This window comes from Manis pentadactyla, chromosome 7 (genome assembly GCF_030020395.1).
Source record: "Manis pentadactyla isolate mManPen7 chromosome 7, mManPen7.hap1, whole genome shotgun sequence".
NCBI lineage: Eukaryota > Metazoa > Chordata > Mammalia > Pholidota > Manidae > Manis > Manis pentadactyla.
In genome coordinates, this window is record NC_080025.1 from 19387879 (window position 1) to 19532057 (window position 144179).

A 144179-nucleotide genomic window follows, 5' to 3' on the forward strand; every position below is an offset into this window, starting at 1 on the left:
AATTTCTGGGTCACAGAGTAGGCATGCTTACGTTTTAGTAGGTACTGACCATTTTGCAAAATGTTTTACCATTTTCAAATCCTACTTCTGTTCAGTAAGTTCTCCTTCAGTAAGTTCTCATTGACTACGTCCTTGCCATCTTACTTGGTACAGCTTTTTAATGTGAGCCATTATGACAGTTACATGAACTCAGTGTGCATTTAATCTGCATCTTCCTGAAGACTAAAGCTCATCACCTTTTCATATTTTCATTGGACATCTGGATAGTGCCTGTTATTATAAAGTGGTTGTTCAAGTCCTTGTCCTTTTTTAAAACTGTGGTGTCTTTCCTCGGATTTGTGGAGTCCTTTATAGGAAATATATTTTACAAATATTACTCCCAGTTCATGGCTTGCCTTTTCAGTCTCTCAATGTTGTCTTTTGATGACTAGACATTGTTAACTTAAAGTCAGATTTATCCATCTTTTCTTTTATGGCTGGTACTTTCTGTGTCTAAGAAATTTTTGCCTATTTGTCATGACAAATATTTCCTTATCTTTTCTTCTGGAAACTTTCATGTTGAGATCTGTAATACTTAATGAATAGATGTTTGTGTATCATGTGAGATAAGAGTTAAAGTTTTCTGACTGAGATGATTTACAATTTAATCCTGCATCCTTAAAAGAGTAATCACAATTATCTTTATGGAGGAACAGAAGAGGCAAAAGAAGTTGAAAGTAAAAAATAAAATGAGAAGCCAAATCTGCTCTGGTTTCCCAATGCAACCATTTTCTCTTTCAGAAACCAGGCCAGGATTCATGACCTCACATCTACCCTCCTTATGGCCATTTGCCTTGGGGAAAACATACCTGTGAACTCAGACTTAAAGCCTGGGGGAGGGGATCCTGCTGAGCTGGAGAACCTCTGGTAACGATGGGCATATGGAGGATACTCAGAATATGGTGGAGGAGAATCTTGACCATCACTAAGGAACAACTTATAAACTCCAAAGGCAACAGCAAGTAGCACCACGATGATAACCAGTCCGCTCATGCCACTGGAATCCGGGGAGTACAGCTTGTTATAATAATTGGAGAAAGAGCTAAAACCGTGGTGTTTTCCAGACTCTCTCAGTTTCTTCAGGCCAATTTCTGTGTAATCTAAGTTATACTCCAAGCCACAGGAGCCTCTTAGCACATACGGGTCTTCAGAGGATTCATAGCCTTCACAGCTCACCACAGTTTTTCCAAATTTGTATGCAATATCTAAATCGGTCTTACATTCCCACTGTGAAAAAAAAGTAGAAATAACTTCTTACAACTGGAAGATTTTTTTTTCATTTAACATATACTATTTGAGCTATAGGGCTCTCATAAAACTGCAAAATGAAGTAAGCGAATGGCAAACAAAATTCAGGATAATGAGTATTTCTGTGGGGGAGGGAGGGCAAACTAGGGGCTTCAAAAATATTGGTGATGTTAATATTCTACTTCTTAAGCTACTTCTTAAAATACTTCTTAAGCTGGGTGCATAAGTGTTCATTTATACATGTAAGTAATTGTTTTAAACATATTAAGTGTCCCATAATTTGTACATTTAAAGCAAATTGTTTAAATATCAACTTTCTACCACTGTTTTCAAGATGCTTTCTTTAAAAATAGAGGTTTTTAAAAATGTTAAGGCTAAAAAACAGCATCATATATGAAGATCTGGTAACTACATATAGCATCAGATACAGTATATAACCTTCTGCAAAAAACTTTTTATACAAATTTTAGTAAATCATGGACTAACTTTCCAGGGTCCAATCCAATAAGTAATTCTCTTATATTAGAGAATATTTATAAAAATACTAGAAGAATTCATGCTAGCCTCAAAAATTTACACCTAAGCCCAAGTTTAGCTTAAATTCTGTAACTGTATTTCGAGCTTAATAGCTAATACGCTTCTTTAACAACATTTAAAGTTAAGACATGAGCTAAAATAGATGTGATTGGTTTTATTGCCTTTCTGTAAGGGACAAATTATCTTCCTCTCTCAAACTTCAGATATGCTGTTTTATATTTTTATAGTAGTTCCATTGAGATAGAAATTCACATATCATATATTCACCCATTTCAACCATTTTTAGTATTCAGAGTTGTGCAACCATCACCACCATCAATTTTAGAACATTACCCCAAAAAGAGATCTCAAATCCATTAGCAGTCATCATCCCCTATTCCACCCAAATCTCCCAGTCTTAGGCAACCACCAGTCTGTCTATGGATTTCCCCACTCTGGGTATTTCGTATAAATGGAATCATACAATATGTGGTCTTATGTAACTGGCTTCTTCCACTAAGCGTGTTTTCAAGGTTCACGCATGTTGTAGCATGTATCAGTTCTTCATCCCTTTATATAGCTGAATAATATTCCATTGTGTGGATCTATCACATTTTGGTTATTCAGCCATCAATGATGGACATTTGGGTTGTTTCTACCTTTTCAGCTATTATGACTAATGCTGTTATTACAATTACTTATAGCTGGTAATTCAGTGTTTAACCTTTTGAGGAAGTGCCAAACAGTTTTCCAGAGCAACTGCACCATTTCACATTCCTAACAGCAATGTATGAAAGTATCTCCACATCCTTACCAACATTTGTTATCATCCTCTTTTTTATTTTAGCCATCCTACTGGATGGGAACAGATGTCTTATTGTGGTTTTGACTTTATTTCCTTGATAGCTAATGATGCTGGACAATTTTCATGTGTGTATTGGTCATTTTTGTATCTTCTTTGGAGAAATGTCTAGTCAGACATTTTTTCCTTTTTTTTTTTTTTTTGAGGGCATCTCTCATATTTATTGATCAAATGGTTGTTAACAACAATAGAATTCTGTATAGGGGAGTCAATGCTCAATGCACAATCATTAATCCACCCCAAGCCTAATTCTCATCAGTCTCCAATCTTCTGAAGCATAACGAACAAGTTCTTACATGGTGAACAAATTCTTACATAGTGAATAAGTTCTTACATGGTGAACAGTTCAAGGGCAGTCATCACAGAAACTTTCGGTTTTGATCACGCATTATGAACTATAAACAATCAGGTCAAATATGAAAATTTGTTAGATTTTTATACTTGATTTATATGTGGATCCCACATTTCTCCCTTTATTATTATTATTATTATTTTTTTTAATAAAATGCTGAAGTGGTAGGTAGATGTAAGATAAAGGTAGAAAACTTAGTTTAGTGTTGTAAGAGAGCAAATGTAGATGATCAGGTGTGTGCCTGTAGACTAAGGGTTAATCCAAGCTAGACAAGGGCAATAAAACATCCACGGATGCAGAAGATTTCTCTCAAAACAGGGGGGGTGAGGTTCTAAGCCTCACCTCTGTTGATCCCCAATTTCTCACCTGATGACCCCCGCTGCGACTGTGCCTGTCTTAGGTTGTTCCTCCCTTGAGGAATCTTACCTGTCTCTGGCTAACCAGTCATCTTCCAGGGCCATACAGGGAAATGTAAAGTTGGTAAGTGAGAGAGAAGCCATATTGTTTGAAAAGGTTAGCTTTTTACTTCTTTGCATATTTATGCCCTGTGGCTTCTATGCCCAGCATTTGTCTTGAGGTATCTTTACCACTTGGAGGAATTATGATACTCGGTAAATTCGATATGAGGCACGAATTCTATTTAAGGGTTGTAATTAGGAAGGAAGAAGAAAAGCTATAGAGGTAGCAGACAGAAGAAAACATGGGAAGATTGGTTATTTCTTTGACATATCTTCTTGTAGAGTAACTTCAGCATGTATAGGTTTTAAACTACTAATTAAATTGCGCACACACATTAACATAATAGGAATACAGTTACATAACCAAAGCAGATCTATAATTACCAGCCATCTCCAGTGAAGCCAAGAAAACCAGTTAGGCTCCCTAGGCATTTATGAAAATTTGTCTATGATATGATGGATATTGTCCAACCATTTTTTCCATTTTTTAATTTGGTTATTTACCTTCTTGTTGAATTGTAATAGTCCTTTATATATTCTAGATACAAGTCCCCTATCAGATATGTGATTTGCAAAAGCTTTCTCCAACTAAGAGGATTATCATCACTTTGATGGTGTCTTTTGAAATCCAAAAATTTTAATTTGGATAATACACAGTTTTTCTATTTTGTTGTTATTGCTACACTATTTTCTATTTTTTAATAATTTATTTGGAGGAAGATTTAAGCTTGCTGATATATGTATATAAAACAAGATAAATCCTTATAGGTATTTCAAGTCAATTATCAATTCCTTAGTCAAATACATTAAAAGTGGCTTCTAATTATTATATTTAAGCTCTTGGAATTGGAAGAGGCTCTCTCCTGCTATTAAACATAAGTCCATATATAGTATCTTCTATACTTCTTTGTTCATGCTATTCCCTTCTCTATCTCTTCAGCTCTAAAAATCTTATCCTTGCTTCCTAACATAGTATGTTCCTTCTTCTTTAAGTCTCCCCGTGCTCCCTCAACTGGACATGACTTTATAACACTTTGCTGGCACCTACATGTAATTTGAAGACTTGTCTTATCTCTTCTACTGGGAAGAGAGTTTCTTGAAGATTGGGACTCCATCTTAATTCACTTGTGTATACTATAAATCTAATATATGTTTAATGAATGACTTCACCATTAATCTTTTTTTCCACCAAAACTGTAGAAGTCATTTAAAAGCAAAATGGGAGTGGGACTTCTGCTTTCACCTGGTGAGACAATACTGAGGGAAAATGTTGTGAAATAAGTATCACCCAGTAGCTCTGAACTCTCTCTCTTGCATAGACCATGCACAGAGGTTTATGAAATAATATTCTGATAGAAGGAGAAATCATCAACACAACTTCCTTGCCTAATGACCAGCCATCTGAAATCCTTTTTTGAAAGCAGATAGAATACAAAGTAGAAATATATTAGTAGTGATTTAAACTGAATTCACTTAATAAAATCTATTCCATTTCTAAAGCATATTAAATTCTGGAAGTTGAAGGAAATCATTCCTTAAGTACAAAACACTAGGGTCCTGAAGTCAATAAATAAAGCCCACTGACATACTTTTATTATGTACCCCAGTGTTAATAATCTACAATTTTATTGGTCATCTTAACAATACTTCTTAAGGGCAGGTTGATATTCTTGAATGAGAGGAAAGTGACAAACAGAAGAGATTCCCTACCCCCAAGCTCCAAGTATATAAAAAGTGTTGAAAATTTACTAATGTCTTATAAGAAGTTATGGTACAAAAGTTACTGTGAGTGTTTCCAGAAATATTCTAAAACCAGCTCATTTCTTTTGGAGGATGGACTTCCTGGAAATGAATGACTGACTTCTATTTGTAAATTACAGGTTAACCTGACATTTGTCATACGTGCTTCCAAAAATATGACTGTCCCAATACACACAGTACTGAATAAAAATGCCAGACTGCCATTAGTGTAATGAATATTACCTGTACATCATAACCATCCCAGCCTTTGTTCTGACATTGTACGACGCTGGGGGTGTAAGAATCACATCCCGCTGTGCCTCCAACGCATTTCAACTGTGGGACTGGATGCAGCCTGCGGGAGGTGGTATAGCGGTCATGGTGGAGGGTGAAAGCTTTTACATCCCGCAACAGTATTCTGTCTGAAATAGTAAGAACACAGATGAGCACACAGAAAGATTGATCCTAATAAAACTTCTGCCATAGGAAATACTTGCAAAAGTGTCTTTATCCCCCTTTGAGAGAAAGAGAATATGAAATAGTTTCCCAAAGCCACTGCACAAAATTCAGATGGCCACACCTTTACGGCTACTTTTCATGGCAGGTTGCAGGCCTCCCTTACTGCTTCTGGCTCACAAGTTCTACATAATTTTTGTAAAATCAGAACAAAAGTTCATTAACCTGAAACCCTGTACTATTCAATGACAACATCAATGGTTAATTAAAATGGCAAAAAAAATGTACACAAATGCTCCTGAAGCACATTTAATGACTTAAATGTCTGTCAATACATGAATGGATGAATTTGTCCTATTCATATAGGGGGAGATATATATATGTATATTCTACAGGAGTAAAAATGAGTGAACTAGAACTCAGGTATCAGACTAGAGATAGTAAAAAGATTTTAAGTAAAATACAATTTTCAGAATATTATGGTAACTTTACATAAATCTTGAAAACCACTAAAATAATACTACATATTTTAATGTATATAAGAATACTATGAAAACGATTAAGAGAATGATTAAATACCAAATTCAAATGAGTATCCCTGAGGAGAGAAGAGACTTTAGCTCTATCCCTAATGTTTTCTTACTTGGCGGGAGCAGGGGACTTGCTGCAAGTATGGTAAAATATGGATTCAATAAAACTGGGTAGTGAGTATATGGGTGTTCATTGTGTACTTTTGTATTTAAGTATTTAAAATATTTCACAATTTAAAAAATTAAAGATATTTAAACTATTTCAAAAATGAAAAATCACATTGATGAGGAAGTTTAAAAACAAGTCAAAACAAGGACACTACATCTGGTATTTATACATGCACTTTAAAGTGTTACTGGAAAATGAATAGTTTCCCTACTTCTCACCCTTGGACTATAGTGGGAGATACTGTGGACTGGTTCACTCAACATCCATGTCACCCTCCAACTGGTGTGCATTCTTGCAATGTTAAAAGAATCCCAACACCTCTTGCATCTACAGTTCCCAAACTTATCAATCTCTAACCAAGATGCAATAAAACTAGAACTATAACAACATAAAATAATCTAATAATGTATGAAACAATAATAAACCCAGTAACAAAGAAACCCAGTACTGAAACCCAGTAACAAAGAAAGGAAATTTAGGCTACAAATATTAAAACATATAACTAAATCTGTAAGAGTATAAACAGTTTAGTATTGGCATAGGATTAGAAAAATTGATCATTATGTATACCATGCACAAAAATTAACCTGTGATGGCTAAAAAATTATACAAGACTTACAATAAATTAAAAATACTGGAAGAAAGCACAACAGAAATATATTTATGATCCTGGTATGGGAAAGGTCTTAAGACACCAAAAGCAAAAGACTAGCCAGCAAGATAATGACTATGGTTGATCAAATCTATGGAAATCCAAGAATCCACAATAATGCTCAAAGAGAAAGTCAAGAACTCATTTGTCACTAAAAGTGGCTACTAAGTACCTTACTTTGAAAATTGGTAATTAAAGATTCAAAATTAAATGTGTATTCTGACTTGCCAGCAGGAACTATATAATCTGAAACAGCCTCAGTTGAAAAGGGAATTCTCAACTTTACTGAAGAATGCCAGCTAATAAATGTAGAAGAAATGACAGTTAAAAAAAAACATCATTTTAAAACCCCTTCAGCAAGGCAAGAACATAAAGAAAAGGACTGTTCTACATTTAAAAAGACTTAAGAGATACTACAATCAGATGCAATTTGAACAAACTTGTTTACACATTTTAGGGACAGTTGTAATATCTGACTATGAAGTAATTAGTTGATATTAAGAAATTAGGATTAATTTTTGTTAGATGTAATGTTATTTTTACCCTGTGGGGAAAAGTTCTTTTTTTAAAAAAAAGGGGGTGCAGAGGAATACTGAAGGATTTAGTGGTGGCCTGTCATGATACGGAAATTCACATTAAAATATTTCAACATTAAAAAGAGGGCTGAAAGAAAACAAAGAAAAAAAGACTGATAACTTTCCATCAATATTTAAAGTACCTTCCCCAGAATCCCTCCAATGGACTGACTAGAACGACTTATCATCAAGGGATTCTAGTAAAATGAATTTTGGCTTTTCCAGTATTTACATGGAAGTAGACACAGAGAAGGTAGAGAATAACTATAGCGTCTGTCACACTTGGTATAAACAATAGAAGAAAAAAACATTTTATTTAGAGTATTCATCATCCAAAAGAACTTCCCAAAAGACAACCCTATTATAATGAGAGAATTTGGTAAAACAGCTGGGTATTTTATCAATTACCAAAAGCCGACAGCCTTTTCTATGCCTGTAATATCCAATTAGAAATGAAAATGGAAAGCCTTTCTCAAATTAGTGACAAACTACAAATATACAAAGAGTATCCTGAAATAAATTTAAGGTCAATATGCTATCCATATAAGAAAAAATATACACATATAAAAGGACCTGAATAAGCTGAATGCACTTCCGACCAGGAACCCAGTTGGTTTTCTTTGGAACTGGAAAGAATTACTTTAAAGGTCCTATGGAAAAAATTAATGTCTATAAATAGCCACAAATTTTTTGAGAAATGCTTTACCAGAAAATAAAACTTAATATAAAATGCCTATAATCAAAATAGTATGGAATTACAACAGAAATAGACAAGGAATTGTGAAACAAGTCTAGAAATAAATCCAAATATATGTCGTAATCAAATATAATATAAAGTAAGCTTTTTACCTTAGTGGGAAAAGTACACCTTCTTTAATAAATGACACTGTCATAACTGACTACAGCGATAGAAGAAAATCTGCCTAAAGCTATATAAAAAGTTAGTTCTACATGGGCTAAAGATTTAAAAATTTCAAGAACTTTATTAAAATAAAATATGCTATATATGAAACCCAAACTACCACCTCATACATAAGAAAAGTATAGCAATGAAAATGTTCAATGGTTTAAAAAGTTGGAAGGTATTATTCAGCTAAATAACAAATTTACGGAAGCAGGACTGAGATAACACAAAGAATCCTGAACTGAATTCCCATCACTAACTTGCTCTCTGTATGACTTTGGCCAAGTTACTTATCTATATAGAAGTTCCTTCATCTGTAAAATTAAGAAGATAATATCAAACCTATAATTGGTTGTGAAGCTTAGATATGATTTCCTAAGATTATCTAGTAGATTAGGTGATTGAGTACAATAAATATTTCTGAAAATGTGTAGGAGCTATAACCACAAAGGGTGTCATTATGTTAATCCTACAGCATCTCTGTTCCCTAGAGGTCCTAAAGGTCACTATGTTTTGTGTCCTGCAAAATTCCTGTGTTGAAGCCCTAATCCCCAAATGATAGGATTTGGAGGCAGGCCTTTGGGAAGCGATTAGTTTTGGATGAGGTCTTGAGGATGGAGTCCCCACGATGGGATCAATGCCCTTATAAGAAGAGGAAGAGATCAGAGCCCTCTCTCTGTCATGTGAGAACAAAAGAAGACAGCCATCTGCAAACCAGGAAGTGGGCTCTCACCAGACACCAAATATGCTGGCAGCCTAACCTTGGACTTTCCAGCCTCCAGAATGTGAGACATAAAAGCCACTCAGTCTCGGGTATTTTGTCATAGCAGCCTGTACTAAGACAAGGACTAAACAAAATGCTCCTATCCACACTCAACCAATTACAACAGTGAAAGGTCACATGGAGTCCAGACTCATAAATCAAATCCACTTGCAAGTCTCAAACATAAGGTAAACAAAACCCAGCTCCCCAAACCTGATTCTTTCATAGTCTTCAACATCTCAGGAAATGGTAACTCCACACTTAGGCCAAAAACCTTAGAGTCATCTTTGTCTTCTCTCCTTCTCTCAAGCCTACACTTAATGCATCAGAATATCATGTCAGCTCCTTAAAAAACAGGTGAGTCCAGCCACTCTCCCCAGTAACACTGCTTCTCCCCTCGCCCAAACCGTCACCACTCTTGGAATTTATGTACAGCCTCTTTACTGACCTCCCAGCTTCCTCCAGCCCCCCTTACTGTCTTTTCCACAGAGTGGCCAGAATGGGCCTTTAAAATACAAATCATAGCAGGTCATTTAAGCCTCCTCTCCCTTCCGGTTTCTGATCAAATGTCACCTTAACAGTGACTTCTTCCCTGATCAATGTATATTTTGAAAGTCTCCACTTCCTCCGGCACACCCTGGCCTCCTATCACTGTTTAACGTTGTCCACACGAGTTTTCATGATATAACAAGCTATTTACCTGTTTTGTTTATTGTCTATTTCTCCACAAGAGATGTAAAACGCCTTGGGGGTAAGATGCTCTGTTTTGTTCACTGCTATACTGCCAAAACCCAAAGAAGTGACTTAAATATGAAGTAATTCAATAAAGAATTTTGAAAAATCTTAGGTCAATCTCTTTAGTACTGGTACAATTTTTTTCCAAATTATTGCCTTATGTTAGCTGTCGCCAATGTTAAGTTCATCCAATGTCAAACAAAAGACAAATTAAGGAGTGTCTATTGCTTTACCAAAGAACTTGATAAAAGTTAACCCAATAAAATACCTTCATAAAACAGTACCTTGAAGTAAATTTAAGGTAAAATGGAATTTATAAAAATCAATTGCATTTACTCTGCAAAATATTTTGGTGTTTTGTTCCAGAACAGTTTGTTATAGAGTAGGTAGACTTAAGAGCTACCAGGAAGCGGTTCACCGCTTGGTTCCTTTTTTCTTTTAATTCTTGATCCATAAACTTCCTTTTTTTATTTGAGAATTGACTGAGGGTTCAACTAATTAATGTTTCACTCCAATTTTTAAATTAAATTCTGATCAAAGTCTCCTATTTACATACAACTTTCTAGGAATACATAAGTAAAATGTATTTTTACATTTAAATATAACTTGGCTTTTTATTTACTAGTAATGAAACATCCAACTTGGCCTTTTATTTATTAGTAATAAAACATCCATGTCAAATGGGCTACTCAAAGTCAAGTACTTGCGAACAGCATCTTCTCTCTCATTTGCGCACTTAGGAATAAAATACAAAATTAGAGAAATAAATCTGTTGCTTAAGTTCAAAAACAGAGGCATTTCCTATCACCAACTCACAAGGTACACTTTTAATTCCTCAAAATCTTTACTCCCCAAACCAAAACTGAAGTTTTAATTGTTGAAAAGTCATTTCTTACATAATTCCAATTTAACACCGTGCCTCATTTATTAAATGGGAATCTATATGTATATGTATGTGTGTATAGAGATGTACATATTTAAGCTACACAGAATATTATTGATCTCATAAATTCTTTAGACAATGCTAGTAACAGTGACACAAAAGAATCTTTTCCCTAGAAATCACTTATCATGTACCACCACAAAAAAAGATGAAAATATTTTTGAAATTCTAATGTAGAATAGATGTACGATAACCTATAGATACATGAAAAGATGCTCAATGTCAGGAAAAGCAAATCAAAAGCACAATGAGAGAGCACTTCATTCCCATTAGAATGGCTAGAATAAAAAAGGTAAGAAATAACAAACGAAGGTGCAAATGCAGAGAAAAGGGAACCGCCTATGTACTGTTGAGGGAATATAAATCGGTGCGGCCACTATGGAAAATATTTTGGAGGTTTTTCCTCAAAAATGAAAAACAGAACTACCATACAATCCAGCAATTCCACTTCTGGGTATTTACTCAAAATGAAAACACTAATGCAAAAACATCTATGCACTTCTATGCTTACTGCAGCATTATTTACAATAGCCAAGATATGAAAACTACCTAAGTGTCCAAAGATAGATGAATGAATAAAGAAGATGTGGTATATATATATATATATATATATATATATATATATATGATGAAATATTATTCCTGCGATTAAAAAAAATGAAATCTTGCCATTTGTGACAACTTGGATGAACCTGGAGGGTATGTCAGAGAAAGACAAATACCTTATGATTTCACTTATATGTGGCATCTAAAAAACAAAACAAAACAAAACAGAAACAGACTCATAAATACAAAGAACTGGAGGTTGCCAGAGGGGAGGGGTTAGGGAGATTGATAAAATAGGTGAAGGGGATCAAGAGGCACAAGCTTCCAGTTTTAAAATAAATAAGTCACAGTATGTAAAGTACAGCATAGGGAATACAGTCAGCAATACTGTAATAACTTCGCATGGCGACAGATGGTAACTACACTTACTGTGGTGAGCATTTTGTATATAAATGTATATTAATGTCCTATGTAGTACACCTGAAACTAATAATGTATGTCGAGTATATGTCAATTAAAAATTTTTTTTTTTATTTTACTGTTCGGTGAAAAACAATGGGAAAAGCTGACATATGGCAATGTACTTCACTATGAAGGTCAGAATACGAAGCATGCGTCCTGCTCACATAAATAGTATAGTCTATGATTTGGCTAACCTGCCTACAAGGTTAGCAGCCCTATCAACTGTGCCTCAGAGACTGCCGGTGCCATGGCAACTTCCAGCCATAGCAACAGGCATTCGTGACAATAGTCAGCGACGATGACATCAGAGAGTCATGACAACAAGGCAAGATGCCCAGGTGAGGGTCGAGCTTTCGAAACGGTCAAACTCAGGGATGAAGGCCGTAGCCCAAGAAAGCAGAAGGTGGACAGATTTTGGGAGTCTAGAGAATGGAGAAAAGGGACGTTAAGAATAGGGGTCGCCCCGCCCACTCCCCGACAGGGCCCACTCGTCCCGTAAGACGTCTGGGAAGATCAGAGAAGCAGGCAAGAGCGCAGAGGCATAGGGAAGAGAATGGAAATGAGGAATTAGGGTAGAGGGACTCAAGGGACAGCGAACGGAAATGGTCGCCCGCCGGGCTGCAGGCGGCCGGAATAGGCTGATGAGCACGATACTCACCAGGGTCGCTCCAGCCCAGGGCAGGGCCCACGACCAGCAGAAGCAGGAGGCTGGGCAGAGAGCAGCGTCCAGCCGCTTTCCGCCCGCGGGCCGCGGCCATCGCGCTGGGTGAAGATGGCGTGCAGCTGCCAGGCGCTCGCAGGCCGGAACCCAGACTGCAGAAGTCCGCACGCCGCTGCGCAGGCAGCCGGCACCACCGGCAGCGGATGGGGTCGATCGGCGAGCCGCTGCCGCAGCTAAGGTCGGGGCGCCGGCCTCACGTCACTGCCGCTGCGGCGCCTGTAGGAGCAGAAGTGGACGCTGCTAGCCCCGCCTCTGGGACTCCGCGGTGCTGCAGGCGGAGCCAGGGGCGAGGCGAGGCCATAGAGGGAGGAGCTAAGGGCGGGATGCAATGATGTGGGCGGGGCCGAGGGCAGAACCCCGCCCTGCTGCCTCTGGCGCGGGGCTCGTTAAATTGCAACGCAAAATTGCAGCGGTTGGAGAGATTGACACCGTCGCAAAGCGAAATCGAAGTGTAGTCAAGTACTGCATTTCCAGAACCTCAGTAACCCACGCGAGGGAAATTACTGTGCCTAATTCAGCTGTATGTCTTCAGCACTTAGCATAGCTTCTGGTACATGATTCATGTTCTATTACTGTTTGCTAAATCCAGAGATTATCGCGAAAGGCAATATGGAAATATACTGTCTGGTTTCAGAAGCTCAGTCTTTACATATTTCCTTATAAGTAGAAGAAGTAAGAAGTTACAAAATATCTGAAGGAGAAACTACTACCTAAGTGAAGAACCAGTCAGAGGAAACAGTTCTAACAGTGCACTGGCATTCTTTGAGGTCTGACAGTCCTGATTTTTCTCATTCATTAATTTATTCAACAAATATAGGTTGAATGCTTAATATGTGGCTGTTTTCGGCATGGAGGACACAGACAAGGTCTCTGTGCCAGCGGAGCTTACATAGAAGTGGAATGGGGCAAACAACATCAAATAATAAATTAATCAACTGATAATAGGTAATTATGAAATTAATGATGAAAATAAAACAAGGTGATACAACAGAGTCTGGAGGCAACTTCAGGGAGGGCCTTGCTGAGGAAGTGCTTTGAAGCGTGAAGCCTGAATGATGAGAAAGAGCCAGCCAAGCAGAGATCACCGGAAGAGCATTCACAGCTTGGGGAAAATGGACACAAAAGCCCTAGCTTTGTTTTTTTATGAAAAGTCATTCATTAATTCAACAAATACCTTCATACACTGAGCACTCACCAGTATCTAACAGTACCTGCCAGGCACTGTTCTAGGCACTGGGGACACAGTAATGAAAAAATAAAATTCAGAGAGTGGGAAAGGCAAACATGACCAGAATAACTGAAGCAAAGATAGGGGAAGATGGAACAAGAGGAGGCAGAACAGTGGGGACTTGGAGTGGGGCTGAGCAGGACTGGAATAAAGGTATTAAAGAATTCTCTTCTCAACATGTTAAGTTTGAGATGACAATGAAGCATCCAGGGAGACATGTCAAATGACACTTGAATATGCAAAAAAGATAAATGTGATAGTTACATTATTTCCCAGTTTGAAAAAGACTTATGCACCCCTATGTTTATCACAGCACTATTTACCATAGCCAAGAAATGGAAGCAACCTAAGTGTCCATCAGTAGATGAATGGATAAAGAAGATGTGGTACATATACACAATGGAGTATTATTCAGCCATAAGAAGAAAACAAATCCTACCATTTGCAATAACATGGATGGAGCTAGAGGGTATTATGCTCAGTGAAATAAGCCAGACAGAGAAAGACAAGTATCAGATGATTTCACTCATCTGTGGAGCATAAGAACAAAGCAAAAACTGAAGGAACAAAACAGTGGCAGACTCACAGAACCCAAGAATGGACTAACAGTTGTCAAACGGAAAGGGACTTGGGGAGTGGGGTGGGTGGGAAGGGAAGGAGAAGGGGAATAACGGGCATTACAATTAGCACACATAATGTAAGGGGCGGCACGATGAAAGCAGTATAGCATAGAGGAGACAAGTGTGACTCTATAGCATCTTACTACACTGATGGACAGTGACTGTAATGGGGACAGGACTTGATAATGGGGGGAATCTAGCAACCACAATGTTGCTCATGTAATTGTATATTAATGATACCAAAATAAAAAAAAATGAAGATGGTATTTAACACTACAGGAAGAGGTACAATGCATATGGAGAGAATTAAGATATGGCAAAGAAGGAGACCTAGGGTCCAACTAAAAGAACAGCACTATTATTTGAACCTTGAGCAGAAGATCCTCAAAAGAGTGAAAAGTAACCTCTGGTGAGGTACTGGAAAAATCCAGGAGAATAGTGATATGGTAGTTGAGAGAAACAATGATCAATAGTGTCCACTGCTGAAAGGTTGAATCAAAAACTGACCTTTGGATTTTGCAGTGTAGAGGCAACTAAGTACCTTAACAAGAGAACTTCTGTTGAGATCCCATTTGCCAAGTATGGTTCTAGACAGTGGTGAACAAAATGAAAAAGGTGGTACTAACTAATGTTTAGTCAACAAATATAATTCAGATAAATAATAAGTATCTGTAAGGAAAAAAGCAGACTGATATGAAGTGGTGTTACAAATAGTATATTTAGGAAAGGTTCTGAGAAGTACCATTTGAGCTGAAATCAATGATGATAGATGATTTGATAAGAGACAGTTGGTAAGAGACAGTTTCTTGAAACAGCACTGACACATCAATAGCAATGTATGAACTTCATTTGGATCCTGATTCAAACAAAGTATAAAATAAATGACATTAATGAGACATTTGGAAATGTGAACACTGACTAGATATATGATGATATTAAAGAATTATGTTTTAGGTGTGATAAATGTAGTATGGTTATGTTATTTTTAAGAGTCCCTTTAGAAACATACTAAGATATTAAAGATGAAATCATATCTGGAATTTTCTTCAAGATAATATGGAGAAAAATAATATGGGAGGTGGGGTGACTGGATGGATAGTACAGACAAAACAACATTGACTATGTATTCCTTGTTGAAAGTACCTAGCTGATGGTACATGGGAGTTCACTTTATTATTCTACTTTTTTTTCTCTCATTTTTTTTCTACTTTGTTTTATTTTTTAGATTAAGAAAATGAAAGAAATTATTAAGCAAATGGAAAATGTGAACAATTGGTGAATCTGGTAAAGAGGAAATAAGAGTTCTTTGGTTTTTTTTTTTTGGCGGTTCCCCATCACTTTTTTTTATATTGTTAATGTACAATTACATGAACAACATTATGGTTACAAGACTCCCCCTATTATCAAGTCCCCATCACATACTGCATTACAGCCACTGTCCATCAGCGTAGTAAAATGCTATAGAATCATTACTTGTCTTCTCTGTATATACTGCATTTTCCATGCCCCCCCACCGCTACATTATGTGTGCTAATCATAATGCCCCTAATTCCCCCTTACCCCTCCCTTCCCACCCATCCTCCCCAGTCCCTTTCCCTTTGGTAACTTTTAGTCCATTCTTGGGTTCTGTGAGTCTGCTGCTGTTTTGTTCCTTCAGTTTTTGCTTTGTTTTTATACTCCACATATGAGTGAAATCATTTGATACTTGTCTTTCTCCACCTGCTTATTTCTCTGAGCGTAATATCCTCTAGCTCCATCCATGTTGTTGCAAATGGTAGGATTTTTTTCTTCTTAGAGCTGAATAATATTCCATTGTGTATATGTACCACATCTTCTTTATCCATTCATCTACTGATGGACACTTAGGTTGCTTCCATTTCTTAGCTATTGTAAAGAGTGCTGCGATAAACATAGGGGTACATAAGTCTTTTTCAAACTGGGAAAATGCATTCTTAGGGTAAATTCCTAGGAGTGGAATTCCTGGGTCAAACAGTATTTCTATTTTTAGTTTTTTGAGGAATCTCAATACTGCTTTCCACAATGGTTGAACTAGTTTACATTCCCAACAGCAATGTAGGAGGGTTCCTCTTTCTGCACATCCTTGCCAATATTTGCTGTTGTCTGTGTTTTGGATGGTGGCCATACTAACTCGTGTGAGGTGATATCTCATTGTGGTTTTAATTTGTATTTCTCTGATGGTTAGGGATGTGGAGCATCTTTTCATGTGCCTGTTGGCCATCTGAATTTCTTCTTTGGAGAAGTGTCTGTTCAGCTCCTCTGCCCATTTTTTAATTGGCTTACTTGCTTTGTGTTTGTTGAGGTGCATGAGCTCTTCATATAATTTGGATATCAACCCCTTATCAGACATGTCATATATGAATATATTCTCCCATACTGTAGGGTGTCTTTTTGTTCTACTGATGGTGTCCTTTGCTGTACAGAAGCTTTTTAGTTTGATATAGTCCCACTTGTTCATTTTTGTTTTTGTTTCCCTTGCCTGGGGAGTTATGTTCATGAAGAAGTTGCTCATGTTTATGTCCAAGAGATTTTTGCCTATATTTTATCTAAGAGTTTTATGGTTTCATGACTTATATTCAGGTCTTTGATCCATTTTGAGTTTACTTCTGTGTATGAGGTTACACGATAATCCAGTTTCATTCTCTTACATGCAGCTGTCCAGTTTTGCCAACACCAGCTGTTGAAGAGGCTGTCATTTCCCCATTGTTCTATAGCTCCTTTATCATATATTAATTGACCATATATGCTTGGGTTTATATTTGGGCTTTCTATTCTGTTCCACTGGTCAGTGGGTCTGTTCTTGTGCCAGTACCAAATTGTCTTGATTACTGTGGCTTTGTAGTAGAGCTTGAAGTCAGGGAGTGTAATTCCCCCACTTTATTTTTCCTTCACAGGAATGTTTTGGCTATTCGGGGTCTTTTGTCATTCCATATGAATTTTGGAACTCTTTGCTCTAGTTCATTGAAGAATGCTGTAGGTATTTTGATAGGGATTGCATTGAATCTGTAGATTGCTTTAAGCAGGATGGCCATTTTGACAATATTAATTCTTCCTAGTCAAGAGCATGAAATGAATTTCCATTTATTAGTGTCCTCTTTAATTTCTCTTAAGAGTGTCTTGTAGTTTTCAGGGTATAGGTCTTTCACTTCTTTGGTTAGGTTTATTCCTAGGTATTTTATTCTTTTTGATGTAATTATGAATGGAATTGTTTTCCTGATTTCTCTTTCTGCTAGTTCACTGTTAGTGTATAGGAATGCAACAGATTTCTGTGTATTAATTTTGTATGGTGCAACTTTGCTGAATTCAGATATTAGATCTAGTAGTTTTGGAGTGGATTCTTTAGGGTTTTTTATGCTCAATATCATGTCATCTGCAAACAGGGACAATTTGACTTCTTCCCTGCCAATCTGGATGCCTTGTATTTCTTTGTGTTGTCTGATTGCTGTGGCTAGGACTTCCAGAACTATGTTGAATAAAAGTGGGGAGAGTGGGCAACCTTGTTTTGTTCCTGATCTTAAAGGAAAAGCTTTCAGCTTCTTGCTGTTATGTATAATGTTGGCTGTGGGTTTGTCATATGGCCTTTATTATGATGAGGTACTTGCTCTCTATACCCATTTTGAAAGTTTTTATCATGAATGGTTGTTGAATTTTGTCGAATGCTTTTTCAGTGTCTATGGAGATGATCATGTGGTTTTTGTTCTTTTTGTTGATGTAGTGGATGATGTTGATGGATTTTCGAATGTTGTGCCATCCTTGCATCCCTGGAATGAATCCCACTTGATCATGATGGATGATCTTTTTGATGTATTCTTGAATTTGGTTTGCTAATATTTTGTTGAGTATTTTTGCATCTATGTTCATCAGGGATGTTGGTCTGTAATTTTCTTTTTTTGTGGTTTCGTTGCCTGGTTTTGGTATTAGAGTGATGTTGGCCTCATACAGTGAGTTTGGGAGTATTCCCTCCTCTTCTAATTTTTGGAAAACTTTAAAGAGGATGGGTATTAGGTCTTCACTAAATTTTTGATAAAATTCAACAGTGTAACCATCTGGTCCAGGTGTTTTGTTCTTGGGAAGTTTTTTGATTACCAATTCAATTTCTTTGCTGGCAATCTGTCTATTCAGATATTCTGTTTCTTCCTGGGTCAGCCTTGGAATGTTGTATTTTTCTAGAAAGTTGTCCATTTCTTCTAAGTTATCCAGTTTGTTACCATATAATTTTTCATAGTATTCTCTTATAATTCTTTGTATTTCTATGGTATCCATAGTGATTTTTCCTTTCTCATTTCTAATTCTGTTTATGTATGTAGACTCTCTTTTTTTCTTGTTAAGTCTGGCTAGGGGTTTATCTATTTTGTTTATTTTCTCGAAGAACCAGCTCCTGTTTTCATTGATTCTTTCTATTGTTTTATTCTTCTCAATTTTACTTATTTCTGCTGTAATCTTTATTATGTCCCTCCTTCTACTGACTTTGGGCCTCATTTGTTCTTACTTTCCTAGTTTCATTAATTGGGAGTTAAGACTTGATATGGGATTGTTCTTCTTTCCTGAGGTAGGCCTGTATTGCAATATATTTCCATGGCCTTTGCTGTATCCCACAGATTTTGTGTTGTTGAATTATTGTTGTCATTTGTCTACATATATTGCTTCATCTCTGTTTTTATTTGGTCATTGATCCACTGATTATTTAGGAGCATGTTATTAAGACTCCATGTGTTTGTGGGCTTTCTCATTTTCTTTGTGTAATTTATTTCTAGTTTCATAACTTTGTGATCTGAGAAGCTGGTTGGTACAACTTCAATCTTTTTGAATTTACTGAGGTTCTTTTTGTGGTCTCGTATATGATCTATTCTTGAAAATGTTCTATGTGCACTTGAGAAGAATGTGTATCCTGTTGTTTTTGGATGGAGTGTTCTGTAGATGTCTGTTAGGTCCATCTGTTCTAATATGTTGTTCAGTGCCTCTTTCTCTTTACTTATTTTCTGTCTGGTTGATCTGTCCTTTGGAGTGAGTGGTGTGTTGAAGTCTCCCAAAATGAATGCATTGCATTCTATTTTCCCCTTTAATTCTGTTAGTATTTGTTTCACATATGTAGGTGATCCTGTGTTGGGTGCATGGATATTTATCATAGTTACAGCCTCTTGTTGGACTTACTCTTTTATCATTATGTAATGTTCTTCTTTGTCTCTTGTTACTTTCTTTGTTTTGAAGTCTATTTTGTCTGGTACAAGTACTGCAACTCCTGCTTTTTTCTCCCTAGTAGTTGCATGAAATATCTTTTTCCATCCCTTTACTTTCAGTGTGTGTATGTCTCTGGGTTCAAAGTGAGTCTCTTGTAGGCAGCATACAGATGGGTCTTGTTTTTTTATCCATTCAGTAACTCTATGTATTTTGATTGGTGCATTAAGATCATTTACATTTAGGGTGATTATTGATAGGTATGTACTTATTGCCATTGCAGGCTTTAGATTCATGGTTACCAAAGGTTCAAGGGTAATTCCCTTACTATCTAACAGTGTAATTTAACTCACTTCGTATGCTATTACAAACACAACCTAAAGGTTCTTGTGGTTTTTTTCCCTTCTTTTTCTTCCTTCTCCATTCTTTGTATGTTATGAATCATATTCTGTGCTCTTTGTCTATCCCTTGGGTGACATCTATTTAGCCTTAGGAATACTTCCATCTATAGAAGTCCCTCCAAAATGTACTGTAGAGGTGGTTTGTGGGAGGTAAATTCTCTCAGCTTTTGCTTATCTGAAAATTGTTTAATCCCTCCTTAAAATTTAAATGATAACCTTGTCGGGTAAAGTTCTCTTGGTTCAAGGCCTTTCTGCTTCATTGCATTAAATATATCATGCTACTCCCTTCTGGCTTGTAAGGTCTCTGTTGAGAAGTCTGATGATAGCCTGATGGGTTTTCCTTTGTAAGTAATCTTTTTTCTCCCTCTAGCTGCTTTTGAAAGTCTGTCTTTATCCTTGATCTTTGCCATTTTAATTATTATATGTCTTGATGTTGTCTTCCTTGGGTCCCTTGTGTGGGGAGATCTGTGCACCTCCATGGCTTGAGAGCAATCTCCTTCCCCAGATTGGGGAAGTTTTCAGCAATTACCTCCTCAATGACACTTTCTATCCCTTTTTCTCTCTCTTCTTCTTCTGGTACCCCTATAAGGTGAATATTGTTCCATTTGGATTGGTCACAGAGTTCTCTCAATATTCTTTCATTCTTAGAGATTTTTTCTCTCTGTGCCTCAGTTTCTTTGTATTCCTTTTCTCTAATTTCTATTCCATTTCCCATCTCTTCTACTGCATCTAATCTGCTTTTAAATCCCTCCATTGTATGTTTCATTTCAGTTATGGAATTTCTTAATGATTGAATCTGTGTCTTAAATTTGTTCCTGAGTTCTTGAATATTTTTCTGTACCTCCATAAGCATGTTTATAATTTTTATCTTGAACTCTCTTTCAGGAAGATTGGTGAGTTCAGTTTCATTTGGCCCTTTTTCTGGGGTTTGTGAGACTTTGGTCTGAACCATGTTCTTTTGACATTTCATATTTCTGTGTGGTGCTCACTAGTGCCCAGAATCTCCAGTCTCTGGAGCTCCTCAGCCCCTAGAGTGAGGTTGGGGGTTGTAGGGGAGTGGAGGTGGTGCCTGCAGGGAGGAAAGATCTGTTTCCTGATTCCCGTCTGTGGTGCCTGTCTCCAGTGTCAGAGCCAGTGGGCCAAGAACACAGGTGTAAACCTCTGTGCTTTGCGTCTCTAGATACTGTAGGCAGGGCCTCCCTGTGGCTGGACTGACGCCAGCACAGTGACTGCCGGGTTGTAAATTGGTGCTGGCAGGCTAGGAGGAAGGCACAGCAGGCTCTGTGTCACAGTGGGGGGTCTCGGAGCTGAGCAGCCAGCCAGGGGGATGGAGCACCTGAAGCTCAACGTTCCCAATCTGCTGGGCAGAGTGCACCCAGACTACCTTGTCCAGCTCTCCCCTCCACCACACAGCAAGCTCCATGCAAACCCCGCCCCTTCAGCAGCCCTCTCATGCCAGTAAGCCTCTCAGACCGCCTGCCTTTCCCTTGTCCCAGAGCAGCTGGGTGTGGATCCCGTCCTCCACAAATGGCCACAATCTGAGTCTCTCAAGCACTCCGCCTGTCCTAGCTCCCCAACATCCAGAGCACCACACAATATAGGTTTCTGCTCACAAAGCAGATCTCCAGGGCCAGGTGTTCAGCAGTCCCAAGCTTCTACTCCCTCCCTGCTCCATTTCTCGTCCTCCCACCAGTGAGCTGGGGTGGAGTAAGGGCTTTGGTACATTACCCTGTTCCGTGAGGTCTGCTCTTTTCTCCAGGTGTATGCAGTCTGGCATAGTCCTCTTCCCTGTTGCTCTTTCAGGATCAGTTGTATTAATTAACTATATTTTCATACTATTTGTGGTTTGGGGAGGAGTTCTCCATCTCACCTTTCATGCCACCATCTTAAATCCCTGCTATTCTACTTTTTATATAAATTTTTCCATAATGTTGTTTTAAAAACTAAAACAACATTATGGAAACATTTTTCTTTGACTTGATCTATAAGAGTAGTAATCCCAAATTTACAAAATTGTGGGATTAAATCAGATGTTTAAAGCATCAGGCACATAGCAGCTGCTCAATAAACAACAGGTGTCTTCCTCCCACCCCTTTCACCACCTTTGTGAATTAACTTTGAAGGATGGAAAGCCATCTGAATGAAAAGTTTTGAAGCTAGGAGGGCAACACTGATTAACTATTACTTAGGAATACTTAGAGTTAAAGGTGTGATGTTAATGCTTGGGATTCACTTGGCAAATTGATGAAGAAAACTCCTGACATTCTAGCTTTTTCCCATTCATTTTCAAGCTTTAGTTTGCATAGGAAATCTTAAAGGTATTTGTTAAATTTTCAGATTCCTGGGTTTTGTCCACAGAAGTTCTGATTTTAAAAGGACTGGGAAGGGACCCAGGAATTTGCCTTTTTGGGAAACATCTCAAAGAATTCTGTTGTAGGTGGTCTTTGAAATACAACATTTGAAAGCACTGTTTTTAAAGCCTCAAGTGACTCTTGACAAAATCTGTAGATGAAAAATAGTCCATAAGGTAGTGTTTTCTTGCTAGGAACACTGTGGATCTCATGGAAAAGTCAAAGCAACACAATCTCTTAGGATCCCACGACCATGGAAGCAAAAGAATATAGATCCTTCTCACCTCAAGAACAATTCCAGTTGCCCATTAATGCCTTCAAGGATGAAGAATATCTGGAACACCCAACCCATTTTATTCACAAGAGACAAGTAGGGGATTAGCACTTAACTCAGCCACTGGGGCTTGTGGAAGTCCCAAAAGGCTTCCTAAAATGTGATCTTTCTCCCCAGGAGCCAGACTATGAGCCTATGAGATGAGAACCTATGAGTTCCCACCACCAATACTACCACCAATTATCAGCTGTCTCCACTATGTCACCTCAACCATCTCTGCTTTCAAGGATGGAATGCTCTGGAACAAAATAAGAAAAGGTTTTAGTGGGGACAATTTGAGATGGAGTCATTTTCTTACTCCTTTCAAGATGGTTGGGGAGAATGCATATGCCTGCTTCAGTTTAGAGAAGGAAACTGATGGTTCACAGACTGTCTAAACAGCAACATTTCCACTGCATATGTGCAAGCATGCATTGTGATTTTGCTACTGCAATCCTCAAATGGAAACTTTCTTCATGATAGAGAAGACAGAAGAATGTTTTGCACTGACATGAATAGAAAAAAATCCTACTCCACAATATACCCATAGATTTATTTGGGGCATTAAGCCTCAAGTGACCTGTTTTTTTTTTTTTAATTGTAATTCAGCACTGAAAGTAGTGAAAGGAAGCAAGGTAGACCACCATACCTTTAGCTTCCCAGGAGCTGTTTTTTAAAGCTTGATGGAAACAATTATTCTAATTATTCACTCAACCGAGTTTTATATGCCAGTTTATCTTAGTCTGATGACTAAACAGATTGAAAAATTCAAATCCTATGACATCCACTTCCATCTGTATATTTTTTTATTAAAGTATCATTGGTATACAACCTTACATTGGTTTCAAATGTACAACACAGTGGTTCAAGTTACCCATATTATTAAATCCTCACCCCCTCCAGTGCAGTTACTATCTCTCACCATAGAGAGATGTTACAGAATCATTGACTATATTCTCCATGCTGTACTACCATCCCATGACCAACTTGTATTGTGATTGAGAATTATTGTGCCCCTTTATTCCCCTCCCCTCTCCCCCAAGCCGTCCCAACCCCTTCTCCTTGGTAACCATTAGTCCCTTCTTGGGAGTCTGTGAGTCTGCTGCTGTTTTGTTCCTTCGGTTTTGCTTTGTTATACACCACAAATGAGTGAAATCATTTGGTACTTGTCTTTCTCTGCCTGGCTTGTTTCACTGAGCGTAATACCCACTAGCTACATCCATGTTGTTGCAAATGGGAGGATTTCTTTTCTTTTTATGGCTGAATAATATTCCATTGTGTATATGTACCACTTCTTTATCTATTTGTCTATTGATGGACACTTAGGTTGCTTCCATATCTTAGCTATTGCAAACAGTGTGGCAATAAACACAGGAGTGCATATACCTTTTTGAATCAGGAATTTTGTTTTCTTTGGGTAAATTCCTAGAAGTGGAATAACTGGGTCAATAGTATTTCTATTTTTAGTTTTTTTTGAGGAGCCTCCATACTCTTTCCCACAGTGGCTGCACCAAGTGACACATTCTCACCAACAGTGTAGGAAGGAGGGCTCCCCTTTCTCCGTATCCTTGCCAACAATTGTTATTTCTTGTCTTCTGGATAGTGGCCGTTCTAACTGGTGTTAGATGATATCTCGTGGTGGTTTTAATTTGCATTTCCCTGATGTTTAGCCATGTGGAGCATCTTTTCAAGTGCCTGTTGGCCATTTGTATTTCTTCCTTGGAGAAGTGTTCAGGTCCTCCACCCATTTTTTAATCAGGGTTATTTGTTTTTTGGGTGTTGAGGTATGAGTTTATATATTTCACCTGTATCTTTTTAAAACCTTTCAAAAGAGTCTCATTGCTCAGAGGAAAACAGAACAAAACATAAAACCTCCTCAAATAGGACCCTGCAGTATAACTTTGCTGTCGGAAGCAGTCGCACTGGCCTTCTCTCCTCCCCAACAGATCAAACTCCTAGCTCCCAGAGTTTTCCTCCATCTCATCACCACCACTCACTCTCCAACACAGTATCCCTTGCCCGTGGTGGCCTCTCCGTTGTCTCCTAGTCACACAGTTGTTCATCCTTCCATTGTCCCTGCCTCTGGGGAAATCTTTCCTCTGATCAAAATCAAAAGGCTTTCACAGGACTATCTACCCATTTTCCTAGCAATTAATGTTGCAACTGTACGTTCTGTGTATATCTCACTAAACCTCAAGCTCCTCGAGGGCAGAAACCATACCCAGTTTTGCCCCTCTCAGGGTCTAGCCCTCTTCCCCACACACAGTAATACATTTGTAAGATGACTTATACCTATTTGTTCCTCTGCCTTCTCCTTTTTTTCCGGCCGTGCTAGAACTAAAAAGCCAAAGATCCTTACAGACTCCCAAGAGATCGGATTTGTATTAAATCCACCCTTTACTAGGCCCGCTGCTCCGATCTCTGGTGGAACCAGAATCCTTGTTCTGGGTTGGAAACCGAGAAGTCAAGTGCAGGCGACCTAACCAGCCCTACTTCCTTATTACCAGGCTGGGGAGAAGAGGCAAAAGGACGGGCCTTAAAGAACGCAGTATAAGCCCCACAAAACATCACACTGTGCAGCCCCAAAACGGCGGCCCCTCGGGCTTCCTTCTCCCTCAAGACTGCGGAGGTTTCGGGATCCGGGACGAGGGCCTCGGAATGGAGCTCACCCGACCCCGAGGGGAGCGGAGGGCCGGCGCCGGATCGGGGCGGACAGCCTCCGACGGCGGCTCCCGCCGACACGCCGGGCCGGGAAAGAAGGGGTCAGCCGGCGGCCCGGCCCCCGCGCGTCCCCGGCTCCCCCTGCGCGAGCACGAGCCACCGGCGGAAGTGCTGCGTTGCGCACTTCCGGGTGTTGTCTGGACGCCGCCGTCGCCGCGCATCTCTAGTCTCCGCGCTGCCGCCTCCGCCTCCGTTCCCGGAGTCTGGAGCGACGTCAGCACCATGGCCGGGATCAAAGGTGGGCCTGGGGCTGGGCCCCCGAGGGCTGGGTGGCCGTCCGGAGAGAGGGGCGCGGGTCCCGCGCGGCCCCAACACGCCGCCTCCCCGGGCCGGGCGCGCGCCGCGGGGGTCCCTGCGCGGGAGGCTGACTCCCGCCCCGCGCCCGGCCCTGCAGCCGAGAGCTCAGGTGGGCGCGGCGCCCTCCGGGGAAGACGGCGGGGACGGCGGCCTCTCCGTCTGCTCCCGCTTTCCGCCGATCTTGGCAGCCTCCCTCCCACCCGTCGTCGCCGCGTACAAAGAGTGAAGCGGTCCGGGCTCTGTCCCGCACCGACTCGGGCCATCAGGCACGTTCTTGCCGGAGTTTGCGTCCGAGAGAGACGTTCGGAGCATGGTTGGGGGAGGTCGAGGCCGCTAGAGATGCCAGTACAGAAAAGTAGTGTTATTCCCTAACGAAGGCACAAGTGCGATCCTCCGGCGCTGAGCCGAACCGAATCGCTCAGGAACGCCCCGGAAGGACCTCGGGACGGTGCTTTCCGAAGCCTCGGCGATCGCAGCTACTCCCAGGACCCCTCCTGGCAGCTTTACAAGCTCCCAACACTGATGCCTTTGGTTTGTGCTGTTTGTCCCACAGGGTCAGACCCTGTAAGCGACCCCAGAATGCCCTGTTCTCTGCTTTCTCCACAGCTGCACGTTGAGGTTTTTTTCACATTTCAGAGTTTTTATGTATTTGGGGTTTGGGTTTTTTTTTTTTTTAAGACGGTGCTAAAAATGAAAAATTACTCGTTTATTCGTACATTTTCTTTAGAAATAAGGAATGTTGCATTCTTTACAACTGGTAGTTTTGTTGGTGTGATGAGAAGCAGATACCACTAACAGCCGTTTTCAGCTTATTTTTGTGACATCGAATTACTTTGATTTCCTGGCCTGCGGCTTTGTAGAAGGGGGCAGGCAGGAAGTGAAGAACTTTGATAGCAGTGTTTTTTTCTCTGTATTTTATTTCCTTTAAGGAAAACTTTTATTGAGCTTCTTTCCCAGCATCACATTTTTACTGTTTCTTGCTTATTTTTTATACTGGACACATTTCCGATATGAAATGTTGACATTTGAACAACTAATGACACTTTCCAATCTTCTTTGAACTGTTTAAATCCTTGTGTGAAATGCAGTTAACGAATGCTGTGGTTTTTAGGATATTACCAATTTCCTAGTTTTTCCCCATTTCTTAACTGTCATTAATGCAGGAGTTTCTCGAGAAAAGAACTGTAATTTCCTTCTCCAAACCTAGGTAAATATTAAGGTGACAGTGTCTCATGAAATTGCACTTAAACCTTTGGTTTCAGTAAGATTTTGTGATTATGATTATCGGTTTATTTTCTTCCTGTTGACTTGTCTTTATATCAGGCAGGAGTGTTGCTCTAATTGGTGTCCATTACTTATATCTGAAGCCAGTGCCTATTACTTTGTTATATATCAGATTTTTCTGTTAACTCCCAAGTTAGGAAACTGGTCTCCCTTCTACTCCAATTTCTTTGTAAGCACACAAGCGCCACGTCTCTGGAGAGTTTAGATAATTGGGCTGTTCCTTCCCTGGCTTAGAGGCTTTGGGAGTAGAAAGCAGACTCAGATCTAAGTTTTGCCTTCTAAATGTTGCATCACTCAATTACAGTATAAATTCTTGCTTTGTTGATGTGTCATCTAGAACAACCTTTTATACACAAATGATGAAATTTGTATATAAATCAGCCTAGGTGCTGCTTTCATAAGACTGGAGAAACTTTACAAGCTTTGGGAGTACTTTAAAGCAATTTATTTAACCCCTCTGGGCTTTTATCTACTGTGAGAAGATGGAAGGTGAGATGTCACATAAAATTATATTTTGATACCTAAATCTTGTATACTTTCAGTTCCTTGATTTTTTTTTTTTAAGAAATGGCCTTTCATTAACATTAACTACTTAAAGAGTGTACTCAAAGAAGTTAGACTTTCTTTTTTGATAACGAGAACATAAAATAATTGTTCTCTGTCCTAGTCCTAAAGCTACTTGCCTCTTGGCAAGATTACTGAAAACTGCTGTGCTTTTGGAGATTTTTCTGCCTGATTTAAATTTTTTTTAGCCGTATCTCTCTTGTCAGACAGTAGATCTTGCTTATGTGCAGTGCTATCTCCTATTTCTCTTTTGTTTTCTATCTGGGAAACAATTATCAAACTTAATCGTGTCAGAAAATACAGGCAATAGTGATCATTTCTGGGAAGGGAAAGTTACTAATTTTGCTCTGGGCACATGAATCACTCTTGAAAAAAAATATATATATAAATGAACATAGATGATTCTTTAAAATAAAAATTTCTATTCTGCTGAAATTCACATGTAACAATTGGGTCACGAAAATGAGCAAATGACCTCTGAATAAGAGCCTAAAGAATTTTAGCTTTAGTGTATGGACTTTGTGACATCAGTTTAATCTCTTTAGTGACCCTTTATTTCCTCCATGACTCTAAGTTATATTCCAGATAAATGGCTTCTGAATAAATAAGGTGTTACTATTTGGTATTTATAGTGATGAACTTAGCTGTTTGGCAGCTACATTCAAAAAGTGGAGATGGATCAAAAATATACAAAGAACTCACATGCCTTAACACCCAAAAAGCAAATAACTCTATTAAAAAAATGGGTGGAGGTTATGAACAGACACTTCTCCAAGGAAAAAATTCACATGGCAACAGACACATGAAAAGATGCTCCACATCACTAGTTATCAGGGAAATGCAAATTAAAACTACAATGAGATATCACCTCACACCAGTTAGGATGGCCAGCATAGAAAAGACTAGGAACAACAAATGCTGGCGAGGATGCAGAGAAAGGAGAACCCTCCTACGTTGCTGGTGGGAATGTAAGCTAGTTCAACCAATGTGGAAAGCAGTATGGAGGTTCCTCAAAAAACTAAAAATGGAAATACCATTTGACCCAGGAATTCCACTCCTAGGAATTTACCCTAAGAACTTAGGATCCCAGTTTCAAAAAGACATTGCACCCCTATATTTATTGCAGCACTGTGTACAATAGCCAAGAAATGGAAGCAACCTAAGTGTCCATCAGTAAATGAATGGATAAAGAAGATGTGGTACATTTACACGATGGAGTATTATTCAGCCATAAGAAGAAAGCAAATCCTACCATTTGCAACATGGATGGAGCTAGAGGGTATTATGCTCAGTGAAATAAGCCAGGCGGAGAAAGACAAGTACCAACTGATTTCACTCATCTGTGGAGCATAAGAACAAAGCAAAAACTGAAGGAACAAAATAGCAGCAGACTCACAGAACCCAAAAATGGACTGACAGTTACCAAAGGGAAAGGGAATGGGGAGAGTGGGTGGGAAGGGAAGGAGAAGGGAAATAAGGGGCATTAGTATTAGCACACATAACATAGGTGGGGGCACAGGGAAGACAGTATAGCACAGAGAAGAGAAGTAGTGACTCTATAGCATCTTACTATGATGATGGACAGTGACTGTAATGGGGTATGTGGTAGGGACTTGATAATAGGGGGAATCTGGTAACCACAATGTTGCTCAGGTGATTTTATATTAATGACACCAAAATTTTTTTTAAAGTAGAGATGGTTTTTTACTTCTTCAGCATGTCTCAAAGTATCTTTAGTGTTCAGAGTATGATTTGCATTTTACATCTGGTCCAACTTTCTTCACAGAAGAAAGAACTGGCATCAGGTGTTACTTAGACTGCTCGTAAGGGGCTGGGAGGAGCTAGGGACCCCATGCCTCCTGACTTTCAGTTACGCTGTATCCGTATGCTCTTTCTCTCCACTCCCCTCCTTTTCTCTTCCTTTCTTTTTTCCCCTTTGGTTCCTTTCATTCTAAAGATATTTATTATTGACTGTTAAGAGCTGGGGCATGAGCATCAACAAGCGAAAAACATTTTCCTTGTTCTGGTGAACAGTTTAGAAGGAAAGACAAACGCAAATCAACATAAAGTTGCAGCTGTGATAACGGAGCAGGGGGGAGGTGCATAGTGCAGGGGGGCCTCTGCACACGCGCATCCCTTTGCCTGCATTGCCGCCCCCAGACAACCACATAATGTACTCCCTCATATCAATCTAGATTTCTGTTCAGCTGTCACCTCATCAACGATGCCTTCCTGGGCCACTGTGTCTAGAATAGCACTCCCACCCTCTTATTCTACCTGGTTTTTTTTTCATGGCACTTGTCATTTATTTGCTTTTAAAAAAAAATTCATTTTATTCTTCCACTAGAGTGTAATTTTCAGGAGAGCAAGGGCTCTTATTTTTTTAATTGCTTTATTTCCGGTATCAAGTGTGGCACACAGGAGGTGCTCAGTAGGTGCATGTTGAATGAATGAATGAATGAATATCCCCTATAATAGGGGAAGCTGGTCTAGTCAGAAGGTTTGGAAAAACTTCACTAAGAAATGACCGAGGTGAAATCTGAAGGAAAAGTAGTAGTAAACTTGGAAGAAAGAGGGAAGCTGGGGGGAAAAGAAAGAACCTCCATGAGTTGAGTGTGAAAGGGCCTTGTCTCATTTATTAATGTATCTCCAGCCCCTGTAATATATTAGGTTCACAGTAAATATTTCCTGAATGAAATGAATGAAGGAAAAAGTCTTACGTAGAAGGGACTTGTGCAAAGGCCATGTGTGTGGGAGCCTGTGATTTCCAGGAAGAAAAAGAGGACACACGGACATCGAGGAGGTAGGCTGGTGTGATAGGTGTCAGGGCCAGGTTAGGAGGATCCATTTTGAACAGAAAAAACAAACAGTAAACTCAGTATTTTTCTCAGTTTACATTGCATTTCACTGTAAACTTGATGTTCCTCATTGCTATAAAATGTAAGTGCTATTAGTTTTAGTTTTCTTTTTTTTTTCTGTAATTGAATATATAATGACAGTAAGGGCTAAGTATATGTTTTCAGGGCTGACATGACCTACATAAGTGATCTTAATGAAATCAGCCAAGCTATCGTGTCAGTGAGTGTCCTTGATTATAACCATTTTAATTCAGAGAAGCCTGTCAGTACTTAACTGTCAGAAGCATTGAACTTCTTGAATGTTAATTTTGGTTTGTATATGTTAGCTTTGGTCTTGGTAACTTAGACTGTCTACAACTCTTGAATTTTAACATGTCTATTAAGTTTAATAGACTGTGTTGCTAAAAAAAAGACTTGTTATTCTCTTAGCCACTGCAGTTGCAGAAATACAGGTTATATAGAACTCAAAATAAATTGATCATTTATTTCTTTGCTTAATTCTAGGCCATTGATTAACTATGCCTATTCAAGAAAGTTGTTCCTACTCACATATGTGAAAACACTTTATAAAATACAATGTTTGATAGAAGTATATGTGTAACTTGAGAAACTACATTGCACATTTAGAAACCATATTTTACCTGTAGAATGTATCTGTCACTTATGGTAGTATCTTAAAATAGTGATTCCATAAAAGGATTTCCCATTATCCTGCACATTTTCTAACATGTAGATTAGGGGAGAAAAACCCAGCTGTAATTTTGTAAGCTATTTAAAGATAGGTACCAAAATTAATTGATTAAAATTATTAACTAGATATTCTTGCACACTTTTTTCTTACCCTTTTGTGCACATTGGGAGTATATAAATAACAGGAGCTGATCAGGAAAGGTTTTCCCATAGGATGAGGCATCTGAAGTCCAGTAAAGGCACAAATACAGTTTCTATACCTCCTGCTTTTCAAAACTGAAATGATCTATGCAGTAAATATAATACTGATGCCTAGAGGAGCATTGATCTTGCTGACAGGGATAGTCATCAACATGAAACCAGTAATTTATCTGTGTGGTGGTATAGTGGCCATAGATCAGGACTTTGAAAATCAGTATTGCTTTATTTTGCCTTGAAAATACTACAGAAGACTTACTCTAAAACTGTCGAAAACTTACACTTTTGAAGGTAACTCACTTCTAATATATTTATTTTTTGTGTTTGTTTTGCTTTTTGCATCTGGGAATACAGGTAATGTTCAGACTGTTAATAAAATATTGATTTAATTGCTATTTCTATTAAACTACTTATTTACTTTACAGCTTTGATTAGTTTGTCCTTTGGAGGAGCAATCGGGCTGATGTTTTTGATGCTTGGATGTGCCCTTCCAATATACAAGTATGTGAAGTTTTTTGTCTTTTTAAGTGCTTAAAGGTAAAGATTTTCTACTTTAAAAGCTTAACAAAAATTTTTTTAATTTAAAATTTCTACTGTAGAAGTAATTCTGAGGAATGTTCATTTATCAAAGACAAACCTTTTTTAAAAGTTTCCACTTAAAATTTGTAAAGAGTTGAGGACACCATGGCGCAGAAAAGACTCAGACCTGTTGCTCCTTGATTACTGCCAAGTGTGTAATGGTAAGATAGCAGCACCATAGCCCAGCACTGCTCAATTCTGAGCTCCTGTTGATAAAACTAAGTGCAAGAAAATTTAAAATGTCTTTTCAACAAAAAATAACCATAAGCAGAGTCGAGACAACTAAGAAAACTCATGAAAGCAGTTACTTCCCTTAGGATAGAACTTTTAAAAATTAATGGGACAAATTAGTAAGAAAAACACAGACAATTCAATAGAAGAATGAACAACAAATACGAGAAAGGAACTGCAGACTGTCACTAAGTACATGAAAATATACTCAGCTTCTTTCAAAATTAAATGACATCCATTGGTAAAGATAGAAGCTGTGGGGCTGAAGGCACTGTCGTGTACTAGGCCACATACTAGGTCATGTACGGTGGGTGGAAGTATGAATCTGCAGTGTTCTTGCAGCCAGTTTGCTTACAGCTCACAAAATATATATATTCTTTGAACCACCCTTTCCACTTCTTAGATTTCTCACACAAATAAATCTCCTTGCAGATGTTTGCTAAGATGTGTGGTGGGGGGAGAGTATGGATGTTCATGACAGCTAATTTACAATAACAAAAAACGAAGCATCCTAAAGACCTATCAAAGGAAAAGTGGTTAAATAATGGTATATCCTTTGATGGAAATTCTAGGCAGTCTTAAAAAGAATGAGGAAGAGCTGAAAGTACCGTATGTAAAGATGTTCAAGATATATTCTTAAATGAAGCGTTTCATATTTTTAAAATTTATCTGTATGGAAATATGGCAGGATCCACAAGAAGCTCAAAAGGAAAGTGGGGAAGAGAAAGCAGAGGAGATGAGGGCAACTTTGAGTTTTCATTTTTTAACTTTTTATTTTGAAAAAATTACAGACTCTCAAGAAGTTACAAAAACAGTACAGAGCAAACCAGGAAATGGCATGGGCACAATAGCTGGACTGCAGACTAAAAGCCATTTATTTTTATTGTGACAAATTCTCTATTCTGACTGAAAGTCTTCAGTATTACTTTCAGTTTATTTTCTACATTTTGATCTCAAAATTTTGAGACTTGCTAGTAACCTAAGAGAAGGTTGGAGGTGCTCCAGCTTTATGCTAAGGCAGGATATCATACCTTATAAGTCAAAGGCATGAATCTTGAATTTTAAAAGTTACTGTGTTAATATTCCCATTTTCCATATGTTTATAATGAAAAATATTTTTAATTTTGGGCTTTGATCCCAACTGTTAAAATTAATAAAGCGTTTTCTGTTAATATAGGAAATATTTAATCATTGTGTCATAATGACTTTAGGAATACCATGACTCTGTATGTTTCATTTTTCAGTGTTCAGGTTACGGCTTATTTTTAAACTATCATATTCTGTATCTTGCAGTATTCCTTTGGTCTTTATTTTTAAAAAGCACACTTTATATGTCAGAAAAATGACATAGCAAAACTATATTAACTTATTTTTCTTTTTCTAGTCAATACTGGCCCCTCTTTGTCCTGTTTTTTTACGTCCTTTCACCTATTCCGTACTGCATAGCAAGAAGATTAGTGGATGACACAGACGCTATGAGTAACGCCTGTAAGGAACTTGCCATATTTCTTACAACAGGCATTGTGGTCTCAGCTTTTGGGCTCCCTATTGTATTTGCCAGAGCACATCTGGTGAGTGAGTACATTATTCTCTTAATGATTTTCCATTAGACTGGGTTACATTTTTCTCAGGAAAAAGTTCTTGGCTCATGACACGAAAAAGGGTGAGAGACATGGGACCCTAGAGGATAGAGGTAAAAATCTTTTGTTTCTGCTGCCTGATAAAAACCACATTGGAGAGCTTGGCTGGGGGCTGCAGCAACAGTTGGCTTGACCTGAGGAGATCTTGTGTTTTTTGCAGGTGGGAAAGGTGAAAGTGCGAAAAGTACATATACTCTGTTCTTCCCATACTCACCAGTCAGATGCACTGCTCCATCTCTGGGGAGCTAGAGAAGGCAGGGAAGACAGAGGCTGGCCGCCCCTGTGAAAGAATGTACTTGAGTGTGTGTTTTTATCTCTGGTACTTTAATCTGCTCTCAAGATAAGATTTTAAATTCACTAAGAAAGAGTTGGAGCGGATTTCTTTATAAAAGGAAAATTGCAGAATTCTCTTCTGCCTCCTCAGAGCTCAGAAGTCAAGCTTTTTTTTGAGTAATTATCATCTTCAATGATTTTGTTTTTAAAGGAACGACTGTTTCATATTGTGAAAGATATTATTTCAAATCTTGTCTTAGATCATGACTAGAATACAACTAGGGCCTTGATTTGCTTCTCATTTTCTTTTTGTTGTCCATATGTCTATTGACTGTTTCTATCTTCTTTGCCCGCAGATTGAGTGGGGAGCTTGTGCACTTGTTCTCACAGGAAACACAGTCATATTTGCAACTATACTGGGCTTTTTCTTGGTCTTTGGAAGCAATGATGACTTCAGCTGGCAGCAGTGGTGAAAGGAATTGCCGAACTCTTGTCAGTGGACTTCTTGTCATTTATCAGCCATCTGTGCACACAGGAGGTGGGGCGGTAGCACTGAGGAATAGTGAGCCTTTTGGGGGTATTCTAGGTGCTCCCTTCTCACTTTTCTTGTAAGCAGACAGTTTTCACAGAGACTTGCTGAAGGATTAAAAAGATTTTTCACTTTTGGAAAAAAGCTTGACTGATTTCACACTTACCTATAGTATGCTTTTTTTTTAAATCAGTATGTAAACATTTTTTAAATGTAGTAACCATTTGCATTGGTTAGGGATTAGATTTCTGCTGGCTATGACTGGGCTAAAGTGTACATCTTTTTAAATTATTTAACCTCCATAATTACAAAAAGTTATAAAAAATAAGTTTTCAGTCAGTCAGGATACCATCACTCCCAGTTTTATGCAGACATACAGGCTGTTGGCACACCTTATAGACTATATACTCAATGCAAATATAGCTGCATTTATACCTCAGAGGGGCCAAGTATTAATGCCCGTGCCCTCCATAAGGGTTGCTGGTTTTGCCACTAAGCAGGTGTTTTGTGAATTGAAAATTATTTTATGGAATTGCTACAAAGAAGTGCTTTGCTTCTCAATTGTTAGAAGAATCTGTTGTTAAAGGTAAGAATGTAAAAACAGATTTTTGAGATGATTTTTATTTATGTTTATTATAGTTAGAGTGAGTTGCATTGTGGGAAGAAATGACATTGAAATTCCATTTTTTGAATCCTCATTCTATTTGTAAGTGAAATTTTTGATCATCTATCAGTGTCTCCTGTTTTACCATGGGTGAAGTGGTCACACATGGAACTACTGATAAGGGAAAGTTGTGTGTTTGCATCATATATACCAGAAAACTTTTCCCTGCTTCCTCCTTTTAATTTATGTTGTATGTTGTGTATATCAAGTAAAATAACTTTTCAGGTATAGTTTAATAACACTTTAAAGAAGAAGTGTTTAACTCACCTGGAAAGTAATTGCTATGCCCTACATGCCGAGTGCTCCCTGCCCCACAAGGCCTTGGCAGGACAAGAAAGTGACTTGTTAGTCTTGCAAATAATTCATGCATTAACAATTTAAGATTTCAACCATGGTAATGGTAGTTTTTATTCTCTAAGGTTATGTCATAGGTAATTTAAAATATTTAAGACAAGTTTCATGTGTACCTCTCAACTGTTTTAATTTTACTTTATCATGATAGATCTGCTGTTTGCTTTTAAATGGCATTTATTGTGTGAATTAATGCAAAGTAGCCAAATCCAGCTGTATAGCAACTTCTAGACACAGACGTGACCAAAAAATTCCCAGTATCCAGGCATGATCAAATTGTAGTGGTCATCTGTGTCTCACAATTATCAGTATCCTTTCAGGAGCTAGTTATGAAAATGTTCAATGATGTCTGACAGTATTTTGTTAAGGATATTTGTATGTTTATTTAGTATATTTACATAAGAATTGTGTTGCCTTCAGACAAAACTGAGTAATCATGACAGCTTTCTGTTGTTTTATAAAGCTTATTTCTTAAGAAAATGAGACCAGATTCTGCATTTGTTGAGCTTTTTACTAAAGATGCCGAAAGGCCCCAAGTTTTACTGCCGAACCAAGTTGTTACTTTTAGCTGTGAGATGGGAAGCAGAATGAAACACCTGTGTGTGGCTGTCCCACGTACACGTTAGGCTGAAAATGGCTTGCAGGTTACAATGCTGTAGACTTGAGAAAGGGACAGGTACACGGGAGGTGGCTGGTGATATAGAAGGGAACTCAGTGCCTATGGCCTACTCTATTTTGGGCAGTGGGGTGGGGAGGTGCCTTCTCTGGTCCTTCCTCCTTTTCAGTTCCAGAACGTCAGTGCGGTGCACTGCTACTGTTCATTCACTTGGCCATAGACTCTTTTTCTAACAGCTGCACATTCTTTCTGTATATTAATCACATTGGCAGCATTGTGTTCTTGACCTTGCACACTAGCTTGACATAGTGCTGTCTCCAATTTCTAGGTTACTTAGGGTATGAATTTTCTATAGAATGTGCACTGATACTGCATTGCCATTCCTCTATGGAAAGCAAACTTTTGATGATGAAACAATAAAGACTTTAAATATCTATGTTAGTTTTTGTGGATGTTTTTGAAATGAGAACATACTGCACACTGCAGCCACTGAAGTGCATTATCCATTTAATGTCATATAGGGCAAGTAGGACATGAGCTATTTTGTAGGTTTGCAGAAGTTTCACTTCCAATATAAAATTAAAACCACAGTAATAAATACTACAATGCAGCCCTATGATTTGGAGCAACAGTAAAAGGATTAGTAATCAGGGGAAGTAGAATTTTTACCTAACCTTTTAAAAAAATGGCCACAGAATGTTTTGTTGTCATAGAAAGACTACCGATGGTCTAAAGTCAAGATCGTATTTGTTCTTAACTTTTCAGAATTTTATAGGACAGCATGTTTTGCCATCTCTGTTTATTGCCATTAATTATTAGAGCATTTTTCCTTTTGCAAACATTTCAAACAGTTAAAGGTAAAAAATTAATCTGTGTGGTACAATGTGAACAGAGAAAAGTACTGATCTCTTCTATCAAGCGTGAATCTTGTCCCAAATTGTCCTAATTATAATCTCATACTTAAAAAGTTTAGATCAGAGGTTCTTAATGTCTGCTCTAATACGATTTTGGGGGCATTGTCAAAATGCAGATTTCTAAAGTAAGCATTTGTATTGAATGTGACCAGTTTCATAATTTTAGGTAACTTTAAATCAGTGTATCAGACTTAATATTAATAAGCAGCTATGCAACATGACTGTTCAGTAATACATACATTTTAGATCTCAGGATGCTTTATGATACATAAAATTGGTGGGAAATTCAAAAACCTTGTATTGTCCTTCCTCTCAGTAAAGATTAGGAAAGTCTTATTTTAGGACAGGCCTCCTAATTTTCTGGCATTCCCAGGAAGAGAATATGTCCTTTAAAATAAACATTCCAGGTAACTGAAACCTAATTTAAAAAGAACTAGCATTTGTTATATTTATTTTGGCAAAAGTATTAAATAGATCATACATTTTTGTACTTTCTTAGAATATAATAAAATATTTTTATTTTTTCATGGGAATTTAGGTTTATCATGCATTATTTTCCCCATATTTTATATGGTCCCAGACCCGTGTTGTTCTGTAATTGTGTTTCTGCTGGCTTTTCTTACAACGGAATGTTTGTTCCTAGTACCCCTTAACTTCTTGTGTTTCTAATTTTCTAATCTATAATAGGAAGAATGGAAAGTTGTCCTGGGAAAAAAGGAGATAACTAAGCTGACTGAAACAATTATTTGTCACTCCTGTACACAATACCTCAGTGGCCTTAATTAGGGTGTCTTCCACATCTTACACAAATGAAATGCTTTGTGATGGGTATTCCTTTTGCTGAAAAGCCTTTAAAAAGCTTCAAGAACTCTAACCCTTCACTGGGTACCAGATAACGGAGGGAGAGAGACAGCCCAGACAGGGAGGTGTTGCTGAGCAGCAGCTGAAGCTCTAGAGCCACGTTTTCTACTCTTGAATTTAAGAGTTACTCTGAGCTTCAGATGCTCATAGACCTTTCTCTGATTTCCAAGATCTGAAATCTCTCTTCAATATTTGTTTCTCATTGCAGAAAAACCAGAGGTAAAGACAGTTTTACAGTTTATTTTTACAGGGAACTTTGTACTACGGACTTTGCCTCCAGTCTCTTGAACATCATCCACACCCATCCCCGGGTTTAGGCCCACACACTGTAGTCACAACAGCTCGGGTATTAATTGTTAAACTTATCAGTTCCAGTTGAGGGGAATAAAACAGTCAAAAAATATATATATATTTTTTCACAAGTGAGAAATTATGGTCGAAAAATGTTCCTTTTTCAGTTGTAATTCTGTTTTCGTGTTTATTTAGAGGCAGTGCTAATGGGAGAAACTGAGAGAAACTCAGGAATCTTTTCCTTTCAGGAGCCAGAAGAATGGCTAGTCTTATGGAAGAGAAACTTCATTGCAGTTTACAACCATAGAAACAATCAAATAGAATAAAATATGGTGGAATAAACTTGAGTGTGTCCATATCTGTTTGTAAGAGCATTACTATTTAATAATTTAGTTACCCTGTTTTACAGTGTGTCTGGCATTTACTTTCAGAGGTATTTTTCTTTTTTGGCCAATCAGTTTATTTTGTAATATGTAAATATAGCTATGACATAAAAGTCAATAAACTTTTTTAGATTTATGAACCTCCCAAAAATAAGGACAGAAGTTTTCCTGAAAACTAGGTATACTTACATAGGACATTTGAGGATTGTTTCTAAAGTTGCTCATGACTGAACTGCTCCGTAGGATTAAACTAAGATGGTTGGACTTTCATTTATTTTTGTCATGGTCTAAATCATCAACTTCCAAAATAATAGGTGGGGAATCAGCTCTAACACCTCGTTATGAGCGTAACAGTGGAGAAGAGGGGATTCATCTCCTAAGGATTACAGAAAAGATGGTTTTGAGCAATACTCTGTCCTAGAAATGACATTTGTCATTTATAAGCACAATGGTCTAGTACTTATTTTCACAGTACATTGCTTTAAACAGTTTTCCATATATACACAAATAATATATATGTTTTTAAAAACCTTCTAAACACTGAGAAGTGTCTAATTAATAAGGCAGAAATGGTCTGAACTTCACCTCGGCTATGTCACTGAGACCCTTACACTGAAACTCTGTTTGGTTCAAGCTTTGCATCTAGAAAAGTTCTTTGTTCCCAGTGGCAGTTACATACTTCATGACAGCAGTCTAGGTACTATTGGGGAATAGAAAAAAAATGGGAACACCACGGTCCCTCTCTGAGCTAGCAATCTAGTGAGGTAGACAAAGACACAAGAATATCAAAGGAAGTTGATCCCTGTGTGTGCTGAAAGGGGTTTGCAGGGGAAAGATGTGGGAAGCAGAGCTGAGTGGGGAGGGGAGTCCCTGCCTGCGCTGCTCTGGCAGCCCTTCTGCAGGCAGGCAGGCTCGTGGGGGTGCAAGCGGACCTCGGAGCAGTATTCTGCTGTAGCTTACTCAGCACCCTGGGGTGCAGGAGGCAGTTGGGATGGCAGCGGTGGCAGTGAGAGCTTCTGGATGCTGACACCTTGATCTCTGGGTCCCAAATACAATGGGTGAGAGGTGGTGAGATTTAGGGTGTATTAGAGGAATGGCCAAGCAGATTTGCTAATGAATGGTCAGGGGGAAGGAGTCAGGGATGACTACCAAGTTTTTGATTGCCTCTGTCAGGGGCATGTGAGGGGTGAAGAAGAAATAGGCAGAATTTGAAAAAAAAAACCTAAGGACTGGACCACAGGTCCAAACTATTGGTTAATCCTACCCACTTGTTGCTAGAAATACCATCATTTGCCTTGTTCCAAACCTTTACCAAGCAAAACAGACCTGTTGACATTTTAACCTTGTAACTACTTTATAAATTCCTTGAGGGCTGACATTGTAGCACACATCCTGGCATAGTGCTTACAGTGTGGGCTCTCGAGTCAGACTACCTGGACTTCTAGCTCTTCCTTTTTTAAATGTGTGGCCTTAAGCAAGTCATTTAACCCCTCGGGGTCTCAATTCCACATCTGTAAAATGAGGATGATGATAATTCCTACTTCATGATGTGGTTGTGAGGTTTAAACGTGACCCTCAGAGGGCTCACTCTGTTTCTTAACTGTTCTCTGTACTGCTAACCAGCTCCCTCTTATACCAGTAGACAAACTCTTCTTAATAAGTTTCAACAATCCAGTCTTCACTGAATACATTGCAGACACTGGTCACTCTGTGAGCCTTATGTCTTGAAAATGCTGAAATTACCTGGTCCTGTCATTCCTTGCAGCACCTTCAGTTAATCAAGGGAGCCTGTTGATTATCTGACAAACACAGCCAGGGTGTGGTGATGGACTTCCAGTGGACACGACCTTCCCCACCTTCCTGCACCAGACCTGAGAACACGCTGGTTTTTGTTTTTTGTTTTTAGAATAGAGAAATATATTGCCAAACTTAAAACAGAAAGGGGAAGGCTTGGTGAATCTGAAACTTAAGAAATCTCTGAGAAAACAAAAACATATGGGATCAAATTGAAGAGAAAAACAACAGCCTGAATGAAATGCCTGTGGTGAGCACATGGGACGATACTGCCATGAAGGGTGGGCAACGTGCCAGGGAGGTATGTTAGCCCTGTCCGTGGTGGGATCCCGGGCAGGAGGTGATGGGAGGGGCAGCATACGGAGAGGCGGTTTGCAGAGGGTTTCCTTGGGGTGCTGCGGTGAGTGGGAGCAGCCAAGCCAGCAGATCTTAGTATCTCCACATGCACCCCCATGGCCATCTCACAGTCTCCAGTTTGGGGTGGGGAGAACATATTTCCTGCAGTACCAAGAATGGTCCAGAAGACCAGTCACCCCCAGGTATTCTGCTCAGTGACACATCTTCTTCATCCCTAACTCACAGAAAACACTCCCTCTCTCTCTGGGCAGGCTGCACAACAAGCCAGAGCCACAAACTGCCTAAGAGTCTTAGCAGCAAAGGTGGGCTCCCAGGCAGCTCATGAGTGACCGATGGACGGAAGCAAATGCACAGAATTTATTACTGAGGAAACAGTCAACAGAGCAAAAGAAGCTCCATGTTCACAGTTTTAGTATTAGCGCCATCTACTGGCCCAAAGGACCAAGTGTACAGAGTCAGGCTGATGAAGTGAAGTTCCAGTACATTTTACATATTTTGCACCCAAATTCAATTAGGATTCCCCTGGATCAAACCTTGGAGAAAACACCATTTTGCTTTTCCACAGATCCTCTTCCTCCTATCACAGTGGATTTGATTAAAAGACACAGAGAAAAAGGATAAACCTTTTTCTGCAAGGTGTTCTCTTCCCAGTGGCATCGTGTCCTGAGAGTAAACCTGGGGCCTGTTATCTGCTTGGACAGGAAGAAAGGGAGAAGCTGTGCCCAGTATCACATGTATTAATGTGATGTTTTGGATTCCCACCTGGAACACTGCAGAGTCCACATGGGCATTTATTAATTCTACAGACTGCTGGAACCAGGCACCAGGCCTACAAAGTAAATGAAGTGGAAGGTATAGTGAGAACAGACAAAAGCGTCTCAGAGATCTCCACTGTATTCTGTCTACAGAGTGGCTGGGTGAGTAGAAGTGTGCGACAGCAGAAGGGAGGACAGAATGCTTCACAAAGAAAATGGATTTTGATCTCTGTCTAGGCCGATTACAAGTAACCATCAGAATGTGTTAGAAGAGCTTCTGGTACCAGTCAGGATAGGCTCAGGTGTGCTGCAGTAGCAAAGGATGCCCAAATCTCAGGACACAGAACAACAAAGCTTCGTTTCTCGCTCACCACGTGTGTGTGGCAGACGGGCCGTGCCTGTGCTCCCAGCCCACTCGCTCGAGCCTGGGCTGACAGCACCCTCCACTGGGAGCGCGACAAGCTCTTGGAGACAGCATGGAGAGCACACATTGGCTCTTAGAACTTCCGCCTGGGGGTACACACCCCCTCTGCCCCCATTTCGGTGACCAGAGCAAGCCGCACACCCACGCCTGACCTGAAGAGGTGGGGAAGTAAACTCCTACAAGACAGACCACACCCTTCTTTTCTTCACACTCTTATTGTCCTTCTGCCCCAAAACCTCATGTCCTGTACTTTAACTTCTGATTTAAATCCTTTGAGTCTAGTGTTTCCTGCTACTTGGCTCCTTTCTCTTCATTCTCCCCTTTCTCATTTATAGTCCTTTCCTTCTACTTATCCTCATCAATTCTGCTCCATTTCTACCTTCACAGAAGGTCTGGTTCCTCTTTGCTCTTTACCAGTTCTCAAGGTGGAGTCAGGACGGGTTGGTAGTGAGTGTGTCTGCACCACGCGATGTACTCTCCCACCCTCCCCCACAAGTTCCACTGGGGAAAGTGATGTCCAACCTGTGATTTTCATTATTAGCTTCAGTTATGTGCTAATGTGCTTGATATAAATTACCATCCACACTGTTAAATAAGCAATTGCCTATTTTCAAGAATAATCGCTAATTTTATTCTTGCATTAAACTTTTCTGTTTTTTCCTTTTTTATTACTATTATAACAGTTTTCTCATTATCATAAAGTAGTAGTTTTAAAGCACACTATTAAAAGTAACAATCCCTCATAATTTGCTTAACCATTCTCCTAATGTTGGAACTTTTTCTTTTATACTAATGCTGCAGTGATTATTTAGCTTGTCTCCCCATTTACAGCACCCCTACCACCACCATCCCACTTGGTCTCGGGGGTGGATTCTGAGGGTCATCATTTTGGTGATAGGTTTGTAGTGGTTTTAAGAGTCCTTTAGCACCCCCATGGCTATTCACTGTTTCCCCCTTGACTGTCTCCAGCCTTGGGAACCCCATTTGTCAATGCCATCTCCTCGGGGCTGTCGAGTGCAGTGAGGGAAAGCAGAGAAGTGCTGGTTAAGGCCACCACAGATTCACACCCCCTCTTCCAGGCCCTCGCTGCTCTTGTGATGTTCTGTCCACTAAGACTGGGCTGCTTGTTTGCCTGAATGCTAGTGAGTGATACTGACAGGACTTTCTCAGTGATCCATACCTTCTAACTTACTATTATCTTTGTCAGGTTTTAAAGATTAAAAGCTTACTTGCCGTTTTATATTTGGAGAAGGATGAAAATGATTGGTTCTGGAAGCTTAGAAACTACAGTGCCTCCTGTTGTGGGATGGGTGTAATCCTGGGGTAAGTGGATGATTTTTAGCAGTGCACAAATAAACGTTATTCATTTAAACACATATGTATTTTTTTAGTGAGTACTAGGAAATATGATAAATATACTAAAAAACACAATTTTCATCAATGTCATTGCTTAGAAAGAGGGCACAGTTTTGAAAGTAAGCTGAGTTAAAACTGATTTAAACAAAAATAGTAATTATGTAAGAGCCCGGGTGGCCTGCAGAGACACTGGGAAAGTGCTCGTTATTGACATTGCTTCACTGTCACTTGGAGGTCCTGCCATCTTTCTCTCGTTACACTTTATATCCCCTCAGAGGAAGAAGTAGAGGGAGTTATTTTGGATATGCCAAGAAAAAGAAACCAGACCCTCAATGTTTTACTGCAACAGTGTTGACTTAACTATTGGTCTCTTCATGTGAATTATTTCATGAATCAGGTTTATATTTAACAATAGCAGTTATCAAGTCCTAGCTGCATTTTCAGTTTATTAACATCGCCAAGACAATACCCGCTTTTCTGTTCTCAGGCCAAATTCTTCATGTTACTGTGGATAGCATATGAGTCTCTAGTTCCTGGAGCAAACCAGTATGATAATATGATTTAAGTTTTGTTTCACTGTTGTCTTTGTCTTGTTAAACTCATGTTCCAGGATCAGCTGGACCAAATGCACACTCCATTTTTAGATGTCCGCGAATGTACCATTTGCCATTTGGGTCACAGTACCTTATGTTTTTATGTGTCATTTCATTTCAACTTTGCTTCTACACCTAAGGTGTAAACCCTAAGGGAGGAAACCATGTCTTTTTCTTCTTTGGATCCTCAGTGCCACTGTAATAGGTGGTTAAGGTGGATGCACAAAATTCTATGACAAGACATCAGGTACATCCAATATTTTAAAAAATACCTTTTTATTATGGAAAAGTTGGAACATATGCATCACCAGTGTACCACCTGGCACTTTATAAACTGTTTCGTGGATGTAGATGAAGGCTGGGGAAAAATGTCAGTTAAATTTATGCTTTCCCTTCATTAATAGAAAAAGCAAAATACAGTACACCGCAGGAAAGGCACTGTTGTAAGAGTTACACAGCAGCCAGAGAGAGGAGAGGCTCCTGACCTCCACGGCCAGCATTATATAGGCAATGATGAGCTGGGTGTGGGCCCATGTGAGAGCTCTGTAGAGCAGCTGCGTCGGCCAGGATCTGATCGACAAATTGGCAAAGGTGTGAATCAGATAGTCAGCTTCCACCATCAGAGCCCAGCAGAGGAAACCAAATACCTGCCCTGGATGGAGTCCATGCCACCAGGCAGAGAAGGCAAATGTCTGCAACAGTGGCCAGGCCCTACTGCGCTGGAATATGAGGCGCCTGAGCCACTGAGCTGTGCTTTGGTTCCACTTCCTGGTGAACAGGGCTATCCTGTGAGTTGTTTCCAGTGTCCAGATGTCCGCATCAGGGATGTATCCCTCCTCTCCAGGGGATCCAAAGCCTGCTGCCCTGAGGAGGGCATCATCCAGGACCCAGTGGGAGTAGTAGGTGAGTTTGAAGAGCCCGGCTGTGCACCACATGACGTGGATGCACTGGAGTTGCCGGCAGTCGGTCAGTCCTGCTCCTGCACTCAGCACCCCCCTCATGACCCCCTTCAGGCACTCCAGCCCCAGAATCTGCAGACCCCTCCAGCTCAGAGCCCAGAGAGAGTGCCTGGGACACAGATTGCTGGACCCTTGAACATGAGCTTGAAATCTCTGGAAGGAACACAGAGGGCCTCCTAGGAGACCAGGGAAAAAGAGCAAGTAGCTGCAGTAGGGCAGCACCTTACACAGATGCTCAGCCAAAGAGCTGCTGCCGCTCCTGATGCCTCCTGATGCTGCCTCCACTCTCCCCTCACAGATGTCCAGAGAAAGGGATGTGACCCTCTGGGTCAAGAGCATGAGGGAAGAAAGAGTGATGCAGAACCTGAAAGAGATTTTGAAGATAAAAGCACCATATTGATTTCACCCCATTCCAGCCACTCCCCATAAGACCCCATGGCACATGGGTGGTTCTGAACAACTAAGACCAACCTCATGTCCTGCAGCGCCCCCACAAAGATTCTTGGATTAATTCATAACCACAAGCTATCCAGAATCAAACGGTCAGTGGGAAAGTTAATCAGTCAAAGAGGCAAAAGAATGACAAGGAATATTATGAGGAAATACTGATTATAATATTTCTAACAATGGCTAAGAAGTACTAGGATCAGGGATCTGGGAGAGATTTGCCATAGAAGAAACAAAAACTTAGTAGTGAAGAGATTATAGCAGGAGGTTGAAGAGTTTAAATATGAAGCAATCCCCGACTGCAGAGGTTGTGGAGGCTTTGGGATTTGGGCTGAGAAGCAATGAGTCAAGCTAGAGGTTCAGGGTGTGCACAGAGCCATCAGCAATTTGAGGTGTGTTCTGAACCCATCATCTGAACTGTCTGGCTTCACATCACAGAGTAAAGAAAGATCCTGCTGGCAGGCTTATTGTGCAGAAAATTAATGAGAATTACCTATGGAGGGAAAATAGCAGTTTCCCAACCACTGCTGTTTCTACCTGTACATCTGAGGGCTTAAGGACAGCTGACCTCACTGGACTTACTCTAACAGTAAGCACAGTAGCCTCCAAATGCCACCCTCCTCATGCACTTTCTGTTACGGGGTGAATGTGCCATCCACCCCTGGACCAATTCATATGTTGAAGTCCTAAACTCTAGTACCTTGGAATGTGACTGTATTTGGAAATAGGCTTTAAAGAGGTAATTAAGTTAAAATGAGGTCATTGGGGTGGTCCCTAATCGAATATGAGTGGTGCCCTTATGAAAAGAAGAGGTGAGGACATAGACACACCCAGAGGAATTCCATGTGAACACACGGGAGGAGGCAGCCATCCACAGGCTAAGGAGAGAGGGCTCCCAAGAAGCCTAGTTTGCCAAGATCAGCACCTTGGTCTTGGACTTCAGCTGCCAGAGGAAGTAAATTTGTGTTGTGTAAGCCACCCAGCCTGCAGTACTTTGTAATACAGCCAGAGCAAATGAATACATGTTCCTACGTCGGCTCTGGCTCAGCCTTCCTCCAACTGAGCCAGATCCTGTGAACTTGTTCCTCTAGCCTCCATCAGGTGCCAGCTTCCTGCTAAAATCCTAATTTACCAGAACCAGTCAGTACTCCCCTTCCCTACCCACCTGCCATCTTGACTGTTCTTCAGGAAAGCAAACCCTGAAGCTTTTGGTGAAAACAGAATAAAGAGAATCTTAGGTGTGGTAGGGATGCAAAGTGAGTGAACCAATAGCTGGTTAGAATCAGAGGTGACCCACCTGAGAAGGTCACAGCCCCTGTTCTCTGCATGACCATGGACGGACCCATGCCTATTATGATAATGGAGCTGGGAGCCATAGGCCTCAGATTGCAGAGACATCTGCTTACCCTAACTTTGGCAATCTCACTGACTCATGAAAACACTTCTCCAGACTCTCATCAGGGCCCGATTTTTTCTTTTTTCCTAGGTTGGGTGATGACCCTCCTGGGAGGATGGAATAGCTGTCTCAGTGGAAGTAAAACTTGTGCACAGCAGCTCCCATGGGAAGACAGCAAAGGTTTATGGTGTATATACACCTTCCCTGTTCTGCTAATGCGGAGGGGAGGCTACTGGCTGTGTGTCCAAGTGATCAAACTGCTTAGTTACCTCCAGGCAGGCCTCATCTGTGGGTCCTGGACTCCACACTCAACCGCCTTCTCAGGCACAATGATAATGACAGCGAAGGGCCAGGCTGCTTCGCAGGCAACACATGGTAGTTAATTGCGCTCATATAATTACACTTATGTTCGTTATCTCTAACATAAGACTCTTAAAAGATAGGTATTGTTACCCCCTACCCCCAGCACACACACTTTTCTCCAGAAAAAGAAACAGAGAGATCAAATGACTTGCTCAAGGTCCCACTGCTCAAATGTGGAAGAATTCTGACTCAAAGGCATCACCCGGGTTCTCTCCACGACCACGACAGTACAAGCAAACCCCTGGTCAGCTCAGGACAAACAGTGGGCCACCTTACCTCGTGGAAGGAGGTTCTTGCAGGTAATACTCGGTGTAGTGCAGACCAAGGTGACACAGTGTCTGCCAGCTCATCTGAAAGACGAAAGCCCACCTGTGCACATCCCGCGGGCTGAGGCTGTGCATCAGAACCACGGCGCACAGGGCAGGGGTGAAGACAAGCACGGCCAGGGGACCCATGGCAGCCAGGGCGAGGGCGCCTCCTCCAGCCAGGAGAAAGGAGTATCTGGAAGAAAAAGGTTGGCGTGAGACTGCCGTGGGGCCACGCAACAAACAAGGCACTTGAGGGTCATCCCGGGTAAGCCAGTGGAGGGAGGCCGCTGCGGGAGTCATACTGTGGTCACTCTGCAGTCGTCCTGCTGTTCTGAAGGGAAGAACCATGGGAGAAGAGCTAGTCTATTTGAGAACAGCTACCTTGGGAGACAAACCTCGATTCCTGCCTTCACCATCTCGGAAACCCCTCATTGATGTCTGCCATTCAAGTGGCAACACCACATGCCCCTCAGTCCTGTAAATGACAGGTCCAGAAAATTTCTTGAGGCAGGACATCCTAAAAACCTAGGGGCGTGCTGCGTGACTGAAAAGTGGCGAGAATCTAGCCTCGAGGCTCTGGGAGAGCATCTTTTTTTCAAGATGTGTCTCTTCCCCAGCTACATAGTTGCATTGGCCTGAGCCATTCCAGAGGGAGAGAGGACACTCAGTGCCTCCCTTCCATAAGCATTTGACAACTCAATTAGAAGATCTTTATGTCTGCCCTAATCCTCTCTCCTGCAGTTTAAGATCCTATGAGTGGGTGGGTTTTTAACTTGTAAAATCCCCACCTCCATGAAATAGGTTGTGTAGCCTTGGAAGCTAGTAGATGCTCTGAGGACCTACAGAGGCCTGGGAGAATTCACATTATGAGTGCACAGCTCTTTCCACAGTATATGGAGGTTTGTTTTAATTGGTGCCAAATTAGTAAACCTAAACGAAGGGGTCATAAAAGGTGTGAAACAGGGACTTGAGTCAAAGAGGCCTACATTTTCCCTATCACAGGGCATAAGTCGCGGCTGCATGGCAGTGACGCGCACACATCGGTGAGAATTTTCTTGGGGGAGGCTGGTAGGCACCTCAGTGTGAGAAGCTCTCTCACACAGGCCCGGAGCCACTCCCGAGCCTCTCTTTGAGCCAGCCCACCCCAGTGGGCACTGGTCCAAGCCTTCACTTCCCTGCCATGTGAAAATGAGGGGGAACACTTATTCTTTACATGGCAGAAGAGGAAGCCCAAAGCGACCCTCCACCCAGAGGTGATCCACCTGGGGACTTGTAAACATTAAAATGTTTATACATCAAGTAGTGACTCTATAGCATCTTACTGCACTGATGGACAGTGGCTGTAATGGGGTATGTGGTGGGGACTTGATAATGGGGGGAATCTAGTAACCACAGTGTTGCCCATGTGATTTTATATTAACGATACCAAAATTAAAAATAAATAAATAAAATGTCTATACATGTACAATGTAGGATACATGATTTATTGAGTGCTTACTTAATTGTAGGCATTTTGGTAATAATCACTTTATTAAAACTATCTTTATTTCCTTAATGGTTAAAATGACCCCATGAGATAGGAAATTATTCCCATTTCACAGATAAACTTGGTGAGAATTTATTCACATACCAAGGACACTCAGGACATGAGGGACCCAGGACTCACCAGGCTAACTCCAAAGCCAGCAATCTTAACGCCATGAGAATTACCTCTTATTTTTGTGTGGTTTTGCTCTATTGTGATTCTTTCTCAATAGGTAACTTTTTCACAACTATACCCCACATCTCCTACATGAAGGTAAGGACCATTGGCCTGCTGTGAACTGTAATAATATAACACAGTTTAATCAAATTCAACAATCCTGTTTGTTACAGCTAGATTTTACTTAAGAATCCCCACTAAATAAAAATCCTAATTCCCCAAATAAGTGAATTACAAGAGATAGCCCTTTACAATGGATTTTTATTTAACAAAAGAATATCCCACAAAACCTTTTTAAAAAATACAGACTGTCCCTAATGTGTTGATTTTATTACCTATAAAAAATCATTTCAATTAAGTTCTCAAATCTCTCCAGACAATTTTGGAGTCCCAGATTGAGATATAGTTAATCTAGTGAAATTTGTTTTGACTTATTTCTCTGAGAAATCATACAACGGCATTTTTTAAATCACATTTAGTTATGTATTTAGTAGAATTTAGTTTTATTTAAAATCATAAAATTCCATGACATTAGACTGGTTAAGAACATCTGGGACATCCGGGGATTGTACCTATGCATTCATTTGGGGAATTCCTATACCACTTCAATATCTATCTCTCCCCAGAGTTTATTTTTGCCCTTTTCTCAGATGATGGAAACCCATCAAGCTTTGGGTTCACTTAATCAATAATCAATGGTACTGATAGTAACTTAAAACAGCCAGTGTAATGAACATTTAATCCTCACATCTGCAGTCCAATCCATGCTTTCAATCTGCTATAGTATTCATGTATGTAAGACCAAGTTAGCCATCAAACCTACCTGGCATGGGTGGAAAATGAATCCATAATGCAGAGATAATTAAACAGAAGTGCAAAAGGAAAAGCAGCCCCTTGATAAAGTGATACAGGATGGAGGAAGAAAAACTGAAGCCAATCCATTGTGAACTGGAACAAAAGAGACCACCCTTTCCAGAGTCCTGAACCGGGGCCTTCCTGCAAGAGAAACTTCAGCCAGGCTCTCTTAGGTCTTTTTATATGGCTCTGTAGGGCCTCGGTGAGCAAAAGCCAAACAAAAGCACCAGAGATAAGCAGGATGAAAGTTGGCTCCCTGATAAAGGGAACTGCACTATAGAAACCCAAACGCATTTTGGTATTATGTTACTTAAGTGTGTGGGAAACGCTGCTTTCAGAAGCACTGGTTTTGTTTACTTTACATACTGCATTATTTACCTTTCCAGTCACCTGAATGTCATACTTTCTTCACTAAGTCAATGAAAAATCTCATTTTCCAGCAGGACAGATACATCTCCAGACTGGGGAGGGAGAGCAGGACATGAGTGTAAAGAAGGGACCCATCTTCTCAGAGTAAGAAGATTCCCCCTTCCAACCACCACTGTCCTGTGATTTCTTCTTTTCATAGTACCTATCACCCTTATAGATATATTTCCCCACTGCTTTCCTGCCCATCGCTGTGCTCAAACGTGAGCTCTACAAGGGAAGGGCTCTACTATGGTTATTGCTGTATCTCCCAGAACACAGACCAGTGCTGGGCCCAAGCTATGTACTCAGTAAATATCTGGTAGTTAAAAGGTTTTAAGGAAGCAGAAGTGTGAAGAGGAATGTTTAAAGAGAAGCTTTTCTCTGGGGCATAGACAAGAAATCAGGAGACACTGGCTAGAGGCAAGAACACCAGGCCATCTCTTGGGTGGTGGAGTCCATCTACTGAGCCTAGCACATGACAGTGCTGTCCCTGACCAGCTATTTCCTCTCTGAAGGCACATGTGAGAGCAAGCAGCCTTAAATAAAGGATGGGAGAGTATAGCCTGATCCAAAAGCATCTTAAGGGCAAGGACTACCTCATATTGAAAGACAGCTCTGCACAGAACAGATAACCTTAAAGAAAGCCTCTTACTCACTGGGGACTCTTAGCAAATCACTTCATCTCTCTGAGACTGGGCTCCTTCATCTTAAAATTAAATATACTAACACCTATCTCAGCAGAATTGTGATGATGAAGTATGTAGAAGATGGAGTACAAAGCTGTAGGTTTTTTTGCAAATCCACTCTTAAGGGCAAAGACTGAGGTTTCCTTAAGAAGCAAACCTGCCTCAAGATTGTAACACTGTTTGAGTGTCCAGCCTGCAGATTTTGGACTTAAGACTGCAACATCAATGTTTCCTAGAATTTCCAGCCTGTGCTCCACTTCTACAAATTTCAGACATGCCGGCCCTCGTAATCACGAGCCAATTCCTTAAAATTCATGTGTGGACAGGCATACTTCGAACACATTGCCTGCTGCGTTCCACACCGCTGCAATAGAGTCAAATGAATTTTTTGGCTTCTTGGTGCATATAAAAAGTTATGTTTATACTATAGTCTATAAATTATGCAATAGCAGCATGTCTAAAAAATGTACATACCTTAGTTAAAAATACTTCATGGCTAAAAATCGCTAACCATCATCTGAGCTTTCAGCCAGTCCTAATCTTTTTGCTATTAGGTCTATTGATGGCTGCTGACTAATCAGGGTGGTGGCTGTTGACTAATCAGGGTGGTGGTTGCTAAAGGCTGGGGAGGCTGTGGCAACGATGAAGTTTGCCGTATGGACTGACTCGTCTTTTCACAAATGATTTCTCTAGTATGCGATGCTGCCTGAAAGCATTTTGCCTACAGTAGAACTTCTTTCAAAAACGGAGTCAGTTCTCTCAAACCCTGCAGGGGAAGTGGTTTGGGGCGGAGAGTCTGCTTGGCTATTCAGAGAACTAAAAGTGTGATGAAAGAAAGAGAAATAGGAACGTGGGATTAAAGAGAAGTAGGCAGGGCTGGATCTAGCTCACAGGTGAACCATGGGAACGAGTTTGGATTTTTAAATGATTGGGAAGTAAAATAACTGGATCTGGTTTTTACAAGCTGATTTTGGCTACAGGAATGGCTTGGATGGGGGCGTGATTTTAGGGGGCAGGGCTGGAAGGAGCCGCGCGCAGGGGCCTGGCGGCGGCTGAGATTACAGGTGCCGGAGTCCCGACGGAGAATCGTACACGGAGACACGAGGAGTGTCTGGGATGACCCTTGAGTTTCTGGCTTGAGCAGATGGGTGAATGGTGGATTCCTTTACTGAGGAGGAGGTTAAAGAACGAACTGGCTGGAGAGGAAAAGGGCTTAAATCGAAAGAGCTATTTTGGAAGTTTTAGGTTTGGTAAACCCTTGAGTCATCCAAGCGGAGGTCATTAAGCAATCAAATAAGCAGGTATGACTCTCGTCGGACAGAACTAGAGATATTAACCTGAGAAAGCGGCAAGTAGAGGGTACCTAATTTAGGGAAATGATGGATTGATCCCGTTAGAGATGAGCTCACACCCAACAGGTGAAGGGCCCAGGGCCTAGGAGGAATTTAAGCAGAGACAGGAGAGGAGGCTGAAAATGAAGCGCTGTACACTGAGGCCATAACGATGTGCGTGGGGTTGGACTGAACGACTGTTCTGGCCCCGAGTCTGTCGCTCCCTGGATTGCGCTAAATCCAGCGGATGAACCGAGCGTATTGTCTGCGCAGCAGCCTCCCAGCGCCAATCGGATCAGGCAGGCAGAGAAGACGACGCGAGGCCGACCCGCTCGGGCCCCGCCCCCGAGGCCAGGTCCCGCCCCCGTGCTCCGCCAGGCTCTGCAATCGCTTGCAGAGATCATCGCTCTGCCCAGGCTGTTGCGTCGATCTCGCCTCCAATCCAAGACGGGCCAAACCATGGCGGAGAAGACGCAAAAGAGGTGGGTCTGCAGTTGGAGAAAAGCCTGTTCTCTGCTCTCAGCAGCGCGGGGAACCTGTTCCTGGTCGCCGGCGATGGGGACTGAGGTGGTGTCTTCTCCCGGGCCCTCAGCCTAGATGCTGCCTAACGGGCGTCCGCTGAGGGCGGAGGCGGCAGGCCGGGCCGGGTAGGGAGGCTTGGGGAGGGAGGCGGCGTCGGGGCCGGCAGGGATTTTCCCGTCGAACCGCCGCTCGCCGTCCCTTCTCCGCAACGCTCCTTCGCGGGACGGGACTCCGGCCGCGTCTGCGAGTGGGGCCCGGCGTCGTCCGCCTCCCGCGCCCCGGGCGGACCCGCGCCGCCTCGGCTCTCAGCCTGGAGCTGCCTCCTCCGCCTCTGCCTTCGCCCAGGTGGGGCCCGCCTTCCTCCCGGCGGTGGGCGGTGTCTGTGTGTCGCTTGTCAAAAAGAGGGAGGCTCCTGGACTCAGTTTGCGGCCCGCCCGGCGTGGACAGGCCCCTTTGTCACTGGGTGAGGACAGGAACCGTGGCAGCTTCTCCGGCAGCCTTTATTGCTAGGATCTGAGGGTGGAAAGGAACGGCTTGGACGAGAGTTAAACTATGTCCAAAAGCAGCGGTTGTCGGGCACCCTCTGCTCTTTTTGAAAAGAAAACCTACTAATACTGTTTCTGGTGCCATAAATTAAAATTTAGGTTTGTCATCTATTTAGGCCAGTAACTGTAGTCTTTCTTCATAAGCTACAGAGGAATAGTCCGTGAGTGTCATGTACAGCATATATGGTAGTGTGTGTGCAGCGGGGAAGTTAACGCTGACTCGTTATTTTAATAGTGAGGTGCTTCCCCTCCCAGCTGCCTGCTGCTTCCAACGCCCCACCACTCCCGAGGTGCAGTTGAGTCTCCACGGAAATGTTTGGACACGTTTTAGTTAGTCTAATGGTGAATTTAATGATTTCCTGCCATAACAGAGACATATTCTGATTGACACAGACTTTACCTGGGGCCTCTTCCTTAGGCATAAAACTGAAGACAGAGGAGCATTTGTGAATCGCTGCCATTTTTCTTAGTGGTCCAGGACAAGTAAATTTTAGATAATGTTCTTTCCATATTCATAGTGAGAGGGCAGGCAAGGGAATAGAAAATTGGAATGGGGAAATAAGGTCTAAAACAAGAGGCATTATTTATAAAGTCTAATTTATTTGATTAGGGCTTAATACGATTGTATGTTTGTTTTTTGTTTTTTTTTTAATAATTATTTTTTATTGAAGGGTAGTTGACGCACAGTATTACATTACATTAGTTTCAAGTGTACAACACAGTGGTAGAACATTTATATACATAATTCGAGGTTCCAGCTATCACCCTACCAAGCTGTTACATTATCTTGACTATATTCCTTATGCTATACATTACATCCCGGTTACTTATTTATTTTACCATTGGAAGTCTGTCCTTTTTTTTTTTTTTTTTTTTTTTTTTTTTTTTTGTGAGGGCATCTCTCATATTTATTGATCAAATGATTGTTAACGACAATAAAATTCTGTATAGGGGAGTCAATGCTCAATGCACAATCATTAATCCACCCCAAGCCTAATTTTCGTCAGTCTCCAATCTTCTGAGGCATAACAAACAAGTTCTTACATGGAGAACAAATTCTTACATAATGAATAAGTTACATAGTGAACAGTACAAGGGCAGTCATCACAGAAACTTTCAGTTTTGCTCATGCATTATGAACTCTAAACAGTCAGTTCAAATATGAATACTCATTTGGTTTTTATACTTGATTTATGTGTGGATACTACATTTCTCTCTTTATTATTATTATTTTTAATAAAATGCTGAAGTGGTAGGTAGATACAAGATAAAGGTAGAAAACATAGTTTAGTGTTGTAAGAGAGCAAATGTAGATGATCAGGTGTGTGCCTGTAGACTATGTGTTAATCCAAGCTAGACCAGGGCAATAAAACATCCACGTATGCAGAAGATTTCTCTCAGAACGGGGGGGTGAGGTTCTAAGCCTCACCTCTGTTGATCCCCAATTTCTCACCTGCTGGCCCCCCTGCGACTGTGCCTGTCTTAGGTTGTTCCTCCCTTGAGGAATCTTACCCGTCTCTGGCTAACCAGTCATCTTCCGGGGCCATACAGGGAAATGTGAAGTTGGTAAGTGAGAGAGAAGCCTTATTGTTTGAAAAGGTTAGCTTTTTACATCTTTGCATATTTATGCCCTGTGGCTTCTATGCCCAGCATTTGTCTTGAGGTATCTTTACCACTTGGAAGAATTATGATACTCGGTAAATTTGATGTGAGGCACGAATTCTATTTAAGGGTTGTAATTAGGAAGGAAGAAGAAAAGCTATAGAAGTAGCAGGCGGAAGAGAAAATGGGAAGATTGATTATTTCTTTGACATATCTTCTTGTAGAGTACCTTCAGCATGTGTAGGTTTTAAGCTACTACTTAAATTGCGCACATACATTAACATAATAGGAGTATAGTTACATAACCAAAGCATATCTGTAATTACCAGCCATCTCCAGTGAAACCAAGAAAACCAGTTAGGCACCTTAGGCATTTGTGAAAACTTATTTATGACATGGTGGATATTGTCCAACTGAACTTGAACAGTCTGAGAGAAATCAGACAAATTAAAACAACCCATTCCTGGGGACTGTTCACATGCCATATGTTCTTTTAACAGTAAATAGTCTGTAGTTGTAAGACTTTGGAGCGCTACAATTTGCACTTCTCCAAATTCTTGGTTGAGTTCCAACAGTATAGATCCAGTCAAATTTGTTGTTTTACTGTATGCACAGGCCAGCTTAGATATCTCCTTCCTCATTCCCATGGCAAGTCCAGGAACGGGTGGGATGAGTGCATCTACAGCTGTAGCAGTGCGTGGATCTTTGTTGGGGTTTTTTGATGATCATCTTCTGGCATGAGTCTTCCAGAGAGTGCTGATGTTGGAAGTTCTTTTTCATATCGTATCTTAGTTCATTTTTGGGGTAGCCCAATTAGGCTTTGATCCTCTGTATAAACACAAACAGACCCTTTGCCTACACTTTTATATGCCCTTTATACCCTTGTGTAGAACTCGTTGGAGGTTACCACACAGGAACTGCCCTTTTTTTTTTTTTTTCTTTGTTTTTGGTATCACTAATCTACACTTACATGACGAATATTATGCTTACTAGGCTCTCCCCTATACCAGGTCTCCCCTATAAACCCCTTTACAGTCATTGTCCATCAGCATAGCAAAATGTTGTAGAATCACTACTTGCCTTCTCTGTGTTGTACAGCCCTCCCTTTTCTCCTACCCCCCCTTACATGTTAATCTTAATACACCCCTACTTCTCCCCCCCTTATCCCTCCCTACCCACCCATCCTCCCCAGTCCCTTTCCCTTTGGTACCTGTTAGTCCATTCTTGAGTTCTGTGATTCTGCTGCTGTTTTGTTCCTTCAGTTTTTCCTTTGTTCTTATATTCCACAGATAAGTGAAATCATTTGGTATTTCTCTTTCTCCGCTTGGCTTGTTTCACTGAGCATAATACCCTCCAGCTCCATCCATGTTGCTGCAAATGATTGGATTTGCCCTTTTCTTATGGCTGAGTAGTATTCCATTGTGTATATGTACCACATCTTCTTTATCCATTCATCTATTGATGGACATTTAGGTTGCTTCCAATTCTTGGCTATTGTAAATAGTGCTGCAATAAACATAGGGGTGCATCTGTCTTTCTCAAACTTGATTGCTGCGTTCTTAGGGTAAATTCCTAGGAGTGGAATTCCTGGGTCAAATGGTAAGTCTGTTTTGAGCATTTTGATGTACCTCCATACTGCTTTCCACAATGGTTGAACTAACTTACATTCCCACCAGCAGTGTAGGAGGGTTCCCCTTTCTCCACAGCCTCGCCAACATTTGTTGTTGTTTGTCTTTTGGATGGCAGCCATCCTTACTGGTGTGAGGTGATACCTCATTGTAGTTTTAATTTGCATTTCTCTGATAATTAGCGATGTGGAGCATCTTTTCATGTGTCTGTTGCGATTGTATGTTTTAACATACAAATCCACTATAAGTGCAAAACAGAGAAATGGCATTTGCAAATGGTGATACCTTCAAGGATAGCATCATTCAGCTATCACAGGGAACCTGTCCAAAATGACAGGATGTTTCCAGGAAACTTTCAACAGAAAAGAGATAATTGTTATTAGGATAATGATGCCCCAGGAATAAACTTTGCTTCCAGAAATTTCTAGTTTCTGAGCTTAGATTTCCTCATTTATAAAAGGGGAGGGTTGGACCATTTTCTGTTTCCTGTTACATGTTACTGAAGTTTTCTTCAACGGGATAGAAAGGCTGTATATTTTCTGTGCTTTCATCAGAGTCAAGCAACACATCGTAGCACAGTTGGATCATTTTAAGGGCTTCTTCATTCGTGTCTTGTAAAAGTCAGTGCATGTCAAAATGGAGGAAACAGTTGTAACTGTCTAATCTCACAAACATTTCTTGAAGATAGACGCAGGGATTATTAGTTTTTTGTTTGATATGTACTCTTTTTACCTAGAGCTTTAAAAATACTTTGTGGTAGGAACGTTTGTTCACTGAAACTTGTAGGAGAAAAATTTCTGTATGTCTTCCTTTTGAATTTTTCCTTCCTTATCAGTTGGGAAATTGGTGTGAATTAAAAGTATATATATATATATTATGTTACTTTGCACTAATATTGGGGAATGTTTGGGAGGATTCTGGAATATGAATGGTGGAGACAATAGGAAAGAGGTGGTACCCTGCTGCCTCTCAAAGTTGTATTTCTGGCCTAGAATTCTCCTGAGCTCCAGATCTGAGTTCTCAATTGCTTACTGGGACTTTCTCCTGAATTTTCCATGGACACCTCAAACTGAACTCATCAAAAATTTAAGTTTATTTTTTCATTTCCTTACTTTTCTGTGTATTGATGTTTTTCAGTTCTTAGCAGATATGACAAATGCCTAGTTGTGTTTTTCCAAATGCTCATCACATAATCTTTCTTTTCCTTTTTCTGGTTTTTCTTGGAGATTTTCCCCTTGAAGCTCTCTGTCATTTTTGCTAAGACTGTTGCACAACCGCTGTCCTGATGTTTCTCTCTGTCCTTGCACACTGGTGCCTCTGTTTCTAGAATCTTTCTTGTCTGTTTACTTTTATTTAGCTAAGGACATCCTTCAACAGCTTCCTAATAAAGAGTGCATAGGAGATAATTTTTTTTAAACCCTTGCAAGTCTGAAAATGTCTGCTTTCCTTCCATAGTTTGCTAGTTTGGCTGGACAAGTAGCTTTAGTGTGAACATAGTTTTTGCTCAGAATTCTGTAGGGATTGTCTTCTGGTCTTCTAGCCTCCAATATTTCTATTGAGGAATCTGATGCCATTCTGATTATTTCTCCCTCTTTGTATGTGACTTTCTTTGTAAACTTTAAGGATCTTTTCCATAATGTTCAAAAACTTTAAGATGATGTTACATGGCATGGGTCTCCATTCACTGAACTCTTTCAGAGTTGAGATAATGTCCTGCAATCCTGGGAAATTTTCTTCTATTATTCTTTAATGGTTTTCTCCACAAATATTTCCCTGTTCTTTTGAGATTTATTTTATTTGGATCCTATACCTCACATATTGGTCCTCTAATTTTCTTGCCTTTTCTTTCCTATTTCCTTTTTTTATTTGCATTTTGTACTACTTCTGGGAGAGATTTCTTTTTTTAACTTTAATTCTTCTAGTGAATTTTAAATTTCTGCCATTAAAGAGCTTCTGGTGTCTGATAGTTTCTCTGGAAAGAATCATCTTCTACTCCCCTTGCTGCCTTTGATTCTCAATGAGGGCCAGGGAGGCACACGGGAAGGGAGCTGGTGGTACCACCATCACTGTGCCCGTCACCCTCTCCTCCCTCTGGGCCTGCTGTCCTGAGTGCAGCACCTCAGGAAGGGGCTGGTCATCACTTGGCTGTGCACCTGGGAATAGGCAAGGGGTGACAGATACCCACCTGCTTGGATTTTACCTCTGCTGCCTCATATCTGCTCCCTCCTGGGTACCTAGTGCCTGTCAGGTAAGCCTCAGTAACTTTTCCTTCTGTGTATAGTGTTCCAGAAACCTGATGACATCTTTTATCTACTGTTACCTCCTTTCCCTTGATCTCTGCTCTTTTTGAATAATACCTCTTTTATTCCTTTACTCTTTCAGTGGAGTTTTGGAAAGGAAGATAAGTTGTCCATGTAGATCAGGGGTCTGCAAACTTTTCTGTAAGAAAGGTAGTTTTACCTTGTTGTTATTATTAGCATGTACATAGCATTCCAGGTAAGCTGTTGACTGTATCTTATTTCATTATCTGTCCTCTTTTATGGCTATCAAGGTTAGTAACAAGGTTTCACTATTATAAATAACATTTCAGTTACCAATTTCTGCATTTATTTTCCTCCCGTTGAATTCTTGACCATAGAAATCCAGCAATAGATTTCCTAGGTCAAACGTTGTGAGTATTTTTATGATTCCTGAGGAATAGTGGTACAGTATTTTCGAAGCGGGGTCCTGACAGTGCCACGAGAAGCACCCAAGTGTCTGCCTCAGTAAATTGCAGCTGCAATCATCGGACAGTTATCCTAAGTGGAAAAACAAAAACACTTCACCACCCTAAACAAACTAATAGGAGATAAGAAATGGACCAGAACTATAACCATTTTGAACATTCCAAGTATTCACATTTATTTTATAACACAGCCTTTCATTTCTTACTTTCATTGACTTGTGTCATGTCTCTGCTGATACAGTATAAAGCATCCTGTGGCTAATATGCACAGAGCAGTATGAACAATGGTCTAGAAATACTATAACCAGTGGTATTACAGATATGGCATAATAGGGTTATATTTGTAATGGTAGGCTAGTTATTTGAAGATTGATAGTAATAAGAAGTAACACTGGTGAATATTAATATTTTTATCCTTGGTTAAAGAAGATGGTTGCTAAAGCAATGGAAAAAATGATTTAAAAACAGAAAAACTGGTCTTAAAGGGAAAGTAAGGAGTCTAAAATTCATAAATGATACCTAAGAGTTACATGAAAGCATTATTAAAGTTAATAAAATTACAGGTGGAAGGTACTTGCAGGGATCATGATTTGAGGGGGACTTTTTGTTATTGAAGTATCTTTGATAGACAGTCTTACATTGGTTTCAAATATACAACACAGTGGTTTCAACAGTTACCCATATTATTATTATTAAAGTATTGTTGAGATGCAGTCTTATGTTGGTTTCAACTGTATGTCACACTGGTACAACAGTCCCTATGATCAACTTACATTGTGATTGTGAATTATTGTGCCCTTTTATTCCCCCTTCCTCTCCTCTCCATCTCGCCCCCTCACCTCTTCCATGGTAACCACTAGTCACTTCTCAGTGTCTATGAGTCTACTGCTGTTTTGTTCCTTCTGTTTTGCTTTGTTTTTATATTCCACAAATAAGTGAAATCATATGGTATTTGTCTTTCTCCACCTGAACAGTTACTCATATTATTAAATCCTCACCCCCACTAGTGTGGTTACTATCTGTCAACATAGGAAGATGTTACAGAATCATTGGCTGTATGTTCCATGCTGTACTGCTATCCCCATGGCCAACTTATATTATGATTGAGAATTTCTATGCCTTGAGAGTAACTTTTTAAGGAAAGGGGAATAAAGTTTCATCCTGATTATAGAAATGTGTCCAGGACCTCTTTGGCCCCTGGTCTTAAGAAAACTATCAATTATTCAATTATTTTTCATTTCTTTATTGAATAGGGAATGCATTTGTGTAATTTAAAATGCAAATGATTTAAAAATGGTATCTAATGAAAAATATCTTCCATCTACCCTTGTGTCCCTGCTATCCAGCTCCTCTCTCTGAAGGCAATAAATATTAGTAGTTCCTTAGCTGTTCCCCCAGAGATAGTTTGGAAATAGCCAAGCAAACGCAGATATTCAGCAGTTACACACTCGTACCCCGATACTGGTTGCGTTGGTTGTAAGTAAAGCTCAAAAGTTGTTAGAGAAGTTAAATGTGCTAAAAACTTAAATACTTTATTAGAATGGCAAGCCTATTCTATTTAAGTTCATGTTGCATGTAATGAACATCTGCAATCATCAAGGAGGACAAACTTTAAAAATCTGAATCTGTTTCATAATAACACATTTGGAAAAGTAAAACCTTGCAATAACAATTTTTTTAAATCAAAGAAGTGTCAAAAAACATGAAAACCAAATAGAAAGTACTGTTAAAATTTTTATACAGTCTACTATAAGTTAAAAATAAGCAAACATTTTCATACATGAATACTTACAGAACTAAAAAGAATAATGTTGGTATGTTTGAATCATTGCACTCTAGATTTCTGAGCTTTGCTTGGTTGTAAAACATTCATTGAAATGAGAGGAAAAGTTCTTGAAAATTTATAATCTAGTCAGTAACATTTTGATCAACAAAGTCTCAACAGTTTCACATACCAAGTTTTAATAATTTACTTGAAATGCAAAATTCGTGACTTAGAAGATAGTTTGATAGGTTTTGTTGATTTTACGGAGCTAGAAGAAAGCATAGATGTCTGGTCTCATCGTTCCTATTAAATACCGTATTGGAAGTCCTAGCCAGGGCACTAAGGTAGGAAAAAGAAATATGCATACAAATTGGGAAAGAAGAAAAAATTGTCCCTATTCACAGACAACAAAATCATTTATATGGAAAATCTCAGAAAATCTACAAAAAAGCTACTTAAACTATGTAGGTTTAGCAGGATTGCAGGATACAAAGTCAATATACAAAATTATTGTATTTCTATGTATTTACAATGAACTACGTAGGTTTAGCAGGATTGCAGGATACAAAGTCAATATACAAAATTATTGTATTTCTGTGTATTTACAATGAACAACTAGAAATCAGAATTTTGAAAAATCCAAATAGAATTATGAAATCAAAATATCTAGAATTGTATTGTTACATCATAGAAGCTGAGAACAGATTTAACACCATGAATAAATCAATAATACTAAAAACAAGTCTTTGCTTAATGAGAACAAGTTACCTAATGATTATCAATTGAATGGGAAAGTCATTTGATGCAGTTCTCTATGTCAGCTCATGGCTGAGCTAGGGCAGCATTTACGTAGATTTGGCTGTCAAACAAAAGATCACTCAATATAAAAAAACAATAAATTATGTGTATATTATTAATTTTTTGAATAATTTGCACTATAATTTATACTACTTGATAAGCAGTTTTATAATATGTATAGTCAGTATAAATAGGAATATTTGTAAATTTTAAATTGCTGCAGTGATTTCTGTATTAATATTACCTTGCTGGTTAAGTATTTTGAATGTAATTCTTTTTCCTCCTTTTTTACAAAAACAGTGACATATATACTATCCATATTTTGGCTTCAATTTTTTTAGTTAACAGTATGGCTTGAGGATCATTCCAAATCTTTTCATGAAGGATTTTCATTCTTTTTTATGACTGTGCATTAGTCCCTGGTGTACCATAATTTGTTAACCAGTTCCATGCTAATGAATATCTAGATGGTTTCCAGTCTTTCTGCTGCTTAGAAACAATGCTGGCATTAAAAGAATCCAAAGCCGCTTTTCTTCTCGTGCATTTTAATAAGGCATCAGGAATGATTTCAGCCCCCTGGATAATGTGCCACCTAAGAACTTCATAAGAGCACTCTCATAATATAGTAAACCTTACCCTCTTACTTTTCATTTTTCCATCAAATTTTTTAACCTTTTCCTCACTGCAGTTGTCAGGAGTGTCTATAATAATAATTTAAAATCTTACCCATAGTGAATGTTACCTTTTTTCTTCCTACAGTGTGAAGATTGCTCCTGGAGCCGTTGTGTGTGTAGAAAGTGAAATCAGGGGTGATGTAACTATAGGTAAGAAGATAGTTTATTAGTTTTGTTTCTCAAGAATTGATGTGATTTAATTCATTTCAGTGATTTACAGTTAATTAGGTATTATCTTCTATGTTTGTCTGTTTCACAGATGTCCTAATTTCATTGACAAAACAGTATATTTCTCCCATAAGTGTTTAATATTTCTAAAAGAATTTAGTGTGATAGAGTCTATATTTTTGTCACATGCAAAATAGGAGTACCTACCTCATAGGTTTTTGAAGGATTAAATAAGAGTATTTGTGAAAGTCATAGCATAATACCTGATACATAGTAAGGAAAAATCAATAAACATTAGCTAATTGAACTGTTAAGTCTTATCAGTGTAGCCTTGTTAGAGGTGAGGCCTAACATTTAAATCAAATAAACAGTTTAACACATGGCAGTGTGCTTATATGAACATTCTTAAGTTTCCCCCAGCTCACATTTTAGCCACTAGTTCTTTTACATACAGTTCCCTTGGATGTGCCCTTATAGCTTTATTAATATAAGCCCAGTTATTAACATAGCAGCTGTATGTTACCCCAGTAGAGCCTTCAGTGAATTAAGTACACTTTCAGAAAGAAAATATGCCTTGCCTCTTATGCTAACAGGTTCTTTAGTAGAAAAAAAAAAAAGGAAATTTTGGTTATGTCCAAGCCTTCAGCCAAATTTGGTATCCTGTCTTATAAAACCAGTGAAGATTATGCCAGTGTTAGGGAACATCATTAGGAATTTGCCAGCTTGGATTTCTTTATTATTAAATGGACAGGATTTCAGAGTTTAGAAGGTGACCCTGTTCCTTTTCAGTGCAATATTGACTCTTTGCTAACTCTTAAACCGCTTGCAGACCTTTTAGGAGGAGAACTATAGTGGTCATATGATTTTTCAAAGTGCTCTTCTGCATTATTTTTTTCTGATATTTTTATGGTTTTTATCATGAGTCCAGGAATAACATCTAATATTTGTTCACAGTGTATTCTATAATTAGAAGAAAAATAAGACCAAAATAATGTAGCTAATTATATAAACTTTCCCTTTAATTTCTACTGCATGCCCATTTTAAACAATAAGTATACAATACCTACTGTATATGGATAGTATAGATATCTCTACAGGCATAATTGTACGCACAGGTGCACATACATGTGTGTGTGTGTATATTTCAGATTTGAACTAACTCCTATTACTTGAAGGAGCTTTTCCAGAATAGCAATAAAGGCTTTATCCCATGAAAAGGGAAGGTTGGCCAGTGCGTAGGACTGAGCGATAGGGGTCCAGGAGGGTTCAGGGCTCGCTTGCCTGTTGCTCTTTCTGTCATGTACTACTTTGTGCTCCTCCCCTTTCTTTGTCCCTGTTACCCACCTTCCCTCTCTAAATGTTGAAATTATGTAAGGAAATACAATGTTTAAATCTACTATCCATGTAGTTTTTGACCACTAGCTGATAGTGCACATCTCTGATGGCTAAAATATAAAATAACAGTTCAACACAGGTTTTCAGTGATGGATTATAGCAAAGAACTAATATTTTTTCAAAACTAGTGATTTGAATTTTATCACAGAATAGATCTAAGTTAATATTTGTTATGTTTGTTTTGGGCCCAGTTTTGAAAAACAAAATTTGCTCAAAATACTTTACAGAAACATGTCAATTTTTAAAATTAAGGAAATGATTCAGAAGTGACATAGTTACCCAGTGTTCTGTCTTCTACAATTCTTATGTCACTTTCATTATGCATGGTTCTTATCTTTAATTGAGTATATGTAAGTATGGAAATTTCCCAGGATTAGTATTTAGATAGTCATTTCTATCATTGTTACACTTGGTATAAAATATCTCTAATCTTTTGGCTGTGATTAATTCACTTGACTGATATAATACATCAGATTAAAAAGTTCCTGCAAGATGTAATTATAAAGTTACAGCTGAGAGTGGAGATAAGTTATCTGATTAAAACTCAACTCTTCCCACTATGTCTTGTTTTTCAATTTATGACATTTATTGTTTTTGTTTTTGCTAAACTTGCCAGAATAATTAATTTAAGTCTTTTTCCACTATGCTTTGGCTATGGAGATTTGAGCACTTAGTAAGTTCTATTTTTTGGGGGGACTAGCAGTAAACTTAAGTGTGGCTTAATTAATAGATTTTTCAGGATGTTATATGTAACTTTCCATCTGCTACTCAGTTGTGCTCTTACCAAATTATTCCATTCTGAAATATTTCGGTAAGAAAGTTAATTTTTTCTTTGCTATGTTTCAGTGTAGTAGAACTTTAAACCCAGTCATCTGTTTTCCTAGAAAATCAGGTATTTGGTTTATCAAAAAAACTAGTCCAAAGCTTTGAAGTATTGTACTTAACAAGAAAACCATATGACTTGAGGCTCTGCTGGAGCCTAAAACCCCTTTCCTTAGGTGCTGCTGGGGAACAGACCTTGGGAAAAATAACAGCTCTCTTGCTGATTATAATGTGGGTAAACAAGGTTTCATAGTATCAAGTCTGTTTTAAGGAGTCTACCTTGATTCGTGGGCCATGCCCATTTATTTTCTGTAAATTTTATTTTGAAAGCTGAAAACCACTGCAGAAAGCACAGTTCTTGGGAAATTTCCCAGGATTGATATTTAGATAGTCTTTTTTATAGGTTGAAAAGCAGTCTCCCAGGGTTAAGACAGGACTTGGTTGGAACATCATAATGTGAACACAGTACTGGGCACAATGGAAAAGGAAGCACCTTGCCCCACTTTTTCTTTCTTTCTCTCCAGTAGAGCTTTTAACGTATATCAGAAGTTTCCCTTCTATTGTGTAAATCTTGTTCACTAAGACCGAACAGTGGCTTTGACTTGAGAAATTCATGGACTATAAACCAGTTCTTACAGGTACTTCAGCTTACAGGTCAAATAAATTGTTTTAATTTTCAAGAGCTTGTGGCTTTTTGAACTATTTCTTGACACATAAAAATGTACACAAAGATTGCTTTCTGTGGCAAAGATCGACAGGAAAAACACACTTTACCAAATGAGGGGAATGGAAATTTGATGCAAGGAATGCGTTTCTGGCCATGTTGCATCAAGCCCAGCCAACCATTTAGAAAAACAATTCATCAACCAGTAAGGCAGCTCCAACTCCAGACACATTTCTCCAAACAAGGAGATATGCCAAGCAGGGTTTCAGCACATTTGGTAAGAAAAATACATAAACTACCCTGCCAGAAGGAACTCCACGAAAGTTCACAACAACCTTTTTAAAAAAATTTTCCATGGTGAAAATTTATTTTTAAAGCATTTTAACCTCAAGACCTTAAACTTGGTTTGAATTCAGACCTAGTCTAGGTAAAAGTGCTTCTCGCGTGCAGAAAAGCATAGCCTGTTGCCCACATTTCGGTGAGCTTCGCTGCCCGGGTCTTGGGACAGTGTTCCGGTTGCCTGGCTCTCTCTTGCAGACCGCCAGCACAAAGCCCTCGGGGACGGAGCTGCCCTGTATGGGACACTCATCCGAGTCAGACCATTCCTTTAAGAAGCTCACCAATCCAAAATCTTAGCAGTACCAAATACTGAACCTCTCTAGTCTCTGCCCAAAAAAAGTCCATCAGGAGCTTTAGGGGAACTATTCAGTTTATTATCGCTCATGACTTTTGCTGTTAAATCACAACTCAAAAGTTGATAGTTTCATCTTTGACACTTTCAGTCCCCAAACGCTAGAACTTGTAGTTTGGCAGTGCTGCCACCAGGTGGAGGTAGAGTCTTAAACACAGGTCTAAGGGACGCTGTTGCGGTGTTATATCCCAGGGCTAGGCCATCAGGTTTATAATGAGTTTCCCAATTATTTAATAACTTATTAATAATGATAAAAAATAATAAAACACCCAGTTAAAGTAGCTCAGGCATTATTTTTAAGTATTGTGTAAGAAGACATGGGACTTGGGATTAATTTACTTTTTTAAAATTTGTGTTTGTTTTTTGATAATAAACATGTATTATAATTTTTGAATGGGAAAAATGAAAACATGAATTGTTTTCAAAGAACACTTTAGAGGAACTTTTAAAGAAACACAGGCCCACACTGGTACCTTTGTCCATTCTCAGGTAGCTTCTTGCAAGTCTGCTTACTGTCAAAAGCTACAGCTTGAGGACCAGCGGAATATCTAGTGCCTCTGGCTACTTATCTACAGTGGCAAAGGATCTGCTTTCCATCACAGCCAACATGAGCCCTTCCTCCTAAGATTTTCAATGCTAGTATGGAAAATACCTTTATTAGGTCTTTTTTTTACTGTCTTAGAATAAAGTGCAGAATTTTCCTCCCTGGTTTAAAGGAGTTAATACCCTGATACCTGAGTAGAGGAGTACAGCAGACCTTTCATTGCTTCCCAGACCAGAAGGAGTGATTCTGTTTACTGTGAGAAAGTTATTTGTTAGCTGTTAGTCTCAGGTAGTGATGACCCTTCCGTTTTTAAGAACTATAAGCCAGACCCCAGGATCTTTCTTTCAAACATGATTTTATATAATCCACACTTCAGCCCAGTGAGGTAGGCTGTTACAGATTTCATCTTTTTATGGATGAGAAACAGCCTGTAGTGAGAAATCCAGGGTCTAGACTTTCTAGACAGGGGGTAGGGTGCTGGCCTGGCTTTAATTACAAAGAACCCAAAATACACTGATAGTGTTCCTTTATCATACAACATTTTGAGCTAAACTGTAAATCTGGTATTGTACAAACTACAGATTTAAATTGGTTCCCAAAGCCAGAAGAACTGTAAGAAATTTCTCATTTCAAAGGAAATCAGTGTTCATTTTAGCATTGTTGTAGCATCTCGCCCCCCAAAATTGGTAACATCTAAATGCCCATTGTTTAGGGCTTGGTTAAACTGTGTTTTACTTAATATATGAAATACTATTCAGCTATTAAAAAGAATAGCTAGGTAGATGTACTTACATGGAAAAATCACCATGACTTATTAGGTGAAAAAGCAAATTGCAGAATAATAAATACTGTCCCATGGTTTTAACTAAAAAAGTATGTGCTTGTAATCCATATTTTTTCCCTTTCAAATTGAATATATGTTTTAACTTTATAATTAAATACATATACAGTGATATTTATAGAGCTTAAGTATACAATAGTACTTAAGTCTGGAGTAATATACCCTAAACTTTTAAGAATAGTTACCTCTAGGGAATGGGATTAGCATGAGGGGACAATCTTCCACTTTTTGCTTTGTTTGAATTTTTATGATGAGCATGTATTCCTTTTATAAATGTGTGTGTGTTTTTAACAAAGAAAAAAAGGCGGTCACGGTCAACTTGAGAAGCTTCTGAGGAATCTGAGAGATCCCATCTTCTGTGTTAAAGTCTCTTATCCTGAATAGGAGATTTTGCCAGAGAAATTTTACTTCAGCAGCTGAAGATCTGGGGAGCCCGAGGCAACCGAAATAGCAAAGGCGCTCTGCTGTTATTTCTTACAGCTCTGCGACTCTGCGTCCTAGGCTGTGCATCTCGCCTTGGGGCCCACACTCTTTATCAGCCCCCACCCAGTTCTTGATTGTTAGGGGGAAGAAAAGCTGTCCTGAGGTTCCTTCTGATTCTGTGGGCTTCAGGAATACCTCCTCATTTATTTTAATACATTTGTGAGTGTGTTAAACGTTCTCAGTTTTCAAGATATAAAAGCTCAAAAGGGCAAATATAGCATGGTTTCCCTCTTGTCTCCTTATAACCCACAGTGCTGCATCTTTCCTGTCACAAACAGATCACATTATTAAATAAATCAACAACTTACACAATTGAATACTGAATTTCGTGGACAGTGTCTTCTTCCTGACTCCCTCCCCACCGACTGTCAGCACTTCTACCTGCCCTTTCTGACTTGCAGAGTCGGGTACTTCCTGTCCACCGGTTTATCACTAAAACAAGCCTTGGCATTGGGCAGGGAGCGATTGGAGAGGCCGAAAGGTTCTGTTTTCTCGTCATTGTTTTCATTGTCACCACAGGGCTAGGCCTTTGGGAGGAGAGTCAGCACTGAGGAACCAGTGTCTCTGCTTGTGAGGCGGATGCCATGGGCCCCTTCCTGCTCCCGCGGCTTTGCAGCTGGAGGCAGAACCTCAGGTCTCCCTGTGTCAGAGCCTTAGGACTCCAGTGCTCATATTTGGCTCCTTCCACTGCCTCCCTTTAACTTTTGCAAATTTTCACTGGTTAAAATCCTTCCCTAGACTAGACAGCAGCAGCTCTGCTTCCTTCCAGTGGGTGGGCTTGTAGTAGTCATGGCGGTGGAGGTAGCAAAGCTAAGGTTGGTTGTCATGTTTTCTGACTCCCATGCCGCTCATATTTCCCCTTAATCCTAAACAAAAAGACTAACCCTGTAGTGCACCAGTGTAAAGCACAGTGATGTGGCTCACTATTTTGAGAACACACAGCATTGTGGGTACCATCCTGAGGGGAAGGAAGGGAATCAATTTTTATTGCCACCTGTCTGCTGGAATACTGTGTCTGCAAACATTATCTCATCTAATCCTTACAACAGCCCCATAAGACCACTTTATCACCACCCTCACTTCACCACAGAGATGACAGAGCCTCCAGAACAGAGGGTGAGCCAGGCCTGTCTGGCTCCACTCACCTCAGCTAGAGCCTTGTCACTAACTGCTAATGGCAATGGCTGAGGAGAGAACATCTGTCAAGTGCCCAGTGTGGTGCCTGGCACACACTTAAGAAAATGTTCCTCCCAAAGCCTTGCCCCCCTCAGTTCCCTCCTCTTAGAAGTGTAGTCTCCACCAGTAATTTCTCTTCACTATACTTTTAACAGGACCCAGGACAGTGATCCACCCGAAAGCTCGAATTATTGCGGAAGCTGGGCCGATAGTGATTGGTGAAGGGAACCTAATAGAAGAACAGGCGCTTATCATAAATGCGTGAGTAAGACTGACAGATCCTCCGAACCAAGTGCTGCAGATACTGCTTTCCTTAATGTCAGCTATCTAGGAACATTTTACGACTAACATCTGGAAAGCCCAATACCTGAGAACTAGAGAAACATGAAGGATCTTTTTTAGCACAAGTGCTCAGTAAGTGAGGAAACCGAAGACCACCTGGGTAAACAGATGTGCCCACAGTGCCCAGCTTGCTATTGGCCAGCGAGAAGCTGCGGCACGCGGTCTGATCATCTTCCGTTGCAGATTGCTGCCTCTCCTGTCCTGCACAAGCGTCCCGACGACCTCCAGTGTCCACGTGCTGGGCTGACCACCCTCGACAGTTCTGGTTGGATTTTCTGGTTCTGGCTGAGAGATTACTGCTCATTCCTGGATTCACGAACTTAACTCTGATGTATATTTTCATATGCTCTGTAGGGGTAACACCCAGAGTGATACTTGAAAAACTTGGGGTCAGAGAGGCAGTTTCTAACTTAAAAGATTAAAAAATTTGTGTGTTAGCACATGGTCATGATCTTAGTAAACTAGACTATACTACCTGTGAAATTTTCATAAGCATTTGTAAAGCTTTCTAGATAGATAAAATTTTGGCAGGACATTCAAGTCTATACCCAATATATAGCAACAATGTATGGCATTTGTAAAAAAGACCTTGTGAAAATATTTAACTCTGATAAAAGAGGTTGATTTGTCTTAATGCTTAGTTAGGATTTAGGGGTTTCTTACTATATTAAGCAGTTTCTTTTTAAAATATATTTTGGCACCTTTAATGTAAGTCAGTTAAAAACAGCTATATTCTGTAGTAACTCAACTGTCAGAGATAAAACACCATTTTAAAATGACTTCTTCCTCTTAGACCACAGTATGTTCAAATACTTGACCTAACTACCTAACAGCATAAAATAATTATTTCATGTGAATATCTGTTTACATTCCACAATCTTGACTGATCACTCAGAATGGAAATTTTTCAAGTTAAGCATGATTTTGATAGCAGTTTAACAAGCCAAAAGTCATAGCCAGTATCTCTTTCACCCTGTCCTGGGAAAGGCCCTCTGGACTTTGAGTTTAAAAAATAAATAAAGGCTGACCTTCTGTACACACCTATGTCTTGTTTAACAGTTCAGTTCAGTAGTTCTTTTGCCACTCAGAATCAAGTCTTTTCAGCATAAAGTATAAATATGCACTTGGATTAAGAGACTACTTAGTTATGTATTTTAAGCTTGATGGAGGTAAAATTGAGAGAGTGAACCCAAATACTAAAACAAAAGAATTGCATATTGCATTGTTGACTTTCTGATGATTTGTCTCTTTTTTTAATAGTCACCCTGATAATATCACCCCTGATACTGAAGATCCAGAACCCAAACCCATGATCATTGGCACCAATAATGTGTTTGAAGTTGGCTGTTGTATCCTTTACAGTAATTCAAGAAAAATCATCCTCAGCTCTCTTTTAGTACACGTATCTTCTCTGTAGACATTGTCATATTTTATCTAGCAAGTATACCAAATATATGTGCCCAAACACCCACACACATATCTTTAGGTACTGTCTTGCTCCTGTTGCTACAACTTGTTGACAGGGAGCAGTAGCAGAGTGGCAGCTGACACAGAAACTGAGTAATTCTGGCTTCTATCCTGATTTAAGAAACACAGTTCTGTCTACTTGGTTCCTGTATAATTTTAGATTAAAGCATGTTGCAAGGAAATAGGTGGAAATGAAAGGATTTAATTTTTTTCTCCAGAGTGTCACCAAGTCTTTTGCTTGCTCTTGTACTCTGAAAAGATAGTAAAATGCTTTCATGGTATCAATAAAACAGGATTTTGTGGAAGGAAATACTTGGAGCAAAAAACCTGAATGTATAACGCAAAATATTTAAATTAAGCTATAGGCATAAAATGGACCATTAGGACCAGTAAGCAGCTATTTAAAATTATGTGTTTAAAGATTTTAATGATATGGAGTAATGCTTGCAAATTTAAGTGAACCAAATAAAGTTAGCTGCAAAGGTTTATACTGTTTGATTCCCAGTTACATAAAGGGAATTGTATATATAAAGATATATCAAACCATTAACAGTGGTATTTTAAGTGATTGAGTGAAAAGTAGTTTTAATCAAAACAGCTGTGAAAATTTGTTACAAAATTGGTCTATACGGTCCTTATTTCTTTAAAAAAAAGTCACTTACTTTTTTTTAAAGATGAAATCTGAAGATTCAGACTTCATTCTCATACTGTCCTAAACAGTTTACATTCCACAATCTCATGCCTCTGTCCTCTGCCCCAATGCAGCATAAGGACATAGTTAGTGAATTTGTAGAGGAAAAAATGAACATATTTATTATGTTTACTTAACTTCAGCTTACAGATTCCCAAGCCATGAAAATGGGAGATAATAATGTTATTGAATCAAAAGGTAAGCCATGGTCAGAATTGTGTTGTGAAAAGTGATTACCTCTTCCCTCTTCTCTCTTTGTGGTGTCCTAGACAAAAATCTAAGTACAAACTATGGCAAAATGGCAAAATGGTGTGCCTGGAAAGAAGTTGTGGTTGGAGGTAGGCTAAAATAGCTGAGACTCATTCTTTGCTTTTAAGGAACCTAATCTAGTAATGTGTTTAATATATTAAATTAAAAATTCAGTTGTATGAATTGAATTAAAACCATAAAGCTCAGACAAAAGATTTGAAAAAGATTTCTACTAAATACTAGTTTCAGTGGTACTTTAATTAATGTCATTGTAGAATTAAAGAAAAAAAATCAGTTTCTTTAGCTGTTTTCATTCTTTAATTTCAGGGTCCCCTTATCCTAGTCAGTCAGGAACAAATCTAAGCCGCTGTCGCAAGTGGGCCTAGGGAGGGGGTCACGCACAGTCGCCACCACTGCCGGGAAGCAGCTCCGGGAGCTTGTACCACTGAGGCCCGGGAGGAACGTGACTGAGGAGACTTCTGGGAGGTTTCTCTCTCTTGGTCCTGATTGGTTTGAGAGAAAATGCTTCTTTTTTAAACAAAATTAGACTTTTTGTTAGTCTGCTTTTGGGTTTTATTTTAATTTGGATCACCAACTATTATTATTATCATTGTCATTTTCTATTGATTATACACTACTGTGCCAAACCTGTGCTCGGCACTGTATTTACATTTACTCTTTCATTTATTCTTGGCTCCTTCCGCTGCCTCCCTTTAACTTTTGCAAATTTTCACTGGTTAAAATCCTTCCCTAGACCAGACAGCAGCAGCTCTGCTTCCTTCCAGTGGGTGGGCTTGTAGTAGTCACGGCGGCGGAGGTAGCAAAGCTAAGGTTGGTTGTCTGTGAAGTTGGGTGGTCTCTCCACTTATAGATAAACTTGCTGATGGAATTTACAGTGACTTGTCCAGGGGCCTACAGCAGAGCCTGTTTTGAACCCGTCTAATACTAGTCTGTGCCTGCCTCAGTGCTATACCAACTCTAAACAGCTTTATTATAATTCTTTTTTTCTTAAAGTCAATTTGTATTTTTATGCTTAAATCATCTTAGGAAAATAGTGTTGTAATCATTTGATGTTTCACATCTGATGTTCTTCCTGTATTTTTCGTGCAGCGTATGTGGGCAGAAATGTGATCCTGACAAGTGGCTGCATCATTGGGGCATGCTGCAACCTGAACACCTATGAAGTCGTCCCTGAGAACACAGTCGTCTATGGCACAGACTGTCTTCGTCGAGTACAGTCTGAGCGACCACAGGTACTAGAGCCTCCCTTTTTAAAGAGTTCTTTCCGGGGCTGCTAATCTCCCCAAAATACCACATAATTATCTTAATGGGGCAGCAAGTTCACTCTTTATAAAACAAAGCATAACCAGAGGAACATGCCTAAAACTAGAGTTTATTTGCAATGGAATCATTCTGTCTCTGAGTTAATAACAAAAATATGTACAAAGATGACAAATATGTGACAAATTGATTACGGGAAAGAAAACCTAGAGCGGCTATTACTCGTCTTAGGCATTTTCACTGAAGATACATCAGTAAACCTTATAAACTGTATTGATTCACTCCTAAAATATCAGTCTTCAAAGGTGAGGAATTACCCTGCCAGACTTAACCTTACGACCCACTAGGCTCCATCTATTAGTTCACTAAACATAGTTGGCTTGAGAATAAACAAAGCTTGTGAAAATGCTTGTTTGTTTGGATATTTTCCTGGCATATGAGAAATGACTCCCTCCTACTAACCAAGAATAACGAGGAGTATGTACTTGGAGTTTCCTAAGGACATTTGGGGCTTCCTTTGACAAAGATGTTCTGATGGAAGTTTGACTCTGCTTGCTTGGCACACTCAGTATATTTCTCCAGTTACCCAGCCTCCTTCCCCTCCCCCAAAACAAAATATTTTTCAAAAAATTTATCACTTTGCCTCTGATTCTTAGTCATATATTATAAGAAATTAAAACTTCATTTCTCTGTGGGTTATTTTATTTCTGTAATGTATGGCTTTTATTGCTATTGTTATAAGAAAGTATTACTTCTATAGGCTAAAAAAGAAATAACAAATCCAGTATTTCTTCACTATCTTTCTGTATAACAGCAAATTGATTAAACGGGGAGAAATGAAGCTGGAGTTGAGTTAAGGGACATTGGAATTAAGTACACAAGAATATCTGCAGTTATGTAATGGTGTGCCAAACTGTCTTCCCAACATCACTGACCATAAGGATCATGTAGGGCTCCTTATTAAAAAAGGATTCCCCAGACAATTTGAATCAAAGTGTATAAGGCAAGGGCCTAAAAAAGTTCATATTTTTCACAAGTTCCCCTGAGTGAGTTGTGCACAGAGGGGAATTTGAGCAAAGCTGAACATGCAGAGTGAAGACCAGGTGAGCGATGGAGCTGTGCCGCCGAGGGTGTGGGAGGCCACGCGCACCACCTGTTTGACTTACATTGTCTCTGCTGCTGGGATTTTAGAGGCCAGGGTGAAACCTACAAAACCAAGGTTGAAAAGTGATTCATATGTATTTTCACATGTTAAAATGTTTTGGCTTTTTCTGTTACCAAACTTAATGTATGTTCATTGTAAAATTTTTTGTAAGGAAAGAAAGCAAGATAGGTCATTGGAAAGCACCTGTGATTCCAGGACCTGGTGATAATCACTTCTACCTTGTACTCTTAACTTTGCTGGTTGCTAGTCAGATCTTAATTACCTTCTCTTTTTAGCCCCAGACACTACAGCTGGATTTCCTGATGAAAATTTTGCCAAACTACCACCACCTAAAAAAGACCATGAAAGGAAGCTCAACTCCAGTTAAGAACTAAGAACAGTGTATGACATGAAGATAACCTTTTGTGCTTGGCCACTGTCTTTCAAAACAGCCACAGTGTTGACGCACTCTTAACAGTTCACAGGATAATACATGTTGGCTTTATTTTGTAGAACTTGAGTTAAAGAGGATTTTCATTGTATTTATCCTCTGTAATTTATATAAAATGTATTATTTCCCTATATCCTTATTCCTTTTCTGATAATTTACAGATGTAGTTTAGTCTTCCTTTGTTATATAAAATGTTGGCCACAAATTTTAGTTATGTAAAAGACTACCCATGATAAGAAAGGGCATGTTGTTATGTATTTATATTCAAGAATATAGTAATCCAAATAAAAGTGCTGATGGCAGGGCTTTTAGTGAACATACATTAATCAGTTTTTATACTTGAATTCACTTTCCCAAAATAGCTCTTCTAATTTTTATTGTGTACTAGCTGTATATTAAAGCTGATTTATTTACCATATTTTCCTTTTGTGGATTTGTAGCTGTTTAAAGTTTCAGGGGAAATTTCAGTAGTTATTGAATTAACTTAGACTTCATTTTGTTTCCAAGAAAAGCCTTTTTTTTCCTTTTTTGGTAAAACAAAAGTAATCAGGGAAAAAGTAACACAAAGTCAAAAAGAATGGTGTCTGATGAAGATGACAAGTAAATGACCATTGAGTGACATTCCTGGGTTTCTGAGGACAATGAAACTAAAAGAGATTTTGATGCACTTACAAATTTGCAAAATTATTTTGGCATGTTACTGATCACTAATTATTCATCTGGTTGTAATTCAATTTACCAATTATTGAGGTTTTTATTATAGTTCCAAGTTTTTTTAATAATTCAAGTATGTACATTTAATGGAACATACTTTTCAACTTCTGAATCAATAGATGTTGATTAAGACATTAAATACTAAAATAGTTTCTCTTGAACAGTTAAGGCTCTTTTTGAATTTCTGAAACTGACAGCTACAAATCAGTCTTTGTTCAGATTTTGAATGTCTTTGATTTTGGTGAGAATACTCTTGACTCAAAGTGGAAAACTGTACTTCTGCACACAGCAGATTGAAAAAGGAATACATTACAGTAATGCCCTAATTTTTGATAACTGCTGTTTATTCATTTTTTAACCCCTGGTGATCAACTTAAGATTCTGTTGATATGAAAATTTTATAGGTAAAAGATCAGAAATTAACATAACTGCCTTTGAAATACTATGAAAGTTCTAAAGTATTGTCTCTGGACAAGCTCTGATATACTAACAAACATCCTCTGGTCCAAACTATACAGGTAGTGTGTGAAGACAGCAGTGAGATGCCTCCCAAGAACTTGGGAATAAGATACCCCCAGAGAGTTATACTAATAACGCAACATGTGAGAAGAGCCTCAGTGTTTCCAAGGTACACTGTGATTTTTAAGTGATATTAACTCATTTGAGAAAAGAAAATGTGAAGACAAATGGTCAGTTTACCAAGAGTTTGAAGGATAAAATAATGAGAGTATATACACAGGGTGATCCACGGTGGGGAGGTGCTGAATCCAAGAGATGTGAGCAATTCAGGGAACAGCAGTGATCTCTACTTCAGGTAGAATCAGTTTGTCAAGACTTGCTACGTCTTGGGAAGAACATACCTCAAGACTTGTCAGTTTTGGCTCTAATTGCAAGCTTAACTGAACCACCTTCTGATCACTGATATAGCCTCCAAGCTACTATTTAGGAAAAGGAGAAACTCTGGACGAGAGCACCAGAATTCCATTCTGCACATAGTAAATTTAGAGAAGTTTTCTGATTTATACATCAGTCTCATATGGATTTAGTTTGTATAGGTCTGCCATAAACCTGTCCATTTAGTCTCTGAGTTCTGAATACACTGATTCTGTTCAGAAATGGATTCTGACCCTTTTGGACAAAGAACCAAAGCCCAGACAGTTTATCACAAACTTCACTCTTTGAGGCTTCTCCATAGCCAGGCTGCCAGCCTTCTAGTAATAGTTTCTTTCTCACTGAAACTGCACTCAGACTTCATCACAGATATTCTAGGCAGTTATGCTAAATGGGTGACAAACCCTGTCAATGCTTGTGATACAAAAGTAGCAAGTGGGCAGGGAGAAGGAAGAAATCACTTTATCACTCGCTTACTGCACTTTCGCAATAGCTCTTGGGTCAAGATGATGCATTTTCACCTGTTGAATAGTGTCAGGTCTAGATATTTCTGAGTATTTTATACTGTTCTCTCTTTACTTCATCCATAAACACACCCTGTGGTTGTTATCTATGCTGTGTAGAAAATTACCCCAAAACATGGCAGCTTAAAACAGTGAACATGTATTATCTTATACAGTTTCTGCAAGTCATGAGGAGTGGCCCAGTTGGTGGTTCTGGCCCAGTGTCCTTCATGAGGTTTTGCTCAAGCAGTCAGCCAGACCTTTAGTCATCTGAAGGCTTGACTGGGGCTGGAGGATCCACTTTCAGGATGACTGCCTCATAGGGCTCTTGGCACGAGGCCTCGGTTCCACACCCCCTGAGCCTCCCCACAGGGCGGCTGAGTATCCTCATGACACAGCAGCTGGCCTGCAGCTTCCTTCAGGTACAAGCAAGGAAAGACCCGTCTCAGAGTTGCAGGCCATCACTTCCGCTTCATTCTGTTTGTTAAAAGCAAGTTACGAAGTCCATCTCACACTTGAGGGGATTAGTCTCCACCTTTTGAGGGTAGGAGCACCCAAGAATTTGCGTTCGTATTCTCAAGCCATCAGCACATTCACAGAGCCGTTTGCGCCTGGGTTCCCCCCTAGCGCACTGTCAGCGTCTCCTAGGGTCTTCATACTCTAGGGAGGATGGCGGAAGGGGAGCCTGCTGTTCGTTAATGGGCACTGCGCATGACATCTTCAAAAGTGTGCATCTTCCAACCTCCTGTAAACCCTATCTTAGAAATTTAAACTACTTGTCCCTAAATACACATTTCATTAAGCGTATATTTAACTTGTCTAGGCATAGTAGAAATTATTATTAGTAAAAATCTTGAAGGATAATACTGAATGAGAGAATGTTGAAAACAACACAAAAAACTATTCTTAATCCTAAAATATATACTTAGTAAACTCATTCACATTTTTAAAATTTGCATTTATTTATTAAACTTGCATCGAACCTACTACATGCCAGGCACTGGTGAAAGCAGTTCACACCAAATTTATTACACATTAACTCATTTATTCTTTTAATAATCAGGTAATATTATCACTATTTTAAAGATGGGGGAATTGAGGCACAGAGAGGTTAAGTAGCTGTCTAAGGTCACTCAGCTAGTAAGTGGCATTTTGGCTCCAGAGTTCATAATCTTAACCCTTTTCAATCCTGCCTTTTTGAAGACTTGTTAAACCTTTTAAGTATAGATTCCATAACTAATTGCCTTCCTAAATGCTAGTTAGGAAAGCAGCTGTGATTTACCTTGCTTAGTCTTTGCTTCTCTTAAAGTTCTTAAACCGCATGAGACAAAAACAATAGGAAATTTAAAAAGAACTGTTTGATCTTCCCACTGAATCCAGTAAGAATTACCCAAAGAGGGTTTGTCATGTTAAGGCTACATGTCATTCTGTGCAAAACTGAAGTGTTCTGCCTATTATTACTAATTAATAAGTGGTGGTAAATTGTGGTGGTGTTTTCATTTTTACTTATAAAAGTAGTTATTTCATTTTTGACAATTTAGAGAGTGAGGAGGTAATACTTGGAATTCCATGGCCCACCCTCAGGCACCACCACTTTTATAATTTTGGTGGCTATTTCTTAGTGTACAATCTAACTAACGAAGGTAAATGAAAATCTCGTTCAGATACTTCAATCTTAAAGCTCTATAATCCCCACTGTAGACATGCTGTTTTATCACAAGAGGGCACCAGTAAACGGCAGTTCTTCCCTTACTGGTTAGCAAATGACTCTCAGAAAATCTTATTATCCTTGTAATTTGACCCATATTAAGCTACTTTAGACTTCAGTATCTTACTGAAAGTCAACCGGGAACAGTTCCTTTCTTGCCTCCTTGAAAAGGAGATACAGTTTAATTTTAAAGCATTCACCAGTAGACCCAGTGACACTAAACGCATCCAGATGGAGGCTCAGGCATTACACCCTCCCCCAGAGAAGCATGCTGGTCCCACTCGAGACCTAGCAAAGAGGTTTGGGCAGACCTTTGTTAGCATTCCTTCCAAAGGAGTTTCAGCACTAACTTCACGTGAGTTTGAGTACCAAGTGGCTGAATTTAATTCCATTTCTTAAACCAACTCAGCTTTCCAGTTTGTTCAGACCTTTGAACCAGTCTCTGTTGTCTGAAAAATATGCCTGATGTTCAAGGCCCACTAGTAAGTAGGCTAGTCATTTGTTCCCAAACCTGTTTATGCAAGTAGTACTTAGTAGTGACGTAATTTTGTTTCATATGACCAAAATCAATCAAATATGAGTGTGAAGAGAGTTGTAATTTCTCCGAGAGGAAGTTGAGTGCTTGGGGAAGACCTGATAAAGACAGGAAAAAAACGCTGCGGAATTAGGTGGTGATGATAGACAAGTGCGAGTTTGGGTGGAGGAGGGGTTGTCAGAATCCAGAGCTCTGCCCTCGGCTTACTCCGCCAGGGTCTGAGTCCTCATGCCCCTGAAACCAGAGTTGACAGCGCTATTTGCCAGGTCAGTGGATGTCCTAGGCACAGCCCCAGTCCTTGGACCCCCTCCAAGAAAAGGCCTTTCCTGATTGCCGAGGAATGCAGGTGGAATGGACCTGCATACATTTCAAGTAAAAAATAAAGTTTTAAGGATACATACAATTCTGTGATTCCCCACTTTAACTGACCAGCCACAGATCCTGACTCCATAGGGGACCAGAGCTTACACAGTAGGAGTCCAGGAGCTGCCCATCATACATAGGTACAGGACAAGTCACACTTAATGCACACTGTCAAAGGAATAACCTCATGTTTATAAAGATTACATGTAGGGTTCCTTTTCTCTGGGTTAAATGTGCTTGCTTTTTTTTTTTTTTAGATAATTATTTTTTATTGAAGGGTAGTTGACGCACAGTATTACATTACATTAGTTTCAAGTGTACAACACAGTGATAAAACATTTATATACATAATTCTAGGTTCCAGCTATCACCCTACCAAGCTGTTACAATATCTTGACTATATTCCTTATGCTTTACATTACATCCCGGTTACTTATTTATTTTACCATTGGAAGTCTGTCCTTTTTTTTTTTTTTTTGTGAGGGCATCTCTCATATTTATTGATCAAATGGTTGTTAACGACAATAAAATTCTGTATAGGGGAGTCAATGCTCAATGCACAATCATTAATCCACCCCAAGCCTAATTTTCGTCAGTCTCCAATCTTCTGAGGCATAACAAACAAGTTCTTACGTGGAGAACAAATTCTTACATAATGAATAAGTTACATAGTGAACAGTACAAGGGCAGTCATCACAGAAACTTTCGGTTTTGCTCATGCATTATGAACTATAAACAGTTCAAATATGAATACTCATGGTTTTTATACTTGATTTATATGTGGATACCACATTTCTCTCTTTATTATTATTATTTTTAATAAAATGCTGAAGTGGTAGGTAGATACAAGATAAAGGTAGAAAACATAGTTTAGTGTCGTAAGAGAGCAAATGTAGATGATCAGGTGTGTGCCTGTAGACTATGTGTTAATCCAAGCTAGACAAGGGCAATAAAACATCCACGTATGCAGAAGATTTCTCTCAGAACGGGGGGGTGAGGTTCTAAGCCTCACCTCTGTTGATCCCCAATTTCTCACCTGATGACCCCCCTGCAACTGTGCCTGTCTTAGGTTGTTCCTCCCTTGAGGAATCTTACCCGTCTCTGGCTAACCAGTCATCTTCCGGGGCCATACAGGGAAATGTGAAGTTGGTAAGTGAGAGAGAAGCCTTATTGTTTGAAATGGTTAGCTTTTTATTTCTTTGCATATTTATGCCCTGTAGCTTCTATGCCCAGCGTGCTTGCTTTTTAATACAGCAGATTTTTAGACCCTGTAATGTGTCTAAGCCTGTTAGCTGAGAGAATTGTTTCAGGTCTTTCAGCTTACCCTGTAACTGTGCCTAAAGTACGTTTCCTGTTCATTTAAGGCTGGCAGGTACAACTGTAGATGTGCAGTATGTATGGCTTAAATGCTTAGAGCCCTGAACGGAAGACTAAGGTTTTATATTTACCCCTGCAGTGGTGAACCTCTGCCATCATGCTCAGTATATTTTTTAACTGGAAAAAGAGTGATGCATACCTAATCCCATATAGTAGTCTTTGCATTTTAACTTTATATGGCATACACAGTAAGAAAAATTGGAAAGTTCTATATTGAATTATAGATAAATTATTATATTTTGCTTGTGCCAGATGACAGAGGAGGAAATGCATTTGAGTTTTGAACATTGAAAAAGGAAGGGGGAAAACTCACACAGGAAGTGATATTTTATTAAAATTACTTTCCTCTTTCTGTAACATATGAAGGCCCCTTCCCTATATTTCAGGTCTTACATAAAAGAAGAGCCATTTTAGATGAAAGGCAACCATCCATCCCCTTCTTCCTCAGCAGATCCTCAAATTTTGTTCGAGTTGTCCACCCAGTCTGCAGGTTCACCTTAATCAGTCTGTGCCGCCAAGTGTCTGGCCTTTCTCCTGGCCCACAGGTATGCCTATAACTTAGATTTGCCTAATACAAGCTAAGGGAAGGACGTACTGTTGTGGAGGAGATTTTCCTTCTCCCGCCGGGTATGAGTAGGGGAATGTCCTGCCTATCCGCTGCTGGCAGCCACCTCACCACTGTGAGGGGACGTAGCAGAATGGCAAGATAGAAAAAATTTAGGTGCTTCGACACATGGCTGAGCTCAGCCTTAGAGCCTTCCTAGCACTGGACTTGTTAGGTGAGATAATAACATTATCTCAGAAAAGGTGAGCTGGATTTCTTGTTACAGAAATTTTGATGCCAAATATCAAAAATTTCTAAGAAATTTTACTGCAATTTTTTGGTGCCTGCTTTGCTGATGTAGTTAACACATGCCCAGTCTCAACACCATTAGTCACTGGGCATTGGGGAAATGCAAATCAAAACCATGAGATATTACTTCACAACTACTAGGATGGCTACAATATGAACACCAGTAACACATAGAAAATAAGATGTTGGCAAGGATATGGAGAAATTGGAACCCTTGTTCATTGCTGGTGGGAAGTAAAATGATGCAGCCACTGTGGAAAATAGTTTGGTGATTTCTGTTTAAAAAAAAAAAAGAATTGAAAACAGGAACTCACAAACATATTTATGTAGCAATGTTCATAGCAGCATTATTCAGTGATAATAATTCAACAGTAGCCAAAAGGTAAAAACAACCCAAGTCTCCATCAACAGAAGGATGGATAAAAAAATGTGTAGTGTGCCCATACAATAGAATATTATTCGGCCATAGAAAAGAATGAAGTATGGAAGCATCCTACAACATGATGAACCTTGAAACATGCTAAGTAAAAGAAGCTGGACCTGAAAGGCCACTTACTGTATGATCCCATTCATATGGTCTTCCCAGAATAAGCAGATCTGTAGAGACAGAAGCGGATTAGTGGTTCACAGGTGATGAAGAGAATGGGCAGTTGGGAAGCACAGGGTTTCCTTTTCACATACAGGAAGTACTCTGGAATTAAATAGGGATGGTGGCACAGCATTGTGAACACACTAAAAATCACTGAATTGTACATTCTAAGATGTTTAAAACGGTGAGTTGTGTTATGTGAATCTATCTCAATTCAAAAAAACTTCTGTCAGAATTCTCAAAAGGACATGAGACCATCCCTCAATATCTGAAATAGAAGGGCAAAACTGAATTCTTGTTTGCTCTCCTAAGGGAGAATTACACTGGTCATGTATGGTGTCCAAGAGCAGAGCAGATCACTGGTCTCCTGTAGAGTTTTTGAGAAGTATGGAACTCGTGGATCGGTGGACTTTCAGAGGCTAAGTGGGTGACACCTGTAGTAGTGCGGCTGCTTGAGTGAGACGTATTGATTGGTTGGTACGCAGGCTGTTTAATTGGAGCAGGTCCATCTTACTGGCAGATCTTCATAAGCAAGAGCTGGGGCTGACTGGTTTGCAGAAGCACGTTCACTTCAGCTAGTTGTCAACAATAGCTTGAACCAGTTCTGGTGGCTTCTTGTTACCATGGCTACAGAACAATATCTTTACCTAAGTTCGTAGGTTCCTTTGTATGCTCATACCAGTCTCTCTACTTCTATACCCTCTGCCTTACTCTTCCTCAGGCTCTGACCAATGAGAGGGAAAGGGCAGGAATCTCCTTTTGCTACTGGCTCTCCGCTTGCTCATTCGTGTATTTGTTCAACAAACTGTGCTGTGGGGTAGAGAGGAGAATAATGCAGTCCCTGTTCAGAGTTCCTACAGTCTGGAGAGGACACCCAGCTACACGGGTTTTGGTTCGCTGTGGAGGAGTACCCAGGGAACCCTGCAGAGGCCACTGGCTCTGTCTGGGAGAGGGAGGGAGGTTTGCAGAGGAGGGAAGCCTTGAGTGGACCTTGACCCTGACCCCATCCTGGACCTTACTCTATGAGCATAAGAAGCAGGGCAAGTCAGGAGAAGAGGCCTTTCAAGAGAAGCAAGTTAATAATATATTGTGACTAATTTTCTATGTCAGTTTGTCCAGGTAATAGATTGATATTTGTTGGTACTAGGCAAAAAGTGCTTAAAATGGATTATCTTAATAAAACCTCACAGTAACCTTTTGATTAGATACCACTACTGACCTCATTTTCCGATAAGGAAATTTCATCCCAAAGGACTAAGTAATTTGCCCAAGGTTATACAGTGAGTAGTAGAGAGTGGATTCATACATAGTCTGACTTCGATAGCTACTTGGGCCCTTGGATAAATTTCAAGTTCAGTAGATATAACAAAAGAGTAGCCTACAGAACAGAGTATTCAATTTCAATGTGAAATATCCTTTATCCACCTTAACATGACATTAATCAGGTATGGGGTACAGATCATGCTTTGCATTCAAAATGTATTTTAATAGTGAAGAAAATTATTTACAATATTGTTTTAAAGCATTTTGATAAAGTATATTTTGATATGTAAATTATATCAAAATATATATTTTGATAAACTGTGATATATATCCCATAATTTAACAGATAATAAATAATACTAATGGAGCCACCAGGTAAAGGAGTTAACGTAAATTTACAGAGAAACAATGATTCTATCCTTTAGAAAGGAGCTTATAATCTAAATGGGAGCTAGAATAAGAATAGCAGGTATATATGTACATTTCTTTTTTTTTTTTTTTTTTTTTTTTATTGAAGGGTAATTGACAACAGTATTACATTACATTAGTTTCAGGTGTACAACACAGTGATTCAACATTTATATACATGATAATTCTAGGTACCAGCTATCACCATACCAAGTTGTTACAATATTTTGACTATATTCCTTATGCTATAATTACATCCCGGTTACTTATTTATTTTACAATTGGAAGTGTGTTTATATATATATATATTTTGTGAGGGCATCTCTCATATTTATTGATCAAATAGTTGATAGGGGGGTCAATACTCAATGCACAATCATTAATCCACCCCAAGCCTAATTTTCATCAGTCTCCAATCTTCTGATGCATAACGAACAAATTCTTACATGGAGAACAAATTCTTACATAGTGAATAAGTTACATGGTGAACAGTGCAAGGGCAGTCATCACAGAAGCTTTCGGTTTTGTTCATGCATTATGAACTATACTATATGTACATTTCTTAAGGCTCAAATCAAAACACAAATTACCCAAGTACTTTTCCTGTATAGTCTGTGGAGTACATCCAAAATGTGTGGAATTTTTTCTGAAGAGAAATCCATAAGGTCCATCAGCTTCTTAAGAAATGCTCACCACTGCCACCCCAAGTAGCTAAGAATGGTTTTTCTAAAATTTTCAACAGGAAAAAATGACTAATACAGTCTTAATGTTTGTCTCCATTTCCACTTCTTTCTCAGTGTTAGTTACTGGTAGTTAAGCAGTTTTCTTTGGTTACCATTTTTTCTAGTCCAGGCTTTTTGGGTCCCAAGTAGACATCACTTCAAACTAGTTTAAGTAAAAAGGCCTTTTCGTAAGACTCCTGACGTGGCTAATGGAATCCAGGGCATCCAGCTTGGCTGGGACCCACAGGGGCCTGGGACAGGAAGCCAGCGGCCAGCCTCACTGAGTTGTCGCTCGAATTGTCCGTGCACGGGTCTTAGCAAACCAGCCATCACTGCCTCTGCAGGCATGCGATCCAGCGTGGTTCACCTCACTCCCTGGTTTGCATGTCCTCTGTTCACTGCAAACAGCATCTCTCACAGTCCCAGTTCTAAACTCTTGGCTCAAGGTTCTGCTAGTCCCCCTTGTCGTGTCAATTGTGGCCAGGAAGGTGAGACCCTGGAGAGCAAGCGTGCCCTCTGGCCGGGTCTAAGCAGGGGCAGCTCTCAGGAAAGGGGGGCAGAGGCTGAGAGACACCCCATCGTGTCTCCTGCTGCACTCAGTTGAAAATGAATTTGCTTGTCTATGCCCCTGAATTTCAGGACATTTTCATTTAGATGAGTCTTTAGATCTGAAATAAGTAGAAATCCTTCCATTACTCTAAGGTCCATCCCTCTCACCCACTGTTACCCCTACTGGATCAAAATAAGAACTCACCAAAGCATATTAAAACCCCAAAGCAGCAAATCAGAACTGCGTGGTTTTTAACTCAGTCTTACCAGTGAAGGACTCTTTTAATTACAATCTTCCCACTTAGTAACATTGACCTGCCTTCCCCTTCAGCTCTTTTGCATAGTTCCCTTAAACCTTGCTTGGAAGCCACCTGGAAATTCATGAGAGGATCTTTGAGTCAACATCAGTGATTTTTGAACCATGACCTAAATTGAAATCCCCTCCCTGCCTTCCCAAAGCCTCTCCCAAAGGCAGTGTGACTGGGATAGATAATGGGATCCCAGCCCAGAGGAAGTCTGCCCTGACTTAGCACCACCCAAGTGATGGGGGCAGGCTGTCAGCCGGAGGTGGCGTTCCCCGCCTGTGAGTGAAGGTGTCAGTTGTCCCTCTTAGCTTTCTGACAGCTCCCTCGAATACAGCTTGCCAAGCAGGGGATTCCTTGCCAGTGGGCAACTGTCCTCCTCTCTGGGAATCTAAATTCTCTTTGAATAGTTTGTGTTTCAATTAGGTTATTTAATCATATGTGTTTTGCATGATATGGGGGTTACTCAGGGAGAAATGGTCACATGTGTATAGATACACACCTATGTACGTTGTTTATAAAGTACAAGTGGGAAGATAATGTGTATATGAATACACATTTATATTGAAAGGGACAGTGAGTCAGACTTCATTCTAGAAGGCAGCCCACCCCACATGTCCCTTCTGATCCACTGGCAGGTGTGGGAAAGACAAAGCTCCCTCCACGCACGCTGCCAGCCCCGCCAGACAATACTTTGTATTAGGGGAAGGACCTTTGCCCCTGCAAAGCCCAAGCCTTTCAATTTTGTTTGCAAAAAATACCACACTGTTTTACAAAGTAAGCATTAGTAATTTAACAAGAATAGCTTTTGTCTTCCATAGGTTAAACCATTGATTTCTTTAGAATTTAAGGCAAATGAAAGCTGTCACAATTAATCACTCTAGAAAACCGTTCCAAAAATGGGTTTCATTAATCGGAATGCTGCCTCTCTCCAAAAGAAATCTGAAGTGTGTTAAGATAAGAATGTGTATGCCTTAAGATTAGCTAGAAAAGAACACAGCTAGCAGGAAAATGAGAAGTAGGTGTGCTAACCCTGAGAACTAGCTGACTTCAGTGACTGATCCTCAGATTTGGCTTGGAGAGCAGCTATGTAGAGCAGTTAACAGAAAACCTGGAACATGGTAAGGGCTAATAAATGGTAGCTAGCATTACTATAATTCATAATCAGTATTATACTTCTCTTCTCAAATACCCATGTTATTTCACCACATGAAGTTGCAGCACCATCTATTTTTTTTTTTTTTGAGAGGGCATATCTTATATTTATTGATCAAATGGTTGTTAACAACAATAAAATTCTGTATAGGGGACTCAATGCACAATCATTAATCAACCCCAAGCCTAATTCTCAACAGTCTCCAATCTTCTAAAGTCTAATGAACAAGTTCTTACATGAGCACCATCTATTTTTAAAGCTTTAAAATAATACCGGAACAAGACGTCATTGGGTGGGAATCTTCCGGTACAGTGTGACACCGAGCTCTCCCGGGCCATGTGTGAGCTCACTCTTCTAACTCAGGGTCACTTGAGTCTGGTGTTTCAGGAAACAGAAGAGAGTGATTAGACTAGCAGCGTGCTTCTGCCCTAGCTTTAGCTCTTTCATCTCTGCCTGGAAGACTTGGAGGCCATAATCCCCAGTACTTGGACCTCAAACACATCTCTGTGATTCTTGCTGGCAATAACAAATAAGGAGAGAGTAAGTTACATTGTTCTCGTTACATATGATGGGAAGTTTCAACGAGTAGACTCTCAGAAAATATTTATATGCAGGTCAGAGAGGCTGGAGAAGAGAACCAAACAGAATTTCCTCTCATCCCTCATCGGGGTCTATGATTGCTGCCCTCACCTACTTGTGTAGCCTCCGGCCCCATGAAGTCCCTGAGAGGCTCCTAAAAATGCTGCAGGTGAAGGGGCCAGGGCGAGCCCACTCTGTTCAGCCCTTGCTGGGCACCAAGGGCGTAACTGTCGACCTTGAAAACCAGCAGAGTCCACCTGGGCCCAATGGCCAAGCCTCTCCCAGTGCCCTCTTCCTGCTCTTCCTTTTTGCCTTCAGGCACATCTTTAGGTGATTCCATTCTTAGATTCCCCTGAGATGATACCAGAAGGCGGTGCATAAGAGCATTCCCTCTCCTCGGGTGTGTCAGCACCTTGCATGGTAGGAACTCAAATAAATCAGTGAGAATCAAAAAGCATCCACAACAAAAATGACCTTAATGATTCATGTTCAGTCCAGAGGAGGGCATTTTTTTAAAGAGAGGAATGAGTTGTCAAAATGAGACCCCACAGATTTCCCCATGTATGCAGCCTCCTCTTTTGAGCATACCTCAACCTCTGTGACTGTCCATTTCTCCTCATCTTACCAGAAACTAGCATCAACTATTAATATTTAGCAATTCTGTCTTAATGAGATGAAGATCGGGGGTGAGGGGAGGAACAGCAGATAGAATATATTCTATTTTCTGAATTGAAAGAAGGTGAGGAAAGAATGTGGACATAATCTCCACCATTAATCAACCAGGAAAGACTTAATTTCTGAAAATACAACTTTTAGGTTAAATGCCTCCTTACTTCCTGAAACATCTGCCTTTGGTCACAATCCACCAAAATGAATGTAATTTTCTTGGATTATCTAAGGCTAATCTTGCTTCATTCAAAATCCACTTCTAAAATCTACCTCCTGCCCACTGGAATTTGTATTCAGCCAAAGAAATCAGCATTAATACTAATAGACATATCATTACACTGTGATTATGAAAAGTAGAAAGAAGAACTGTTTGATTTGTAAAGCCTTTACATCATTGTTAAATTCTTCAACCTGTCCCATCACATTTCCACATTAAAAATCTTCAGAGATGATTATAAAACTTCATACCTGTACTAAGAAGTCTTATTTGTTTGCACATAGGATACAACTCTCACAGACATGATTCCACTTTGATGTGAACATAGGTAGGTACACAAACTCTTTATGGCACTGTTACGTAGTTACTTATGTCTTTGGTTAAGTAAAATTTCCAGCTAACACATGGTAGTTGTTAGAGGTGCTTAACCATGAAGATAGCAGCTGGCTTGCCAGGCTGAGGACATGCCATGCGGCCCCCTGATAGCGGGGGAGTGCTTTCTTCCCGTGACTGCTGAGCGTCGTGACCTCCATCAATCAGCCCAACACCCAGTATCTCAGCCAGCAAGCAGCACATTCCTAAGAAGCTTTTTTCTTGTTTTCCTCCTGGAATGTTCCTGCCAGAAGATCAAAGCCACACTCAGAAATATCTCTGCATGGTATCTACACTGATATTCTTTCTTGGTGCCAAACAAGAAAGAGTGGTGTTGGCTCAGTGGACCGGAAGCTCTTATCCCAGAGATGAGCGAAGGGAGGTTATAGGGCCCTTCTTGCTTTACCTGTGATCCTGGTGGCTGGAGCCCCAAAAGGTCAAGACGGCGGCTCCCTAGAGCTGTGAATTTAGGGCCAGGAGCAAACTATGCTGGGCCTGGACTGAAAGTAACGACTGCCTGGGCACAGCAGCCCCATGTGACAGCCTCCTCCGCAGTGTGCCCCAGCGCCACCCGGGCCAGCATGCCAGCCTCTGCCCTCCTCCCTGCCCTGCTCCCCTTGCTCCCACTGTGCCTCTTTCCCCTCACAGGCTTTTCCTGCCTTTCCTTGTCCCCTGACCAGCCGGTCCGACATAACAGCAGATTCAAGCTTCTGCCCTCTTGTCCTCTTCGTACCTCAGTTTCCATGACTGCTCCCTGAATGCTGCTGTGACCTTCCCTGGGTGACTTCACCCTGCTTGCCCCTGGCTTCACCCACCTCCAGGGTGTTATTTATTTTCAGGCAGGCCATCTCCTGATGCCCAAGCCCCAGCTGCCTGCTAGAGAGTCCCACCTTGATGTCCTTCCAGCGCTGCCTTCAGCGTGTGCTGCCATCCAGGGAGCCTCCCAGCAATGCGTCATGGGTGGGGGTCTGGAGAGTCCCCTGTGTACAGCAGACAGCGGCTGACATCAGTGGCACAGCCGCAGATCTCAGGAAGACTAGCAGACGCCACCTGGGCCCGGAGGACAAGCCTCTGCACACGCCCTCCCCTGGCTCTTCCCTTTGCCCTCCGCTACATCTCTGGGCAAGCCCACTGTGAGATTTGTCCGCGACGATGCTGGAAGGCGGTTTATGAAAGTGGTACTTCCCCTCAGGTGTCCTAGCACTAAGCGTGGTAGGCACCTATTTCCCCAGACTAGCTAACCTCCCATCATACCGTACTCCTCCCTGCACCATCAGTACCAGCTCCGCTCAGTTCCACCTCCTAAAACACCTCTGTCTCCATCCCCCTGCCTGGGGCAGCCTTCATCTTCTCATCCCCTAACGGCTTCCAGATGGATTTTCATCACTCCCCTCTCTCTAGTCTGTTCGCCTTCCCTGACCACCAAGTACATCATGCCTGCACACAGTTGATGACTTCCAGTTGCTGGAAGTGAAGCCCAGCTCCGGTGCCTGGTGCACCAAGGCCTTTGCCATCGGTCCTATGGCGACTCACTAGCTGCCTCTCCCGTCCCTCCCAGGACCCAGGCCCCCAGCCACACCCAGCTTCTCCCACCTGGCACCCATTCCCCGCCAGGCCATTGGTCACGCTGCCTCTTCAGCTCCCACGCCCTGTCCTTGCCTGTCAGCCGTCCACCTACTGACCCCACCCCCTTGGGTGACATATTAACTAGACAGGTGCTCAGAAAGGCCCGCTGGTTTTCATTTCACCAGAATAGGAAAGCAGAAAGACTACAGATCCTAACAGTCCTGTTACATTTTAATCACCCCCTCTCCCCACTGCAGATCCTATGTAAATGAGGATCTAATCTGACGGTCATTTACTGAAATGACTTACTGAAGCAAAAAATAAGCTCTTATAAGGAAACTCACAGTGGAGGCCTGAGGGAACAGAAGTGTCCCCTTGAGTGGTCAGGGGTTCCTCACTGGGACAAGCTGGAGCCCTGGCAGGGGAGGGGGTGGGGAGGAAAGAGGGAAATGTGTTTCTATTAGACAGAAAACAGAAATGTTGCTGTGAAAGCTCCCGGAGTTCATAGCACACCTGAGCCCCTCAGCCATGTCTCAGTGCACATTTCAGGTCAGCTGATAGACAAGTGACTGGGCTTCCTAAACCGTGCAGAGCAAATCAGGCTGCGCAGCGATTGGATGTGCACACAGCAGTGGGGGGCCGTGCAGGCTCTGTTCTGGCACCTCTCCAGTGGTTGGTTTTCCCTGATGACTAACCTCAGCGTCCCACTGCCACCCCTGCCCACTGTTGCACTGGCCTCCAGGCTGCCGCCAGAGCAGTATCTCCAAAGGGCTAATCCAAGCAGGTCTTTCCCCTGCTTCCCAGGGCCCTGTTTACAGGATTAACCCAAGAGCTTCCCCCAACCCCCTGGGCCTCCCAGACCTAACCCCTGCCCACTTCTTCAGCCTTGTCTCCTGACCTCCCACCTCCCATCCCAGTTTATGGGTCTTTGCATGTCACCTGCTTTCTCTGCACCTGTCCATGCTCTTCCCTTTGCATGGCATCTCCTTTCAGGATTAGGTCAGGTGTCTGGTCTCCATGGCAGATGTATACACCAAAACACACACACACACACAGATATTCTGACACCCTCATAAACATGCACAGGCACATGCAGAGATAGACACACACACAAACACATGTGCATGCACACACTCCATGCTGCTATACCACACTGCGAGACTGGGCTAAATAAATCCCTTCTCTGGGCTCTCATAGCACCTTATCAGGGCCTCTGAACCTGAACTGAACTGCTATTAACTGATGAATCTGTCCTTCTATCTCAATGAGAATTGATCTCTGATCCTTCCAGGTCAGAGACCCTGCCCTTTCCAACTTTAAAATACCAGCCTTTCTGCACTACTGAGTTCATAGTAAAGGTTGCTAAACTGAACCTAACACCAATCCCAAGGAGGCCAGAAAGACTGGGAATGGCCTCCGCAGTGACCAAATCTAAAACGTCTTCTCCTCCCCAAACCCTTGGGCAGAGGAAGATTGCAGTATATAGGCAGTTGCTACTTTATTGCTGCTGTTACTGTTATGTGGGCTCTCAGTAAACTTGAGATGAGGGCATAGATTCTAAATTAGAGCAAAACATATTAAAACATTGGTAGGTTTGACAATTTGGAGAGGTAGAATAGGAGAGACCACATGTGAATATATGTATAGATTAAAAAAACAAGTTAGTCAAGCAACTTGTTAAAACCCATGACCAGCACAAGGCAGGACATTTCCTTGGCAAAACAGGGCCGGCAGGAAGGAGGGGGTCTAGGCTCCTGCCACCATGTGGGGCAGGAGAGGATGCTGTGACTAACAGGGTCAGTTCTCAAACCTTACTTAGATTCCAGGTGGGAGCAGGTTCCCACCTGAAGAGGGGAAACTGCCCAGGAAATCTGGGCTTCAGGTGACCCTGATTCTGGATCTTAGATGCCCAGTCCACAATTCCAACTCCCAGAAAGAGAGGTCAGCAAGAACCACAGAAAAGCTCTGTTCTGCGGTGAGGAAGCCCTGGCTTCTCCTGAGGCTCTGGACACCCTTACCCCATGGGGCTGGCCCCCAAGCACAGCTGGGACCAAGATGAGGACCCAGGGGCCAGTGGGGAGCCCAAGATCCCTAAACCCCGGAGAAATGATGGGTGGGGAGGCGTGCTTAAACTCTTTCATCACTTCCTGCTTGAGCACCAAATCAGGAACCTGCATTGAGGGGTGGGGGCCAGTTATGTCAGTGTCCCAGCTACAGGAAGCAGGTGGAGAAGAGAGTCGGGCACATGGGATGGAAGCCATGCATGCTGCTGAATTCACATAGCTGGAATTCTCAGTTATCGAAGTGGGTCACCTTTTTCCCTCTCAGACAAGTCTTTTTGTGCAGAGGTATAGTTACCTGGGATGCAGAGGAGCACACACCGTTAACTCACAGGTATTGTTGTAGTAATTATTATCACTGGCATGTATATGGTGCTTTACAGATTCCCGATCACTTCATAAACACTGGGTCGCTTGTTCCTCAGAATAACCTGGGAGGTAGAAAGGGATTTTTATACCTGTTTAACAGATGAAGGCTTAGTAATCTTGTGAGTGCTATCACACTATTATTAAGTGGCAGATCGGGGAGTAGGAAAAGAAATCCTCTCCATCAATGGATGAGTGGATAAAGATGCGAGGTCTAGACAGAAACACACACACACACACGAAATATTATTCAGCCATAAAAAGGAGGAAATCCTGCCATTTCTGACAACATGCATGGATTTTGAGGACATTATGATAAGTGAAATAAGCCAGACAGAGAAAGACAAATCCTGTATGATCTCACTTCCATGCAGAACCTAAAAAAGTCACACTCACTGAGGCTGAACAGAGCGGTGGTTGCTGGCTTGGGGAACATGGGGAGATGTTGGTCAAAGGTTACTAACTTTCAGGTATAAGATGAGTAAGTTCTGGGGATCTGCTATACAACATGGTGATTATAGAAATCACCATCAAATTGGCTAAGATAGTAAATCATAAGTGTTCTTACCACACACACACACACACACACACACACACACACAATTGGTAACTATGTGGGGTGATGAATGTGTTAATTCACTTGTTTCTGGTAATCATTTCATAATGATACATATATTAAATCATCACCTTTACACCTTTAAAAGTTTTACACCTTTAAAAATCACATTGTACAACCTCAGTATATACAGTTTTTGTTAATCATGCCTTGATAAAACTGGGGCAAGAAAATAACTATCCAGAGAAAAGATGACATTGAAAAAAAGGAATCCCGATGTCTGTGTCGTGTCCTCCCCACTACCCCAGCCAAAGCGTGATCAGGGTGGAGGGCACGTGCAGCTGTGCAGCCCCTGCCTGCCCTGTGGTGAGCTGACCCAGTTAACTCTGGACCCAGCTCCTTCTCCTTCCTCCCCTTGCTCTTCCCACCCACCCTCTTTTTCCCAGTTTGTTTGCGCTAAGGGCCTCTAATGTCTCCGTCTCCTTAAGTTACTTTGCACTGGGCTTCAGTCACGTGCAAGTAAGGAACACACTTAGAGAGCTGAGCAGTCAAGGACAGGGAGCGGACGCCAAAGAAGGAGTTGTGGGCATGCTGCCCTCCCGGCGCCCATGCAAGGTCTGGTACCCAGTAGGTGCTCAAGAGGGATCTGGCAAGTGAAGGGCAGAGAGGCAGCGCTCCTCCCCTAAGCAGGCACCCCTGCTGCCATTGCTGCTCAGGACCCTGGCACACCTCCAGGGCTCTCAGCAGGAGTCCTGGCCGGTCTGCCCTCGGGTCGCCGAGGGGCTGGGAAGAGTGGTGCAAATGTTTACAATGAACTTGGCCACCACCCTCCACGCACTTGAGGTGACTCCTGCGAGTCTGGACTTCTTGCAACCAAAAGCAGCTCATACGCTTTATGTCCTGGCGACACCTGCAGGGTGCAGATGGGCCTCCGGGTCTCATGAAGGAGGTGGAGGCCCGGAGACATCAGCCAGCTGGCTGAAGGGCGCAGCAACATCACAGTCTTCATCAAGCCTCTACCTGGTGCCACGCTGCCACCTTAATTCCCTCATTCAGAATTTCTTCTCCTCTCTAGGTATCTCCTCAGTCCCTCCTTTCCTACTGCCCTGTCTTTGTCCTCGGGAATAGCATGGGGCCTTTAAGCATTTTAGGGAACAGAAATCTCTGTCCAAGAGAGGAGTGAAAATAAATGTTAGTGTAGTGGGGACACATCAGACGTTCTGGGGCCCAGTGCCTGTGCTCCCAGTTCCCCTCAATTTGGGTGGGCTTGGACTCATCACCTTGATTATCCAGATCCTGCCTCCAAGGCCTCCCCCACCCTGCCCACAGATGCTGCACCCATTGCCCCAGTTTGACTTGGAGCATTCCCAGCTTCTGGTTTCAGCACTTAGCCCCTCAGTAAGTCAGGAGTGCTTGTGACCCCAGGCTTCCCCCGGAAGGACTCTGTTGGGTCTGTCGGGAAGTTGCAGGCTGGTGTCCTCACTGTCTGCTCGCCGGTGCTTGGTCCCACCTCTGTGGCTGCCCTGTAGGTCTGAAGCGTGCTCCCTCATTTCTTCCACTGTCCACTGTCCTCATCCTCCATACCTCAGCCCAAGGCCCTCCCCAGTGATACCAGCCCCCAACAGGAGCAACTTCTCTGAAGTTATGGTCATTCACCCCATTATGTAGGATGTCAGCTCATCTGCCCAGCTATTTTAATGCTGGACCAAGAGCTAGGGCGACATACTGGTTCTAGTAGAACATCCTTGTGGGGTCAGTGCCCTGGAACTTGGGTGTGACCTACAATTTTAGTTTCAATGTAACAATTTCCAGAGTAACTGAAAATATTCTTTACCCACATATTGACACTGAATTCCCTCCTTTGCACCCGATTTTAAAAAATACTGATAATGGCCTTGTTAAATCTAAAATAAGTCCTGATTAGAAATAGCCCATTTAAATATCAACAAACTTTTCTTACTCCTTGCAGTGGAAAAAGAGAGAGGCTCCTCTGTCTTCCCTAAAAAGTCAGTATTTATACAAAGCATTGCATTGCCAGATACAGAGACACGGGGGTGCCCCAGCTTCCACCGGCTGCCCGCACCCTCTGAATCCTGCATGACTTATTTGGCTGTAACTAATCTCTGCTCCAGACTTGCTTACATTTTTGGGTTCCCCTTTCGCCTGGAATGCATCTCAGTGTCCTCATTAGCGCTGTCCTCCCAGCCCTGACCCTCGCTCTCCCTTTTTGCTGTTCCTGTTACTTTCTGTACGGCCATTAGTAATCTTGACTGCTCCCAGCCTGCAGCCAGGCCCTGGCGTGATCCGCACCACGCCGACACTGTCTGTTCCCACGGCAGACCGACGCCCTGCCTCCTCCCTCCTGCCCTGGTCCCCGCAGCCCTGCCACTGCCGCCCTTCCTAGCATAATCTTTATTTAAAATACATTTTATTGTATGTTTCATTTAAAAAGTCATGCATTTCTTGAGATAGTGTGATAGGAGGGACACTTGATTTCTGTGTCTTTTTCCCAAAAACTCATAACCCCAGTCTAATCAGGAGGAAAACATCAGACAAACCAAACAGAGGGACATTTTACAAAATATCTGACCAGAACTCCCCCACACTGTCAAAGTCATCAAAAACCAGGGAAGTCTGAGAAAATGTCAAGTCCTAGAGTAGCCCAAGGAGGCATGATCACTAAATGTGATACAGTACGTGGATGGGATCCTGGGGCAGGAAAGGGACATTAGGTGAAAACTTTCAAAATCCTATTAAAGAATAGACATTAGTTACTGATAATGTATCAGTATCAGTCCATTATTTGAACCACGTAAGATGTTAACAATAAGGGAAATTGAATAATGGGTATATGGGAACTCTGTATTATCTTTGCAATTTTTCCATACATGTAAACCTATTTTCAAATTTAAAGTTTATTTAAAAAAAAATACTACATGATCATGGGGGCGGTGTATTGAGACAGAGAAGCATATAAAATAAAAGGCAAGAGCCCTCTGCTTCCCTCTCCCCGCCTCGCAGTCGGCACCCGCCTTATTGTCTGGAAATGTTTCCTCTTTATTGCCTAGTTGAACTCATGCTGCAAATGCAATTTTGAATCCTGGCTTTTTTGTCTAGCGTTACGGTACAAGCATTTTCCCTTGTCCTTAAGAACTCCTCTTAAAGACAACTTCGTAGGGCTGTGATCCATCCTTTTTGTTTCCAGAAGACTTGCTTTCATTACCCATGCCTTAGACTGTTTCCTCCGGCAAAGAACTGCTCTTCTGCTTTGTCTGAGCCGCAAGGAAGACAGCAGAATCTCCATCCATGCTCTCCCAGGACCTCCAGAAAGCTTTAGTCAAATGTGATTCAGCAGAGGCTAAGTTTAAAGCCTTTCTTTTCTTGATCTCTTCCCTTGCCATTATTCTCATGATGTAGGGATTTATAATCCACTGGGGATAACCCAGGCTATCACTGCTGATGGCTAACGTGTGGACTGTTTGAACCTTGATGTGTTAGATTAAATAGTGTCTCCCCAAGATTCTTATCCACCCAGAATCTCAAAAGGAGACCTTATCTCAAAATAGGGTCTTTTCAGATATAATTCCATAAGGTGAGGTCATTCTAGATTAGCATGGGCCCTAAATTCAATGACTGCTGTCCTGAAAAGAAGGTCATGTGAAGACACAGACACAGAGAGGAGAGGGCCAGGGGAAGATGGAGCCAGAAATTGGAGTGCTGGGTCTACAAGCCAAAGAACACCAAGGATTGCTGGCAACCACCAAAAGCTGGGAACAGGCAAGGAAGGATTCTCCCTCAGCCCCTAAAAAGGAAACAGTCCTGCTGACACCCTCATTTGGACTTCAGGTCTCCAGAATTGTGTGAGAATAAGTATCTGTTGTTTTAAATACCCAGTTTGTGGTCATCTGTCATGGAAGCCTTTGCTAACTATATATGGTGGGCTGTAGCCAGAGCAGAACTGTGGCACTTGCCGGGGGACAGGGCAGTGGTTCTCACCGTGGGGGCAGTGAGGCATTGGGGGTGTCCACAGAGGTCACATGTGTGAAGTAGTGAGCGAAGGTCCAACCTGAGTAGGGTTTTGTGTCATTCCCATCTCTTCATCCTCCCTACCTGGTGGCCGTTTCCTTCTGTTCAGACAGAAGGACCACAGAGTTCATGGTCCCCCTTTTATCTGTGTCCATATTATTTCTATAAGATTTAATTGGTCATTTGCCAGAATATGCCTTTAATAGGTAAAGCCTCCAGGTTGAAAATATGCAAACGTCAAAGCTTTGACTATGACAAAATTAATTACTTCAGCACTTTCATCGTGTATTTGCTTTTTCAACATACACACGCACACAAATCCTTAAAAGTGGTTCCTTTATTTTCCAATTTTTCTAAGATGAGTTTATATTATTTTATTAAGAAAATATTTTTGTAAAATTACCTTAAAAAAGGGTTTTTGTATCTGCCACAAAAGCTGGCTGTGGGTGGAGAGATTCTCAGATGAGTGGCTTGAAGTCGGTAAGGAAAATGTAAGTGGGGTACGGGCAGTAACTTTTCGACGTGTGAGATCTGGGGAGTGCTTTGTCTTTATGGTGCTGTGAGGTCCGCCGAGGTCCCCAGGTGAGTGTGTGGTGAGGGATCAATTGCTCTTGTAGGGTGGGGTAGGGTGGGATGGGAATGGGGCTGGAGGGCAGAGTCTTGAAAGAGGTTAATGAGTTTCGGTACAACTGTGGTATGTCAGAGCGTCAGGAGAAAATGCGTATGTCAGGATGTCGGGAGGAAATGCTTCTCAGTCTCTCCCCGGGCCACTGTGAATGAGAACCAGGGAGGGCGGGTGAGGTCTGTGGGCAGAAGGGAAAGCTGCTGTGGCTCACCACAGGAAGGCGGGCCCCCCCCTGCCGCGAGGCGTCTCCCGAAGGTCTCAGCATTGCTTTCTGCATCAGTTGTCTATTGCTGTGGAACCTCAAAAGTCAGTGGCTTAACGCAGTGACCATCCCTTATTAGAGTTTCTGTGGGTGTGGAATTCAGGAGTGAGCGAGCAGGAGAGTTCTGGCTTGGGGCCCCTCAGGAGGGTGCAGTCAAGATGTCAGCCGAGGCTGCAGTCACGGGAAGGACTGACTGGCCTGCAGGATCCGCTCCCAGAAGGTTCACGCACACACCTGGTGAGCTGAGGCTGGCTGTTGGCAGAAGGCCTCTGTTCACTGCCAGGTGTCCACCTCCGCAGGCTTGGCTTGCTTCCCCAGAGCAAGGGACCCCAGAGACAGCACGGCAGCTGAAGTGTCTCAGAGGTCACACCCTGTGTCATTTCCATCAGAGCATACGGGTTACACCAGTTGGCCCTAGTCAGTGTGACAGAGAGGTGAGCATCTCTGGGCTAAGCCATGAGTGTCGCTGCACCCTGAGATCGTGGCTGACAGTGCTGGCAGCCAGCTCTGGGGCTTGGAACCGCCAAACCTGAGCAACGGTATATTCTTTCTGAGCCCTCCGAGCAAAGCATTCAGAGTATGTCCAGCCATAATGGGAACCTGGGAAGGATCCCAAGACTATCCCAAAGAGATCAGAAGTCCAAGACAAAGCTCACTCTACCCTTACTCAACATTTTCCCCCAACTCTTTTTTAGCCATTTTTTTCTTTTGATATAAATTATACAAATCATCAAATGCACAAATCTTATGTGTACATTTACCCAGTTTTAAATAATGCCTCATGCCTGCATAACCCAAAGCCCTATAGAGATATAGAACATTGTTCATGATCCTTCCCAGTCAGCCCACCCACCACATACACACACACGCATGTGTGCATGCGGCTCAGGCAGCCGCTATCTGATATCTCTCCTCTGAAGGGTTGTACGTGTTCTAGAATTCCACATAAATGGATTGTACAGTGTGTACTCTTTTGTGTCTGGTTCCTTTTTTAGTCAACATGTTGATTCATTCACATTGTCAGGCACCAGTAATTCATTTCCCAGAACATTATTTTTTTTAATTTTGAGACTACAGAAGAATTGAAAGCTGGTACAATGAACCACCGTATTACCACTGTCTCAGATCTACCAACTGTTACCATTTTGCCACATCTGCTTTAATTCTTTCAGTTTCTTTCTTTTTACTGAAACCCTTGGAAGTTCCAGATATCAGGACACGTCATCCCTAAATACTTCAGCCTGTGCTCCTAAGAACAAAGACATTCTGCCAAACCACTATACCATCATCATGCCCAAGGCACTTGACATTGATGCAATAATATTATCCAATGTTTAGTGCATATTCAATTTCTCTCACGACGTTCTTTAGAGAAGGACAGGCACACATCTTAGGAAGTGTGGTGGGGACTGGAAATACAGGATCAGCTGTCCTGGCCTTGGCCCCTTCGTCTTCCACCGCTTCTCCACGGCCATCTGGTGCATACCGTGCCCTCATGTGGGTAGTCACCCAGCTTTACCGAACCTGCTCAGCCCTCCTGGGCAGTTTATTTCCACTCCCCTTACATGGACATCCCTCCCTTTCTCTGGTGGCCAGCCCCTCCGCCATGCACCCTTCCAGGGATCGTTTGGATGAACCTCTGGGATGGACAGGAGAGAGTTCTTGTGCATTTCTGGAAGTACTGTAGGTACTAGGAAGTCATCTCTGTTTGTTTGTGTTCAGGTCTAACAGCTTAAGTAAACCTCCCTCCTCTGAGTCCTTTCTCCCAACTACAAGGCACAAGAAAGTTTTCCCGGGCTAAGAGTAAACACATCTTTCCAGTGTGCATGTGCAGGTGTACAAACACACACACACACACACACACACACTACACTAGCAGCCTCACACTCAGGTCTGATTCTCCCCCTGCCAGCCCAACCTGTGGAGGACCCCCAGATAAATGCCATATTTAAATGCAGACCCATAGCCCTCTCTACTCTGCAGCCTTATTGCTCTCAGCCCTTGGGAAGCTAAAGGAACCTCCTACTCAGTCCCAAACCCTCAGCTGTCCCTACCAACTGCACTGTTCCCTTGGCCGCAGGGCAGGAATATATATTTTGCTTCAGACAGTAATTGGCCATTCTCCTGATTAGTCATTCTAAATAGCTGTGCCTGGTTCTGCCCCAGCCCCCTGCATCAGGGCATTGCTAACAGGCAAACGTGAGCCTCTCCCTGCAGCTAGGAGGGAGGTGTGGGGCATCTCAGCATGGAGTTCCCAGAGCCAGTGACAGGCTGAAGACCTGGCCCATCTGGTGAAACAACGTTGGTCCCCAGTGAGCCCTGCCCACCTGCCTGCCAGGGAAGAGTTGGAGACTCCGCAAAAGGAGCTGGACATTTACGATGAAGACTTCATTCTAGCCTTAGTTACTGCCCATGTCTGACAGCCCGGCCTCACGGGCCAGTGGCAGCAACTTCTGCTTCCCTGTCCAGCGGCTGGAAGCAAGGAATCCTAAAGCACATCTCGGTGCACAGAGATGTGGCTACCAAAGCAGATCTCAACGCTACCGCAGAAAACTCCAGCCCCTTCCACCTGCACCTGCCAGCTATTTGTAACTTAATTCACTGCCAGAGCTCCCCTTAAAAAGCCGTGTCCTGGCCACGCAGTGGAAGCCACCCTCTTGCTCCCAGCAGTGTTCAGTGCCTTTATTTTAGAGCTTTACACAATGGGGCTTCCTGATGGCATGACACATGGTGGAGGAAGGCTGGTGCCCATTAGGCCATCTCAGGGAGAGTGGGTGGCTAGTTACCTGGAGAATTCACCAGGTATTCTGAAAGCCGATTCAAAAACAATCCTTTGTTATTTCCAGAGGCTAGGAGGCGAGTTATAAGGAAAGGCTGACAGAATTGATAGGGAGCCCACCTTGCATGGTTTACCCATCAAGGCCTAACCAAGCCCCCACCTCCCTTTTCCAAGAACAGACCCTATCTTCCCTTGCTCATTAATAACTCCCCTTTCTCTGACCCCCGAGGCACTGTTTAAATATGGGTCATTCATTCTAATATTTAGTCAAATGTTGGATTTTAGAGATTTGAGGTGGCTTACAAAAACAAAGATTAAGGGAAGGTATATACAGTGGCAGGTGTATGTTGCACAGAGCTTACATTTATATATAACAGGTATATATTGGCACAGAGAAAAGCACAATCTTATGCAGTTGAGAAAAGTGGTCAGAAATTTCCTCTGAGACTGCTGGAGGCCAAAGCTAAAGGGCAAATGATCATGGCAGGGGCCACACAGGGTCGGTCCTTAAGTGTGATCAGACTGGTTTTTAGGAATAGAACATCGTCTCTCAAAACTGAGAACTGGGAGAAATCTCCCCAGTGGGCTCAGCCAAAGAGCTCTGCCGCATCATCACCTCCGAGAAGACTGAATTTTCTGTGATAGCATGGGGGTTTTGTCCTTTGGTTGTGGTTCTCTCTCTCTCTCTCTCTTTCTATTTTTTAAAATTAAATCAAAGTCACAAGTTAGCTCAAACATTGCCATGGTAACTAACTCCTCTGGTAGAAAAGAGAAAACCAAAAGTCTATGCAAATGGACAGGAAGAATCACAGGAAGAGGGAAGGTTTGGGAGAGACATTTTATAGTTTATCAAGATCAAAGGACAGAACCGTATCTGTAAACCTGAAGCTCCCACAGCAGGAGCCACTGCTGCTACAGCACCTGTCACAGCGACTGGCCCCGAGTGGTTCCGAGTTGTTCTTTAGCCTGTCATCGTTAGCACCTCCTATGTGTAATTTGTAATAGTTAACAGCTTCTTCCTGTGTCTTCACTTACCTGAGGAGTTACAGCCTGAGTTAGGCTGCAGTACCGCCATTTGCCAGCAGGTGCTGCCAGCAAACACAGTTCAGAGAAGCCTGAAAAGGCAAAGTCCTTCCCTAACTTTAAAACTTTCCGCAGAACCTAACTGTGGACAGTGCAAAGTCCAGATTCCTAACTAGGACATCCCAGCCCCTTAAGATTTGAAGCAGTTTATTTTTTATTGTCTTAGTTCTTACCAGTTCAGGCACCCATTTATTGAATATTCAGTCTTTATAAGGTGCTCTGCCGGGTGCTGGAGATAAGATGACAGAGTTCACCTCTGCTCTGGAGAAGCTTACTGCCCACTCTGCCTTGGGAAGGGCTGAGCTGCTATGTTAAAGCACTGGCTTAAGCTTCTATGACAAGGAGACATCTATACACACACACACACACACACACACAGCAGCTAAAGGAAGATGCAGTTTATTTATTTCTCAGGCAGAGACCAGAGATGACTGGTCCTGACTGGTGTGGCTGCTCAGGACCATCAGGTCAGTTAGGGGGTCTTACTTCTTTCATCTTGTTGCACCATCATCTGTAGGATATTGTCTTTGGTGGTGTGGTCACAGCTGGAAATGACCACATACATGCATCAGCCTAGGAAAGGGGAATAGAAAAAGAAGAGGGCAAGCGATTCCCTGCAAAGAAGGCTGGGAAATAGCTGGACAGTGCTATGCAGCCTACCTCAGTTTTGCACCCTACTCCTCCTATTCAATTTGATTCTGAGATCTCCAGGTTTTGCACAGAACCAGATGTCAGGTGGAGCCTTCTTCAGTTGTGAAATATGCACCCAAGGTTTGACATCTTGTTAACTGGTGGCAGTATCAGTGGTCAAGAGTACGTAGTAGGGTCCTTTCCATGAATCTCACTTTTGCAAAAGCATCAGAGCAAAACAATACTGTCTGTAAATGACAAATGATTTTAAAGCTCCATGATTAAAGATCTGATGAGAGTTTATTTGGTAAGAAAATATAGTTATTCCTGTGGCATACAACAATTTAAAGCAATGACTGGATAATGAGAGTACTGATAAATTTCTACGAACTTCAAACAATTTCTGGAATATCCATGTTAGTAACATATATCTGTACATATAAACTAAAGTTTATCATCACTTACTTGGCAATGTTTCCTATGTAATTTAACATACCAAATAAACGGAATTAATTTAACATCTCTCTTTTACAAGGTGAGAGACAAAACCTCTAAGATTTTGCAGAGACCCTTTGGGAAATCTAAGTTTGTTTGACATCAAAGACTCCATTTAGAATTTGATTTGGGGAACATGTTAGAAGGTTTGATTAAATTGGATCATAGATCATTATGAGATAATACTTAATTATCTGTTCAACCACAATGACAACAGAAGATGGTAAAGGCAAATATATAAGGTTACACAAGCATGAACAAAACTTAGCTCTCTTAACATGGAAAAGACTGGGTTTTCTTAGGTAATCCAAGACCTGATGAAGACAGCCTGACCAACAATAAGTTATTTGTTAAGACCCAAAATCTTTGCTGTCCAGGTAAATTACTTAAAAGGTAGAGAAAAACCTGTGGTTATAATTTCTTATTAAGAGCAGACCAATAATCTAAGAAAATTTTGGCCATTTAACAGAGAAAACCAAGTTCTAATTTTCCACTAGAGTGATTTTGATATTAAAATTCATTTTTAAAAACTTAAATAAACCCATTCTAATCTTAGCTTGACCACACATAAAATTCCTTTCCCAAGATCCCTTTTCCACAAAATTTCTACAGCTTTTTATATCCATCCAGATTAAGTTCCACCAAGAAGGACTTTTGTTCCCTAAGTCCAGATCTTTTAATATCTGCAGGCCTTTCAAGATGAATGGGGGATGTTTGGGGCTTGGTAAAAAGGGAAGGAGAGTTTTGAATTGTTTATAGAGCCACATTTCTATTCTTGTAAAGACTAGATTTGTAAGACAAGAGTAGCTGGTTTTAATTCCTCAAAAAGTTGAGTTGCAACCTCAGTGACCATCAAGGGGCTGACCCAGACATCCCACTACGCTATCCGCAGTTTGCAGCTTTGTATCAGGGAGAAGATCGTCGACCAAGGTGGAAATCCAGATTCCTGGGTGCTGGATTTAGAGCTGTGTGTCTTTGGAATGCTATAGTAAACCCTTCTACAAAAGGCTTCACAATGTTTTTCTTTCCCTCTGGGTACTTAGTTTCATTTTAGCTTAGGGGAGAAGGCTGAAAAAAAAAAAAGTTCCTATCAGGCTGTCTATCAGCTTCCAATTTTGACTACTTCTGAGCATAGAGCTACTTCAACAATCAAACGCCCTTTCAAATATCTTGACAGCTTTCAGCCAGGACAAGCAGTAAGTATTACTGTCAGTACTGAGCAACCACCTGGGTGTAAAGGTGTCCTGAAAGAGGGTGCAAAAGATTCTACTCTCCCAAGATCCAGAGCCACTCTCAAAGATAACCAGAAGAAAGACAGACTTAGTTCCCCTGAGAGCTAGCCACAGTCGGCAGGACCCCAGCCACATGTAGAGTGCAACACACATTTCTGTCTGGCCATATCTAGCTATAAATAGGGTGAACCTACATTTCTGTCTGCCATATTGTGGGGGCCCCCAACCTGGTGGTTGCCAAGTCAAGTTCTCAGGACACAGAGCAAGACAAACAAGAAGGCAGTCACTGTCCCTGGGAGAAAAAGGATCGACAACCAGCGGGTACCCAGAAACAAACCCACAAGTTACAGTCAAAGGTCTAATTTTTACAAGTGTTTTTTGCCTGCCTATCTGAATTTGGAAAGGAAGGGACAGCATGAAATTTTACCTTCTCTCAACCAGGCACTGCAGGTAGGGATCAGGACAGCATCCCGTGGTAGGTATTCTCACCCTCTGCCAGTGTCCACAGGCTCTGGAGCGAGTGGGGTATCCTAGCAGGCCTTACCCTGATCACCAGAAACTGAGAGAAGGAAAAATCATTTTCCCTCAACTCGTTATGGTGGGTCCTTGCCCGAGACCGCTTTATCTCTGGATAAACTTAACTAGGATTAAAGTTCTCCTCTGTGGCCACTGTAATTCAAAATTAACTTTGGTAAACATTACCTGCTTGTTCAGCCTTAAAACAAAATTTTATTCACCCAAGGGTTCACACTGGATGGGATCCAGCTTAAATTAGACCCAGTCTGACCCCAAACCCAGTACAGTTTCTAAGTTGGATCTAGTCCGGTTTCCAAATCTGATTCAGTTTGGCTCTGACTCGTTTCCAGGCCCATCTGGGAAGAAGAAAACCTCCAAGTCTGAAAACTGGTGCATCAGGATCCCAGAGAGACTTACCACCACCTCCTGAGGCAGCGAGCAAGCAACGAGCTCAGGGCTCAGCAGGTACCTGCACCTCACTGCTCGTTGCTCCTGGGGGCCACTGGGGGCCTCCTTCAGTTCCCACTTAGGACCCCAGAATGGTTAAAAGATAAACTGAGGTATATTAAAAATGTTAAGAGTGTATTTGAGCAAATATTAATTCAAATTGGGCAGCAATGCAATCAAGCAGATGGCAAGGGACAGGGAGGAGCTGTACAAAATGAGAATCTTTTACAGAAAAGCGACAACAAGGAAGTTATTCCAGGCAAAAAGAAGGCTTGTTATTGCAAATTTTCTTTAGGGGATGGCAGGGGCCTATCAGGTAGATGGCCTCACTAGTGCCGATCAGGTGATTCCTGATTGACTGGTTTAAGATTCCATTTCTGGGAGAGCTGAAACTGTAATTAACTTAAGTCTCCATTTGATGACATGAGGCTTAGCATAAGGGACTTCTTGTGTTGTTTTTAATGCTACGCAGCAGTAAAAGTGAGTTTCAAAATCCAAGTTGGAGCATAGCTTCTTCCTTCTAGAGCTTCCATTGCCCTTAGGGCCGAGAAAAGCCAGCTCCTCGGATGGCCTCCAGGGACCCTCATGGTCTGTTGTCCCTTGTGGGCCACACATACTCCTCCCCTGCACTCAGGCCCTTCTCATTACTTCACACTTGCCAGGATCCCTTCCAGGACAGGACACTGGCAGGATTTGCACCCTGTACTCTGTTGCAGAAGAGGCCCTGGGGCCACCAGGGAGCACACGGAGAGTGGGTAGAGAGGAGGAGGGAGGGGGTCGTTAAGAGTGAGAGGGGGCCTGCAGCACATTTCCCATTCTGCTCTGGTTTGGCTCTAAACATAGTTACACTGCACACAAGCTCTCTCCCCACCAGGAACACCTGACCAAGGTGGGGAGATTGAACCTGCACTTGCTGGGAGGGAGCACCCACGTCCCCAAGCGTAGCGGTGATACGCCAAAGTAAGACAGGAATGTTAATAGCTAATAACAGCAGGCCTCTTCCAGCCCTTCCCACCACCCAGTTGCCGTGGGCCACCAGGGTCGGGCTGCTGGGTGAGGTGGTTCTGTGTAGCAGTGTTTATTGCTTATCTTCATGGTTTAGGTTGTGTTGGTGAAAGGGAGGCTGAGGAAAGGCCCAGGGCTGAGCTTTGTCTGGCGGTGCTTCAGTCTGTGGAGGCCTCTAGCAAGATGTGTTTTAGATATTTAACAATGACTGACAATATTACATGTATTCATTTCATTGAGTAAAAACCTCTCACATATGTTATCCAATTTGAGATAAGAAACAACTCAGTGAGATGTGAAAGGGTCTCTTGGAGCAGGTGGAAGTTTGATTAAGGTCACAGAGTTCATTAACTGACAGGGGAGCTTGGATGCAAATCCCTGACTTCAGCTGCTCTACTTTTTTCCCCAGAGAAAGGATACCGTGATACCTGCCTTATGGGGTGGTTGGGAGGATTAGAGGAGAAAACCTGCACAAGGTGCCCAGTAGGGCTGCCTGTGCATAATACTATGTCTTACATGTGCAGAAACTCTTAGTTCCCTTCCTCTCCCTGCAGCCAGGAGACCCCAACTCGTGATGAGCCCCAATACAGAGAACATGGCCTGGTCCTGGGCCAAGTTAGCCTGTGCGTCTCTGTGATCTCGTGGTGTCCAACTGCTGCCATGCTCAAAGATAGGGTCCTCTAGCCACCCACACTCCTTCGCTTGCTCTTTTCCCAGTAAAAACTCCAAAGCCTGCATGAATAAGAAACAGCAGGTGGTAGGGAGTGGGGGTGTTCTAAAAAAAATACTCCAGCATTCCATTTTAATGTGGTGCCTATCTAGGCACAGTGCCAGAGAGTACAGTCTGGGACACAGTGGGAATCCGCAAAGGGTGGAAAAGCACTCCTGATAACCCACCAGCCACAGGAAGTCTTACCAGACACCTTGGCTCTCAGCTTCACTGGTTCCAGCTCCGCCTTTGGGAATAAATATGCTCTATTTATTACTATCATGAAATCTGAAACATTCACAAACACATAGAAATTAAACAACACACTCCTAAATAACCAATGGATCAAATAAGGAATCAAAAGAAAAGTGTTGAGAAGAATGAAAAAACACAACATACCAAAATTTATGGGATGAAGCTGAAACACTGCTAAGAGGGAACTTTAGGGCTGTAATTGCCTGTGTTAAAAAAGAGAAAGATCTCAAATCAATGGCCTAATCGGCCACCTGAAAAAAATGAAATGAAAAAAAAAAAGCCAGCTACACCCGATGAAAGAAGGAAAGAAACAGTGAAGATCAGAGTAGAAATAAATGAAGTAAAGAATAGAAAAACAATAAAGTCAACAAAACCAACCCAAATACTTTTGAGGGTGTAAAAGACAGGAAAAACACCTTAATACCATATTTTTAAAGATGTCTGACAGATTAGTTTTACCACATCAGTACATCTAAAACACAGTTCCATTCAGAAATATTTTCAAATCAATCTTTCTTTCTCTTTCTTCCCCTGTCTTTTCTTCCTTCCTTTCCTTTTTTCTTTTCCTTACCCCCCTTCCCTCCCTTCCTGCCTCCCTACTCCCTCCCCCCCGCTCTTTCTTCCTTTCTTTCTATTCCCCTCTGTCCCAAGTAATTATTTTGCTCTGAAGTCTTCTTTATCTGATATTAAGGTAGCCACTCCTGCCTTTTTTGAAAAGCAGCTTTATGGAGATGTGATTCACATACCATAAAATTCACCCTTTTGTGAAGCAAACAGTTCAGTGACTTTTAGTAAATCTGAAGATTTGTGTAACCATCACCACTGCCAAATTTCAGGTCATTTTCATCACCCTGCAAAGGAGCCTCATACTCATTAGCAGTCATTCCCCATTCTGCCCTTTTCCTCAGTCTTGGAGAATGTTCTTTTTCTTTCAGTGGATTTTCCTATCCTGGACATTTCATAGCAATGGTGTCATATAACATATACCATTTTGTGACTGGCTTCTTTATTTAGCATAATGTTTTCAAGGTTTATCCATGTTGTAGCATTTATTAATACATCATTCCTTTTTAAGGCTGAATAGCATTCCACTGAATGGATATGCCATTTTTTATGTTGTTATTTATTTATTTATTTATTTTTATTGAAGTAGAGTTGATGTACCATTTTATATTGGTTTCAAGTATGCAATATAGTGATTCAGCAGTTATGTAATTATTAAATCCTCACCCCTAGATAGTAACTAACGTAGTTACTATCTGTTGGCATAGAAAGATGTTACAGAACTATTGGCTATATTCTCTATGCTGTATTTTCATCCCCTTGACTAATTTATATGCCACATTTTATTTATCCATTCATTTGATGGTCATTTAGGTTGTTTCTGCTTTTTAGCTATTATGAATAATGTTGGTTTGAACATCTGTATGCAGATGTTTGTGGGGACATATGTTTCAATTCCCATACATACATAACTACGAGTGGAAGTGCTGGACATGTGGCAACTTTATGTTTATCTTTTTGAGGAATTGCCAAACTGTTTGTACAATGAGGATATGCCATTTTATAATCCCACCAACAATCTATGAGGGTTCCATTTCTTCATATTCTCACCAGTGCTTGTTATTAACTGTCTTTTTTTATTTTCCTGCTTTCTTTTGGTTAATGTTTGTGTGATATATTATGTCCATCTTTTTACTTTCAACCTACCTATATCATATTTGAAGTTTGTTTCTTGTAGACATTATAGAGTTCAACAATTTTTGTCCTCTCTGCCAATTTGTTTTTTAATGGATGAATTAGACCATTTATATTTAATGTAATTATTGATATGTTAGGGCTTTTATGTCTGCTATTTTATTTTTTTGTTTTCCTGTTTGTTCTGCTTCATTTTTCATTTTCTTTTTCCTATCTTCCCTTACTCGAACATTTTTCAGAATACCGTTTTCTATTACTGTAATTTTTAGATCTCTCTTTGATTAGCTGTTTTAGTGGTTGCTCTAGGTATTACATTAGGTATATCTATCTGGCTACAGGTTTATTGTATTGTCATACATATAAAACAGTTATTACAATTAGAAACTATTTTCAAAAATAAAAATTCTTTCTTAAAAAGTAAAACTAGAATTTCAGGACAAATGCTATACTGGGTCACATGCTGGAGCAAAGCACAGACTTGGACAGTCTTGGTCTTTGCCTGTGGTTTCTCAGCTCCACATCCACCCCTCAGCCCTCTTCTCTCTCGTGCTGGGTCTCAGACTCTGTGGGGTACCCCTCACTGTCTTCTTTGCCCCCTGGCTTCCACTGGGCTATGCCAGGAGTGGACACCAGAGGGAGGTGGGAAGGTAGGAAGACAGTGAGAAGGGACTTTCTTCTTTCCGAGTGACCACTTCCTATTCCAGTCAGTGTGGCCCAACAGCAGCTCCTTGCTTTAGGGACAGCAGTTGGTTCCAACATCTATCTGCTTTTGGCTCCTTGAGAAGCAACCACATCAAACCCTCTCAGAAACACCAGCAGCAGCGGGTGAGTGATGCTTTCTCCCCATGAGCCGCCCTCCACATTTGCAGGCTCCGGTGACCCCCAGCCTTTCCCCTTAGTTATCTACCACTGGGAGTTAGTTACTCCCCACAGCCTTCTAGGCTACCTCCAGTATTGCCTTTTGCTCTTTTAGCCTCCTGATGCCTATGACAAATTTTCTATATTAAATCCCCACTGTTGAAATACCTCACATAATATCTGTTTTCCTCACTGGACCCTGACTGATGATAATGGTGACACAGGGGAAAGGTGGATAGAGAACTAACATATATCAAGCTCCTGCTACATATCAAGTACATAAATATCAGTAAATTTCAATCAATAGTGTTATATCCCTATTAATAATAACTATCCCTTCTGGAGGACCTATTATATAAGTCTTTGCATGGCTACTTCTACCTCGTTTAAGTTTCTGCTTGAATTTCATCTCAGGGAGTTTTTCACGGATCCCTTTATCAAAAGCAGGTACCATTCCCTGCTATGCTCTGCTTCACCTCCTAAATTTTGTCCTCCACAGTACACAAAACATGTGCAATCATTTTATTTATTGCTTTTGATCTGCCTTTCCCATTTGAATGTGAGCGCCATGAGAGGAAGCCCATTTGGTCTTGTTCACCACTGCACCCCAAAGCCTGGCATTGTGCTTGGCTTGTAGGTGCACATAAGTGTCTTTAAGATATGAGTTTGATATTGCGCTATAGTAAGAAATGTGTTGAAGCAGGGGAAAAATGACTTCAACCAGAATTTTGCTACACTCTTACTTGGCCCACACAGACTCTAGGGATATAGCTGTCTTCTCAGTTCTTGGCCACATGGGTGGGATACTGAGGACATCTGGGAGGCAGCGACGTAGCGTATTGGCACTGTAGAGAACTGGCGCCCCCTCGCACCCTAAACTTGAGTTCCGGGACTGACAGGCTTGTCTGCAGAGTCCCTCTCCCTCTCAGGCACAACTGTCTGGGGCACGCAGGGCTTCACAGATCTCCATTTCCCAAAGACGAGTGATCTTACTCTGGCGGGGCCAGGGCAGGGTCTGCAGTCTGTCCCCAAAGGTCCCATCAGTGTCTCTGTGTGCACCCTCTTGGGCCCTCATGTAAGGAGATCCTGGGTGATCTCACATCCTGGCAGACATGCGTGAACACGTCTGAATTCCCATGGGTTTCCAGTTAGGTTCTCACTCCTGAGCCCTCGCTAGCCACATAAATATGTGTATGCCATATACAGGGTGTTACGCACATTCACAGAAGTGTTTGTGTGTATAGATGAGATGCCACATCTCACTGAGCTGGAACTATAGGAACATGTTTTCGAGTCTGTCTGCTTGAGTTTCTGCTCGTGCCCGTGTTCACACGACTGGATCGTGGGAAAGTACATTACTTCTCTACCCTAGCATAGACGTGAAGGCAGAGCTCGTTTCTGTTAATACAGTCACTCTGACCTTAGATTAACTGGGGGGAAAAAGAACTTTCTACTGAGGTTTGGCTCTCCACTTGCAAGCCCCTTATCTGACAGTATTTCCTTTGTCTTCCTTCTTTTGCTTGTGTTTTCTAGTATATTTCAACACAACCAAACACTCAGTATTCACATTGCCTGCATGGTTTATAAAGTGCTCTAGCACATCACAGCTCACGTAAACATCACAACTTTGTGTGCAAGGAATTGTTTCTGTTTAGTAGATGGAGTTTTTGAGGGTCAGAGCCTCTTCGCACGTTTCCCAGGGCACACAGATAGTAAATGGCAGTCCCGGGCCTTGACCCCTCCCTCCAGGCACCTCGTTCAGTCTCCACCATGGGATCACTGGTGACCCATTCTGTTTTTGTATGAGAATGCTCTGTTGGAAGCTTAATGCTTTGCCAGAGAGAGACTGATGCTAAGAAAGTGGGTTGCACTATTGCTATCAGACAAATATAATGTTACTAGCAGTTTGAGAATGTCCATTTTCTAACAGGGCTGGCAATTTTTCAAAACCAAAATTATTGTTTTGGATGAAGAGGCATAATAATAATCAATAAGCAACCCACTTTAAACTCATTTTTATCAAGAAAAATAGATCCTCCTACTGGAAGACCATCAGTTAATGTCCTTTGGGGACAGGTAGTAAAGATGAACCTGGGTTAAGCATCAACAGGAAAGAGGAATAAATTAAATCAGAGATTGTCTCAAGGAACCCAGGGCAGGGACACAGCCAGGCTAAGGCCCAGGAACCAGCAGGACTTGTTCCCTCTCACCCCCATTTTTCTTTCTCTGGGTCCATTATTCTTCCCTCTCTTTCTTAATTCAGACATTTTTCCTCCCTCTCTGGCGCTAGTGGAGAATTATGGAAACACGGCCACCTCAGTTTTTCCAGAAGTTGAGGCACTGGCAGAGGCTGACAAGCAGCTTCTTGTCCCAGTTCTCAGTTCCCAGGAGAGAGAACCTGGGGCCCAGCAAGGGCAGGGGGTGCTCCTATAATATTACTGTGGCTGCCAGGGGCCTGGCCTAGTGCACCAGGGGCAGTTACCAAAGAATGAGGTGTTCTGAGCTTTATATGTGCCCCAAAAGGGTTTGCCATGACTGAGTAGCAGGAGAATTGTTAGAAAGTTTGGAATTAGCCAGTAATAGCTCTGTAATAATTGAAATTTCACAACTGCTTTTAAAGAGCTCAGAAAGTCTTAAAAATTAACTTTAGTATCACGTATTTGCTTATATGTTTAAGCTTGGAAACATCTTGCGAGACCACGTCAGTGATGAAACCGAGGTTTGGAGGGCTAAGCGACAAAGCCAAAGCCACAGCCAGTTGGTTGAAAAGTTGGCGTTGGAACACTTACCTACTTACCTGACTCCCTTACTACACCGAGTTTCTCCATGTAATTTAGAGGTATTGTGACTGGTTTGGGGGAAAGCACAGGTATCAGGCGGCGCTCACTGGAGAAGCAGAACCTCAGGAGTGCTGTAAAATAAGGACTTTACTGTAGGTATTTAACTCTGCTGATGGAGCTGGTAGAACAGTGTCAGTCCTGGGTTCCTCCTGGGTCTGCTGCCAGGATGTGTGATGGGGAAGGAAAGATGCATGTAGAGTGGAGGGGGGGTGCAGTGGACCTCCGCCTGCCTCTCACCAGTGTGTACGTCAGCCCCTTCCCATCGCCACAGATGTGGCCGCAGAGGACCAACGGGAGACACTGCTGCTCTGGTTGCAAAGTCACACTTGTACCTGGCCTAGGATCTGGAAGAGCTGAAGGAAGAGATCCCGTGGGAGCTGGGGCTTTAGCCAGTTTGCTTGCCCACCAACAATGGAGCCATTCCATCTACAAAAACCAGCATCCTGACCTACCTGGACCTTCCAGAGTAGCCATGGCTGCCGCTCCACTCCCATCTTCCAGATCGTGTGCAGAAAGGGAGTTGTGGGAGACCTGGTTCAGCTCAGCAAGTTGACATTGCAAAGCCACCACACCACAGAGCCAGCAGCTCTGGGACCCTCCAGCATGGGCCTGCAGCTGCTTCCCCTCCCCTGGGTCCAGCCATCTCTTTCCAACTCACTTGCCCCTGCGTACGTGAGCAAGGGTGGCCAGCAAGTCTGCCACCATCTAAGCTGACGTCCCGGGACCGCTGGGAAATGAGATGCGCAAAGCAGGGCCTCTCTCGGGCGTCCTCATTGCCTGTGAGTGATGCGTGAGGGGCGTCCTCTCTTCCCTTGATCCACAGGGAGGCAGCATCCCCTTTACTTGGAGGGTGGGGAGAGACTCCCTACTCAGTATGCGCTCTGAACCCCTCCACAGTCTTTGCTGACAGAATCCACGGCGGGATGGTGATGGCAGCAGAGCTCGGCCACTGTTGGCAAGCTCTGGGGTGGTGCGTCTGGTCCCCGTTACTGGCACGTTCTCTCAATATTAGCTCCTCTTGTCCTCAGCTACAGCTGTAGCCCCAATTCCAGTCTGTCAGGAAAAGTCCTACCTAACGATCTGTTTCACAGTTTTTCCTTGGAGCTTCCCAGACCCCAAAACTCCTACTGTTAAGAAACCCAAGTAAAGGTCTTTTGGAGATACATGCTTTTTAGTTGGGAAGGAGATATACAGGAAAATAGATGAGTTTACTGTACCACCCAGCTGTGTCCCCCTCTCCAGTCATCTCAAAGGCGATGGGCAAACCCTGAATGTACCATAGGTACACCTACAGGGAGGCAGAGGAGGCAACGAAGCAGCCTGAGGCTTTCATGGAAACGATTAGAATCATTTGGGTCTCCTGTTTGCTAGAAGGCAGAAGCAACCTTGGAGCCCCTACTGTGGACCATCACCATCTGCCTTGATCCTCACAGCTGTCCCGAGATGGAGTAGGTCTTACTTCCAGTTCAAGGTGAAGAAACTGAAACTCACAGGGGTTAAGTATTGAGATGGTTCATTTTACATGTCAGCCTGACTGGGCTAAGTATGCACAGATAGCTGGTAGCACGTTATTTCTGGGTGTGTCCGTGAGGATGTTTTCCCATTAGCCTATGGGGATGAAAGGAATCAGGCTGAGGAACATCTCAGAAGGGTACTGCATACAGAGAAATGAGTCCAGTAAGGGGCCAATGAGTCCTCGGTATGTGCTGGGTGTGGGCGGGGGGAAATGAACTGAATTAAAAACATCTTCTCCTCTCTTCTGAAGAGAAATGGAGGAAGAAAAGCAAGACAATTTCTAATTAGGTATTTATAGGAACAGCTCATGATCTCTTATTGCTGGGGAATCTTTAGCCAAGTACTATGGAGATATTAGGCCTATGATAAAGGATTGTCCGCACTATTAGGCTAGAATCCAAGTAGGACAGCAAGTTAGTGTGATACCTCAACTTATTGCAAATCAAAACCAAATGCCCTAAAATGAAGAAAGTTCTGGAAAAGAAAACATAACATAGAGAGACCATGAAGAAAATTACTTAATACATTTTAGCAAGAAAAGACCTGAATATAAACCATTGTAGAATGTTTGTAAAATAGAGAAGAAAAAAAATACCCACCACCCAATACTCCCATATCATTGTTTTTGAGCATTATTTCCCAAATATGTAGTTTTAACCTCTCTTTGATGTTGTCATCACTAAGCTTAGAAGCCTTAAGTGGCTCCCCATTGCCTATAAGTAAAGTTCAGATTCCTTAGCTTGGCACTTGAACTCCTTAAAAATCTGCTGCCGCCAACATAACCCATCAATCTAACCTTCCTAAATACTCCTAATGAAGTAACTCTGTGCTCTGGTCAAACAGTTGTATTCACTGTCTCTGAAATCTACCTTGGTCTCTCCTATATGTGCCTACACCTTCTTGGAACATCCTGCCCCTCTTCTCTTCTCCTCTGTAACTTAAAACTGTCTTACAAGGTGCAGTGGAAATCCTGTTTCCTCTAGTCTTCCCCCTGGACAGCCTCGCTCACAGTGCTCCTCCTTCCTGGGAAAGGCTTTAGTGAATATTGCCCTTATAACCCACTAGATAATTACCCGTGGGCTGCTTTGAATGTTGTGTTATTCAACATTTATGTAAATCTTTGCAGATACAGTTTCATGTTTCTGAATTGTCTCAATTAGATTACAAGCTCTTTGAAGGGAGGGATAGATATTACAGCTTAACATTTGCAAACACTCCATAACGCATTAGTACATCGTGGTGACTCCCTGATAATAAGAATGAAGATGCTCCTTCCATCACAATGGTCAAACAATAGCAAATGCCTGCTAGTTGACTACTAGGCATGAGATTCTAGACCAGGTGTCCCCACATTTCTGCCCCTCCTGTACCCCTCTGCACCTCTCCTTTACACAGAGGGAGAGGAAATTGCTGATTCATTTAAGAACAACTTTTGAAGTTGTTGTTTCCACCTTAAAGGTCAACAGAATCTTTTCCACTCACACCTGACACTTTCCACTCCCCTGCAGTGTCCACAACCTGCAGGGGCTTCATCCTAGGCAGCCTCAGGCCCGTTCAGCCTCCTGCATCCTGAGCCAGTAAGCAGAAGAAAGGGTCAAGGCCAATTTCCCTGGGTAGCCAGATCTGGGCAAGTCTCTCTTCTCGCACCTCTCTGCCTGCATGGGGCGTGTCGGTTAGCTTGAGGCTGCTCTGCAAACGGCCCTCTGGGATTCAGGAGGGCAGAGAGCATAGCACAGTCCCACAGTGTCATCCTGGCCTAAGCCACATTCTCCAATTCATTCCCACCAAGGCGACCCACATTTGGGAGTATGTTACCAAGTCATGCTTTGCTTCCCATTTGACTGCTCTTCCTGGCACAGAAACCCCTTGGAGGTACGGGCCAAGGATTGAGGAAGTCCTTGCCCCTGGCCGTAATACAATCAAACACTGGCAAAATCCCGCATCTGATACTGCCTTTGCTTAAGTTTAGAGAGTCTTTATAAAGGCTTTGGATAATTTTCATCTTAAATTTATTTGTGAATGAAATAACCTCTGAATTGTTAAAAAGCAATTTACCATTTTTAGTAAAAAATAACATGCAATTGGATAGAAAATGTCCTAAAATACTCTTATTTCAGACCTGTGATTCCCTCTGCTTCTACTCCTATAAAAAAGCCGCTCTAGAAAAAAAAGGTAAACTGGGCCAGTGTTCGTTTGGTGCACAATACAACTTCTGAGATACAGAAAGCGGTGCATTACGTTGGAGGACATGAAGCTTTCCAGGCTTGAACAACTTTTTATAAGCAAGAGCTCATGGCAGGAGGCGGCTCAAGAGGGCCTTTCTCTTTCAGCCTCATGCTGCTTCTGTTATTGTGAGATTCTCACCCATGCCTGTGGGATTTCTGTATTATTATTGGCACAGCTTTATTCCAATTTTGAAAAATCATCTATAGTTTTCTAAGGCACCCTAAACTTTGCTTAGGTTCAGGCAGACACAGATTTAAGGCCGTTGGAAGCCAAGGAGGCCTCAGTAACAGGAGGCTTACAGAGCAGCTTCATGGCTGATGCTGACACTGAACTCGCTGAATCCCATGGCGCTGAGAAGGGTCTACAAAGGGGGAGGTCATAGAGCAGAGCAGAGCTGAAGGGCTGAAAGGCCAGCGACAGGCAGACGGCCAGGGGAAGCGCCAGCGCTTCACCTTCAGAGGGCTGGCAGCTGTACTGTGTGCTGTGAGAGTGAGCTGGCCCTGGCAGTTTGCGGAGGGAAACCCCAAATCCTCAGAAGTCTCAGAGATGAGCAGAGGGACTGTGAAATGAAGAAAGTGCCAGAAGAAGGAAGCGGGAAGCCATCCCTCTCCCTGCTCTGTCTTGTAAGCAAACACGTTCTGGAGGCTGCTCCCTGGATGATGTCATGAATGTTGTACTCTTTGACTTAAATGCAATTTGAGTTACATGTTCCAGATGGAATGTTGGCTTTAGTTAGGAAATGAATGTCAGCAGAGGCAGTCGCTGAATGGTGGGGTTATAGATGTTGTCCTCTTACTTTACTGTATTGACCGAACTTCCTACAATGAACATGGGCTACTTACTAAAATGCATCAGTTAAAAAAAATTTGTAATTGCTCAAAGATTTATTTTGACATATTTGAGACTACGGGAAGCAAGGCACAGCCTGGGGCAGTGTTAACCTGTAGGGCTGAAGAAGAGGGGATATGAAGTCTATGAAGACGTTAGGATGGAAAGGTGATGCTTGGAAGGTTTGAGGTTGGTTGAACCAGTGGCCCAATGATGTCATCAAGGAGCCGGTTTCTCTCTCTCTGCTCAGCCTCCTTCAGCTGCAGCTTCATCCTGAGCCGACGTCCCATACCAGGAAAAAAATTTCTGCAGTGAGTCCAGGCTTCCCATCTATTCCCTACACCATCTGGAGCAGCACTGCCCAGTGGAAATATAATACAAGACTTATTTGTGATTCAAATTTTTCTAGTAGTCACATCCTAAAAAAGCAAAAAGAAAAGGGTATAAATAATTCTAATACTATATTCCATTTAACCCAATATATGCAAAATACAGTCTCAATGTGCAATAATTAAAAAAATTTTAAGGACATAGTTTACATTCATTTTATTTTGTACTAAGTCTTCAAGCTTCAGTGTGTATTTTCCATTTACCGAACATCTCAATCACACTACCCACCTTTCAAATGCAAATGCTCCATAGCCTCATGTGGCTAGTGGCTGCTGCACTGGACAGGACACGTCTGGAGGAAGGGGGCGAGTCCTTCCACCCCAGCATTCCTGGTAGAGTTGACATTCACTCAGTCTGGACTGGGTTAGGCTATATGCCTGTAACTGTATACCTATGACTGCAGCCAAGGGAATGGATTGTGCTAAATGGTTGAAACTAGGCATGACTGTGGGAAGTAGAATAATACCCTCTAAACATGTCCAAGTCCTAATCCCTGGAACCTGTAAACATGTTAGTTGTGGCAAATGGAAAGTAAAGTTGGAGATGAAATTGTTTGCTAACGAGTTAACATTGAGATGAGACTATCCTGATGAGCCTGATGCCATCACAAGGATCCTTAGAAGCAGAAGAGGAGGCAGAAGAGAACCAGAGAGATGGTAGCAAAGCAGCACTGAGCTCTAGGATGCTGGCCCTGGAGACTGGGAAAGAAAGTCAGTGCCCACAAAAGGGGGTTGCTTCTAGAAGCCGCCGATGGCAAGCAACAGAGGAAACACACCCCTGCCAACACACTGATGTTGGCCAGTGAGCCCCGTGTTGGACTTCTGAACTCCAGAACTGTAAGAGAATAAAGGTGTGTTGTTTTAAGCTGTGGAGTTTGTGGTCACTTGTTACAACAGCTCAGGAAACTAAATCAATGACCTACCCCTGAAGTGCATGAACTGAATGGATAAAGAATGGAAACCCAAAGTTTAGACTGACAGATATTTTGAGAGAGAAAGGAGCTTGTTTTTTAAGTAGCAAAGTAAAACTATGAAGGAATCATAAAATTTGTGTCATAAACAATAGACTGAAAAGAGAAGAACTACAGAACTAGCACCCTGGCCCCTGGGAAGCCAGATGAGGATTTCCTGGGCTGGGGCAGAGAGTCAGAGAAGCAACAAGGGAAAAGGTACTGCTTATCTCTTAATGGGGACCTTGCACACTGTTGCCTATTTCACACTCACACAACCGAATTCTTGGTATATTTAAGGGAATCTAAGATTAGATGAGTCTTTTGCCTCACTTCCTACTGGCATCCTGGGAACCAACAGGGTAGGCTTAGGCAGAGACAGCCTGAATTTGTTTATTAGCTCTAATAGGTTTTTTTTTTGGTGGAATATTTAGGGTTTTCCATATGTAAAATCATATCATCTGCATTCACAGATCATTTTACTTCTACCTTTCTGATTTGAATACTTTTTTTTTTGCCTAATTCCTCTGGCTAGAACTTCCAGTATATGTTAAGTAGAAGTGGTGAAAGCAAGCACTCTTCTCCAGCTCCTGATGTTAAGAGAGATGCTTTCTGTCTTTCACCATTAAGCATAATGTTATCTGTAGGTTTTTCTTTTTCTTTTTTTTTTCATTAAGGTATTATTGATATACACTGTTATGAAGCTTTCACATGAAAAACCAATGTTGTTAATGCATGAGCAAAACCAAAAGTTTCTGTGATGACTGCCCTTGTACTGTTCACCATGTAACTTATTCACTATGTAAGAATTTGTTCTCCATGTAAGAACTTGTTCGTTATGCTTCAGAAGATTGGAGACTGACGAAAATTAGGCTTGGGGTGGATTAATGATTGTGCATTGAGCATTGACTCCCCTATACAGAATTTTATTGTTGTTAACAACCATTTGATCAATAAAAATGAGAGATGCCCTAACAACAACAACCAAGAAAAAGTACACACTTCCAATTGTAAAATAAATAAGCAACCGGGATGTAATGTATAGCATAAGGAATATAGTCAAAATATTGTAACAACTTGGTATGGTGATAGCTGGTACTTAGAATTATCATGTATATAAATGTTGAATCACTGTGTTGTACACCTGAAACTAATGTAATGTAATACTGTGTGTCAACTACCCTTCAATAAAAAAAAAAAAAAAAAAAAAAAAAAAAAACCAATGTTGTTACTACCTTCACCCATACTATCATGTCCCCCCCATACCCCACTGCAGTCACTGCCCATCAGTATAGTAAGATGCCACAGAGTCACTATTTGCTTCTCTGTGCTACACTGTCTTCCCCATGATCCCCCACACACACCATGTGTGCCAATCATAATACCCCTCAATCCCCTTTTCCCTCCCTCTCCAACCCTCCCCTTTGGTAACCGCTAGTCCCTTCTTGGAGTCTGTGAGTCTGTTGCTGTTTTGTTCTTTCAGTTTTGCTTTGTTGTACTCCACAAATGAGGGAAATCATTTGGTACTTGTCTTTCATCTCCTGGCTTATTTCACTAAGCAATATCCTCCAGTTCCATCCATGTTGTTGCAAATCGTTAGATTTGTTTTTTTCTTATGGCTGAATTGTATTTCATTGTGTATATGTAGCACATCTTCTTTATCCATTCATCTGCTGATGGACACTTAGGTTGCTTCCATATCTTGGCTATTGCAAATAGTGCTGCAGTAAACATAGAGGTGCATATGTCTTTTTTAATCTGAGAATTTCTATTCTTTGAGCAAATTTCTAGGAGTGGAATTCCTGGTCAAATGGCATTTCTAGTTTTAGTTTTTTGAGGGACCTCCATACTGTTTTCCACATACTGGTTGAACCAGCTTACATTTCCAACAGCAGTGTAGGAAGGTTCCCCTTTCTCCACATCCTCGCTAGCATTTGTTGTTTTTAGTCTTTTCGATACTAGCCATCCTAACTGGGGTGAGGTGATATCTCATTGTGGTTTTTATTTGCATTTCCCTGATAATTAGTGTTGGGGAGCTTCTTTTCATGTGCCTGTTGGCCATCTGAATTTCTTCTTTGGAGAATTGTCTGTTCATATCCTCCACCCATTTTTTAATCGGTTTATTTGCTTTTTGGTTGTTGAGGCGTGTGAGTCCTTTATATATTTTGGATGTTAATCCCTTGTCAGATATGTCACTTACAAATATATTCTCCCATACTGTAGGATGCCTTTTTGTTCTGTTGATGGTGTCCTTTGCTGTACATAAGCTTTTTAGTTTGATGTAGTCCCATGTGTTCATTTTTGCTTTTGTTTCCCTTCCTTGAGGAGATGCATTCAGGAAAAAGTTGTTCATGTTTATATTCAGGAGATTTTTGCCTATGTTGTCTTCTAAGAGTTTTATGGTTTCATGACTTACATTCAGATCTTTGATCCATTTCGAGTTTACTTTTGTGTATGGGGTTAGACAATAATCCAGTTTCATTCTCTTACATGTAGCTGTCCAGTTTTGGCAACATCAGTTGTTGAAGAGGCTGTCATTTCCCTGTTGTATGTCCATGTCTCCTTTATCATATATTTATTGATGATATCTGTCGCACGCCCCGTCCTCGCCGGCAAGAACAGCACGCAACAACAGCAGGATTCTTCTGCAGAAAGCTTTAATCTTCAGCTCTTTTGTGATACAATCATCAGGGGAAGGACCCAAAGGGAAAGACTGGGCTAGCTATATAGTTCTCATGCTCCAAGCTGATTGCGCGCTGCCTGTGATGCTTCATTAGCATAGCTGCTACGATACGCCAATTGGTTAGCAAGTGAAGGTCTAATTAGCATGTGGTATGCGGCCAGGAAGTGGCGGGATTATCCAGAAGTAGTCTTTGTTTTGCCTACAACTTTTTCTCAAGCTGGGCGCCATTTTTGGGTGCGGCAGGTATGGCTACCAACATCTCCCCCTTTTTTGTTTTGTTGAAACTCAGGGCGGAACTTGTCAGCTGAGGTGGAGATAGAGGCCTGATCTCCAGAAACATTTGATGTCCTATTGGTGGAGAAGGGTATGCGGACACTGACCCTTATGCAATCAGGCATGTCTCACAGAGGGGCCCATGACCTCTTGCAGTGCAGTGCCTCGCACCCTCTAGCTGACGTTGGGACCGCCCGGTACAAAGGGTCTGGGCCTGTGCAATGACCCTCTTGCACCGAATTTCGTATGAGAAGCTTCGGGTAAGCGAACAGGTACCCTAACCTGGTGCAATGCCACAAGGGCTCAGGGTGCAAGGGCTACCTTAACCTAAAGTTGCGCTTCTTTCTTGAGTATGTTGAGCCATACTTGGGGAGAGGCGCCCATTTCTACTGCCATCAAGGCTTGAGCAATTACCACCTTATCTCGCCGTTGTTGGGCTTTGAGCTTGCACAACAACCAGAGTAGGAGCATGAGACCTCCAAGCATGAATACACCCATCCCAGCAATGCCCGCCCACTCTTTAACATGGGAGAGAGCTCTGTGGAACCAGGAAGAGAGTCCTTCTGCCACAGAGATGTCTATTCTGGTGGAGTTGATGTGGATTATCTCTCGCCGTAGCTCTTCTAGTGCTCCTTCAAAATCTTGGGACCAGTTTCCTGAAAGATACCGAGATAGGCCTCGGGACAGATTAGCTGCTCGCGTAAAGTTTTCATATTGAACGCTGGTAATGCAGAGAGCACGAAATTTTTGCTCACAACCTAATTGGGCTAATTGCCACAGCACATCGATTTGTTCTTCTACAAGGTCAACTCGCTGATTGAGGACCATTATTCCCCCCTTTAGCTTGCCATCAAGCGTGGATTGCCGTTCAAGGGCAGAGGTCACTGATTCTGCAAGATCATTGAGTTCCGTAGCTGTTTTTATAGAGGTGTCCAAGGCAATGGCGGCTGCAGTGGCAGCCACTGCAGCCACAGACATGATGGTTACTATGACGGCAGTGATGCCAAAGTCGCGTTTTTCGCGGAACAAGGTCATGGAGTCAGGAGCATCAACTGGGACAGGGACCCAATGAGGAATGCGGGCTACTAAGGCATTGGTATACTTACGTGCATCCCAACATTGTGATAAAAAGCAGGTGGAATTGGAACACAGATCAAAACTATAATTGGACAGGATAAACAGGAATGGGGGATGGAGACAAACAGGGATAGGCGGGATAGTCTGAGAGACAGTGTTATTAATAATTTGATAGAGGCGGTAAGCGCAGAGGTTGCCCATGCTCATTGCTCCAACGTAACGCTGAACCATGCTAGTGCTATATGGGGCTATGTTTCCTGCCAACTTTGTGAGGAGGGAGACATTCCCTACGCTACTGTTCCCTCCCAGGAGAAAACTAGGGGGAGAAAGGTCAGTGCATGACCCGTTAGCTCCACATAGCATCCATTTATGGAATGGGTTAAGCGATATGTCCTGTGAGATGCTAGACTCTCCCTGGGTTCTCCACAGGGTTTCTCTAGACATATCTGGCGATAAAGAGAAGTACTGTGCTTCGTCAACCCACGTAGTTACTCGGGACTGACACTCCGTCCAGGGCCATGGTTCTCTTTCATAGTCTCCCAAACACTGGGGGGCATATCTGGGCTGGTAGGGTCTATGGCAATACGGTGACTGGGTCGTCTTTTCAGACTGGCCACAGGACTTGGCTGTATTATAGCAACGGGTCATGTTAAGAGTATGGGGCTGGACAAAAGTACCATTGATCCAAATAACTTCAAGGGTAAGGTCGGCATAAATGAATGCAGTTCTGGAAGAGGAGGCGTCAGAATACCGGTCATGGGGATCATACCAGCCATATGTTTTCCGTGTGAGGGGAATGCAGTTTGTACAATTCACACCAGTGGTGAAACATAACGTCCCTTTGGTAGCAAAGGTCCGGTTTTCTCCCAAAGGCGCTGTCACTGTGTCTAGGGCTAAATATGGCAAGTTAATGTTCGAGCTAGTAGTGAAAAAACGTGGAAACACTGCTGCATTGTAGCGGACTGGCATAGGCTTAGGGAAGGCAGACAATATTCCCCATCTCAGTACTCCCTGAATCGGGGTTCCCAGCGACGAGAGCAGGATCAGTAGGCACAGAGAGGTCATCTCCTTTGTCCAGGACCTTCCTTGTCAGGCGCTCTGGGATCCAGAAGGGGTTTTCTTCACCCTGGGGGAAAACACATACAGCTCCCCTGGATCTTATTATAATTGGATCCGGGCCTTTCCATTGGTTAGATAATACATCCTTCCATTTTACCAGTTCTTGTGGGTCTTTTGGCCACTGATTATGGCGGTCCGCCGCTGTATGGCCTTGAGCATCCAGGTTCAAAAAATTGAGTGTGAAGAGTGCTAGGGCTATAGCTGTTTTGGGTGTGGGGGGTATGTCCTCAATTCCCCCTTTTTGTTTAATTAGATAGGATTTGAGAGTGCGGTTCGCGCGCTCCACGATCCCTTGACCCTGTGGGTTGTAAGGAAGACCAGTGATATGTTTAATTCCCATGTGATGACAAAATTGAGCAAATTTGGCAGAAGTATAGGCGGGACCATTGTCCGTTTTGAGGATTTGGGGTAACCCCCATGCGCTCCAAGCCTCAAGACAGTGGTGAATGACATGGGAAACTTTCTCTCCAGACAATGGGGAGGCAAATATGACTCCCGAACAAGTATCTACAGATACATGTACATATTTCAGCTTCCCAAAGGAAGAAATATGTGTTATGTCCATTTGCCAAACCTGTAAAGGCTTAATACCTCTAGGATTGATCCCAACATGAGGTGTGGGAAGAAAACTGCAGCAGTGTTGGCAGCTAAGAACAATGTTCCTAGCTTCGGCTCTGGTTATGCAAAACCGCTTGCGCAATGTTTCAGCAGTGACATGGAATTGTGAGTGGAACTTTGAAGCTGTGGCGACAGGGTCTAGCAGAGGGAAAGCTATGCTTCTAGTTGCGAGATCTGCTAAGTGGTTGCCTTGGGTCATAGGCCCGGGAAGGCCTGAATGTGCTCTAATGTGAGTCATATATAAAGGAGAGCGTCTAAGGAGTAATTGTGATTGTATTTGTTTGAACAGGGTAGCTACTGAACTAGATGCTTTGATCAGTCCTGCTACTTCTAGGGAATTAACTGCATTAACAACATAACTAGAGTCTGACACAATATTTAAAGGCTCATGAAAGGTTTGTAGTACTTCCAAAACTATATGGCATTCTACTATCTGTGGAGTATTGGGTGTATAGTTTTTTGTTACAATTTCGCCATCATGGACATAGGCACCTATACCTGTCTTGGACCCATCTGTGTAGACTGTCTTTCCATGTGGCAACGGGGTTAAGCTAGTGACTCGAGGGAACACCAGGGGATGATTTCTAGCAAAATTGATGAGGGGATGTTTTGGGAAATGATTATCAAAGGTTCCTGAGAAGCTATAAGCAAGTATGGCCCAATCATCATTCATAGCACATAATGTTTGTATCTGCTCCATATTGTAAGGGGTTATGATTGTTGCTGGAGCTTTCCCAAAATATGTAAATGAGTTTTTTACTCCCCTCAGAGCGAGATTGGCTATGGCAGCTGGGTAGTATTCTATCGTTCTAGCCTGAGAGGCTTGGGGATGGATCCAGAGCAGTGGCCCTCGTTGCCACAAGACTGCAGTTGGCAGTCCCGGAGTAGGAAGGATGCATAATTCAAAGGGTTCATTTAATTGTATCCTATTCAATTGTGCTGTCATTAAGGCCTGTTCTACCTTATGGATAGCCTGCACTGCCTCAGGTGTAAGGGAGCGCGGAGATGTTAGTTGTGAGTCTCCTTCTAGGATTTTAAACAGTGGTTTCAAGTCAGTGGTAGGTATCTTTAAAAATGGCCGCAACCAATTAATGTCTCCTAGGAGTTTCTGGAAATCATTCAAAGTTCGCAGCTGATCATGTCTTATCTCAAGCTTTTGGGGGCAAATTACATCTGTATAAATGGTGGCTCCTAGGAATTTGCTAACACTAGATTTTTGGACTTTCTCACTGGCTATATTCAGTCCCCAAGTCTCTAGGGATTTAGTGAGCTTTACATAGGCCTCTTCTACTTCTGCTGATTGTGGGGAGCAGAGAAGGATATCATCCATATAGTGAATGATTTTCAGTTTGGGGTAGTTTTCGCGAATTGGTGCTAGCGCTTGCTGAACATACAGTTGACATATGGTGGGGCTATTTGCCATCCCTTGAGGGAGGACTTTCCACTGAAATCTGGCGTCTGGTTGCTCATGGTTAATAGCTGGCAGGGTGAAAGCAAACCTTTCTCTATCTTTGGTGTTTAGGTGTATGGAGAAGAAACAATCTTTGATGTCTATTATGATTACTTTCCATTCTTTGGGTAGAGCAGAGAGAAGTGGCAGTCCTCGCTGGACAGGTCCAAATAGCCTCATTTGAGCATTTACTGCTCTCAAGTCATGAAGCAATCTCCATGATCCTGACCTTTTTCTGATTATAAATATGGGCGTATTCCATGGAGATACAGAGGGTTCTAAATGTCCTAATTGGAGCTGTTCTTGTACTAAATTTCTTTTAAAAAAAGCTGCTTCTAATTTCTCAGAGGATAGGGGCCACTGAGGAACCCATATGGCCTCCTCTGTAAGCCAAGGTATGGGCATGGCGTCTTCAATGGCCCCTACGAAAAACCCAGGCCATGACGGTCATTTTTTACTTTGGGAAGGATAGGCTCTGTGCGTCCCTGTTGGTGTTTCCCTAGTTCTTTACCAGGAATATATCCCATATCCATCATCATGCCTTGGGCAGGGGTGGAGTATTCATTAATAAGTTTAAGGCCTAGGCCCTGCATAACGTCTCTCCCCCACAAATTGACTGGTAGTGGGAGCACATAAGGGGTAACTGTACCTTTTTGCCCTTCAGGCGCCTGCCATCTCAATGGTTTGGCACTAATGGTAGGACTAGACTCATATCCTAAACCTTGTAAAGAGTGTGAGGACTGTGTTATAGGCCATTTGGAGGGCCACCAGGTTGCAGAGATAATACTTTTATCTGCTCCAGTGTCTAGGATTCCTTCAAAACTTTTTCCCTCTATTTTAAGGGTCAATTTTGGTCTGTCTGCTAAATCTAATACTATAAAGGCTGAGTTATAATTAGAGGAACCAAAGCCCTTTTCTCCTCTCTCCGTGGTGGTAGCTGGATAATTGGCATGGAGACTAGGCAACACTAAGAGTTGGGCTATACGGTCTCCTGGGGATATAGGGTAGATTCCTCTGGGGGCTGAACACATGATTTTTACCTGTCCTTCATAGTCTTGATCAATAACCCCGGGGTGGACTACAAGGCCTTTCAAGGTAGCAGAAGAGCGCCCCAAGAGCAACCCTACTGTATCTGGTGGTAAGGGGCCTTTAAAGTCTGAGGGGATGGGTTGAACTCCCATCTGTGGAGTTAACACTATTCTGGTGGTGGCACGGATGTCCAATCCCGCGGAACCTGGAGTGGCTCTCCTCGGGGGGCTTGGTTGCTCCCAAATGATACTTGTGTACTGGTTGCCCCATATATTTGCGGGCCCTGGCGGCGGGGGCCCCTCTGGGAGTTTTTTGGCGACTCTAAGGGTTTCCCTTCTATGTCTTTAACAGATCGGCATTCATTGGCCCAATGTCTGCCTTTTTTGCACTTAGGGCACAATCCAGGGGTCTTTTGGGTTGTGTGCTCTAAAGTTGGGCTTCTACATTCTCTCCTTATATGTCCTAATTTCCCACATTGAAAACACTTAACATTCCTATTAAGGTTCTTAGCTTGTCTATGACTCTGCAATATAGCGGCAGCTAGGCCTGCATTGGTGAGGGGCCCTCCTACCTCCCTGCAAGCTTTCAACCAAGCAGTCAATCCTTTCTGCTTCCAGGGGGTAATTGCCTGTCTGCATTCTCTGGTGCACTGTTCAAACACTAGTTGTTGGATGAGGGGCATGGCCTGTTCTTGATCTCCAAACACTCGGCCTGCAGCTTCCATCATGCGAGCAACAAAGTCTGAGAATGGCTCGCTTGGCCCTTGAATAATCTTTGTCAAATTGCCTGAAACCTCCCCTTTGTTAGTGAGAGCCTTCCACGCTTTGGCTGCGCACGCATTTATCTGCGCATACACTTGTACGGGGAAGGCGGTCTGGTTAGCAACCCACTGTCCTTGACCTGTTAACATGTCAAAATTCCACACGGGCTGTCCCTCAGCAGCATTGGTGCGTGCTTGTGTCAGGCTAAGATCATGCCACAATGCTTTCCATTCTATATACTGCCCCATGCTAGAAAGACAGGCTTTTGCTACGTACTGCCAGTCCGAGGGCGTCATAGCTGTTTCTGCCAGCCTCTCAATTTGTGCTAGGGTGTAATTAGCACTGACTCCATAGGTCCGAACGGCCTCTGCTAGGTCTTTGACTTCTTTATAGGTTAGGGGCTGATGGGCACGTGCTCCATTGTCTTCGATTACGGGGAACATCTGTCTAATTGCCCTTAAATCCTCCGGAGCACAGAAGGAATGTGCGCCGCTCGCATAGGGCGGCGGGGCTAAGGGCGATGAGGAGCGTCTCACTTTCATTTTCCCTTTAGTTTGCGTCTCCGTATTGCTGGCCTCTGTACCTTTGCACTTAGCAGTTCTAGAGACTCTGGTCTCTTCCTCCTGTTCCGAGGACATTAATTCATATTCTGATTCCCTATTGGAAAGTTGGAGTTCCCTCAACTCTTTCCAGGGGTATTTGCTATTTTCTCCGAGGCGGTCGTCACCTGCTTCTCGGGGCTCTTTCGCTTTTGCCCTGGACGGGCTCTCTCCCTCATTCTGGGGCTTTTTAACTTTCGTTTTAGCGGCCCCTTTTCGGCCGCGAGCTAGCTCTGTCTCCCGTTCCGTTTCTGACATACTTTCTTGGATGTCTGACAAGGCTCTCTGACCTGCTTTTATCACCTTTTCACACTTTTCATCCTGCAGGCAAGCTCTAATCAGTTTCCATAGTGGTCTAGTGCCTCCTCTCAAGTGTCCCTCTTCTTCCTCTCTATCAAGATCTTTCCCTAACTTGTCCCAGCTCGGGATGGAGAGGGACCCTGAACAGATAAACCAGGGGGCAACACGGTCTACTTCTTTTACAAATGATCCTAAAACTTTGGTGGAGACCTTCAAATTTCGCTCTTTGAGAACTGCCTGTAATGCTGAGACTAACGAAGGTGCGTTTCCCATGGTGCCTCTTTATTTACAGAGAACCATCAGCCACCACCCTTAAAAGCGCGTCTCTCGGAACTTACCTCTCCGGGCTTTCTTCTGTCCTGCAGTTCTGAATCCTCTCCAGATGTCTGAAGGGTCCTCCCTGTGCCGGTGATGTTCTGGTTCCCGGGTTTCGGCACCACTTGTCGCACGCCCCGTCCTCGCCGGCAAGAACAGCACGCAACAACAGCAGGATTCTTCCGCAGAAAGCTTTAATCTTCAGCTCTTTTGTGATACAATCATCAGGGGAAGGACCCAAAGGGAAAGACTGGGCTAGCTATATAGTTCTCATGCTCCAAGCTGATTGCGCGCTGCCTGTGATGCTTCATTAGCATAGCTGCTACGATACGCCAATTGGTTAGCAAGTGAAGGTCTAATTAGCATGTGGTATGCGGCCAGGAAGTGGCGGGATTATCCAGAAGTAGTCTTTGTTTTGCCTACAACTTTTTCTCAAGCTGGGCGCCATTTTTGGGTGCGGCAGGTATGGCTACCAACAGATATATGCTTGGGTTTATATCTGGGCTCTCTAGTCTGTTCCATTGGTCTATGGATCTGTTCTTGTGCCAGTACCAATTACTTTGGCTTGTAGTAGAGCTTGAAGTTGGGGAGCGAAATCCCCCCAGCTTTATTTTTCCTTCTTAAGATTGCTAGCTGTAGGTTTTTCAACATAGCCTTTATTCTGTTGAAGAAGTTCCTTTTTATTTTCAGTTGATTGTTTTTTTTTCAAGAAAGTGTTGAATTTTGTCAAATGCTTTTTCTCCATCAATTGAGGTGATCATGTGGGTTTTTTCCCTTCATTATATTAATGTGTTGTGTAACATTGGTTGATTGTCATAAGTTGAACCATCCTTGAATTCCAGGGATTAATTGCAGTTGGTCATGATAATATTATTCCTTAAGTATGCTGCTAAGTTCAATTTGCTAGAATTTCATAATGCTGGTTTAATACCTGCCTTTTCATCTGTCAGTATATAATTTTCCCACATCATGAAATATTTTATTACTTTGTATTTTAAAAATATTTCTTAGCTACAAAATCTTTTCTTTTTTCCTAATGAAATCATATGCAAACTTACAATATTTAAAGCACAGAACAGTAGTTATTCTTAGAGTAAAGCAGGCTTATGTGGTCCAGAGCACTGTCCACGTGTTCTCTACTTCCTTCACCTCTGCCCCTCTCCCACCTGTCACCATAAAGGGTACCCAAAGGGAGCAACTTGAAAGACTTTGGCATGACTTTTCATCACCACATAGTGTCTTGTCATACGAATACTTCATAATTTCACTAACCAATCTATTATTTTACATATATATAAATATATATATTACTTCCAACTTGTCAAGATTTTAAAGATGAAGTAAAGCTATTTGTAGATAAATCATTGGCCACATCCATAATTATTTGTCTTTAAGGTAAATTCCCTAGTAAAGGAATGTTGGGACAAATGTCAGAATTTTTTAAAGATTTTTAAGGATTTTGATCCTTTTTATCATATTGTCTGGAAACAATGTGATAATTTATTTCCAACCAGCAGTGTTTATGTATATAAAATAATATCTCTAAAGAGTTATCTGACAGTGTGCATCCTGAAACTTAATATTGTTTTCTGGCCTCTAATTGATACACAGAGCAGGAATTGAGGTAAATGGAACATATGATTAATAAATTCTAACACCCATCACCAGGTCAATGGGTTTTTTTAAAACCTGATTCCATGTACAGACCTCTGGAAACCAATGAATTGCAAATATTTTATGCAAAGCTTGGAGAATATGAATGTTTGCTTTTGTTTATGGAGATGGTCTAGTTTGTATTAAATCCAAGGACTACAATCTCCCTCCCAGCTTTTCTTTTTTTTTTTAAGAGCCAGGGCAGAGGCTTTTATTGAGAGATACTGTGAGAGGACAGACAGAGCTCCTGGCTCACTCCAGGAGGGGACAAGAGAGCCCGGGGTGGTGCTTTGTCTAAGGGATTTATAGGCAGTTGAGGATTTTTGGGAATTGAGGGCTTAGGGTATGGACTTGTACCACCTGCCCTGCCCTCAATGTGGGCTGGGTTGTTGTCTGTTTGGTAGGGCTGTTTACAGTGAAGTCACGGGTTATGCTGAGATACCCGTGCAGAACACTCAAACATTCCAGGCCAAGTTGCTCCTGGCCTTCTGACCTTTAACTGATCTCACTGAAGATGTCTATATTCCTAGTGTGGTATCTTTACCCTAGAGAATTAGTGTGACCTTGACTTTGCATAATGCTGAACACAGAGTTTTGATAGGGACTTTACATTGTTACATTGTTTTGACTGTAAATATCTTGCCTTGCTTTTTCTGGAGGCCCTCACCCTACCCTGTCTAAGCCTATGGTCCCTGTCTCATTCCCCCCTCTACAGATAGAGACCCTAGCTGCTGCTAGGGAAAGGGGGCCATGACTGCTCTGGCTGCTTCATGCTCAGAAGGGGTGGAGTAAAGGGTGCAGTTAGGTCTCCATCAGTGGTCAGTTGAGAGGGCCTTGGAAGATGGGCACTTCTATTCCAGGTTCGATTTCTATTACTATTTGCAGTTTTGTGGCTTCTAGGCAAGATAAAATAAATTGTGTTATTAGGTTAAGTAGCAACATCTGGAGTTGGATTTTCCATTCTGGAAGGACAAACTTGATGAGATTAAGAATGCATGGTTGAATATGAGAACTAGAAATAGTAAAACTTTAATTGAAATGATAGGAGAAAACTAAAACATCTGGAAAATGAGCCAAATATTTTGAAGAAACTAGAATTCTGGATCTAGTTTATGTCACAATGACTAGTATTAGGATTTAGTATGGATAAGGCTGCATTATTGAAACAATACTTTTCTCTGAAATCACTCTCATTTTTATTAGAAGTAACCAGATTAAGAAAATAATTAACACTTGGCTTGATTATTTGCATAAGTGCAGCAAGAAGAGCAATTGATTACATAGGCTCTTTTAAATGTGCTTTGTTGGAACTTTTTATAAGGAATTTCAGGTTGGACTTTTAAAGGCCTCTCGAGGTCAGAAAGCCAAGCCAGACTTGCCTTCAGGTTTTGCCTGCAGTACCTGTAGATTTGGGTGAATTCCTCTCTTCTCGAGGTCCCCAACACATTCTGAGGTTCCTGCACCTGCCAGGAAGTGACCTTCCTTACTCACTTGGTAAGGCTGCTGGGAACCCTGTAAGCAAGGTACCAGGCCAGTTCTTCCAAGGGGCTTTTGTTGGCTTTATAAAGTCAACCTTAGTTCCTTAAAGCTGTCTTGTTCATATCTGAGTATATGCACATGTCTCTCAGGTATGACATTCTAGTCAAAGCCTTGGTAATATAACCTGTGTTTTTAATTGGTTCCCTTACAAGGAAAACAGATTCTTATTGAACTTATGCATATAAACATAGTGCCATGAAATATAAAAATAGTCCCTGAGAGTTTTTAAATTCTGGAGGGATCAGGTAGAAAGAAAGATAAATGTTTCAATTCTGCTTATAAAGATATTGTCACTCACTAAACTGTTGTCAGCTTAAAAGAAAAAACTTATAACACTTTATCAGCAACATTTGAAACAAAAAGTCACAAAATCATCTTCCTTAGTTTACTTAATCCTACGTAACCAGTACCTGTTCTGCTGAATCTAGTTCTTTACTAGTTTAGGAGTAATAAAACAGTGACTATAAATGACAAAAGACTTACAAATGACAATGGTTAAAGATCTAATGAGAGCTTACCATAAGACAATTGACATAAGGAAATTTGGATATTTCTGTAACACAAAACATTCAGTAACAAAGTTTAGCATTATTCACTTTGACAGTGCTTTCCAGGTAATTAAGCAAGTAATTATATATCAGATTAATAAGCCAAATTAGCCAAATAACTTTCCCCAATGAGAACAAATTCCTCTGACATATTCCAGGGGTCCTTTGGAAAATATTAGAGTTAACTAGAGGTAAAAGCACCTTTTTGAATTTGATTTTGGGAAGTTGTCAGAAGAAAGTTTCTTTGGCACTCGCTTAAATAAGATTATAGGTTGCCATGAAACAATACTTATCCATTTAACCAGAATGACAACAAAATACCTCAAAGGCAAATACAGAAGGTTACATAGTTGTTAGCAAAGTTTAACTTTTAGTTCTTTTAATATTAAGATCTCATTTTCTTAACTACTCAGACAATTCATTGAGACTTTAAGCATGAGAAACTGCTTTGATAAAATGATTAGAAAACCTTTTGCAATCTTTCAACATTAAAAGCAGACTAACAGTTTAAGAAAACTGTCCTTTTAACTGAAAACAAAATTCTGATTTGCTGTGTACTTGATATCGAGACTCATTTGCTTTAATTTTACATAGCATGACCATATCACTTTTTCCACAAACTTTCTACAATTTCTTTTACATTCAGAGTTCTCCCTCTTTAAATAAACAGCTGTTCTTTAGAACAAAGTTACTTTCTTTTATCAAAACACACATTCTTTAGCATGCAGAAATGTTTTCTTTATTATTTCAAGTAGTTTTAATTAGAACTTAAAACCATTAGGAACTTGAATTTTCAGTGAACACTGAGAAGTAGGCTATTATACACTGTTACACTAGCATTCTTTAGATTGATAAATTTATGAACACATTTTATAATTTCTGGAACCGTGTGCTTTATAGCACAATCTCACTAAGCACAAAATATGTCTACTTAACTTAGCAAGACTTTAAGGTTTTAAGTTACTACAAAAATTCTCAGGCTGTTTGTAGGTATACACACTGTAACATACTGTAACACAGAATTATTATTAAGATGTTCACTTGCTACACTTAGTTGACTCATTCCTAACTAAGCTAGATTACTTACAAAACCTTTACTGAGCATTAGATGAAATCAAGCCTCTAAGCATTATATTCTTGAAAGATTTAAGAGATAACATAAATTTAAATGACTCTAGGTAAACTTAGGCAGCTGATAGCCATAAGGACATGTCCATTTCAGTTCAACTTTAATTAGCATTAATGCTTAATATTTTCTATTAGAATTTTCTGGACGTTTTAGAATGCCCAATTTTCACAAGCGCTTGTCTGTAAGTCAATTTTATTAATACCATCCGGAGGCAGAAAAATATTTTTCATTTACACACTTAGACACACAAACATACAGATTGAGACATAATGACTACAGTTAGCAACACTTTTCATAAAAGAACATATACACAGACAGATAAACTGATACAAAGATTTGAGCTACTGATATCCAATTGCCTTCTTTCCTTTTAGCTTATTTGACTAAAGTATCTCAGTTCTCAAGAATACACTTTAAGGGCAGGCAGTTTACATAACTGGATTAAGGTTTAGACAGCCCCAGACTAACAGGGCTGATGAAGGCTCTGAACTGATAGGGACTCCGTGTGTCCAGGGGGCTGGAAATGAAATGCAAGTATGATTCTAGCACCAGTCATTTAAAGCCAGGCTGTATTGTAAAAGATAAATTTCTTCTGTTTCAGGGAGTTTAGTTTAAAAACTTCCCAATTTTTGAAGATAATGAACCCAATAAGTAGAATAGATTTCCACCAAAATAGTTTAGAAAACTAGTTCCATATTGTAGTATAAGTCTATGGGACTTTTCTCTATTTTCCTTCCTTGTGGCAAAATAAATTTAGCTGCATAACCTTATTATATTGTATATTTCTTTCAGGGGCCAAGCCTCTCCATTAGAGAGTTTGTATTGAGGCCAGACTTGTGTGCAGAAGGTAAGACACTTTTTTTTCAGGGTCTGGGGAGCAAAATTGCTCCCAGTTCCTTTAGAATGCAAGCCAGAGGCATGTCTGGCTTTAAACTTGAAGAGGAAGCTCCCACCGGGAAGAGGGAAAGACAGGTGTGCCATACCTGGTCGGCCTTTGCTCTGTGTGAGGGTGTCCCCTCGCCTTGGAACCTGGGTGACAGTGGTCAATCACCTCTTCTGCCGGGCCTACTGGACTTAACCACTCCTTACCAGCGTGGCCTGCACCTTGCGTTGATTCACCTCTTGCCTTCCCACTCAGCAAGAGTTGCTTCAGAGCCCTGGATCTAGTGGGAACCTCACCAGTGTGCTCTTACTTTACACCTTCTGGGAGTCCTGATCCAGACCCTAGTTTCTCTACACAGGCTTTAGCATAGTGCACTCGGGATCGTTCCTTGAGAGCCCCCTGCCTGTCCGCTAAAGGCAGGGACTGTGTGACCTCTGGCTGCCAGAGCCTTGGTCAGAGTCACAAGCCTGTTTCACTTCCCTGGGGCTGCAGAAAAGGAAATGCCATAGCCCCAGGATGGCTGCCTTTAAGATAGGGAGGTCAATAGAATAGAGCCATTTACTTCTTGGGCTCAAGGTTTCAGCTTGATTACTTCACAGACTTCATTTCCATTACGCAGGAGAAAGTGGCGCAGGCCTAGGAGGACTGCCTTGAATAGGGAGCAGGGGAACTTTTTCCAAGGCCCGAGATTGTTCAGAGGCTGCCAGGGACATTTATGGGTGTGGGGCTCTATATTCTTTAACACCAGTTTCTGCCACTGCCTGGGAATTAGCCTGCTAGTCACCCACTGTAAGAAATCTGATCTGTGAGACAAGAGGTCAGGGGTCATCTGTGACTCTCGCATAGGCAGCAGCCTAGCTGAAAGTTCACTCAGCGCCATCGGATCCATCAGCCAGAACCGAGATCCAAGGACCACTGTCTACTAGTCCGGTCTGCCCTCAGAGTCCGCAGATTAGGAGAGGAAAGTAGGAAATCGGCTCAGCCACTCCCTGGCATTCTCGCCCGTATGGAGGCGGGGGCTCAAGGAGCAGCAGACACCGGGAAACCTTTCACCCGAGACTTAAGACTGGTAGCCGATGCGAATCGACTTTTAAGTGGCTAACGGGTGCCCAGACACATTTTATGGGATAAAAAATACAGCATATAGTCAGGAATAAGAGTGAAGCATGGATCTCCTACCTTGCGGTGGTGAGCACCAGGTTCCATGAAATTGACGAAGTTAGAAGCACACAGAGAGCGTGTAAAGGGAGTAAAGAGCATCTTTGCCTCACCCAGAGGCCAGGACAGCCTGAAGAAGCAGTCTAGAAGTCAGAGACAGAGAGACACACTCCTCATGGACACCCAGTTGGGCTGTCAGGGTCTGATTCCAGACACACGGGCCTTTGAAGAGCCGCTGAAGTGCAGCCTCAGCCTAGATTCTCACAGGGGCCCATGGCTTTCCTAGGTCCCTCGCATCCAAGGAGATGCTTCTGAAGGGGAATTCTGGCCCCCACTCAGGAGAGTTTCCCAGCTCCCAAGGGACACGGGGGATCCACTGAGGGAGTCGCAGGGGAGCCTGTTGCTCGAGACTTTGAGATGAGCAGCCGGGCTAGTCCCATTTAAGTGGCTAACGAGCGCCTGATGTTGTGTGCCACAGACGGCTTCCTTCTATAAGGACAGTGAAAGAAAAGGCAGGCTTGGATTCCGATACTCACCTCCGAAGTTATCCTGGACGAGCCCCCAAAGATGATGCCAGGGTTCTTGTTTGCAGAGTCGAAGAATGAACTTAGCAAACACCCAAGGTAGGAGAGCAAGGGCAGAGGTTTTTATTGAGAGATACAGTGAGAGGACAGACAGAGCTCCTGGACTGGAGGCCACCAGGAAAATGTCTCATTAGAGGCCAGTACTATTTTGTCCCAACTTTTACCACTTAGGACGGATTACAGCCATAAGACACACTGCAGTCCCTGGGCCAAAAGGCAGTACCTATCACATTCTAGTATTGATATACAATCCAGAAAACATGTTACATAAAGTCATAGAAGGGCAAGGGCTGGAGAAAATTTGAGAAATCCTGTGGCCCAGACCCCCTATTTTATACCCGAGGGTAAGAAGACCCAAGGAAGACAGCTGCTCAAAGTAACACTATTAGCAGTTGAGGAAACACAGACCCAGGTCTTGGTAATCCAGATGTTTACGGAAGGAAGCCTTCTGGATGCCTAGCTAATTGAACTCTAAGGCTGATCTTGATTTCAAGATTTATCAATGAAAACCCCTAAAGTATTTAAATTACTTTCCCTGCCTAAATCCAGCAAAACAGATCTCTTCTAACGGAGGACCTTGCGGGGCTGAGGGGTTCATTATTCTAAACATGCACTCTTACATCCTTGAGGAGTGTCTGCATCTCGCCTGCTTCCTTCAGGAGGGGTGCTTGATGACCAGCCTAAGATCTCCCACAGGCACCCTGGTTTCTGACAAAATGTCAGCACAGCCAGATGCCCAGCCCTCTTCCTAGATGTTTTCTAGTCTCTTCTAACTGAACATTCTTTCAAGATCTTGCTCCACATTGTCTGTGGTCTGTGAGCACCAGAATCTTGTAGACCTCATAATATTTCCTGGTTCACAGCCCCCTAAACATCTAGCTTCTTTCCCTTTTTGTGTTTACAATAGATTTTTGTTGCTCTTGGTTTCCCACACAGTGCGGAAAACCCAAGAGGCTGTCTGCTGCCTCTTCCCCAGCCTCTGCAGTGTACCTGCCAACCCCCTCAGCTCCTGTAGGATCCTTAATGTGCTGCCCCTCGGATGCTTCATGGAAACTGTAAAAGAAAGTTTATGGGGGAGAAAAAGTGTTACACATATGTAAATGTAGATACAGACATGTATCTCTCAATACAGATATAGAGGGAGAGAAAGAGTACAGACACAGTAAAATGTATGAATCTTAAGGCTCTGTATATACATATATGTCCATTACACAGATCAAGACAGAATATTTTCACCCTCCCCTGAGTGCCTCTTCTTACCAATACCTCCCAACCAATACCTCTGTCAGAGAGTTAGTACTTGGAGCTCTATCACCATAGATCTGAATGTTTTTGAAAGTTGTTTGAATGGAACCATACAGTGTGTGCTGTTCTGTGTCTGGCTTCTGAATCGACTCAACATTATGCCTATGACTTCACCGTGTTAGATTTTAGTCTACAACCTACCACTCTCTGAGGAGTCAAAAAATTGCAAAAACTTCAAGTAATTAGAAGTATGATGTTGTAGAATCTGGATAATGAACTTTACATTTATCATATTTGGTCATAAATAGGCTCAATGGCTTTAAAGATATGAACAGAAAATTAACAAACAGAAATACAACTACTTAGCAGACAGATAAGCAGATGTGCAATCTCACTAGTCATCTAAGAAATACAAGTTAAAAGAAAATCCTTATTTTTTCAAGTAATTAAAATTCTTTTTTAAATGGTAATATTTGATGCTAGCGAGAGTTCAATAAAATGGGAATATTCTCAGTGAGACTATAAATTAGCACAACTCTTTGGGAATAAAATTCTGGAGCCTTTTAAAATATTCATTCTCCCCAAGTTTTTCCCTGTGATGACTCTAACATAAGGAAATAATCTTACATATGGAAAAAGGCTTTTGAATGAAAATGCTCATCCAGCATCATAAATAACATGAAAAGTAAGAATCTAACTATCCAGCACATGGGGAATGATTATAAAATCTGTGACAGGCTCACTTGGGAGAGGGTTCTGTTGTCTTCCAGGCCCAGCCCCCTGCATGCCTCGTTAGCTGTAGGACAAAGAAAGAAGGCTGGAGAAGGTCAGCATCTTTCCCTTCACAGCTTCTTTGGCCAGCATTGGTCATCTGGCTTTTCATACAGCATTACAAAGCAGAAAGCTCGGGAATCCAGCATTTGTGTGTAACCAAACAATGAAAATATTTTAAATTAATTAAAAGATGAGAGTGCATATTGTGGTGAGTGCGATGCAAGCATCAGTGTCTCGCACATTTTCTGGCCAAAATGGGTGGTGATGATATAGTTTTCATGGTGATAACTAATATGGTATTGAGTGCTGACTAGAGGGCAGGGGCTGCACTAAGTGCTGTATACTATCTAGCTTTCTTCCTGTTTTATATAGTCTGCGTGGCCTGCCCATACACAGGGTCCTGATTTGGTTTTCTCCTAGGCACTGTGGCTACCAGGGGTAGGATGTCCCTGAGGGATGGTGGCTTCTGAGTTACAGTCTGGAGATGCTAGCAGTAGGTCCTGGGCGCCAGTGTGCTTTGGAGTTGACAGGACTGCGTGGGTGACAGGCAGGGTTTGGGTGTGCAGAGTCAACACCCAGCTCACCCACTGGGCCGGGATCTGCAGACACCCAGGGGCTGTCAGGTACTCGCTGACACTCAGAGCCTGTGGCAGGTGCAGGCTGCGCCCCTGAGGGTGTCACTGGAGCAGGAGCCCCCGGCAGGCCAGGTCCACTAGGAGTGTGGAGTCAGCAAACTCAGAAAATAGAGCTCCCTGGGAAATAAAGGAGATGCAGTGCCTTCCTTGGGAATTAGCCTCTTTCCCCTCCAGACCGGCAGCTTAGAGTCCTAGATACTCCCCCCAGGTTTGCCCCCTTTCAAGCCAAACAGCGACAAAGGAGAATTTTGTCCTCTCACTCATACTTCTCGGGAAAACCACTGGCAGGGCTCTGCCCTCTTCTTGAGGGTGTGGTGGCAGTAAGTCAACCAACCGAGTCAGCTCCTGAATGGCTCAGGCTTCAGGACAGCCCAGCCAAGCCAGACCTGGGTGGAAACCTGAATTCCCAGGCATTTTGCTTTTAGTCTTTCTCATTTCTTTCACATTTTTACATTTTAATTTTTTTTCATGAGAAAGCACATTACATAGTTTCAAAGCTAAGTACTGCTAGAATCTGAAGGGAAAATCACAGTCCTTGCTGCAGTCCTCTTCCAGTTCCTCCCCTTTTAAATTGTTTTTCTCTGGTATTTACTCTGTATTTCTAAAACACAAGCCTGCTCAGCTGTTTGTTGATGTTTCCCTTGGGGGTGTGGAAGATAAAGACCTCGGACTCTTCATCATACTGCCTCACCCCACCACTTCCCCTCCTCCCTGATTTGATTAAATCAGTCTCTAAGTTTCCATTATTATGACCTTTCATTTTATTCACAGCCAAGGCCAAGTCCTGCACTCGCTGTGTGCTCCTCTATTCTCTTTGTTCTAGTGAGTGGACGCCCTCTAGTCCACATGCCTTTGCTCCATTTCAGTGGACTGGGGAGTAGTCAGTCTTCCTGTTTTCACCAGAAGTTAGCCTCCTCAGTCTCCATCAGCCCTCTTTCCTCCAAACCCAAACAGGCTTGTGCCCATTCTTCAGAGGCTGTGAGCTGATCACAGAAAAGCTTAAGTCATGTCCCTCCCCACAGGTACTTGCACAATTTTATTAGGAAATGCTGGATGATTAAAAAAAACAAAAACAAAAAAACCCCCAGGCCTCTGAGAGAAGTCTGCCGGAGGGGAGTCCTGGGACCCGGGCTCATGGGCGGCCTTTGTCATACATATTCTATCTGTTGTGCCAGTGCTTGGGGCCAGTAGGGGAAATCTACAGGCCAAGAAGGGGTTAAGAGTCAGCCTGCAGGAAGGAATAGGAGGGGAGGCGTAGGGGGAGATAAGGGGTCCAGGCCAGGGAAGAAGGCTGTTGGCCGGAACTGGCAAGTCCCTTCCATGACTTGCTAAATGTAACTGTTAAGTAATTTGTGGTCCCGTGGGGGTCCTCCTGACAGGGGGAGCTAGGCGGGGAAATAAGTGGTTGTTTGCAGTTGCAGGTCAAAGGTACCCTGGAGAAGGCTCCCTGGGCACATTCCTGCCCTGCGATTCAGCCCCAGGGGCTCAGCGTCATCTCCAGGGGCTCAGCGTCATCTCGGTTCTTTAGCTCCACACTGAGCGCTGAGCAGCACGCCAGCCTGTCTCTGCTCACCCCAGGATAAAGATCGGGCTGCCCTTGGGTAACTGAGGGCCTGCATTCTGCCCAGTCCTTTATCTGAAGACATGCCTGTCTAAAACGGGACAGATCCCAGAGGAGGGCTGGCGGACAAGGGTCTGCTAACAGCTCAGAGAGCAGCGCAGGCTCCGCGAGAGCCGCTTCCTGGGCCTGACACCGAGGCGAGCCGCCCACCTGAAGGGGTCCCAGGGGAGGAGCTGAACGTGGGTGTCCCTGCGCTGTTTGTTTACAGGGACAGCCAGGGCCTGTGTCACGTGCGCAGTGTTCAGCGGAGGAGCTGAGCATGGAGTCTGTCAACTGGGAACTTACGTTCTCTGTTAAAAAACAACGACAGAGAGAAAAGGTACTGGGGACCAGGCAGAGAGAAAGGGAGAGCTGGATCCAGAGAGAGACCAGCCGTAACACAGGGAAAAGCGTCCCTTACCTTTCTCGGGGAAGAGCTCTTTGTGCCCTCCGAGGAGGTCTTCATGGAACAGTGCTGCTGCCTTGTGTGCGGGGGTGTTGGATCCGTTTATAAAAGAAGGCAGGCACTTTTCCTGATCATGTGTGTTACGGGAGAGGATGGTTCTCCACACACGCGCACACACGCACACACACGCACGCTGGCGAGTACAGCACTAGGCACTTGGCAAACACAGCCTGCACGGGGCCGACCTACGAGGCCTTTGTTCTTGGCACCACATTAATTTGCTTCCCGAAAGTGTTTGAGCCGTTTTTCTGAGGCTTCAGATCATCAGGTACTGCTAAGTGTTGGGAAAGGTCTGCCCCACTCTTACTCCTTAATCAAGGGCTTCCCGGAGCCGCGAGATGTATTTGAGGAGGGGGCAGCCAGCCTAGAGGTCTCCCCTTGGCCCGTCACCTCCTCTCCGACACTCCCCGGCAGCAAGGTGAGGGGTGCGCGCTCTCCCCGCCTGCGTGGGAAGGAGGTGCTGGCCGGGCAAACGGAGTCAGCGCTGCTCCAGGGCTCGCAACAGCAGGGCCTCTCCAAAGGCCTGTGCACAAGATGCCCCGACTGTCTTTTCAAAGGCACGTTCCGATTCTGGTGGCTCAGGTGGGGTTTGAGAGTCAGCATTTCTAAACGGGCTTCCGGGGATGCCAGCACTCAGGTCCAGAAAACACGGAGCAACGAGGCCCCCAGGGGACCTTGTCATAGAAACAGAGCGGCCCAGGGCACGCCGAAGCCACTGTCCCCGTGCCCTGGCTTGTCAGGCTTCTCTCCCTCCCCGGATGTGGCTCCCGCAACTGCCCTGGCGCCCTCCTACCACTCAAGGACTGGGCGACTCCACACGCTGCCTGCTTCCTTCTTCCCACTGAGAGCTCATTGAATCTGTAATAACACCAGCAACTCCCTCCACTCTGTGGTACGTCCTATGCTAATTAGGTCCTCCGTGCCCGCTAGCCGTCACAAATGAGGTACTGACCATGATACTGGGGATCCAGCTGGGGCCCCAAGGCTCCAAGAAGTCACATAACTTGCCAAAGGTCACACACCTTTGGCCGTGGACCTGGAGGTCCTAATCATTGCTGCCCCATAAGTGACGCAGTGGCCAATGCCAGGAGGGATCTGAAGAATGGGGGACCTTTGGGCACAGCTCTGGGGCCTGGGCCTGATCCCTCCACATGTAGGACTCTGCCCTCACCAGACAGGGCTCCCTGCATCTGGGGCACTGGAGTGGGGCCGCCCCAAAGCACTGCCATGAGGGTTTGAAAATGGGTAAAGCAGTGTTATCTTACATCCATGTTGCAGGGGGAAAAGATAAAAGGGATGATAATCTTCAAATTATGACGCTTAGGGAAAGAAGAAGCCGAAAAGGGAAAATGGGCTTATCTCATAAGGTGACCCTCAGATAACTTTTGCTTCCACTTTCAGCTCTTAGACCTGGCATTCCTTTTTTTTTTTTTGCCAGAAGACTGAATAAGGAAGTCTGGGAAGCATCTACTTGATCTGGGATCTTTTACACCAAGCTGTCTACTGTAGTGATCAAAAAAAGGGACACGCATCCCCTATCTCCAAATATACCAAAGGTCCAGTGAGCCCTTCTTACCTTGCGTGCACATGCACGCAGACCCACACACACATGCATGTGTACACACATGCTTGATTTGCCAAGCAAAAAAGGGCTCAAGGATGGGATGGGGGGAATGTGTACACCCTTGTGAAAAAAGAATTTGGGGAGCATCCATCTTCCTATGTCTGCTCTCTTACCACTACTGTGAGTCTCAAGTGACCTCTTACTTCAGTAACCTTACTGTGGGCCATTCTCAACTCTGCTCATCTTTCTTCTGTGTTCTCGTTTCTCTACAATCAGTTTGAGCTCTCCTCAGGGCGCCAGGGGAAACCAGGCATGGCTTGGAAATAAACCTTCTCATGTTCTTCCTCTTTACCTCAAATGCTCCTGTCATCACCTCACTTAATCAAGATTGGATTTTATGTGCAGGATGACACTGCCCTCCTCTCCTTGCACAGCCATACACACACACAGCTGCTCTCCCCCACTTCCCTGTTCCAAACTGACACACCACTATGGCCTCCCCTTGCACCTCACGCCAGGTTCCTTTCCATGGCTAATGCTCAGCAGTCCCCGTGGGCATCCATGCTGTCCTGTTTACCCACCTCTCCAATCCTTCCTGCAGACCATTTCCTGGGATATTGCTAAGATGCCTTCATCTCTTACTCCTCCCCTTCCTAGAAACATCCACAGACATACTTATCTTACAGTTCCTGAGGCTCCTCAGGTCTAGCGCCTTGATATCTGCTGATTGCAGGTCATCACAGACCATCATGCAGAAGCGCTCAGGGCCCACATCTGGAGCCCCGGGGTCCTGCTTCCAGCCTGTAAGACCTCACCTTCCCTGCATCCTGCGGAACCGCTGATGCCATCACTCGCCTGCTCATGTTTTCTGAGTCCTCCTGGCTTTCCTTTCATCTTTCCTCAAGGTAGAGACTCGCCACCGTCCGGCCCTGCCATCCCCAGCCTCATCCATTTCTATGAGGCTCTCCTGCCAGCATCCCTGCCCCTCTTCCTTTGTCCTGTGCTTCGTTCACACACCTCCTGAGGTGCCTACTGTGGGTAACCTGCACCTTCCACTCTCTCTCCAACGCTTTGAGGTGTGGTAGCTGATTTTCCTTCTAGCTTATTTATTTATTTAGCCATGAGGAGACATCAGGGGCCCTCGGCAGTCCTGAACTCGCTCTGTATTCCTCACCCCCATGGAGCCTGTCACAGCCTTTACTCCATTGCTTGAGTCCCCTGTCCGTCTCCATCCCCTGCTCTTCAGATAGCCTTCTTTTTTTCTTTTTTTTAATTTTTATTAAGGTATAATTGATATACAGTCTTATGAAGGTTTCACATGAAAAAACAATGTAGTTACTACATTCACCCCTGTTATCGTGTCCCCCC

General features: G+C 42.0%; 4 protein-coding genes and 1 long non-coding RNA gene across 5 annotated transcripts in view; 2 read left to right on the forward strand and 3 right to left on the reverse strand.

Moving 5' to 3' along the window:
* SARAF (store-operated calcium entry associated regulatory factor) overlaps positions 1-12904 on the reverse strand; it is an 18104-nt gene extending 5200 nt beyond the window's left edge. The window contains exons 1-3 of the mRNA XM_036894338.2: positions 12609-12904; positions 5459-5637; positions 849-1266 (exon numbers count right to left, since the gene is read on the reverse strand). Coding sequence (XP_036750233.1) covers positions 849-1266; positions 5459-5637; positions 12609-12708 — 697 coding nt within the window. The 5' untranslated portion in view covers positions 12709-12904. The remainder of the gene's footprint in view (positions 1-848; positions 1267-5458; positions 5638-12608) is intronic.
* Positions 12905-25580: 12676 nt separating this feature from the next.
* Positions 25581-36713, forward strand: LEPROTL1 (leptin receptor overlapping transcript like 1). Its single transcript, XM_036894155.2, has 4 exons — positions 25581-25736; positions 31815-31890; positions 33584-33770; positions 34469-36713. Exons 1-4 carry the CDS (start codon positions 25721-25723, stop codon positions 34583-34585), a joined length of 396 nt encoding a protein of 131 aa, XP_036750050.2. The 5' UTR covers positions 25581-25720; the 3' UTR covers positions 34586-36713.
* A 4914-nt stretch (positions 36714-41627) lies between these two features.
* Positions 41628-51569, reverse strand: MBOAT4 (membrane bound O-acyltransferase domain containing 4). Its single transcript, XM_036894153.2, has 3 exons — positions 49999-51569; positions 47442-47666; positions 41628-45323 (listed from the first exon to the last, which is right to left on the reverse strand). The coding sequence occupies exons 1-3, from the start codon at positions 50322-50324 to the stop codon at positions 44372-44374; spliced, it is 1503 nt and encodes a 500-aa protein (XP_036750048.2). The 5' UTR covers positions 50325-51569; the 3' UTR covers positions 41628-44371.
* A 1276-nt stretch (positions 51570-52845) lies between these two features.
* DCTN6 (dynactin subunit 6) lies at positions 52846-75541 on the forward strand. The gene is made up of 7 exons (XM_036894221.2): positions 52846-52937; positions 62800-62864; positions 69654-69759; positions 71101-71189; positions 72149-72196; positions 73358-73500; positions 74969-75541. The coding sequence occupies exons 1-7, from the start codon at positions 52915-52917 to the stop codon at positions 75065-75067; spliced, it is 573 nt and encodes a 190-aa protein (XP_036750116.1). The 5' UTR covers positions 52846-52914; the 3' UTR covers positions 75068-75541.
* A 6464-nt stretch (positions 75542-82005) lies between these two features.
* On the reverse strand, positions 82006-91497 carry LOC130684425 (uncharacterized). The gene is made up of 2 exons (XR_008998706.1): positions 90804-91497; positions 82006-82664 (listed from the first exon to the last, which is right to left on the reverse strand). It is a non-coding gene; the product is annotated as an uncharacterized LOC130684425 (long non-coding RNA).
* Between the last annotated feature and the right edge of the window lie 52682 nt (positions 91498-144179).

Bases quoted from the DNA above. Each gene is read 5' to 3' on its own strand.
- DCTN6 (XM_036894221.2), top strand. From the start codon at position 52,915: ATGGCGGAGAAGACGCAAAAGAG. The intron at 62,865-69,653 runs GTAAGAAGATAG...TACTTTTAACAG, and splicing joins CAGGGGTGATGTAACTATAG to GACCCAGGACAGTGATCCAC. The intron at 72,197-73,357 runs GTAAGCCATGGT...TTTTTCGTGCAG, and splicing joins TAATGTTATTGAATCAAAAG to CGTATGTGGGCAGAAATGTG.
- MBOAT4 (XM_036894153.2), bottom strand. From the start codon at position 50,324: ATGCGTTTGGGTTTCTATAGTGCAGTTCCCTTTATCAGGGAGCCAACT. The intron at 47,667-49,998 runs GTAGGTTTGATG...TTTTTCTTCCAG, and splicing joins TCATTTTCCACCCATGCCAG to ATACTCCTTTCTCCTGGCTG. The intron at 45,324-47,441 runs GTAAGGTGGCCC...AATCTCTTTCAG, and splicing joins CAAGAACCTCCTTCCACGAG to GTTCTGCATCACTCTTTCTT.
- LEPROTL1 (XM_036894155.2), top strand. The intron at 31,891-33,583 runs GTATGTGAAGTT...TTCTTTTTCTAG, and splicing joins TGTGCCCTTCCAATATACAA to TCAATACTGGCCCCTCTTTG. The intron at 33,771-34,468 runs GTGAGTGAGTAC...CTTTGCCCGCAG, and splicing joins TATTTGCCAGAGCACATCTG to ATTGAGTGGGGAGCTTGTGC.